Source organism: Tyto alba, unplaced genomic scaffold (assembly GCF_018691265.1).
Source record: "Tyto alba isolate M040663 unplaced genomic scaffold, T.alba_DEE_v4.0 Super-Scaffold_48, whole genome shotgun sequence".
Lineage (NCBI taxonomy): Eukaryota > Metazoa > Chordata > Aves > Strigiformes > Tytonidae > Tyto > Tyto alba.
In genome coordinates this window covers 6,796,812-6,940,990 of record NW_024881324.1, presented here as the reverse complement: position 1 = coordinate 6,940,990, position 144,179 = coordinate 6,796,812, and the positions used below count along the sequence as shown (strand labels likewise).

The 144,179-nt window shown below is 42.9% G+C and overlaps 1 protein-coding gene across 2 annotated transcripts; it reads right to left on the bottom strand.

Moving 5' to 3' along the window:
• Positions 1-62,565: 62,565 nt before the first annotated feature.
• Positions 62,566-121,862, bottom strand: MBOAT1 (membrane bound O-acyltransferase domain containing 1). Of its 2 annotated transcripts, XM_042806919.1 has the most exons (14): positions 121,769-121,862; positions 96,514-96,659; positions 95,896-95,973; positions 92,060-92,155; positions 88,931-88,942; positions 82,790-82,845; positions 80,599-80,653; positions 77,644-77,827; positions 75,800-75,992; positions 72,494-72,597; positions 69,656-69,720; positions 68,146-68,278; positions 66,807-66,958; positions 62,566-64,422 (listed from the first exon to the last, which is right to left on the bottom strand). In XM_042806919.1, the coding sequence occupies exons 1-14, from the start codon at positions 121,856-121,858 to the stop codon at positions 64,290-64,292; spliced, it is 1,497 nt and encodes a 498-aa protein (XP_042662853.1). In that variant the 5' UTR covers positions 121,859-121,862; the 3' UTR covers positions 62,566-64,289. The 2 variants fall into 2 exon arrangements, with proteins under 2 accessions (XP_042662853.1, XP_042662854.1); XM_042806920.1 differs by lacking the exon at positions 88,931-88,942.
• Between the last annotated feature and the right edge of the window lie 22,317 nt (positions 121,863-144,179).

The window sequence follows — 144,179 nt, the reverse complement described above, 5'->3', positions numbered from 1 at the left end:
TGCTAATTTATGGCACTTGAATATTCTGTTAAAAACCCCTAAACTGTGATTTACTAATTTAAATAAAATTTCAGTTCACCTATAATGTCTTCACCTTCCCAATGGTAGTTATATATGGCATGTGGCACGGAAAGAATGAACCTCTTGGAGATGTAGAAATGGGTTAAAAAATGAATGTTCTGTCCACCCTGCTTTACTACTGGTGTGATTCAGTAAAAGACTAGTTGCTGTCAGATCCAGTAATTTGAGACTCATCTTACAACGAAGTATATATGCTGATGAAAAGCTGCTTTAGCAGCAGAGAGACTGCTAATTGTTTGATTATACAGGTCTTCACATTAATGAAGCACTATTCCATGGATTTGGAGCATGGCGTGCAACCAAATTACCACCCCAGCACTCAAGCTGTGAAATCTGATTATTCATTAGCCAGTCAGTGAGTGGTACAAACATCTTTTCTTTTTTCAAACCGTCAAAGGAGAGTGACTGCTTTTTTTTTTCCCCACTCTTCCCTTTAAGAATATGAGGTTTTGGACTTTTATCAACCATAGGAGTTTACTCAAGATTTTAAGGATAGACATGTTAAATAAAGAAGGTTCTGTTTTTCTCCAAACTGTGCTCTTCTTGTATAATTTATCCTCCATGTTTACTTAGTCCTGGCCTCCCCTGAGCCTGTCACTAACTGACAATTGTGGTGCACTTAATGAATTGAGAGTAGACTATATCCTCCCTAATTGACAAGAGTTACTAAAAGGCAAGAAATCAAAGTGAGGAAAGCTCACAGTGCATCTGTCTCTACCACACAGACCTGACTGAAGATGGATGGCTGTGAAAGGAATTTCCAAACTTCTTTTATTATTATCTTTTTATAAACCTTGACTTTTTTTAAAGGGAAAATTCCTCTCACATAAACAATGAGATGGAGAAAAAAAATCATTAGATATTATTAGAAGAAAGGACTTCCTTCCTTCCTTCCTTCCTTCCTTCCTTCCTTCCTTCCTTCCTTCCTTCCTTCCTTCCTTCCTTCCTTCCTTCCTTCCTTCCTTCCTTCCTTCCTTCCTTCCTTCCTTCCTTCCTTCCTTCCTTCCTTCCTTCCTTCCTTCCTTCCTTCCTTCCTTCCTTCCTTCCTTCCTTCCTTCCTTCCTTCCTTCCTTCCTTCCTTCCTTCCTTCCTTCCTTCCTTCCTTCCTTCCTTCCTTCCTTCCTTCCTTCCTTCCTTCCTTCCTTCCTTCCTTCCTTCCTTCCTTCCTTCCTTCCTTCCTTCCTTCCTTCCTTCCTTCCTTCCTTCCTTCCTTCCTTCCTTCCTTCCTTCCTTCCTTCCTTCCTTCCTTCCTTCCTTCCTTCCTTCCTTCCTTCCTTCCTTCCTTCCTTCCTTCCTTCCTTCCTTCCTTCCTTCCTTCCTTCCTTCCTTCCTTCCTTCCTTCCTTCCTTCCTTCCTTCCTTCCTTCCTTCCTTCCTTCCTTCCTTCCTTCCTTCCTTCCTTCCTTCCTTCCTTCCTTCCTTCCTTCCTTCCTTCCTTCCTTCCTTCCTTCCTTCCTTCCTTCCTTCCTTCCTTCCTTCCTTCCTTCCTTCCTTCCTTCCTTCCTTCCTTCCTTCCTTCCTTCCTTCCTTCCTTCCTTCCTTCCTTCCTTCCTTCCTTCCTTCCTTCCTTCCTTCCTTCCTTCCTTCCTTCCTTCCTTCCTTCCTTCCTTCCTTCCTTCCTTCCTTCCTTCCTTCCTTCCTTCCTTCCTTCCTTCCTTCCTTCCTTCCTTCCTTCCTTCCTTCCTTCCTTCCTTCCTTCCTTCCTTCCTTCCCTCCTTCCCTCCTTCCCTCCTTCCCTCCTTCCCTCCTTCCCTCCTTCCCTCCTTCCCTCCTTCCCTCCTTCCCTCCCTCCTTCCCTCCTTCCCTCCTTCCCTCCTTCCCTCCTTCCCTCCTTCCCTCCTTCCCTCCTTCCCTCCTTCCCTCCTTCCCTCCTTCCCTCCTTCCCTCCTTCCCTCCTTCCTTCCTTCCTTCCTTCCTTCCTTCCTTCCTTCCTTCCTTCCTTCCTTCCTTCCTTCCTTCCCTCCTTCCCTCCTTCCCTCCTTCCCTCCTTCCCTCCTTCCCTCCTTCCCTCCCTCCTTCCCTCCTTCCCTCCTTCCCTCCTTCCCTCCTTCCCTCCTTCCCTCCTTCCCTCCTTCCCTCCTTCCCTCCTTCCCTCCTTCCCTCCTTCCTTCCCTCCCTCCTTCCTTCCCTCCTTCCCTCCTTCCTTCCTCCCTTCCTCCCTCCCTCCCTCCCTCCCTCCCTCCCTTCCTCCCTCCCTTCCTCCTTCCCTTCCCTTCCCTTCCCTTCCCTTCCCTTCCCTTCCCTTCCCTTCCCTTCCCTTCCCTTCCCTTCCCTTCCCTTCCCTTCCCTTCCCTTCCCTTCCCTTCCCTTCCCTTCCCTTCCCTTCCCTTCCCTTCCCTTCCCTTCCCTTCCCTTCCCTTCCCTTCCCTTCCCTTCCCTTCCCTTCCCTTCCCTTCCCTTCCCTTCCCTTCCCTTCCCTTCCCTTCCCTTCCCTTTCTCCCTCCCTCCCTCCCTTCCCTTCTTTCCTTCTTTCCTTTCCTTTCTCCCTTGAATTTCCCTGTCCACAGCAAACCTAACCTAAGGGCTTTTCCAGCTACAGACAGTCTGCTTTGTACAGTGAATGTAGCTGGGATCAGTTACAAAATGAGCTGAGTGGAAATCCTTCCTCACATGGTGGAGAAGTACTGACATCTCCAGCAAATGGGATTATCTGTAATGAGATTACATACAAAGAGATTAAGATGTGAACTGACACTCCTAGGAGATACAAAAGAGGCTCCTGAGACAACAGAGAAATGAGGTGTCAGAAGCAGAAGGTGGAATTGCTTCCTTGAGAAGGTTTTTCATGATAATGATAATGATCTTACCCGTATAATAGTGCCTTTCATCCAGGAAGATCCCCAAAGAGCTGTACAAATGCCGTACACTAGTTCTTTTCAGACCATCATGGAAATGCTTCCACCTCTGGTCGGAGTACAGCAGCTGTTTAACCACATGCAACCTGACCTCATAGCAGCACTGGGCAGGAACTATTAAGATAAAGGCTGATCACAGGGAAAATTTAGGACACAAAAATATAACTACATAAATCTCAAGTTTGGACATAGGGTCATTCCACAAAACTGTATTTTGGGTTTTGGTTTTAATTTCTTTGGTGGTTTTCCCCCTTGTTTTCCACCATTTACATTGATGTGTTTAAATAAGAATATTAAATTCGTTTTTAAAATGTTCATTTCAAAAATCCACCATTTCTCTTTTTCAAAAATTGTGTGGAAAAATTGAAGGCAAAGCAAATAGGAAAGAAAAAAGCTGTTGAAAGTTTTGTTGAATTAAAGCTTTGGCACCCTGTTTAGGTGCATCTGAAAGTGCAGTGCATTGACTGGCCATTGTCAAGCAGAGGATTGACACATTAGACCCATGAATGTTTGCTGATGGATGCAGTTTTAAAACTATGACATCTCATATTTGATTAACAAGGTTATGATGGAAGTCACCACAAACCAGTGTAAACCAAGGAGAAACCTCTTATATAAAGTAACCTATAACTGAGTCTGGAGTGGTTTGTTTTTCATCTCACAGAACACTGCATTACCTACTGAGCCTTTTAACTTCTCTCCATAAAGCTGGCTGGCAACAACTTTGTATGAAAAGCCTCGGAAGACAGGCAGTAGCTGTTGTCCAGAAGGAAAAAGTGATAGAAAAAACCCGCCTGTGCAGGCTCATAGCTTGTCAGAAGAAATATCTGTACTTCAGGCACAGCTTGAAGATGTTAGAGCTACATAGGCAATCCTCAGATACAGCTCCTCTCACTCTCTGAGTGCTAAATTACCATCCTTGTTCTTAGTAGATTTTATTAGTTTCCTTGTCACTCTTATAAATGGAGTTTAACAGGAAAACAAAATGTATTTAGACAATAGGGTCTATATGGCTTTGCAGCTAAACAAGTCTCCCTGTCAGATTCTTTCAACTCTCTGGGAATGAGGATAATGAAACATTTTGCTTGCTCCTCCGCTCCCGTGTTTTCTCTGCCAGGCAAACCACCAGCATGAACACCCGAAGGACAACTTGCTTTCAGAGAGGGGGGTTTAGCACTAACCCTGGCTATTCTTCTCCTTCCAGCCTCCAAGACTAGGAGCCTCAAGTCAAGCTTACTCCTTCCTTGGTTGCCATGTACCAGGGGAACTGCTAACTGCTCACAGCAGACCCCGACGCAGCCTCCCCCAGCACCACGTCTCTTCTCCATGAAGGAGGCCTGGGTCCTGGCTCTGCCTCTGCCAACGTCTGACAGCCCTGCCCTGGCTCCACGGCCCTAAGCAAACCCCTCTGCAGCACGGTGTCCCTGTCTACAGCATGGATAATAATGCTATTTATCCTGGTAGGGGTGGCTTTTATTTTTCTGGCAGTCACAGTGCACAAAAGAAACCTACAGATCTTTGTAGCATCTCTCAGGCATCACAGACGGTTAAAATGAATACAAATTACAACTATTTTACCTGCTGCTACTGCCATTGTTAACCTACCAACAAGCTCCTGAGAGTGCTGTGCGCATGGAAGATCTCTTCTTCTTTGCTCTTCCTCATTTGAACTGTATCATCTCACCCTGGATGAAAACCCACACGCTTATTGATGTTAACAATGCTATCCTCATAAATGAAATTATCCTCTCTCTTTTTATTGTTTTTAAATTGAACTTTTCATGCACTAAGATTAGGCCTTTAAAGACACTTGCCAGTATGATCATGTAATTTTAGGGTTTGGGGGATTTTTCCTCTAACTTTATAATATTCTATTGTCAAAAGCCCTAGGTTTGAGTCGCTTGTCCTGGAATAAAGCTGCTCTGACTGAGGTAGCTTGATTTACATGAGCAGCACATCCAGACTCCTGTCATTACTTGTTTGCTGCTGCAGGCTGTAGCCACCTGAACAAAGATTCTCTCACCTAACTGTCCTGACAAGGTCCACCCTAGGACTCTGCATGGGCTGATGTCTGGCTATAAGCTTCCCCATATTTGGAGGCTTTTCCAGCATGAATCAGATCAAGATACCTGCCTCTTGCCTTATATATACAGTTTGGTGAGCATATCACAGCCCAGCTCTCAGCTGGCTCAGGTGCACCATCAGCTGTCCTGCCCCAGCCCAGCACTGCTCCCACCCTGCCCCAGTAAGCAGCTATTCCCAGCAAAACCCACCATGTCCCAGAGTGGAATCCATTACTCAGGGTAAGAGGGTCCTGCTTGTCACTCTTGCTCTGCAGCATTCGACCATTTCGATCTCTGCCTGGGCTACTGACAAGCACTTCCAGTCCAAGGCAAGAAATCCAACGGCTTTCATCACCCGCATAGAAGCTTTCATTTTAAAAATAATGCCTTTCAATGTCAGCTTGGCCAACAGCTGCTTCTAGAAGATTAGAGCTTTTCTCTGCCTTCTCTGGCAACCCAGATGGATTTGTTTGCCTAGTTTACATTGCACTGCATTGTTCAGCTATCTGTAAGCGTGATCAGTGCTGGCTTCCAATATTTCAAAGCCTGTGGCATCATCATCATCTAATACCAATTATGGGGGAAAAAAACCCTCTTCCAAGTAGCAGCTGTTGAGTTTGGGAGGGGCAGCAGGGTACCCTTTGTGCTTGCGCACTTAATCAGCAAGATGAGAGGTATCTGTGCTCACATGACACATCACTTTTAGGACAAGATTCTACATCTAATCTATTCCCAGGATTTTCTTATCCCAACAGTGTCTGCAGTAACATTCCTATATCAGGATGATCACAGCTTCCCAGGAATATCCAAGACAGCAAGACTAACTTGCTAACATGTCAGCTCCACGCTGCCCTACACCACATCCTGCTGAAAGTCAGTGAGCTGATGCACAATTGTCTGAGAACAGAAAAGTTACATTGGAGTCATTAGCAATGTTTGCATGCTTCAGCTTCTCCCTCCAAGCAGTCTTACAGTATGATGAACGTGTGCTTAGATGTCTTCCTGCCACACATTCAAGGAGGACAAACAAGCACAGACTGCCAGATCCCCCCAAAACTTTTATGGTTTTGTGCCGGCAGCTCAGCAGCTAAGTCAATATGTTAAGAACCACCATCAGTGGTCTGTTTTTTTGGAGCTGCTGAGTGCCCACAAGTCCCATAGACATCACGTACAGATTCTCCCTGCTCAGCTTCTTTCCCAAAAGTTTTCACAGCCTTGTTATTATCTTGCTTCTTCCCCAGCCTGCATCAACTGGTGGGCGTTGACATATGTACTTCACTGTAGAGCACAAAGTCCAGTCACTCTGCAGAAACAATCCATGAGAGATCAAAATGCCTATAACAATACCGATTTTCCTTCACTTCAGCTCATGCCACAGCAAAGCTCTTCATGAGTAATTTGGCAAAGACATTGCTCAGTCAAGAAAACATTCCTCAACTTGGGGACAATAAACAGCCCTATTACATATGCTGCCACTTCTTTCCTTTGTTTTATTTACAAGACCTTTAACAGCTTCTCTATGATTCTTCATTTTTCTCTTTACTTCCAGCTATTAGGAATAGTTCATTTCCACCTGCAAATCAACTGTTTGCATGCACATACATGGAAGACACCATCTATCTTGTACAGGCAAACACAAGATGTGTGGAAAACACTTGAGCATTGGAGATACAGACCCTAAACAAGTGCAGCCCACAAAGAGAGATTATCGTTTTGGATGGGAACCAATGTTCAATCTGGGGTAACATTTGCACCGCCAGATGTCATAAAACTTGTTATTCCACATTCCTTATGCTAGAAAGTGCTACATCTGGCTCAGGAACACATCAAAGGCTATGTCTACACAGAATTTTGCAGGCAGACTCAAGCTTGATCTGACCACACTCCAAGCCAGTCAGGAAACATGTGGTCACACCAGTGTGGTGCCAAACCCCAGAGAATCTGCCCAGATGAGAAAAAGTGTGTATGAGAACAGTCAGTGCTCAGAGCAAGTGTCTGCCTCCCTGCAAAAATAGCTGTAAATACACCAGGCTCAAATTTTCAGGAAGCCTCCATGGGGTTTTAGACTTAACCTTCTCCATCTACCTGGATGGTAGCAAAAGTAATGAAGTTTCTTTTCATACATCAATAACTTTCTCTGAAATCCTTTGCTACAAAGAAAAAAGATGCGTTCATGAAAAGTTGGGAGAGCTTGACAGGCAGGCACCTGCTTCAGGAGAGATCATTGAGGAAGACCCACGAATCATAGCAGTCTGTGACATACAACCTCAGTTCAAAATAATGGAAAGAATTAGGGCCTTTGAAACTTTTCATCCAGGAGTTCTCAGTTATTTTCACACTGAAGCCTTTCACATGTTTTGGAAGCAGATTATTTTTTCATAAATTAAGGTAGTATTCCAGGCTGGTTGCTGAAATATTATCAACAGCTGACACATGAGAAGTTGGACTGTGATGAGCCAGGACAAATTTGGTGTGGATGATCTGATCTTCACCATAGCTAAGTTACTATCAGCCTTCTTTAAAAAAAAGTGTATTCCAAAACTCAATCTCATTAGTTTAATAAAAAAGTGAAAAGTTATTATTTATACAAGCTCAGTTACCATATAATATCAGGCAGACTGCATTTATTTATCACCTATTTCCATGTGTTCTCAGGGCAGTTCAACTCTTCCTTTTTCTTCCAGTCAGCTGCCTTTGGACAGAAGTCAAAAGTTTATTTAAAACGTGAGAGAAGCACTGAAGAAGCACGGAAGCAAAATGGTGTCACGTCCTCAGTTTTGCCATGCATTGAGGCAGCTGCCGGCCCTGGAGGAGATGGGAAACCTTTTGATGCTATTTCACGGGGTCTGCTCATGTCAGTGATGGGCTCCAACAGCTTGAGATCCACCTGATCTCTGATGATCCTTCTCCAATGCTCCCTTCGTGGAGGGATGAACCTTATTCTCCACTTCCATGCGTAGCCCAAATGCATGCCAGGTGCTTTGTAACTTGCTTGTGGACAAACAGTGACCCTGACCCAAAAACACATTCTGTGTGAATACAAACCATAAAACACCAACCAGATGGGTGACAGTTGAAGGACCATAGTGAAGATATCCTGGCTTTCCACAGCAATGAAACGTAGCCTTCCCTGGTTTCTGTATAGGGAAGTTGACAGTCTGATCTTCCCACCTGTGTTTAGGAGTGGACTTTTGCCTGGTGAAATAAGCTTGGTGTGTGGGTTTGTTTATGCAGACTTGAGCATAACTCGTTTCTTTGGGTGAGAGCTGTTTGCCCAGACTTAGACAGTACAAATGCATGTGATTTACAATGAATTCAGTGGGAAGTCAGCATCTGGATCTGCAGTATTTCAAATTATTGCTTCATACTGAGAATGACATGTCTCAGCTTTTGAAGTGTTTCATGTGAGATACCCAAAGGAAATTTTCAGACTTCTGAGTTATCATTACTGAGCTACTGCAACTACTATCTGTCTTAACATTTCACTGTAATGAGGTAATATTTAAGTTACCACTAAGGAGGGTCTTATAATACCTCCTTAAGCCAAAGGGTGGGTGAGCACCAGAGACAGTTCCAAATTTTGTCACTCCAGGGATGGATTTTGCAAGTGGTCCATTTCTCCTCCAGCCCAACCATCCTGAGACACTGGATAATATAACTTGCGCTTCTCTCTGGCATAAACTGGCTACCAGCTGTCATAAAACTTGGAGCAACATTTTCTTGATCAAACCTTTTGGAAATGTGACATTCCCAAGAAAAAACTCAACACAACAGAGGTAGCGGAAAGGATATAGACATGCTGAAGAAGAGCGGTTTTGTTTTTTTACTTATGGAGTCACCATTAACATACTACTTTCACCTCTCACTCATATTGCAAATTTAATGCCCCTAAGAAACAACAGAGGCTAGCAACATGTCACCATGGAGGAGTGTTCAGAGTTCTCTGGGTGACACTAAACAGTTCGTGCCTGTATTACACTGGTGGGAGACTTCGTCTGGGGCAGATGTACAGTAATTGCTACCAGTCCCAGCAAAATCCCAGCAAGCACCAAAGATGAAAACAGGCAAGGGAGACTTTTGAAGAAACAGAGGGTACCACAAGGGAATTTGGCCAGTTGTCCTCTGACATTTGTCTCTGAGTTAGGGGGACCAAGCATGCTAGTACCTCAAGGCTGCTCCCACAAAGGGAGCCACAGTGCTTCCCAGCCCAGAACCAGCAATAAAGTACTGAACCTGGATTTCCTGAACTAAAAGTGTCTTAAAAGTAGTGGAGATTCCTTGTTCTTTCAGGGATGAGGACTCCTCTGGACAACCAGAAACCCTCTCATGCAGTGAAAGACCTCCTGAGGTACTGGAAGACCTCTTGAGGTCTAGGAAAGGGAAAGGGGATTTTTGCTTCTGCTTGTGAGAAGAGGAAAGACAACTTGAAAGCCACTCTTGTCTCTGGCAAGTAAGGAGTGAGATTGTCTTGAAGAAGTCTAAGCAGAAGACAGCTCTAATCATACAATACCATATTATAAGTCCATCTGCTTCACAGAAAGTTATGTTCAGTAGGTATTTACAGATCTAATTTCTCTCTTTAGTTCTTTTTCATCAGGATAAATGTGATGAACTTTAAGAGGTATGAAGTTGTGAGAGTGGGGACAAAAGAAATATAGATGAATTTCAAGGTAAAAAAGTACACTCCGTCCTCAATTCACTTAGCTTAAGTACTCTACGGATATCTGAACAGCTGGTGATTTTGCATATTGTATCATCTGCGCCATGGTATGGAGGTAGAGGGATATGTATAATAACAACAGGCTTTGGGGCTTAACTGAGAATTGCCCAGGATTTTGTTGGCATAAATCAACTCTCTTAGTATAAGAGTAGGTTTTATACCAAAGTTTTCACTTTTCATATTTGAATTTTCATTACAATGCTGGTTATTATAATTTCTTTTTAAAGAAAAAGGCAAGTCATCTCTCCAATAGAAACAAGAACAATGCCTCTTACTGGAGTTTCATGAATCCACTTCAATGTCACTTGAAAGAGTCCTGAAGAGTCGAGCTGCTTGGTTTCTATGAAAGAGCCCAGGAGTCTCTCTCTGTCCAGCTCACACAGCTAAGTTAAGCTCTTATTAAACTCAGTTGTTATTTTTCTAACGGATTCTTAATTACTGTTTTTTGAAGCAACAATCATCCCACGCTTCACATTTGCTTTGTTTCTCCACCTCTTCGTGTGGTGCAAGCATGTGGGCAAAGCGTGGGAGGCTCCAAGAGCCCAAGCAATTGAAAATTGATGCGACGCTTTAAAATAAAGGAATGATCCTTATTATAAAAGGGGAAAAACAAAGTAGCACACTGAGATAAACAAAGACGCACAGACAATGCAAGGAAAATAATATTAGCAGATGTTGAGCCAGCCGTTAATGATCTGTTTTATATTTAAATCTATTGCTTGAATGCTGGAGCCAGAACACCAAGGAGCGAGAAAGAAGCCTGGCAGCAACCATGCACTTCACTTTTATTGCTCTGACTCCAATCATTGATGTTGTCTTTTTAAGTTATCAATATAAATTTTTTGCATGCAAGTTGAGTGCTGTTGGAAAAGCAGAGCTGATGGCACTGGGAGAAGGAAGGGCTCTCCTTGCAGACCAAGCACCGCAAACCTCCCCATGCACCCAGACTGCTCCAGCTCCTCAGAGGAACAGTGCTCAGGGTTTGCAGGACCTGAACCAAACCCTTTGCACACATGTTGTGAAGGAGCCATGCAGGAGGTCAGATACGGCTTGCAAAAGGCAGGCGGGCCTGCAGAAATGAGAAGAGCAATGCTCCACAGTTGGCTTGTAACTAACCTCCTACACCATGCACTGCCTGCACTTCATCATCCCTTGCAGAGACACCTGCGCTGCACACCCTGGGGTCACTCTGAGTAAAAACACAGGGCCTCAGCACTCCTTGTGAGGACAGGCAGCCACGCAAGCGGCCGCTCGATTGCCTTCAGTTATGGCAGTGAGGTGAGCTGCCCATGAAGGAAACCTGCCTGGTTTTATCAGTGCCAGCCATATGGCAGAGGGACATGTCCCCACATCAGGCCTGCTGGTGCCAACAGCAGTGACAGCTTCCCCTTGCTCGTGAGGAGCATGGGCTCGTTCACCACACGGCTGGACCAGAACTTCTTTACCCTCTTGCTCTCTGACCATCCCACTTGCCTCAACATCAGCCACTGCTTGCCAGGGCCAAACCTTCCCCACTGCCTGGCCTGAGCCAACAAGCCTGAGATATGTTCTAAGTCATAATCCAACCCTCAAACCAAGACATTTCTGGAGGGGCGATACCTCACCTGCTCAATGAGTGTCTCCCTGGCTCTGTTTCGGCATGGTAGGCAGGCTGGCAGGGAGCACAGCCCCCCTTTCGAGAACTGCATAGCCTTTGCTGGGTGACAGGCACTACAGTTGCCTTTTATACCAATTCCTCCCCACAAAGGATTTCAGCAACACTACACTAGACATGTTTACTGCAAAGTAATGTGATGGATAAAAACTGGAGGGAGAAAAGCTCCCTCATGTACTGTTCAGTCAGGGTCAAACATTCAATTGCAAACTGGCAAGCAGCTACACCAGAGCAAAATGTCAGAATATCATCTCAAGATCAAACTTCAGCTAACTTAGGCAACATCAGAGGGAGGTGGATCTCACCTCATGGTAGAGCAAGACCCTCCCCGAGACTGATCCTCTACTCAACACCACCTGAACCCCCGTGAGGAGGAAACCAGGTGCATGGGTCTGCAGCAGGCTGCAGCACACTTTGCTCATGTCCTTGCCAGAGGCATGGGGACCTGGGACCTGCCACATCCTGCAGTGTGCACCAGACCTTTGGACTAGACATGTCTGATGGAGATGGTCAGCTTGGCTGCTCTTCCAGGGCTGGGCTTCTTGGTTTATGCCTGAGTTTCTTGCTTTAAGTTCCCTCTTGCATTGCGTGAGATAGCTGCCCTGTCCTCACCCACCCTCTCTTCTGGAGCAGCTCCTAATTGTTGGCTATCTCTCCCTCTCCTTTATATTTACATTTTCATTTGCATTCCCTAATAAATACACTGCTTCTACCTTTCAGGGTGGTATTTCCTGCTTATGCTATTTTCAGGACTTTGGTAAAACTTTGTAAATCACCACTCCTGAGGAACAGATACTACCCAAACAATCTGTTAGTGCCACAGCTGTCTGCTTGCTGTCAGCCTGACATAGACAGGGAATGCAATATGTAAACAAAATAGAAGAAACCCAACCTAAATGGAAAGAGCATTGCTCCAACATTACCCCCTGTTTTCCTCAGTACCCAGAGGAAGGGCACGGGGCTACTCAGGGCTTGGGACCCAGCTCCAGACCACCAGGATCAGAGACTGCCATTGCTTACCTTCTGTCCCTTCAGTGGCAGGGATGTCCTCACTAGATCCTTTTAGGATCAAGTAGATACTGATTCCCCATGAAATTATTGGATCTGTCAGGCTGTTTGACTCTCTTCTGTTACTATTACTGTAATAAAAATATCATTAAAATCTATTATTTACACCAATAATTTGTGCCGACCACTACTTAACTTTGAATAGTAATACAGTTGCTTTTAGGTTATTTAAAAGATAAAAATTTAATCCATTTTACTTGTGCCATATTGATTTTAAATCAGTGCGTGCTCTCCAGTTGACAGGACCATTTCATTCAAGACATGCTCTGGTTGCAACAAGAATTGATGCAACTTCCAGCCAGACCGCCACGGGCCTCTGTGGCGTGGCCAACCTCTGAGCCGATCAAAATGAACCAAGCATTAAGTCAAGCACTTTATGGATGCCTACCATGACACTACAGCTACCATGACGCTACAGGTAGTTTTAGCCATCACACTTGAAATCTCACCACTGAAAGGTATCAAGTTTGGTTCGTCTTTTTTTTTTTTTTTTAATAATTAGCCATTATATAGTTTTCACTGATACTCATTTTACCATGTATTGATGCCAGTAACAACTCTGATGTTATTGACCCAGAATCTTTTTCAAGCTAAAGATAACTTCAATCACCAGGATTGAATGAGGAGTCTCTTTTAATACTGAGCTTCTCCCACTTTACTGGAGCTCCCCCACTTTTCGAAATTAAGAAAGGCTTAGCCAGCCCACTAAAAGCTCTTCGGTTCAAGTTATATAATACTGCTAATTTTAAAATATTTAATCATTTTTGATGCTTTTCAACATCCAGCAACACCACTTCTGACCTTACACGTGTATTCCGGCAGCCCAGAAAAGTCAGACCCACAGCTCTTTTGGATATCCTTTTCCACTGCCTGTGTTTGCAATTATCTCCCAGTGAACAGAGTCATGTAAAGTCAAAGGAAACAGAAAGCAGATCTGTGCTTTGAATCTTACACTCACCACACTTCAATAACACATTGCCTTGCAAGTCACTGTTGTGAATGCTAACATTTGGTGGTGAACAATTGGGACAACATTACTGTATCCATTATATATTAATAACAGATGCGTGTGCATCCTATTTTTTCTTTCCTTTTTCTCCTCCCCTCCCCTTTTCATGATAATTAACAAGGCAATAAACATGTAAAACTTAAAAATCACAGAAGTGGAAAACTGATAAAGGACTCCGAAATGATACCAAGAAAAAAAAAGAATCAGTGAACCAGAAGAACATATAAAGTTATTGCTGTTGTGCTTTGCAGAGAGCACAAAAATGGAAAGAATAATAAATAACAAGGGCAGGTCAGTTTTCCAGCAAGAGCTAAATCTGAGATGAGCTGAGCTAATTTAAACAACCTATGTTACAATGTAAACGAAGGGAGGGATTCCTTATGTGGGAATAATAGCTGCTGTTCAGGTTTATGGGGTGGGGGAAGGAGATGTATTTTTTAAGGCGCTCTGACATCCAGGAGCGTGACCAGCTGCATCCAGAGCGGTGGGGGGCAGCCAGGGCTCCCCCGGCAGCAAAGGTCCCACCCAGCCTGGCTCACGGGGCCCAGGTCCTCCCGCAGCCCACGTGCCTCGCACACCACTCTGCAATTAACGAAGCCCAACGATAAATGCTGGGACAGCAACGTTACCCCGAGAGTGAGAGGGGAAATTCAGCCTATGTTGTGAAAATGGGACTAAATGAAGAGAGCAGTGGGCTTCTGAGGAACTCCGCTGTGATGTTAGCTTCATCCATCTCATTAGCTATTGCCCTGCCACCGCATCCCACATGTATGTGCCCTTGCACACACAGGCACACTGGCACACACCAGCCTATACTTCCCGCCGGCTGAACATAGGAGCTCCTAGATAAAGTACATACGCTGAGGTCTTAAGATCAGTTTAATGAACCATCCTGACTACATTTGGCAAGATTTCCCGTCTTGCTTCGTTTTTGTACCTCAGACTGTTTTGTGAGAAATTTAGTTTTGGCAAGTGAAAGTCCTCTGTCACTGCCAGTGGTTAATCTGCACTGTGACACATTCATTCAACCAGAGAAAATCCAATATTGACATTTGTACCTTGGGGGGAAAAGAGGTTAAATGCTGGATGGAAAATAAACTGCTGGACTATGCCAAGCAACTGTATAATTTCTATATCATATATAGGCATGTTCCTTTCCCTGAAAACTCAAATGTAGCTTGGTCACATCTGGACTCCACTATTATTCTACATAATCAGTCAAATGGATGTTGCTGGACAACATCTGGAAGTGCCTCTGATACCCCAACTCAGCTACTTCAGCCTTTTGGTGGTCCACTGAGAAGTGGCTGTTCACATGCTGCTCAATCTCTTCCTTGTTTCCACCTGCTAAATAGCATTGAAATGCCGCTTTAAATACATTAAATACTCTCCCAACATTAATTTCCCCTGTAAGCAATTACCATCTTGGCTGTAAGGATGTTTTGCAGTTCCTGATAAGAAGGAGATGGCCTGTAAGGCCAGACGTTCACACATGAGAAGGGCCAACCCCACGAGTCTCACTAAAACGTGGTGTCACTGTTAATCATTTTCACTACTGCTGTGCCCAAGAGTCAGCCCAAAAAATGAAGCCCTATTGCACGAGTCAGTGTACAAACCAGTGGTGCTGTGAGGCCCTCGCTCCAAAGAGTTCACAGACCAAGAAGCCCCCATCATCCTCTTCCCATCGATTTTTAATTCATTCATTTGATATTTAGAGCTGGGCTTAAAAGTTTTGAAATGCGCTACCTCTGCATACCTTGTGCAATGCTTTTATCCATGAACAGTCTCACTAATTTCATGAGACCCATTCTATAGATTTATATGCTTTTTTTTTTTTAGGCACACATGTACATACATTTGAGTATGTTCGTATGCATGTTCTGTAGTTCAGATTATACACAGGCATAAATACGTTGGTCTAGAGAATATTTCCCAGAGGAAGATTGGAGCATACAGTATCAAATTCTCTCCCTCCAAAACAAACTGTGCTTTATCTTGGGTGTAGTGCTGCTGAAAATAAGCAGGACATCTCAGAGGCTAAGTGTTTGTCAACATGAACAAAAGTATCAAGATAATATTGCAATAATGATCCAAATTGTCTGTTTTTTAAACAGTGATTAAGTCTTGCAAACCATTTTACTTAACATAAAAACTTCTGAATGACCAAATGACTTTTTTTTTTTACACTTTGACATTAGAAAGAATATGGTGAAAAGGTTGAAAGTAACCTGTGATTCAGATTTAATCAAGTTTAGACAGAAATGTGAGAACCAGCCAGAGCTGGAAATAAACCGCTGTTGTTGATTATTCTAACTGCTGACAAACAGAAACTAGGAGCCTTCATATAAAGCTAGCTTTTAAAATCTATTAACTGCTTCTTTCCCTTACATCTAGAACTTCACCCATTAATAATGAGCCAAACCAAAATGATGATGCTATCACATAGACTGTCTGGTCACACTAAACTTGCATTGCTTGCCTAAAAAATTCTATACATTTGCTGAGACCAGTGCTACTCACCCTGAACTTTGCATATGTAACACAGAAGGGCTTAACCTATGACAAAATAAACAGAGCCAGGAATGGCATCCTGACAACTATGTTTTTCTGATATAGTCATTTTGGTTAGAGAGATAACAAAGGCAGGTGAGGTGAACATCAGAAACTGTTAAACTCAGATACAGAGCTAATATTTAAAAAACCCTTTGCAGCTGTAAATTTTATTTCCATAACAGGGAAGATACCAGCCACACAGAGCCAGAGTAATGCAATATTCAGTGGGGCTTACTCCAATCAAAGGTATAGGCATATCTTCATTAAGAAACATTACGGCCAACAAAGCTGAGAGAAATCATCAGAGAAGTGACACTCAGAATCTGTGGGAGGAAACTGAGCATTATTTACCTAGACAACAAGAAAGCTTTTGAGGCAGCAACATACAAAAATCTGATTTATATGAGAGGATTACTACAATTTACTCAAAAGCATAATGTTTTCATTCTCAATTGGAAAGTAATTTACTTGATTACATTAAAAAAAAAAAAAAAAATCAAGGCCCTCTCTTGCAAAAGTTTTACAGTAGAAAGTCATTTCAAGGGTTTGTCCAGAGGGCCAGCTTATTGTAGCTCAGGTGAAGACACATGTGGTAACAGAAATAGGAAGGAAAGTGATTAGATCTGCAATACATGCAAGGGGTATTAAGAACCACAATTTAAGAAACAGTTCGTATATGAAACCAGGTCAAATAAGGGATATATAGGCATTAGCAGAGAGGAGCAGTGGATGAGTCTGAGGACAGAAAACTGCTCAGCAGTGGATGAGTCTGAGGACAAAACTGAGTCCAGAACAGACCTGTGAAAGCATCAAGCTGGTGAAACACAGGTAAGGCGGGTAGAACACTAACATCCTGTCATGGCACTTTAAAATGGTGAAAAATGGTGTATTCTGCTAGGCACAGGACGTGAATCAGCAGGAGTTTTGTTCAGCATGGATCACAGACCCTTCGTGGACATTAAGCAACCACACACCCATCCCCAGGGGACTACACAGGCAGCAGAACAGACATCACATCCCCAAAGCTGGCCCAGGCAGCACCCTTTTTGAATATAAAATTATATCAGGCAATTAAAATCAGTGCCACTACAGTGGAGATGTGGTTGCTGGGTCCCTACCCAATGGCTGGGCTATAACTGGAGTGGAGTCAGTGTCCTAAATCACCCTGGCACGAGCCAGTAGTGGGTCAGAGCTGTCACCTCCTCACTTTATTGTCTCTGCAAAGGGGGTTACATTTCCAGTTTTGCTTGCTTTCACCTTGTTTTTTGTGTTTTATATTCACAAGCATGCGCAGCTTTTGCAGTGAACAATATAAATACATATGCATATGTATACATAGTGTGGTTTCTATTAGAGATTGAGGATTTGGTTTCACCAGAAAGTTGTCCCAGTGCCATACAAGGCCAAATAGCAAGGAAATTATATCTAATCCATCCTGTATTACCTGTTCCCTTTAATATGGAGGCTATTCCAGAGAAGGAGAAGGTGCATTACCACTATTACCGGTGTGAGTCTGTGATCCTAGGTACTTAGCAGCTACTAAAACTTCAGTCTTAAGAAAAAAAAGGTTAAAGTCTATTATTATCCCAGAGCCTCTGTTAAATCAGATGCAGCCATGGTTTTACTCTGCCTTTACAGTTTCTCTTCATGTGCAGGGAGTATTTATTACCAGCATCATCTTCATAATCTTGGGATGGAGGCTCATCTGGGCCTGGTGTCTTCCTAATCTTCATTAACTCTAATTTCATTATCACCTGTCCTGGAGTGACCCTGAGATCGCTCACTACTTCTTTCTTCCTCCTCTGGGAAATGAATTTCTGTTTCTGTCCTCAGCTACTGAACTGCATTTGTGAGCCCTGCGGCAAATAATTAGTATTAGCAGTATCCCCTTCGTCCCTCACCAATCTGGGTGCCCCACCCCACCTTAAAATCTCTGCTAGCTCCTTGAATCATCTTTCTGTTTCTGAAATATATGTTTTTAAAAGCCTCTAGAATATTCAGCTTGGCTCAGTAGTCTTATTTCATCCCTTGTGTGAGCTTTTCTCACCTTTTTTTCTTTAAAATCCATCTATTAACCTTCCTATTCCTCACCTTCCCTTCTTGCATTTGATGTTCAACAGCTCTCAGATGTCCTTTGCATGACACAAGAACCAATTTTTCCAGTTAATTATTCAACCTCGTTTCCTGCCTCTCCCCTCCCCCCAAACAAGAGTGTTATAAAGGTGGGCTTGGGATGGCAGAGCATCACTGGATTAAAGAAACAGACTGAATTAAAGGTATTCCCACAAAAGAGAGGTCTTGACCAAAAAGCTCAGAGGCCCCCCATGACTGCAGGGAAAAGTTTTGTAAAAAGCAGACACCCCGACTCCCTCCCCTGGCAGTGGCAGAGGACATTGTCATCTGATAAGGTGACAGGGCAATGGGGTTTTATTTCTGTCCCACACCTAACTAATGGGGCTGTTTGGCACCAACCAGAAACAAATAGGAGGGTAAGAATGACGATGACCGGGAGAGGAGAAAAAAGGAAAGAAACCTTTTCTTCAGCTCTGTGTCTTTGACAAACATCTGAGGTAATAAACAGGGAGTTTTATGAGCTAATTGCATTTTAATCAATTTGAGCTCTTAACTGCATTGGAGAGGCTGCTAACCTATATTAGATTCGTGTTTGGTTTTCCACTGTGTCCTCACCGTTAGCAGCTTTACAATAGCAAAGCCTCCGCCGCCACCATCACCATGGACTATTGCTCCCGAGGAGCACGCGGGAAAGAAAAACTCCCCTGAACAAAAACAAAGAGGAAGAGCAGGATCCTTTGCACAAACAAGGGGAAAATGGAGCAATTGTGCTGCACGACGTGAGGCGAGAGTGGAAGTTTGGCGGCTGGCAGCAACCCGCGGCCACCGATCTTTGGAGAAAGAAATCCTGGCACAACGAATTTGGGAGAGTCCAATAAAAATGTGAAAGTGAAGGCAGAAAACTCTCTCCTCCCGGTTGTGTACATGTGTCCACACAACCAGCATATGTTAAGCCTTTAAATGAACATTTGGCCGTGAAACAGTAGCTATGGCAATACGCAAGCACGAATTTATGTACTGTACGTACACATCGCATAGAAAAGCTCTCTGTTTCTGAACCGGACTGGCAGCTGCTTGAAATTTTCCCCTTCGCTTTCCCTAAGGTCTCAGGTGTGGGATTCATGAGCCAGTGTCTCAGCTAGAACAGGTGTCTATCGCTGTGTAAATAGCAATTAGGCCCAAATTTCAGACTTTTTTCAAATCCCTATCTGAGGAAAAGCCCAGGAATAAATAGTTGCTGTAACGGCCAGGGGTATTGTGTAGCATTATAGCCTCCAGCTGGGCTATTACATACTATAGACGGGTGAAGAATACAAGCACCTGACAGATGTGTTCTGTTAGCTTCATTAGAAAAGAAACAAAGAAACTCCTCAATTAATAGCAGTGGAGCCAAAGGGAAGGGGGGTGCGGGAGGGAGGAATCATAGCCTGTTATTTAAACAGAGTCAGGGAGCCTTTCACTGATGGCTTAATATGATTCATTAATAAAAACAGCTTTTTGAATGCCCAGTTTAAGTCAAAAGAAATCACTAGTGTGGTTTTTTTGGTTTTGGTTTTTTTTTTTTTTGGTGGTGGTGGGTATTTTTTCCCTGCAAAAAAAGGGCAAAATGACAAACCAGAGTTGCTGAATTCATTTTGTGCAAGGCTGGTCCTTCTCAAAGCCCCCTTTCCATGGGCATTCATTCCTTGGGGTGGTGGTGCAGTTCTTGGGAATCAATGGGGTCACATGGAGACTTCGGGTAAGAGAGATTTGCAGGGATAATGTAGCAACATTCCATGTCTGAACTGGGAAGCCTTAATGATTTTAAAGTGTCAAAATGGAGCTCTTCAATATATTGGAAATCAGATGCATCTAGAAAGTCACACCTTTCCATCATGACACGTTATTCCTGTTTTGGGGTCTGAATGCCCGGTAAAGCCATGTTGAGTGTAGTTCTGTGTGTCACTTCTTCAGAAGTAATGGACTTCATGTTTCTTTATTTAATTCAGTTCTAATCACAATAAACGTATGTACACACTATATTGTACTGCAGCTCCTTCGTATGCCCAGCAACATGCTCCTAAAAATCAAACAAAGCCATCACCACCTTTCTATAACAGACAGCAATATAATTCTTAAGCTGCAGTGCTCACTGCTGTCACTGGCGGTGGCAGTAACAACCATCTCCCCAACACACATTTGAAAGAGGGAGACGTTTCAAGCATTTGTGAGTTCAGGGAGCTCCCAGCATGAATTCACCTGTGCCGGGGGATTTTGAAGATGAGGATTCAATCGCTGCAGCACCTCCATGGGGTGGTGTAAGACAAATGGGAGGGAAAGGACAATTCAGCATCTAGGAGTACAGCAGGAGCCCTACGATGGAGGTAGTCAGTGATTGCACCTTGTCCTGCTCAATGAACCCAGGCCAAGAGATGACCTCGCCAGATTTACTAGCCTCCACCTGGGCAAGGGGATGGTGATGGTGTGGCTCTCACTGGATCCGTGTGGTCCAAGTGTGGTGATGGCAAAGTCAATACACTCTGCTGGAGGATTGGTTTGATGGGATACATTACAGAAAGATTAAGGAGTCCAACCATACCCATCAACTCCTCTCCCCTATTTCCCTGCAAGTTGTTTCCCACGGTGCATTAACTGGTGTTTTGTCAAAGCCTGCCTCTAAACATACCAAAAGATGGGTCTTTCATCACTTCCCAAGGGACAATTGTCCATGACAAAATAGATCTTGCTGTCAAGGAGATTTCTTCTATAATAGTCAGCCTAATTTTTTCTATTCTTAATTTCATCCCATTACTCTTAGTTAAACCCACTCCTATTATCCTAAATAATTCACCTCCCTCAGGAATTTACCCCCTCCATGTATTTGTAGGCTATTCTTTTGTCCCACTGTAATCTTCACTTAGTGAAGGTATCTATATTTAATTCTTTTAATCTCTCTTCATAAATTAGTCCCTCCAGCCAGCAAGGGGAAGGGCATATTTGAGATGTTATTCAGTGCTGAGTTAGGATGCTCTGTTACATTCTGGGGATATCTAGAGCATGGAAAATGCCTAGGGGAAGCCTAAACATTCATATTATTACTTTTTTTTTTTTTTTTTCCCAAGTGTTTGAACTGCCATAGACAAACTGATATTTCTGAAGGAGAAAAAATATAACTAAAGATCTCTGTCTCCTTCTCCCTTTTCTGCCTTACTGTTATAAATGTCTGCTTTGTCCTCAGTTAATAACCTCCATCACCAGCTGGCCAGCTCTTGCTTACAAGCTTCACCTCCCTTTACACCCTAACCTAGGATTTTTTATGTCTGTGTGAAAAGCAAAAGATCAGTCAACATAAAAATAGGTTAAACTATATATGATAATAAACAAATGCACTGCTGCTGCGGCATGCTGCGGCTTTTTCTATCAGGCTTGAAGAAGCTATTTACTTGTGGCAGTTTGTGTACTTGTGACAAAGTTATTGCTTTTCTAATGTACATAAATTCCTGATGAGTTAGACAGAACCACTATCTTCTTTTTCTTACTCTACTGACAGAATCAGACAATAGCTGTACTCTTGCCCTTCTCGGAGGATTCAGACTTAACGAGTTAGATACAAACTAATGACTGGTTTATTTGAATTGCTGGTTTCCTTTCTAAGGACAGTCTGTGTGACAGAGCTAATAGCAAAGTCTTCTTTTAGGAGAATGCTGTATAGTTCAGCATATCTTACATTCACTGGCTGCAAATCACTTTCTGCTCAGTCAAGCTCTACATTTGAAGAAATTGAAGTGACTTATACCAGGAGGTGAGGGTGGTGTGGTCTCTGAACCCAGATTTTTTTTTTTAAAGAGTTGTTGCTGTTCTTATTGTTTGTACTTTACAGCATTTCTGTGTAGCTTAAACACTCGTTTACCAGCAAGTGGAATTTTATACTAAAACTTGCATCCTACCACAATCTTAAGGTAACCATTAGTGTTTGTTAAAGGGACTGTAATAATATTTGACTTCTGTGTTGAAAAGGGATTTTCAGTTGCTTTAAATACATCCAAAGACTTGGAATGACTGGTCCTGTGCACTGGAATAATTTAAATATCTAAAGAAGAAATGTAGAATCCAGCACATGAACCAGTGCCCATAATTGGCTCTGATACTTCAACAATTTATTTATTTTTCTCTACAGCTGACTTAATACCATAAAATGAATTCAGTACTTGCCAAAATGCTTATTGCAAAAAAAAAAAGTCTAACAATTCATATTTGGGTCATACAAACCTGAAAAGCATTAGAGACCAATAAATGATGTCTTCTGGAGGATATGAAAATAAACAGACCCTTATGTTAATGTGAGCCAACTCAGTCTTTAACCCATTGGCTTTTATTTTTTGTCTTTGCATTGTGGCAACACGTAGGATCACTGCTGGTTATAAATGCTGTACAAACATGAAAACCCAAATAATCCTTAACTCAAGAGCTTTTACATTAAAGAAAGTAACTGGACCAGGAGGAAGCTAGGGATCTGTATGCACATGTACAAGAAAAAAAAAAAAAACATCAATGGTATGCACAAGGTGTCCTACGAGTGCCTTATTTCTCTCAAGTATTCCTTCTCTTATACCACAAAGCCTGTTTTTCTGTTCAGCAACAAGATCATGGCTGGTGGTGGCTACTTCAGAGGCAGAAGGTGCCCATGAAGAAGACTTCATCCACAAATGGTGAGAGCCTCAGTTCCTTCCCTCTGAAGTCTCAGGGTCAAGCTCCTGACGTGGTATCCCCCCAAACCCAACGGATTTGTTCCAAAAGAAGCAAAAAGTGAACGTTTACTTCTCTTCCTATGTTTATGGGTCAACTTGAGTGCAAAATGTGAATATACACAGGCTGAAAAGTCTATTTTAATCTCCGGGTTTGTTATATTTTCTTCTTTCATCATACTGCATTGCAAATTATTCTAGTTCTATTTCTCTGGTGTATTAAACTAGTGCATTGCCAAGTCTCAGCTCTCCATTCAGGTTCTGGCATCAAAGCCTTAGGCCAATTTTATTTCATTTGTATTTGCTGTCAGAGCAATGTCTTTATTCTAAAATGCCCTTCTCATATCAACTTCTCAGGTGGCTTGACAGAAGTAGAAAGTGTGAGGAAGAAAACCCTCCCCCACACCGCAGTCTGCAGTATTGCTTTTATGTTTTCACCCTTTCTGAGGGGGAAAATGTACGACACACATCAAGAAAATGGAGTTCAGGATGCCATTTAGCAATGAAGGGGATTTTTTTTCTAATCTTAGCTAGGCACTTGACCTGTTCATACAGCCTTTCTCTTTTATTTATGCATATGTGTATATATAGGTATATATATGTATGTATGCATATAAAAAGCACACACACCTTTAAAAAATACTCGTGCTGCTGTTGCTCTGGGCTAATTTATTTTCAGCTGTGAGTGGAACATTTACTCAAATACAAACAAAATTTTAGTAAAGCCAAGTAAAAATCTATCACGTCCAATTATGATGACAATGCAATGCCATGCAGCTGAGGGTTAGACTGGGATCAGCCGTCTTCTGCTTGTGGCCATCAAGGATTGCGATGGAGCTTTTTTATACGTGGGTAGAAAAGTGATTTAAACAGGATGACAGGAAGCCCAAATCATTTTGTCATAAAGACTGTCAAGGACCCACCTCAGAATGGGAGTGTTTGATGTCAAATCAGAATTAGGCAAGGTAAGGGCAGCTATAAACAGGATATCTTAAGCATCACAGGACAAGGGGAAGCATAAGAAAATTTTATCTTCTGGCATCGGACATTAAGCAGTAACAGTACTTAGTAATAACAGTTTTTAGTCTTCTGTTTAATACTCCCCACTGTGTCCAGCAAAGGACACTTTGCATTCTAACAAATTTTATTTGCCAAGCACAAATGTGTCCTATCTCTAAAATCACATGCACTTAAACATACATAACCAAACATTAAAAATCCACTTGCATACATGCACATCTACCTCCAGCATCCGTCCACTGGCAACACTAAGGACACTGAAATCTCTGGGTCCTGTAATTTTGCTGAGACCTTAGCAAGCAGAACCGCAGCCTGTGGTACAACAGGAACAGTGCAGGATCACATCCCCCTCACACTCTGTTTGCTGAAGTAATGATACTCACCCCTTTAAAAATAATAAAGGCTTGGGTTGCACAAAATACAGACATCTTCCCAAGCACAAACACATGTATGCATGTTGTGAAGGCTTCTCCCCATTAAGTGCTTTGGGTTTGGAATAGTTTAATCTGTGTCCTCACTGGTTTAAGGCAGAACAATGGGTTTCTCAACTGAGGAATGTGCATGTTAAAATCAGGGATCGGATGAGACCTCTGTACCAAAGCAACAAGTTTCACCAGGGCATTCAAAATAAATCTAATCTACAGAAATCATCACTACGTTTAGGATCCCACAAAATGTTGTGCCTTAGGAATGGAATATTTCAGAAAGCAGTTGAACAGTGCTGGAATTTCAACATCATCAGCCAGGAAAAAGAAACCTCAGTTCACTGCCTTGCTCAGTGATTGCTGATTGCTCCCGTGCAAGCAGTGATGATTCAAATTCCTCAAAAACTGTAACAACTTCCACTAATGTTTTCCTTTGACAGCTCTGGGACAAACTTTTTCATTCATTCACTGTTTTCTCTGAAGATTTATGTCAAAATTAGGGATGAATAAAGCCTGCTACTTCCCATGCTTTCTTTTTGCTTCTCCTCACAGATTTGCTTTATTCTTTACTGGAAAAAAAAAAAAAAAAAAACAGCTGAGGTGAAAGAAGCAGCAACAAAAACAGAAAGCATATTTATCAAGGCAGGTCTCAGTAAAATAAACATGGAAAAATTTCAGAATGAAAGGTGATTTTTTTCCCATTATGTCAAAGACTTATTTTTGCCACAGGCTGAGGAAGAGCAGAAACCTCTCTGCAGTCTATATAGATATTGCTGTCTGGATGCATATTCCTATTTCAGATACTATAAAGACAGATGTGAGAGAAGAGAGATTTTTACAGCAGTTGGATGAGAAAAACTGGGAGTGAATAAAATTTTCTTTCTTTGGGTGTGTAGATACATAGCATGCATTTATATTATTATCTCTTTATATATTATTCATACAATATTGTGTTTTGATTTGCTGCAAATTACAGAAGACTTAAAATACTAATTTTAAAAAACTTTCCATCTGCCTTTCTCTCTCTCACTCAGGCACACTTATTTTCTATACAATAACTCTCTCCAGTGATCATCAGAATACACTCTCAGAGCTAGGAAGCCTGAGATGATGCACTGAAGGGCCACTTCTGCAGCTACATCTACAAGGGTCATACTGGGGTTGATAAAGACATTTCTGTGTTTCTTTTCTAGCCTTTACGCTTTTCTGTATGATGTATTTAAGGCAATATACTCAGGGTGAAATCCAGAACCCACAAATTTGTCTATGTCCATAGGAAAAAAATACCCTATGGACATTTCTTCACACACAGGAGTCAGAAGCCATGACTTTAAATGAATTCAATATCACTATTTTACTCATGTCAGATCAGAAGTTTGAGAAAGAGTATCTGAATAATGGAAATTTATTGCTGTTATGATACAAATCAAAAACCATATTAAGCCTAAAATCAGTTTACAACAAAGCAAACTCCCCATCTCCCAAGCATCCTGGTACATACAAATTAAACACACCCAGATCTGAGGTTCTGCATGAAGACCGAGGTGTTTGGAAGTTAAACCAATGAAATCATGTTTCATTAATTCAAGCCCACCATAGAACTGTCTCTGCTAATGTCTATATTTTAGTCAAGATTACTTTTGACATTTCTATAAGTAGTAAACAGGCAACAGGATAAGTCTCCTCACTTACTTTATGAGAAGGCAGAGTTCTGGGGGAAGCAGGTAGAGCAGATATTCATAATTTGGGCATAGAATTGCACAAAGGTAGATTTTTGGCAGGCAGAGCAACAACCAGGGTTATTGGTCTTCTTATGGAATTCCCAACCAACATCTAAATACTCCTGACAACACATTTGCTCTGCACTAGTTCTGCATCTCTGAATACTCTTGTTACAAGGCAGATAAAGAGTTGTTGTGGGACTCAGTGGAGAAGCAAGATACCACAGGGAGTCATGAGTGATAAGCAAAGGAAATTGCTGTAAGGATAGCACCTGGAGAAGGGACGGGGGTCAGAGGGGTGCTGGACCACTGGCACAGGCTGAGGGGGAAATGTGGAGGTGGGTGCTGAAGGGAACACTTAGGAGTTCCTCAGCTAGGAGCTGGCTTGAGACTGGGGTGGCCCAGAAATACTGTGTTTCTGAAGACGACAGGCGTGAGAACAGAACCAAGGCCTGCCAAAAGCGTAGGTGATCCAGGGAAGGTCTTGGGACAACTATAGCCCAGCGTGGAGCTCATACTAACGCCACTGTCACCAGGTTTGTGTTCTCTCGGGAAGTGTGCGTGCTTCCACATCGGACAAACCTGGTGGGCCCAGCTGTCCCCTAGGTGTGCCCTAGGGAGTCAGCACGACCAACGTGACCCTCTGCAGTGTTATTGAACAGCCTGGCCAGCACCTCTCCCATGGAGTTCCCACAGCACGCATCAACCTCACTAGGGTTAAGAAAGGCAAAGGGCTCATATAATGCTGGTGTTGCTTAGCTTGATCCTCCTGCCGGGAAAAGAAGAGGCAGAACAAACACTGGTGAGTTTATCAGAAACAAGAGATGATTTATTGAGAAAGTGTTCAACAATTACTTCTTTGAAGGAAGTTGGCACCTTGCCCCTTCAACAGTGCTGCTAACCATCCGCTCCAAAATTAGATAAGCAAATCCCTCCCGGCCTTTTCCCACCAGAAAGAGTGTCAGTCTACTCCATCCATGAACCCCAAACCCCAAGTACTTGATATAAACTGACAATTGATAGTCAATAGTATTGGCAGACCCACTCATCAAAGCTAATTGCACAACAGGAAACATCCTGTCTCAGTTCATCATTGTGTAATTCAGTGCTATATTAGAGATATGAGGAAAGTTTCCATAGGAAGAGAGACAGAAAAGAACAGGACTTCTAGTGTAGAGAAATAATGAAAACAGGGACTCGCTAGCCTATGTGACACAAAAAAAAAATCTACTTTTGTGTTATCTACTGTTTCTCATAATGAAAGAACAAGAGATAGCTAAAAAAAATTGAAAAGCATTCAATTGAAAACTGATAAAAGGATTTATTCATTTGTATACAACATGCAAGTAACTTCTGGAGCTAACTGCCAACAGATATGACTGAAGCAAAAAAAAATCAGTAAGATTAGGAGTTTATCTGGATATTATGATTATATATCATTACAAAACTAACTTGCCAAAGTGTGTTTTTTTCTGATGCAGTTAGTAAACATAACCAACAACTTTGCTGAAAATTCCTGGAGTATTTTGAGGTAGTCAACCTGAAGATTTAAAGGGACTCATTAAAAATCACTGAAAAATCATAACTGTACCCCACTTGCTGTCTTATAATTCTACCTTGCTGACAATCTGAATCAGATAACTAGCTGATAAGCAAAACAGACTGGGAAACCAATTTGTTGACAAATACCGTAATGTTCAAACTTTGCTGTCACAGTTCATTAGCACAGCAACCCATTGGTGCAATAACATATATGTCCTTTTTGTTTTCCTGTCATTAAAAGTTTTTTTATTTTTTTGAAATATGCTTACCTAATGAGCATACAACTCCTCAGACATATCAGATCACTTCTTACCATCGATTTGTCTATGTACAAAGTACTACTTGGACCCTCTGAAAACTGGGCCGGGCACAAATTATCCTGATGTCCTGTCTCATGTAGGTTATCTAAAAGTGTGGACAGGCAGTCTACTCCCTGTCGGCAAATATTTTGAGTTTTCTGAGATGTAGTTCATTCTAGTGAATAAACACCAGGTATTTCCTGCACATTGGAAAATTAATTGGAATAAGGTTCAACAGAGACGTGTGAAGGTCCTGGTCTGCCATGCTGCCACCAAAAATCAGAATTGAGCCCCAATACATTCAGTAATAGAATTATGTAGACTTCTGATTCCAGTGCCACCTTAGTTTAGGATTGTACCAGCAGAGTTTAACTTGTCTTTTTAATAATATGTTTGGCTGACGGGTCCTACAGTTTCACCTTTGCAAATGTATGCCAAATTTATCTTCCAGCCTTGAACTGACTTCTTCCTAAACTCATGAGGTGAGCTACTGCATGTCTAACTGATTTAAATTCAAAGTCAACAGGATATATCTTCTGCAATCTGCATTTTACTTACGGCTGACGCTTCCAAAACACGACAACTTTGAGACATGGGTTAAAAATGGAGGAAGTTATTGCAAAATACGTACTGCAGCTCATTTTACATGCCTAAGCCTGTGAAATACCTTCACTAATCTAGCTCATACTTCCCGTCAAACAGTTCTACCAGATTTGTTAAAAAACAGATATGCAAATTTTAGGTAGAAAGGAGATTTTTTTGGGAAATTGAACATAAGGGGTAACAAAATAAGACTTGATTGTAAAAAGACATTAATTCAACTGCAACTGCTTCATAATTCAGAGTATTAGATTAATGCTTTATGAGCACATTATCTACAAGTTAATGTAAATGCTGTAACAAACTGAAATTCAGAGATAGAGACTGTTCACAGGTTTGGCTTGGACCCCGTCCACAGAGGCTTTATTAATCAACACAGAAAGTTTAGTCTAACCTTTGCCAGTCAGTTCAAGGTAGAGAAGCTTCCTGAAAGATGACAGAAATGTCTTTCACGCTTGCAGACATCTAGCGGCTCCCTCTGCTCTAGCCATAGGGCTGGGTCAGACCTTCCTGCGTCACCTCAACGTTGGTGATGTACTGGGCCACCCGAGCCATGACCGAGGCATCGCTGCTGGGGAGGCAAGAGCAAGCCCAGCTGAAAAGCAGTCTGTATTTGTCACATGGAAAGAATCAAAAGCCAAAGCTCTATATTGCTGGCGATGATGCCAAAACACAGCAAGACACACACACACTTTACAACACAACAGCAGAGATGCATCAGTCCCATGTTTTGCCCTGCGCCCCAGCCACACCACTCAGTGCTCACCACATTCTCACCGTGCATCCTTTTACTGATAGAATCATAGAACCATAGACTGGTTTGGGTTGGAAGGGACCTTACAGATCACCCAGTCCCACCCCCCCTGCCCCGGGCAGGGCCCCCTTCCCCCAGCCCAGGGGGCTCCCAGCCCCGTCCAACCTGGCCTTGAACCCTTCCAGGGAGGGGGCAGCCACAGCTGCTCTGGGCACCCTGGGCCAGCGCCTCACCCCCCGCACAGGGAACAATTTCTTCCTCATGTCTAATTTAAATCTACCCTCTTTCAGTTTAAAACCATTACACATCTTCCTATCCCCACACCCCCTGACCCAGAGTCCCCCCCACCTTCCCTGTCCCCCCTTTAAGCCCTGGGGGGCCGCTCGAAGGGCTCCCCGGAGCCTTCTCTTCTCCAGGCTGAACCCCCCCAACTCTCTCAGCCCGGCCTCCCAGGGGAGCTGCTCCAGCCCCCCCAGCATCTCCGTGGCCTCCTCTGGCCCCGCTCGAGCAGCTCCGTGTCCTTCTGCTGTTGGGGGCCCCCGAGCTGGCCCCAGCACTGCAGGGGGGTCTCCCCAGAGCGGAGCAGAGGGGGAAGAATCTCTTCCCTCGGCCTGCTGGCCACATTGCTCTGGCTGCAGCCCCGGACATGGTTGGATTTCTGGGCTGAGAGTGCACATTGGTGGCTCATGGTCAGTTTTCCATCCATTGATACCCCCAAGTCTTTCTCTGCAGGGCTGCTCTCCATCCACTCATCACCCAGCCTGGATTTGTGCTTGGGATTGCCCTGATGTATGTGCAGGATCTTGCACTTGGCCTTGTTGAACTTCATGAGGTTTGCCCAGACCCAAGTCTCCAGCCTGTCCAGGTCCCTCTGGATGGCATCCCTTCCCACACTGTCCATGTCACCAACAAAGATGTTAAACAACGCCAGTCCCAACACCAACACTCAATGAACACCACTCATCACTGCTCTCCACTTGGACATCTGCATAGCACTCACAAGAACAGCTGAATCAGGAACAAGCAGAAAGTTGCTTTTTAGCAATGTTACAAATGTTAGCCTAAACAAGCCAATGAACAAAAACCCAGTGTGGCAGTAATAGTGATGAAGCCACAGCACTTTATCATAATCCCATCTAGCGAGACAGGGAATTTTTGTCAATATGTTTCATGCTCAGAAAATGTACTGCTCAGCGCTTTGACGCTGTACTAGCCACACACATTTTCTTTTATTGGGGAAAGGTTCTTCTATGTAAAAGCACATGTTGTATCCAGATCCATATCCTCCCATACAGACTTTCCAGCTCATTCAAAAGGGGACACATGACTGTGCCCACGTGAATACAGTGCACTGGAAGAAAGCACCAAGTATATGGGCAGAAGTTCTTGAGACAATTTTCAAGGTTATTTACATGGCAGGATATTAGGAAATTTTTAAAAGGAATTTATTCACTTAGAACCCTTAGAGGTCTGGCACAGAGACATGTCATTATAACCCACAGCAGATTAGCAGTGGAGGCAAGTATTGGGCCTCCACAAATGACCCATAAGAGCAGTCCCAATGACAAGGCAAAACAATTTATAGTATGTAGTTATGAAATAACTTACTCACTTAAAAAACATCTTCTGAAGCTAGACAATGGGTCTCTGAGTTATGCCATCGAGCATTAGGGTTTATACCATTGACAGATTAAATCATCCCTAATACTGGGCAGAGTGCAGCTCTCCCCCCCTCCTTCTCTGGGTCACACACCTCTGTGAGCACCTTGCAAGTCTCTGGTCTACTCTAGATTTTGTGCATTTTCCCCTCTCTTTCCAAGGTTATCTTTCCATATCTCTAACAACTTCCATAGCCGACTTCAGTCCTTTCATACTGCAGATCCTGTCATCTTTCATTTCAAGATTTTTTTTTATTTTTATTAGATGAACTGAAAAGTTTTGCAAGATAGAGTAACTTTCCTTCTCTGTCTGAAGACACTATGATTACACAAAGCAAGCTAAACAAGCTGATTTTTTTTAAGCCCATGGACTCTAACACATTAACTGCATTATTTTTTTCTGGAGACCTCACTAACACCTGTGATTTATTTAAACTATTTGCATGGATGTCGTTCACCTTTTTTCACTATTTGTATTTGGTTTTGAGCAATCTATCCACCTGAATTTATCAAGTTACTCTGAAGTTCCTCACAGTCTTTAGGAGCTTTGAATAACCTAAATGTTGTTGCATCAGCTCACATATTTTTAGCTGATTGATGAAAATATTAAGTATCAGCTCTGAAGAAAAGGACATTAACCAACACATTCCCATGGTTGAAGGACCTATGAGAGTCAAAAGGCAACAAAATGTGTAGTCAGACTCAAGCCAAGTTTAGGAGTGGCAAAGGCAGGCTTCCTGCCCACACTCAATTTTCTTCCAATATCTACAGCTCTTGTAAACCCACCTAGTGATATTGCTCCATCAGTTACCAGTAACTAATAATTTTGCCCCCTAATGAAAGTTATTTTTGCTGTTCACTTTTACTGAACTTGCAAAGTTCTTTCACCCTCCAGTGGTCCCAATGAACAGAAAGGCTTTATCGTGCTGTTGTGCAGGGAGACACCAGGATGGTGGGGCTTGGGCCAAAGGGTGCAAAAAGCTGAGAGCATGGAATTTACTCTACAATAAGGCAGCATCAGCTCTCAAGCAATCAGCATTTAACTCCTGAGAAATCATTCGACACCCTCCTGAGAGCTCTGCGGGACCACAGTGGTGAAGCCCTGAGGACAGAGCTGCTGCCGCCTGCCCACGCCGGCAGCCTTAGCGCAGCTAGCAGCCTGCCACAGAAACACTCACGTGAGATAGCCACAGACTTTAAAGCTGAATAAAAAAGAATAGAAGGGAAACGGTGTAAAATGTCACATCCAGACAAGAGAACAAAGCAAAGGGATTTTTTTTTTTTTCTTTTACAGCAGGAAAAAAGTATTCACAGGAGCTTCTTATCCCTTCCTTCATTATTATTATTTTTTTTCCTCCTCAGGTTTCCTTCGTGCAGGGAAATAATTCATTCTCTATTGACACCCATGCAACCACAGACATGTCAGCATGAGCTGACTGGGTGGAAAAGAAAAAAATATTTACCCCCAGCATTTCTGCAAACTGCTGCATTGCCCTTACTGCTGTGATTTATCAGGGTCCATTATGCATTTTAACTTAAGCTTCTCAGTCACCCAAATTATTTCCTCTCAACAAATGAGAAATATCAGTGAGCTGCGCAAGTTCACAGGAAGGAGGGTGAAGGGGAAAACAAGAAAGGTTTCCCCACCACCCTCCCTTCAAGAATCTGCCACAAAAATGGGAGTAATAGAGTGGGGGGCAAGCACCTGGAGATGGATGCTGAGAGATGCTGGGGAATGTCACCTCCACCTCCCCTCTTCATCCTGAACACCATCAGCCCCGGCTCCCCATCAGGACCCCAGACCCCCCCCTTCTCCCCACCACCATGCTGCCCCGTCCCCCTGCCACTAACAGAGGGGAGGCAGTGGGGGACGGGGTGGGGGTGCCATGGCTGCAGAAATGCAGCATCAGCACGGAGATTAGGCTGTCAGCCTCCAGAGCACTTCCCTGTGAGGGAGCAGATAAGAGGGAAAAGGTGAATGAGAACACTTGTCACAGCAGATGGCGGCTTTGATTTGCAGAAGAAAGCGGGGCGGGGGGAGCAGAAAATAGGGAACGGGAGGCTGTCCCTGCCCGCCTGGCCCCTGATGCTCCCCTGAGCCCCCCCGGGATGCTGCAGCCCCCACCTTTGGCTGGCCACCCTGCCAATGCGCCCAAAGTACTTGTTGACCTTCCCTGCAGACTTTGTAAGACGAAGTGTGGGGTTTTGGCCATCCTGGCCACGTTATACATTTTATTAACGTTATGCTAATTAGTTGGAAAGCTACGCATTGATTTTCTTGAAAGGATTCAAGGATCAAATATCCATGAATAGAGCTGGCAAAACCTAATCTACTAATGGATTTAACTTAAGAGAAATATAAAGCTCAATGAAAAATATGATTATTGGGGGGCTACTTAACTAGTACTTATCTATAAAATACTTTTACAGAATTTCCATATTTCACTGAGGTGGAAAAAATGCAATTACATTTTTAAAACATGTTTGGCCAATAGGTCCAATAGGTAGGTTCTTGCTTGCTTGCTTGCTTGCTTTCTTGCTTGCTTTCTTTCTTTCTTTCTTTCTCTTTCTTTCTTTCTTGCTTTCTTGCTTTCTTTCTTGCTCTTTCTTTCTTTCTTTCTTTCTTTCTTTCTTTCTTCTTTCTTTCTTTCTTTCTTTCTTTCTTTCTTTCTTTCTTTCTTTCTTTCTTTCTTTCTTTCTTTCTTTCTTTCTTTCTTTCTTTCTTTCTTTCTTTCTTTCTTTCTTTCTTTCTTTCTTTCTTTCTTTCTTTCTTTCTTTCTTTCTTTCTTTCTTTCTTTCTTTCTTTCTTTCTTTCTTTCTTTCTTTCTTTCTTTCTTTCTTTCTTTCTTTCTTTCTTTCTTTCTTTCTTCTTTCTTTCTTTCTTTCTTTCTTTCTTTCTTTCTTTCTTTCTTTCTTTCTTTCTTTCTTTCTTTCTTCTTTCTTTCTTTCTTTCTTTCTTTCTTTCTTTCTTTCTTTCTTTCTTTCTTTCTTTCTTTCTTTCTTTCTTTCTTTCTTTCTTTCTTTCTTTCTTTCTTTCTTTCTTTCTTTTTCTTTCTTTCTTTCTTTCTTTCTTTCTTTCTTTCTTTCTTTCTTTCTTTCTTTCTTTCTTTCTTTCTTTCTTTCTTTCTTTCTTTCTTTCTTTCTTTCTTTCTTTCTTTCTTTCTTTCTTTCTTTCTTTCTTTCTTTCTTTCTTTCTTTCTTTCTTTCTTTCTTTCTTTCTTTCTTTCTTCTTTCTTTCTTTCTTTCTTTCTTTCTTTCTTTCTTTCTTTCTTTCTTTCTTTCTTTCTTTCTTTCTTCTTTCTTTCTTTCTTTCTTTCTTTCTTTCTTTCTTTCTTTCTTTCTTCCTTTCTTCCTTTCTTCCTTTCTTCCTTTCTTCCTTTCTTCCTTTCTTCCTTTCTTTCTTTCTTCCTTTCTTTCTTCCTTTCTTTCTTCCTTTCTTTCTTCCTTTCTTTCTTTCTTCCTTTCTTTCTTCCTTCCTTTCTTTCTTCCTCTCCTCTCCTCTCCTCTCCTCTCCTCTCCTCTCCTCTCCTCTCCTCTCCTCTCCTCTCCTCTCCTCTCCTCTCCTCTCCTCTCCTCTCCTCTCCTCTCCTCTCCTCTCCTCTCCTCTCCTCTCCTCTCCTCTCCTCTCCTCTCCTCTCCTCTCCTCTCCTCTCCTCTCCTCTCCTCTCCTCTCCTCTCCTCTCCTCTCCTCTCCTCTCCTCTCCTCTCCTCTCCTCTCCTCTCCTCTCCTCTCCTCTCCTCTCCTCTCCTCTCCTCTCCCTCTCATTCTCCCTGCCCCTCTCCTTTCTTCTTTTCCTCTTCCCATTGCTGACCTGGTATGAGCTGTTCATGACAGCCATGAGCCCATGGTGGCTGGCTCAAACTAGAGGCAGAGACCCCTCTGCACTTACCCACCAGCAGATGGGCTCATTTTCTGCCGAAGTACCATGGCTGTGCCTCCCATAGCTGGGATGGCATTTTGTCCGTTTGCATAATGGAAAGATGACCCTGCACCTTTTTGCGCCATAGCGTGGCATTTCCTCACTGTAAAACCTCCCCAAATTTTGCACATTGCATCTCAAATTCCTAGGGCTGGACTCCAGGGAGAGTGCCAGGAGGCTGCAGAGCCATGTCAGGGGATTAAGGAACACATCTCCCACACTAACCAGAGCTAGCAACAGGTAATACAGGGATCCTCCTCTCTCCCAGAAGTACATCTCCTCCTGATACAAACCACCGTCATGTCCAGGAGCCCTAGCCACGGGCAAGGCTGGTATTGAGGCATATGCTGTATAAGCACAGCACAAGAAAATGGTCGTTTAGACCATACAAAAAAATGAGGCTTAGTGAGAGAAAAAAGACTGCAGGCAAATATGGGCAGGAAGGAAATAGAAGGAAATAACAGGAAAATAGTAGTCAGATGGACAGGCAGTCACTCCAGCACATCCACAAGCAGTTGTCCAGCCTTTTATAGATACCATTATGAGGGACGGTTTCAAGGCGGGTTGGACAGCAATAATAAGGCAAGTTTGGATTTGGCTGCAGGGGATGCATCCTGAGCACAAAAGGCAGCAGGAAAGAAAACAGAGACGCACTTGTTTGAAACTTTAACAAGGCAACAGGGAAGAAAACACAGAAGCTCTTGTTTGAAAATTTAACAAATGAGCAATACAGACGAGGAAAATTTTCGGAGTGGAAGTGGAAGTAGACATTTCATGAGTATGCCAGAGATGGTGGTGACCCAGTGATGTGCTATCTGGGGAATCAGGCCTTGAAAATTAAGATATGTAACTGATGTTGCATGGATGCAGCATGGAAAGACAAGGAAGTAGAGGAACCCCTCAGGACAGACTGGCGTGGTCAACACAACAAACCATAGAAAACTTGGAACATGATGGTCAAGTGATTTGATGTGTTGGGACATCTGGGTAGGTGAGTGACCTGATAGACAGCATGTCCCTGAAGTTTCAGAAGGTCATACAGCTCCAAACCAAATTTTTACATCAAGTCTATCAAATTCATTATTCAAACAATTACACTGACACTATTGCACTGGTCTTCTCCTAGGCATAAATATGAACTAGCAGATCTGAACTACAGTGCACTTTGTGGTAGGAACAAAATCAAAGCTGGGCAAAATTGAAACTGGTATCAAGCAAGCAGAAATCTGAACCGCAAGTATCCCCCACCATTGTACTAGAGAGGGCACTGTGCATGCTGCCTCCTGGAGCTCTCTCCATGCTGTTTTCTCTCAGTGACTCAAACTCAAATGTGCACAGCTCGCTAGTAAAAGGACCATTATTTAAACTGTCAGCAACAGCCTCAGCCTGTGCTGCCATTCTGTCTTACACATCACTACTAACCGAAGTCATCTGATTTGTAATTAGCTGCCAGTCCTCAGGATGCTGGGAGTGTTGGAACAAAATCAAGCAGGGCATCCCACGCTGGGCTGTTTATTCAGTGCTTTCTGGACAAAAAGAAGTGTACTCTTGATTTCAGTTAGCACAGTGGGCAAATATAACCTTAAACCAAACCTTTCACACCTGGGTGATAGAATAAGGTGGATTTCTACATTACCCCTCTTGACATACTATCATTCTCAAAAAACTGGAATCTGGTCGCCACATGAATTTGTCTGAGTTTCCAAGTGTTCATTGTTTTATTGATAAAACTCCTTTTAGCTGATGAATGGCTGCCATTAGATTGCATTGTTGTCTAAACTCTGAGGTGTAGTGAGTGTACTTGTTCACCCCCAGAAGTGTGATTGCTCTCTGTCCCTTGAGGAAGGACACTGGCTGAACTGTCACACAGCTCCAGGGCAAAGTATTGCTCCAGGATGCCTCAGCAGAGAGAATTCAGTTCAGAAGAATTACACCAGCCTAAAACCCAAGCAATGCAAGGACAGGTCAGACCCATTGGATTCGTGATAATGAAGTTGTCATCTTGTAATTTAATCAATCTGTCTGGCATACCTTCCATACATCAGGCACTCGGGGCACAGTATACTTGGGTGCTCAGTCTGGTGTGATTCTTGGTCAACAGTAAAGCTCCAACCTCAGCATCCCACTTTGAGACACCATTTTCCTCCCAAAATTCCCTCAGAAAAGTCTCTGAAGTCTTCCTTGCTTCTATAACTAGCATTAAAATTCATCACACTCCTGAATCCTGGATGTGAAAACCCTAGCAGTCCACAAGTAGCTTTTGCTCCCTGCAGCAAGGAGACCACCACCTGAGGCAAACTTCAGCGAGAGTCTTCCATAACAGGGCTTCTGCCTCAGAGTACTTATATTCTGCACCCACCTAGTTTATGGTCAAGAGGTTCTGACATGTGAATAAAAAATTGCATGTATTTTGGGTTATTAGAGGGTTATTTCATTGCTTTTTCCACAGATGGCTTGTGATACTCACAAAGGAACCATCATAGTGCTGGAAAACAACTCCATCAAAATGCTCATGATGTTCAGCTCTGTGAGTCATATTTCATGGGACTTCAGGTTTTGCAGACATTTGGCTTCCTCAAGCTCAATCCAAATCCAGGTTTTGGAAGACAAGAGCTGACTGCACATGAAATCAAAATGATAATGGTGGCAGGAAATAATTGGGGGAGATGGCAAAAGTGATGCTCGCCGTCTGGATGGAGGGAAGCCTTGCCCTTTGTTGCCCGGCTGGAGAAGGCCTCCTGGATTTCCAGATGCTTTTGAATGCTCCAGCGGCAGCAGGAGCTACGAGTGTTTATTTCCCCTTCTCCTATCTGCTTGGTGAGGAGATTTCAACCTCTTGTCCTGTTGGACTGTGTCGCCATTGTCTGTGCTTTTCTCATCTCCAGACTGGATCGCTGCCATGTGGTCTGCTCAGCACTACGTCTGAGGACCACTCAGAAACTTCAGCTAATTGCAGTGTGCAGCTGCCTGCTTACATATCCACATTTCAGACACAAACCATAGAGCGCAGATGGTGCACAGGCTGCGCCAATTTTCAGTTCATTTCCAGGTGCAATTCAGGCCTTAGTTTCTAAATCTCCTTGTGATTTGAACCTGCCCGTCCCCCAGAAACTACCTCTGCCTATGAGCACTAGGTCCACCGCTGCGATGAGCCGAGGCATTTGAACTGACAGTCCCTGGAGCAGCGCATTTGGAAATGGCTTTTTTCTCAGCAGAAGAAGGCCCACAGCTCTTGAATTTGCTTCCTTGTGTGGCGAACCTTCAGGGCACATTGTGAAACTTGTCTCTTTTGTTAAGCTTTGGTTTAATATATTGGGGTGGGCTAAGAAGGGAGGCTTTGATGAGGACACTTTTACTTTCATTGTTGTCATGGCAGTATAATTCAGTAGGGGATATGAGGTTTTATTTGTTTTTATTTTAACTGTAGCTAATGCAATCTAAGATTGTGCACAGCATAAATGAAATCAAATAAATAATTACAATTGCTTCAGGCCAGTGCTGTTTACTGGAGAGCCAGGAAAGGAAAGACAAGAGTAGAATATTGTTGCACTGGAAAGAATTAAGTAGGTATGGCCAAATGAAAGGGAGTAAGCCAGGTCACCTCCCGTAGCTTGTGCTACAGGATACCACTGATCAGTTTCTTTGCAAGGGGGTACTTGGGACCTGACGTGTCCTTCAAGCTCATATGAAGAGTTCACTGCAATATATGACTGCCATTGGTCTAGAGACGAAAGGACAGAGACACTGAGCAAGACACACCACCAAAAAAAAAAAAATAAACAACCAACAACAATGAAGCATGGAGTACAACAACAAACCAGAACATCATTAGATCCAAAAGATCCCTTTGTCAAAGAATTATCCTACCTTTCTTTTTATTCTGATTTTAGTCCCCCCCACACTCCCTTTGTGTGGCTGTCTGCTCATTTTCTCAGGTTCTTTTCAGATGGGTTTGTACATTGCAGATTTGAACAGAGCCGTCAAACTGAATAATGCTTCTGGAGAAGAAATGAAAACACCTAGGAAAAGAGGCAGATTGCTGAAAATAACCAAAGGTCTCACATAATATAGCTGATTCTGTCTAAAAGCACATATAAGTACATATATACACATATAGATAAATAGATCATGGTTGCAAAAAACATTTCTTTGTGTATATTCACAGTCTGGAAAGATATCTACTCCTTTTACGGACAATTATATCCCTCCTATCTAGAGATCTGTGTATATTTCTATTTAATAAACCAGCCACAATTCATGGGTGCTTTTGGGTATGCAATGACAATTGTAGACCTTCAGTTTCTGTAGACACTTGTGGCAGAGAAGACTTCTTGCCTGGAGCTCACAGGACAAAACTATGGACAAAACACACTGCAGAGCTCACCCCAAGACCCAGGAAAGGAGAAAATCCCAGCTCCGCAAAGCATCTAACCAGGAAAGGGCAGGACATATCAGCCTTTTGGAACTGTGCTTTTCTTACCTGTAGAAAAGCTTTGTTGATAGAGTTTTGTTCTCCAGTGGTGTAAAGGGGGCTGAAAGCTGCCTCAAACAGGCAGCAAAGGTTTTTTTTCCCTAGGACAGGGATTGGCATAGTGCTGGAAGAAACAGCTTTATACCATCTGCTTTCCCCTCTGGTTCAGAGGAGAGGGAAAGGACAAGAACGCCATACACCACTCTTGGCAGTGTGATTTACAGCAGACCAATTTAAACTCCTGCCAGTAGAGCATTTATACTGCTCGATGATCATGCACATGACTATGTTTGTGATCACACGGACACGGTAAGGTAAAGGTATGTATCCATAGGTTCACACATTTGTGTTCCAGGCCTTTTTCATTTTTGTGGGGGTTGAGTAACACCAATTTACTATGATTTTTTATGGGTAGGTTGGATTTTTTTCCTTGATTCTCTTGTTAGATCTTTTTAAACTGAAAAATTTCTCAATGACATTAACACCACAGCTCTTGCAACACGCACAGTCTTTGGCTAGCCTTCAAATATACAGAGACAGCTTAAAATGACTTTAAAAATCACCTGTCTGGCTCTCAGTCTTGTTTGTTTAAAGCTCTGTCTCATGACACATTTGTAACTGAGCCCCCGTCCCAGATTCGACCTGTTCCTTCCTTAATGAGAGACTTTCCCCACCATGACCATAAGACTATGGGAAATCTATACATTGCAAGTACCCCCCAGCTCACCTACACTATATAAATGGGACAGATGTACATGTGTAATGCACATATCAAGATGAGCTATGAGTACAATGAACTTACTGAGCGCATAATTCATTGCCACTTTCATAAAGTAGTCACCAGCAATCTCGATGTCTTCAGCAAGTTCTTCCTTAAAGACAGCTTAACAGTTGATTTGTTCTTCAGAGTTCAGAAAGAGAAATCTGGTTATATAACTCTTTTTATAGGTGCAGCTCTCAGCCCTGTGGGACCATGTGATGCCACTAACTTAAATTCATTCATCTTTGAGCTCACATTTTACAAGTCCAGAACTCAGTGGGAGGAAAGGAAGCAAAAAACCACTACAAGCTGGACTTCTTACGTCAAGAGCAGAAAAACAGCTCTACATTTTGCAATCAGAGCTCATCTTGCCCCTCAAGCTTCTGTGACAACTTCCACAGTAAAACCCACCAGCAGGACGAAGGCAGGAGGTATTTCCCACATCGAGGGGATCAGCACAACACTGAGGACTGCAGTTGGGAAATGACAAGTTCCTACCTGACAAAGTCATTGTAGATGCTACCTTAGTCAACTTCATCAACCAAGGTTAATTGGAGAGGCTCATGAACAATCCCAGAAGAAAAGAAAGGCTATTGTTTCAGAGTGAATCTCAGAGTCACATTGCATCTCACTAGCTGCCAGGAGAGCACAAGGCAGGTTAGGACAGGAGGCTTTCCTGCGGGGCAGAAGATGCTCTTTGCGGTGCAAGGAGCCTCCTGCAGCTAGACTGCTCCACAGACCCTGACTGCTGCACGCAAGGCAGAACAAAAATGGACTTCCCCCATTTAAATATTATAGCCTTGGCAGAGAGGACCTTTTCTGGAGGTTGGTATGAGTCAGTCATAAGGGGTTTTTGTGTGCGTGCATGTACGTGTGTGTGTGTGTGTGTGTGTGCGTGCATTAACAGAGTATGCTGTCAGGGACTGATTTTCAATGATGCAAGTCTCCTCTAACTGATAACACTCTAAATAACAGGTGAGTGACTCCTGGCAAGAAGGAGATTGTCTGACCTCATTGTTTGCCTTTTTTCCCCCCTCTTTGTTCTTCACAAATAAAGGTTTTTTAATAAACTGAAAGGTCCTCCGCTCCTGCCTGATGATAAAATGAAAGGAACCAGTGAGGTATGGTACAACGTGGCAGCAAAAAAAGAGAAGCTCATCAGAAAATAACAAAGGTGCAAGTTAAAGATAAGGCAGCTGTCAGAGATTAATCCTGCTGGCCTGATTGTTTTCTTTAATACCAAGGCCTGCAATAGCAAGCGATAAGTTTGCTGAGTAATTTGGTTTTTGGTGAGGAAATAAAATTCAGGTAGGCCTCATAATTGATTTCCTTTTCTTTAGTTTTCTAAACATTAAACAAAACAAAAAAAAAAAAAAAAAAAAAAACCAAACCTCTGCTTTGACTTCACTTTCCTTTTTTCAAATTTGCTCCAAGGCTGTGAGCTTCCCCCCCAAGCCAGGTCTGTGGGAAGATAACTCGGAGGGCAAAAGCACCTTCTCCTTTCCCAGCATCCTGCTGGGAATACTTTTGTTTTGTCCTAAGCACTAATTGCAGCTCGTGAACATGATTAATTCTGCCTGATGTTGGTTTCATTTTACTGCCCAAAAGTGGACAAAACATAAGGTGGTGGGAAAAAAAAATTTCAAAAGAAAGTCGGTGCTGCCTGTCACCCTTGGGTTACAGCAGTACCCGGGCATGACGTTGGTCATCACCTGTGGAGGGAGCAGCACAGAAGGATGGTGCCATCCTCATCGGGATGGAGAAAATTCATTGCTGTCAAGCCGTGGACACCATCCAAGAGGTTCACTGTCTGGGGTGCACCCTCATCTCACTGCAGTGGTGCATCGGGGCTCCTGTCTGGTCCCTGCCCCTGGACAGGGAAGGGGGGAAGAGTAGCAAGCAGGAGGGATTATCTACCATGTCGTGGTGGTGAAAATCCACTCCCCACCCAAACCTTCCTCTTTTAGGGATGCATGCAGCCAGCTGTGGGGAGCCCAGGAACTCCACAGGCAGCAACTGTGGGAGGAAGCAAGTGAGAACAATTGAGGGAAGAAAACCTTTCCAAATCAGGGATTCTACAGCAATGAGACAGAGCTGCTCTCAAGTGAGATGATCGTGAGAAAGAGAGACAGTGTGAGTGTGAGTGTGCGTGTGTGTGTGGGTGCACGTGTGTGTGTGGTGTGTGCACACAGGAGGCAGCAGCAGCAGAGCCTTATTTATTGTGACAAAATGAACAGCCCCCAGGATGCTCATCCAGCAGCTAATTTCTCATCTTATCTATTATGTGAATGAGATGGGAAAACAGTTTCCTGTTTTTCACAGATATCACTAACATGAAAGATACAGAATGAATTCCCTTGAAAGCCATGCAGTCAGATCCAGCCACAGACTCATTTGTTTCAATGGAAGGAATTAATGCAGTCAGGGCTGCCCATTGATTGGAAACAAGTCTATAAAGCTCTCTATAGAAGCAAATGTGCTGCCATCACCTCCAAAACGGATGAAGAGCTTGGCGGACACTTTCTCCCTATCCATTGATAGCACATATGCAGACACAGGCTTGTGCACCACACAAGCACACACATTCAAATCTTCTCATTTCCCTTATTCAAAACAGGTATTTCTAGTGTTATAATGCAGCACCGGTGTTGCATGAAAAGGGCAATCTCTACCACGGGGTTACCCCCAGTGAAGGAATCTTTGCCTCTGGGGAACTTCTAAGGGTCTTACACCAGGTGTAAGAGCAAGAAGTGATGGGTGTGCTGAGTCACTAGGCCCCAGAACCCTGAGTTTTGGGTAGGCTTTGGGAAAAGTCCCACATTAGGGGCAAACAGAGGGTCCAGACAAGCTATATTAAAGCCAAGCTGTCATGAAAGAAAGCCCCACATCTCTTTTAAAGCATAGACTCACAGGAAAGCCTATTAAAATAAAAAAAACCCTGTCCGTGTATGTCCACAGGCAGTCAGTGGCCATGACCTTGCTGCAGCTACGGCTACACAGGATTGTGATGAAGTGGAAAGTGCAATATCGTGTTAACACTTTTCAGGCCATTTCTGCCTATTTTATGCTGGTTTTCACCTCTTTACTTTTCCCAGCAGAGGGAGCACCGGGGCTTGGATGAAAATGAAGGGGAGGAGATCCCAGTCTCAAGGCACAAACCAGGCAAAACCTGGTAAGCCTGTCAGTGACCTCACCGCAGTGTCCCCTTCCCTGAAAAAGGGTCCCACAGCCCTGGCACCCACCCCGGTGCCGTCAGCGGTGAGGGGGGACTCTGTAGTGCTACCGGCGAGAGGCCGAGGTGACCCACCGCCCGCGGGGTGGGAGCTACGGCCTCGCAGGCCTGGGAAGAGGAGAAGGGAAATGGCGGCCACGGCAGGCACGCTGCTGGGGACGGGCTGTCTGCATGGAGGGGGCTCCTCCGGGGTTGCTGATCCCGTTGCAGCCCTGGCTCACTCCACGGGGCTTTACCACCACAACAGCAACCTTCGCCCCCCTCACTTGGGGAGACCAAAGCTCTGAGAGGCAGTGACCCTTAAAAGGCCTCTTTAAAAAGTTTCCTTTTGCGTCCTTTTCCTCCTTCAAATGCACAAATGGGAGGAAAGGGGGAAGAGGAGGCCCCAGCTGCCTCGAGGACAAGATGTCTTCTCCAAGGGTGGTCCCATCCAGCCCCTGGTCAGATGGGGAACGGGGCTGGATATGAAGTACCGCTTCCGACCATATCAAGGTGCCACATCACGCCACACAGATTCACCTCTCTCAGACAAAGGCAATGGGCCTTGATCTTCGGTTCCAGTGTCCCCACCTGCCTCCCTCCTTTTTAAATTTCAGCTCTTGCTCCTCCTGCTTGTTTTATTTCTGGCCCTAGAGGCAGCGGAAACTTTCTGCCCTCCCTCAGCTGAAAGGACCTCCTACCCTGTGCAGGCTTAAGTTCACTTTCTGACCTCTTGTAGCTGGGGGAAGAGGGAGAGGCACCCGTCCCCTGCGCTGAGGTTAGGGTTTGCCCCACGGGCCAAGTGATATACCAAGTGTGGTGGGCACCCATTCCTGCTGCCTTCTTTTTGCTAGCCACTGATGAATCCAGATGACACCCGGCATCTGAGTCTGCGTGATAGCGGATAAACAACTTGCAAAAGGGAGAGTGAGAAGGAGAAGAGATAAGGGGAAGAAGAGAAAGCTGAAGAAGGTTAAAAGAAATGAGAAGAGACAACTCTGGTACTTAGGACTCTAAAGAGATGCTTCAGTTCCACTGCAGCAAGGCGCTAGGGTAGGAGAAATGAAAATAAATTCAACCTACAGTCCTAATGAAGTAAATTCCAGAGTGGGTTGAGACCTTAACTGTTATAAATGAGGATCATTATCTTCACTCTGCTATTCTGCTCAGCACAGGGCAAGGAGTGTGGAGATAGGAAGGGACGACCAGGGGTGTGATGGTGTAAAGTACAGCCCTGCCACCCTGCTGCTGTCCCATGACAAGGAGACTCATCAGAAAGGCCAGAAACAGCACTCTGCAAGCCGTGTGGGCCACCTGCAAGCCTCAGCCATCCCAGGGGTTACCGCAGCTCTTGGTTCAATCAGGAGAAGGGGTTTGGGTGCCAGGCTGGCGGCAGGAGCAGCGGGTCTCTGGAGGGATGTGGTGTGAGCAGCTTTGTGTTGCTCCCATGGGCATCCTGCCAGAAGACTGGCAGCATCAGCCACCTGCCAGGGAGGCTTGCTCGGCCTCGGCCATCTTTCCTCTCTCCAGCAGTGCCCTGCTTGGGCTGTTGGGGTAGCTCTTGCCACCCCAGAGACTGGTTTGAGGTAAGAAACGGCAGATACATCACCTGCCCATGATGGCTTATTGCTTAACCCCCAGAGCAGTGAGGTGGGCACGGTTTTGATGCTTCGTGCTGTTATTACAAAAAATGAAACTATGCATCGGTGTGAAGCAGAGGAGCCCGTATGCTCAGCAAAGCGCCTCTCTGGGAACAAACCTCCTGCCCAGCAGGACGTGGGCTCCTCATGCATCCAGAGAGAGGTTAAAGCTCCCTGTCATGCCTGCGCGCAGCCCAGCCGGGCTCACCTGGGAGGCCACCTCTTCCCACCAGCCATCCATCTCCTCCTGGCAGCAGCGCCCAGGCCAGTCTCCCACAGACCTGTGATTTATGTGGCATGGAACTTGCCACCACCAGAAATTAAAATTACTTCAGGATTTGCCGTTTTCAACATTAAACCTAGAGTCTTGCTGCTCTGTCTCCCAACCTTGCCTTCTTCTGACCCCTCCTTCAGCTCTTTCCATGCTCCTCTCAGAAGGAGTGGTGAAAAGAATGTGTTAATATGGCAGGAGCCCTCTCTTGGTCCTCCCCATCACCATATCTACATGTTAATATCCCATATCAAATTTAATATCAACATCATAAATCCCTCTTGGCTTGGCTCAGGCAGGTACGACACATAAGTAGGCAGCAACTTACATATTTTCTGAGCATTTACCCCCAGTGAGAAGACCTGGAAGCCAGACAGGTCTGAGAAAATAAAGACACGATAAGATAAATTCACTGTGGCATTAAATCAAACTCTTAACAGATTATTGCCTTTAACATTTCTCTAAGACCCAGGCAAAAACTGCTCATCCAGACTCGATGGAGGCACAAACCTCACACAGACAGCTCTGCTGCAGGTGCAGGGTAGCGGCAACAGAATCTAAGAGTGAATTACTAGTGAAAAACTGAAGGCTTTACTCGATTTAATCTTTTTAGAAATGAACTCAATAAAAGTCCCATTAAAAAGATACTGAAATGAAATATAAATGAGTTAGATACTTTCATCCCAGGACATGTTGGCATTTTGAGGTCAGATCTGGGAGTTTTGAAATGAAATTTGAGAATCTAATGTCAAAATGCTTTTACTATTTGTATTACTTACCAATTACATTAGGATAGTTCTGATAACTGACATCAAGGAATACCACAAAACTGTAATAATTAGCTCCCAAATTAAACAAATCACCAAGTGAACTAGTTCTGATACGCTACAAGGCAAATCTCCAAAAGTGAAATTTCAGAGAAAATATTTAAACAAACATATTTCTGGTTCAAACAGGGTAGAAATAACACACCCAGAGATCTGAAAATTCAGCTGCAGCCATCTGTGGTGAGGGCTTGCATCTGAGCACTACTCCAAGCAGGCAGGCAGCGTGCTCGCTTCATTCTGAGGATGCAGGCTAGCACGCGTTGGTGTAGGAGGTCCTCTATTTGTCGTCTCCCAGTTTGGTCTGTGGGGCTTTAGGAGAGGGAGAGGGTTGAAGGAAGATGGCTAAGAGCTCTAGCAATCCACTTGTTAAGAAAAATCAGTGTTTCATTCTACTTCAGCGTGCAGGACCGCAGTGTGGACAGTGTGGATTTTGCATATTAGAAACCCAAACCAGATGCTCATTTTCACCATCACGCCACAGTAGATGACTCATCTTCAATCTCAGCCAGACCTGGGGACAAGGGTTAGGCCAGAGTTCACATGAGGTTTTGTTTATCTTCATTTTTCTCAGTAAGGCCGGACTAGATGGAGTCAAATTTGGGTGGCAGTTTTCTTTTTTAATTCACAACATTTGTGTAGCCGTAGTGCGGTTTCCTCGATTGCTTCACAGCTAGGTTAGAGACATTTAGACAGGCACACTGAAATCTAACTCAGGCTACCACATCAAAAAAAAATAATCTCACCATGAAAAACGTTTTCCTTTGTCCTGCTCTGAGAAAAAGCTGTCCATAATGTCGTGGTGGAGGTGTACAATCCAAAGGGGTTATGATAAAGGTGCCAAACCCTTCTTGATGTTAAGTATGCCTTGCAACAGGACCATGGGTCTCTCAGGTGCGATGGTACCTCCTGCTTTCTGAAAACAGAGGCGACTGCTTTTGATCTTGGCACACATACCCCCTTAGCATGTGCACTAAATCTTATCAAGCACATTTCACAAGAAATTTGCTGTAAGTGTTTACACAAGTCAGATTTACCAGCACCTTCTGGAGCGGTTGACAGACATTAGGGAAAAGCCCTTTGAGCTCCAGGATAGGTGGTGTCAAAGTCATCCGAAATACCAGCTTGGGAAAGACCCTATATGAGCTACGTCTCCTTTGCCTGGTCTGGGGACACACTGAGTTATCCACCTCTCCCACCAAGCACTGGTTTCAGCCTGGATGCTAAGAGCGGGCAGGAGGACAGCTGTGGCCTCGCCAGAGCTCTGCTCTGAGGGGTTCGTGTCACTTCATAAGCCATCCCCAAAATGAGTCCTGTCTGGCAGGTGCCCCTGGAGCAGACCCCAAGGCACTGTCCACCCCACCATCAGGGAAGCAGCCTGATTTACCCCACCTGAAGGTCTGGCTCAATACTGAATTTCACTGTCAACAAATTTTGGTGTCTCAGGTGCCCAAACCAAAAAGGCGACACAACAAAGATCTGGACATCCCAAAGATGGTCCTCACTTCCTTGAATACAATTTGATTCTCTTTAAATATAACTTTCATTTGCTTTAAAATCGGTGGGAAAGATGGTTTCAACCCAAGCAGTGTGCCTAACCAACACCAAAAAGAGAAGGAAAGATTGGGAAAGGCTGGTCAATACCAGAAGACCCAGCACTGCTATTTTATTTATTACATTCTGCATGATTTTAGGGGGAATGTGGTAATTTACAAATGTAAGAAGCCCAGAACTCTGCCCTGAGGAGCTGTTTTAGCTTAAATTAGGCAGACCAAGCATAAACAAGTCTGGGTAACAAGAACATCTAAAATTTAAATAGTAAATTTAAAAAAAAAAAAAAATTAGTGCTCGAGGACACAAGTCATCCTTTAATTGACAGCAGTTCAGAGGAAACTTTCCCAGGGGTAAGCCATTTCATAACTGCCTGCTGTGCATTTCTCCTCTATCCCCCCCAAGCATCTGGCTCTGGCAACTGCTGGTGATAGGGCTCGGAGCTCGGCGAGCCGAAGACCGAGCCATCTCCTCTGATGTCTGACCTCCCCTCTCAGTCATCTCCTCTCAGGCTTGACCGTGAAGGAGGTGGCTTCCCAAAAGTTGGTGCAAAATGAGAGGGAAAGCCAGAGGAAAAGTCCACCCAACTGCAAAATGCTGAAGAAGGGGCTAGGGTGAGAAAGGCTGAGCCAGACATGAGTCAGGCCCTGGACAAAGACACTGGAAATCTGGATTCCATACCAGCCTTGACCTTGGACAAGTTCCTCTGTCTCCATTTGCCTGCTTCCACTCCCAAATGTTGTCTGCCTTCATTATGTTGATTATAAAACTCATCGGGGCAGCAACTGGCTCTTGCTACACACTTGTGCAACACTACTCTCAACAGGATCCTAATCCTTGCTCAAGTCTGTTGGCAGGGCTGTAATGCCAAAAAAAAAAAAAAAAAAAAAAAAGAAAAAGAAAAAAAAAAGGTGTAAGCACTTCAAAATCTGGAAAAATGTTCAAAGACAGGCTACTGCAGGGAGTTGAAATGAATGTCAGCTAAAGATCTGATTTCCAGTGTCGCTACTAATTATTACATGCAACAAAAAATGCTTAGAAAACCCAAACCTGTCATTGAGTGATTATTAAGCAATGGCTGGGACACATCTTTTACCTAGGAACAATAGAGATTTCTTGAATTAAATACATTTTAGCTGGGAAAAAATTACACTTTTCAGGATTTTCCCTCCTTTTTGAAAAACTTCTCATCATTTTTACCAAAATTAACACCAAAGTTACCACTGAGTGGCTTTGGTCTCTGAAAAAAAAATCTATTTCCAGTAAATTAAATAAATCAAGAGTTATTCTGCTAACAAATTTTGTTAAAGGATGCTGTGGCCTATTTCACAAGAAATAAAAAATCTCCATTCTGGTCCCTGCACAAAGAGAATAACTTTGAAAGTTCAAAATTTGATGAAGCTGTTTTCCCGATTCGAGGCCTGCTCTATTTTTCATGCAGTGTTGACAAGAGCTAGATGAGAAAGAAATTCAGTTTCCATCATCTATTCAATCTCTGGCCTCTCTAACGATTAGCAAGAGCGCCTGTTTCACTGGTGTTTTCTTGTTAAATAGAAACTTGTTCCATAGAAACACAATTCGAAACTATCAAATCATTTCACAACCGGCAGATGGTCACATCCACACAGCCCTCAGCTGGTTTTAGCCAGCAACGTGGAGGTAAGAATTGCTGTATCATGATCAAACTCTGTGCGCCTCATCCAGACTTTAAGATTTCCTTTCTGAAATAACGGCACAAAAAAGCTGCGGCCACACAAACCCATCGGTAAAGCCAGTTTACACCCAATGCTTTGTTCTGCCTTGCAATTAACTTCGTTAGGAAATATATTTAAAAACAAACAAACAAACAAAAAACATTTTCAAGGGAAATAACAGAATTATCTGTTTATGGATCCCCCTAACTGAATCACTTCACACACAGAAAAAGGGGATCAATAAGAGAAAGTTCAAAGACTTGGTATAATTTTTGAAACCTGGATGAAGCTGTTCCCCACCACAAGGAAGACTTCTCAGCATTGTCCTCTTGGCTTATAAAATGATTCCTTTCAAGTCAAACAAGCCAGGAAAGATGAGGGGCATCATGATGAACAAGACTAGGTGGGAACCCATCACCCCTGCGCACCATGTCACAGTTTCAGCCTGGCAAGTTACGGACCAAACGTCGCTGCTCTGTAACTCAGCAGCTTCTTCAGAAGCAATGCGTGGCCTGGGTGTAATGTCTGAGACAGTTGATGTTAACTAACACCCACACTGGCAGGCTCAAAACGGTGTCCAAATGTCCCAGGGGATGGATCACAGGAAAAGCTTGCATGCAGGTCTGGGGTGGCTTGTGCACAGAGGGCTTTCCTTTCTGGGGATCCCCGTCTTGCCACTGCCTTAGGCGTTAAATTCACCGGGGAGGAAGAAGACAATGTGCTAGATGGAGGTTACCTGGCCATGAACTCTCAGCCTTGTCCCTCACAGATGTTTGGCCTCTTCAGGAAAATTTCTAGAGTGGGCTTTGCGTGCCACTTTCAAAGGACCCGAGAGGAAAGACAACATTTGTGAATGCTCCTCACTTAGCATTTTGGGGTCAGAAATACAGGCAGCTGTGAAATGCACATAACGTTACAAAGCACCCCTCGCTCCACTCCACCACCCAACCCCTTCGCTTGCACTTGCAGAACAGCCTTCACGTACACATGCAGCCCCAAAAAGATCGAATTCAGGAAACTTCCATATAAACTACCCTAAAATACCCTCTTCAATACACTAACCTTTTCTAGCTCCTGATACAGCGACTCTCTTGAAAGCTGTGGCATTCAAGGAGGGTTTGTATGCAGCATTCAGATGTATCGTTATCTGGACAATTTTTCTTGTGAGGCTTTCTTTCTGCCTCATTGAAATGCCTCCACTGTACTCCTGCTCTTGCCTTAACCTTTGGGGCACTAACAAACAGCAAGCAATGAAGATCCCATAATGTTGTGGAAATAAAATATGAAAAAAAAAAAGAAACCACTTATGCAAAAGGAAGAAAAAAATAATAAGCAAAGCACAACCTGAGGTTTTACAGAAAACTGCATAACTTGTCTTTGGGGCTGGAGGAGAAACAAATGAATTTGCTTCAGATTAAGGAGAACTAATCCATCCATGTGCAAGCTGCAGTATTTAGCCACCAGTACCCTTTCACTGACACAAAATATAGTGGCGACAGTATGTCGTTAGTGGTTGGCAACACTGAAAAAATATACGTGCCTTCGGATATTTAACCTGCCAGGGAGCTGAAGGTCTGTTCATTTTTACTTCTAGGCACAGAAAGGAAATCTTGAGGGTTTAATTTAAACACACAGAAAAAGGAGAGATTAATACTTCTACATTTACCTGTGAAAAAGCCGAAAAGAAAGGAAAAAGGGTCCCAGCGCTCTGCCCTCATTTTCTTTTGGTTTTGCAGCTGCAGCTGCAAAAAAAAATCGCTGGTTTCCAGGTTTGGGTTTTTAACCTCATTTTCCAAATTCTTGAGGGAGCACTGCCACCTACCGGGCCAGGCCGGCCCCGCCGCCTGGTGGAAAGAAATTAAATTGATTTCATTTCATTCCAGCATCCTTCCTCGGAGTGACGGGTGGATGCGCGGTTGTTCCCCGCATCGCCGCTGCTCAGCCCCGCGCCGGGCACCCACCTGTCACGCTTCTGCCTTCAGACACGGGCCTGGGAGGCGGTGGGACCCCCAGTGGGGTGGGCCACGGGGGATGTCCTCCAGTGGCTGCCTGAGAAGGCGGTAAAAATCCTAAAATCCTGCCACCAGTCATCACAGGCCCATCAGGTGCTGGAAGCCTGGGCTAGGAGTAGTAAAGCAAGAGCTCAGGGGAAAAAAAAAAAAAAAAAAAACAAAAAACAAACCACCACGTTTTCCTCTGAGTGTTTGTGTGTGTGTGTGTGTAATTTCCATAATAATTGTGTCTGTTGTCTGCAGACATGAATTCATTACAGCAGGAGGTAAGAGAACAGCCAACATCAATATACATTTCAAATTCCTTGCTACAGCGTTGATTTATAAGGCACAGCCTGAAACACTGACTAGCTGGTTGCCTTTCAGTGAACTTCAGTGGTAGCTGAGAGGACTGAAAAACAAAGGAACGCTTTCTTTTTTTTTTTTTTTTTTAAGCACTCCATCTCTGTATTTTTCATTTTGAAGAGTTGCTAGCTGTGTTCTGGATATCCCTCTGCTCCCCCCACTACATCCCCCTCCTTCCTCCTGTGCACGCTCCATCGGCACTTGCATTAATCCAGGCCCGAAAGTACTAAATTGATTCACAGTAATGCGGGCACCCAGGGGCAGAATATTCAAGGCAGAAATGAATTAATCATCTCGGAGCCTCCACGCCGACCCGCATAAAAGCCCACTGCCCGGCGCAGCGGTGACGGGCACAGCCTGGCCCCTCGGCTGGCCACGCAGCACCGGGTCCCCCAGCAAACACCCCGTCCGACCCCAGACACGCGGCGTGGGGGGCTGCCGGGCGCTCGCCCGCGCGAGGCGGTACCTGAGCTCACACACGGGTGCTCTTTGAAGAACTCCAGCGTGTAGAAATAGGTGTAATAGGGAGAGGGAGCGCTGCAGAGAGAGGCCTGCAGTCATTAGAAACGGACCTTCACGGCGGCAACAACAACAACAAGGAAGGGAAAAAAAAAATATATAAAAAAGCTTTCAGGGAGGAACAGAAAATAATGTTTTGCAATTACAGGCCACAGCTGCTGCAGCTCCAGCACGCGTGCTATACACAGGTGCAGCTGTTAGAGCAATGAATAGCGCACACTAAAGGTGCCATCCATATGGGTAATAATACGAAGGCTGAAAAGGTATTTTCATTTGCAGCCTGATGCTGGGAAGGGAAAAAAAAAAAAAAAAAAAAACACAAAAATAAGTAGGCTGTCTCTCAGCCACCCGGGTCTCAGCCGTACCTGTGGCTGTGGAGTATTAGGTGTGCAGGTGGGCACTGGCAGAGGAGCTCATTTCCCCATCTGACTGGGGAAAGCCTCCTGATGCACCAGGTAATGTCTGAGGCTTTAGCCGATAGGAAAACTGGCAGCTTTTATCCCCTTCTTTGTTGTGAACAGAAAGTTTTTAGAAGTTTCTTCCCTTTCTGCTATTTAAACACCTGAACTGTGAAAGGTACGTGGGAGTAGAGGAGGGGTGAGAGTCTCTGGCAGTGCCGCTTCGCTGGCTTCGGCGCCAGGGTCCCTTACTGGTGTGAACAAGGGAGAACTAGACACAGAAAGACAGCTGTGGGACCCATTCATCAATGTTTTGCCCTTTCCCCCCCATCCCCATGTCAGCCTCTCGCAGCAGCAAGCGGGGCTGGCCCATCTGACCTCCTGAGGTTCTCCCCAACCTCAGTTACGCTGCTTCTGTGACCTCCCTCGGGTGCAAAGTGGCTGAATGTTGTTTGGCTCCACAGTGACTTATTGCAGCTCACGGCCACTCTCCACTGATGTAGACCTGTGACTCCAGAGGCACGGGATGGTTATTTCTCTGCAGCCTGGTTTGTCCTCCCAATTCTGTCACCGTGAGGCAGCTATTAGAAAAGAAGAGCGTGTCTCTTGGAAGCACAGACTTAGCAACTCATTGCAAGAAATGTTTTACCTCATACATCCTTCCTTTCATCAGAAAGGGGAGCTGTTAAAGATACTTAGCCGAGAGCTAAGCAAAAAGCAGAAGAGGGGTTACCCAGTGCAATCCATTGCCTTGCCCATGTGGTGAGGGGTTTTTTTTCCATCTGTAGGCCACAAAACATTTTTCCATTTGTGGCAAAGATGCTTGACTCACAAATATAAGACTAACATCAGGTTTGCCTTTTCCTCACAGAGTTCTTGGCAGTTGTCCGCAGACCTACAAGCATTCACAGGTGATAGACCCCTGATTTATCATGTAACATGGAGAGCTTTCATGGGTACAAGGATGTCCTCACCCCACCTCACCTCTGCCAGCTCTGAGCCTGAGCCAAGGTCCATGTTGCCGCAGAGCCAGCTGGTTTAAAGCTAACATAATAGTATGCATGAGCTGCTGCCACCATTTTGACTTGCAATCCGGACATAGACCATGCCCTTTATTCAATCTTTCTTTTTGAGCTGGCACAGAAAAAACCACTCGTCGCTTCAGCCTCAGCACTACCCCTCGGTTTTGGCTGGGCTTTCGTGGAGCAAGCCCGGCTCCGACACGCCAGCCAGGCACGGGGACGTGGGCGCGAGACTCAGAACTGTCCTGCTGGGATTGCCCGACCCAGCACAGCGTGGGGCAGAGGTGTGACATCCGAAGCGCAGCCCCATCCTCTGCCCCTGGGGTGCTGGAGAAGGGTCCGGATGTTTTCGGACTGATAGTGCCAGGAACCTGCTGAATGCAGGAGGGGGAGCCTGTCACCCCCGGCACCAAGGCAAAAGCATCCTCCACATTCCTGAACAGGTCCCAGTTCACCAAGGTAGGCAGAACCAAAGTCTTTTTATAGGCCTTAAAATTGAGGGAGGCATTAAAATTAATTTGAAAACTTCGCAGGAAGCTGGCATAATGAAAACAAAAGTGGATTGATGCACTGGCTGGCATACCCTCGTCCTGGGAAAGAGCTCAGGCAGCCGCTTCCAGAAAAGCTGGAGCCTGCTGGAAGAGAGCACAAAACAGAAAACACTGCTCAAAGGAAGTTCACAGACAAAGTGTCAATGTGGAAGAAATTATAATGATTCATACAGCGCCTGAAGTGTGCAGGGGACTACAGAAGGCTGAAAAAAAGACCCAGAGATTTGATTTTCCACTGCCCTTCAGCAGCAACAGTCATTTTACACTAGCGCAAAGTGGGAGCGCAATCTTCTCGGCACAGAACAAGTGCACTTTATGTTGCCTTTCTCTCTATTTTCCTGCTGCAGAGATCCCAGGGAATGGGGCAATCAAGCCTATTTGTCCCTGACCACTGAGGCTTGGAGCCTAAGCTAGGACAGACCATAAACAACAGACAAAGGGAGAGGGAAGCCACTGAGAAGGGCTGCCACATTTATCTCTGGCTAGGATGGAAGAGGGAACAAGAATAAACTGAGGACACCACTCAGTGACCAGATGCAGAAAAAGTACAGAGTTATAGAAAAGAAAAACTTGCTCCTTCTCTTAATTTGATTGGACTCAAGAGTTTTACCATAAGCAATCTCTTCTAATATCAAAAGCAAACCCAATTATAGCCTTAGATAATAAAATTTCAAGCCTGTAGTTTAGATTTAGCCACCTCCCTATATCCATCATAGTAGGTCGGCAGCTATAAAATAAATATAGATTGGTAGACAGATAGAGAAAATAGGTATGAAATGCTACCAAGCCCAAACAGCAGTTTTTTGGCAGTGACAGCAACTTTCAGCAGACCAACAGTGCACCCTCAGGGCATTCTGGGTTTGTCCTGTGAGGTGCCACCACTTTTCAGGTACTGCAGTTTCTCCAGAGTGAAGAGGGTTAAGATTTCAGTTCTTGGTTTCTGCTCCCTGAAAAGCCGTGGTTTGAATTAAGAGGCTTCCTGCTCAGATTTACCGTGAATGGGAATATGTTTCTGCCAGGTCTGACTTCAGCTCCTCAGTCCAGATGAGCACCAAACCAAACTGCTGATGAGATTCTCATTACTAGTAAATTATGCAACTTCTAAATGATCTAGATGACTTTTAGGGTTACAATAAGGGGGAAAGGGGCACGTTAGGCTTAGATTTCCCTCAATAAATGAAAACTACATAAGTTCACCTGTGATTTGTTTACTGCCTCAGGTCCAGAGCAGCTGAGATCTGCATGTTGTACTTCACAGTACCACACCAGCACAGCCTGCAGTCTTACCAGATACAGTAAAGAAATAAATTGGAACAGGACGATGCAGGGGTGACAAAAACTCCAGACGTGCTGAAGGAAAGGAGTGCCTGAGCCCTGCCCCATACGCACAGGTATTCCTTGCTTCTGGTTTGCAGTCCGTACAGCAGCATTACTTTGCAGCTAAGTGTCTCTATCGGGTTGTACCTCTGTGACAGGGGAAGTATGTTCAGTCTCTCTAAAGTCTGTCTGTTTAAGGCTTCACAAAAACATTGGGATGTATAGTAGTTATATCTTGATGTGTACTTATGTTCTGTGATAATGTTTGGACTAAGCTTCTAATAGAGGAAAAAAAAGAAAGGGCAGTGTTGAAAGGAATAAGCTACTTCTACCTAAACCAAAAAGCAAACAAACCAAGAACAAACTTTGTGGATAGGTCTTTTAATCTATTGTTTTTAAAATAGAAGGGGAACACTTTTTATCTGGATATCCAGTATATTATTCCAGCTGAGAAATATTTATCTCCTGACTTACACGCTCCTTGCAGCAGTCCCTGAATTCCGTGGAGTCATTAAAGGATTTTGTCCTCAAGTCATTCCCATTAGGGGAATATTCAATTTAGAAACTTGCCTCCTGCTCAAAGTTCACATGTGAAATTCATGGTTAAGATCCCTCCCCGCCAAGTTTCAGGTCAGTGCCCTATCCACTGAAGAGAGAGAGATATTTAACAATTAAATAGTCCTCTAGGCTACGTCTGTACGAGGCAGTCCAGGAGTGCTCCCAGCCCAGGGGATCTACGTGCCCTGGCTGTTGTCGCTCTGGGAAGGTACGGTCTCACTCCATCTCTCCCCACACTCCCCTTCCCATGGGAAGGGAAATTCCCTGCAAGGGTTAGAAGGGACACGCGGTGCCCTCCCGGTCCCCAGGGTGGGCAGATGGGGTCTCTGGCCACAGAGCCAGCCCCACAGCTTAGGGCAGCTGAGTGCTGCTGAGGAAGCTGGGAATGAGCCCCAAAACTACCTTGTGGTGCCTAAATACCTTGTGTAAATCTGTCCACTGCTTCAGGCTAACATTAGCACCCAAGAAGTAGGAGTGACCTGAAAGGTGGGAGGAGGTAAGGGCATTTCTTTACCTGTTCAAAGATGGTTCTGCTTGTAGAAAGCAAGTTATTTTTCCATTCTCAGGCTTTTGATATTAAGAATTAGCTATCCACTTTCCAGAAAACAGGGAATTAGTCTTTCCAGACTACGTGTTTAAGAGAGAAGAAATGAATCTTCATGAGCTCAAGACATATTCCCTCTTCTTCTCTTAGCCCCTCACCCCCTGCCTCATATCTCTTCTATGCAGTTTTTCAAATAGTTTAATAATATTCACAGGGACATTAGATTAATTGGATTTTAATTCCAAATGACTGTGAAAGCAGGGAAGTGAGTCACCAGTCCATGCTAATGAGAAGATCTATTAAGGACCCTTCTCTGATAGACACATAGAGTAGGGTTATAAATATTTCATATTCAATTAATTGAATTTTGCCCCCTGTTATATGATGCTGCCCTGGAATGTTAATCAACTGGGACCAGAGAGACAGAGAGAGGAAGAAAGCAGGGGGAAAAAAAAATAAATCTAAAAGAGAGGCTTTAAACAACATCAGAGCCATTTCCATCCCCAAATCCTCCCAGTTCACACAGCGCCTGCACATCAGAGTGGAGGCTTTCATACAGACTGCATCTGGTTCCATACAGTGGATAAATTAATGTTAATTAATCAGACAATCATTTTATGAAGAACTGTGCGCGAAAGGTTATTCGAGCCCTGCTGCAAATAGATTTATAGGTATAATTGCCATGTTGAATGACCCTCTGTACACTAGGCTCATTAAACTGGCCATCAGTCAAGAAGTCTAATTGAGGCAGGCCAATAGCACGCCGCTGGGACCACGCGGCTGGCTGCAAACAAAACGGCTCCGCAGAAGCCAGCTCTCTGAAAGCCGCCGACTACTGCCTGCTTCCCATCCTCCGGGCAGGTGCTGCCGCTCTCCCTCTTGCCAGCCGAAACCCTGGGCGGGAAGGAGCGAGGAGCGCTCCCGTGCCCCTCGGGGCTCCCGGGCCTCTCGGGGCTTTTACATCATTTGCAAAATGCAGCGGGGGACTGGGCGCAGCGTGGAAAGGGTCTTACTGACAGCAGCGGCTTCCGAAAGCCAGAAATGGCCTTTGCAGCTGGGAACGGCTTGAATGCTCAGGCTTCAAAGGCGCCGAGATCAGAAGGCGAATATAAAGACGCTAAAGATCCTTGATGACATTTCACATTTTAAGAGAGTCTCTTAGTTTCATCAGGGTGGGGGGAAGCATGGGAGGGTCCAGCCTGGGGTTTGAAATGCCCAGGACTGGCGGGTAGTGAGCTGCGGTTCCCTGCGCCGGTGCCATGCGGGTCCTGCGGTCACGCCGTGGCGGAGAGCCGTTCCCACGGGTGCTGGGCCCAGCCCCACGGGTGCTGGGCCCAGCATGGACTCCTCCGAAAGCAGCTGGCAACCCTTGCCACCATCTCTGGCAGCAGACGCAGGAAGCCGTAGGCTGGCACTTCGGAAACCTGCCCTTTGCTCCTGCTTGTGGCACAAGCTGCCTGCTCACTGGTCCCTCAGTCACAGTCTGTCTGTACCTCCATCCACACCCTCACAATTATCCCTGCTGCCTGCTATCCAAAGCAATTGGTCTTTCTCCTCGTGGCCTGCATGAGGATCATCTCTATTTCACGTATCCGCTGGGCCCTGCACCCGGGTTTGCACGTTGAGGGCTGAGGGTTGCAAGCAGACTCTCTCATCATGAATCTCATGTTCACAGGGTGGGAGGAGGAGGAAGCACACCTCACCCCAAGTTACTCCAAAGCATCCCAGGCAGACCCTCACCCAGCTGCCCTAGAGGACCCATGGACCAGGCCAGTCGAGGCGGGGGTGGTCTATGAGTGTCAGAAATGGGATTTTTTTGTCTGAGCTGCTTCCTGAGGCACCTCCAGGGGAAACCTGCACCATCTGCTGCACACCGGAAGGTATCATGTAAGAGTACTCAGGAAAAAAACCCACATCGGAGTCACAGATGTCAATTAACTTTATTAGTTAATTAAATCAATTAATGGACTTAGAATGTGATCACATTATCTGTTCCTATACTTCCATTATTCACCACATCTTTTGAGGTTGCCTTTAGTTGCGTATCTCCCTGATCAGATATAAAATATCCACATAACACCATCTTCCTCGAACACAAGTAAAACAATTAAAGCAGAAAAATTAAAGTGCACTAATACAGAAGCCATCAAGGCAAGAATAAATATTAACAAAGAGAAATCCGTGTGTCTCAGAGCAGTGGCAATGTTACAACTGAAGATGCTTCTGATGAAGAGGGGTACCAGTTACCATCCCTGGACAAGGTAAGGATTGCTCAGCACAGTGAAGGTTTCCCTTCACCCTGTCCCACCATGACTGGTTTGGTCTCAGTATCCCCCAAACTCTTTTCCACTGGGCAGTCTTTACCTGTACAGTGTCTGACAGAGGGAATCGGGAAAACTGAACGTGAGCGTGGCGTGCTCGCGGACCCGCTGCCCACCGTTCGTGTCTCTCATCCGGGTGTGCAGGGAGCCACGGCCGCAGTAGAAAAGCCTCCAGGCAAGCCTGGGGCCTCACGCTCAGAGCTGATCTACGGACAGACAATAAATCAAGGTGCTGAGGGCAGTCTCGGAGCACCTCTCAGAACTGATTTTCCCCCATCCCCTGGTTCCCTTCCACAGACCATATTTGAGTCAGGTGAACAAAAGTGTACCCCAAGTTCTTAAGACATAAAACCACGACCTTTTCTACCAACCAGGCAGCATTTCCTCCTGTATTTTTTTTTCTTTGTCTACCTAGATCTTCAATTTCTCTTGCTGTCCAGCCCCAAAGCAAAACACATTTTTTATCGCACATGTGAAAACCCCCAGCCGTCCCGCAGCTAACGCAGTTGCACTGCCGCAAAAACCTCCACCTTTGCGGTGTTCCCCGAAACTCAGCACCCCTGGATCCTCCCTTGAGTGTTTGCCGAGGTCCCGTCGCCCACAGAGGGCACTGCTCGTAAATGTAACCCAGCAAACATGCTCCCACTTCACCTCACATCGGCGCTCCAGAGCCTGCAGTTTCCACCCAGAGCAAATCCAAACAGCTTCGTGCATGTCATTGCTGGCATCTCTGAGAAGAAAGGGAGCAGCAGGCTGATGTCACACAAAAGAATACGTTTCTACAGCACGTACCGTGCGTTTGTACCCACGCTGAGGTGTCAGGCAGGGGCTTCCCACTTTGTATCGCAGTGGAACGCCTCTGGCCCCCGCGAGCTGAAGTACATCAGTTCAGTGACATAAGGAACGAGAACTGTACCTCAAAGGACGTTTGATATTTCAGTATGCAACCATGCATGTCACTCTGTCTTGGGCAAGGTTGAGGGGAGGCATGCTCTTCCTCTGACCACAACTTGTGGACTGTAGATAGGCATTCTTTGTAACACACTCTCAAATGTCAAAGATAAGTTTCTACTCAGTCTACTGCTGCAGCCGGTAGAATATTATTCTAAAGTCCCCAGTTCAGGGGTAAGGAGATAAAAGCTTTGAATATCAGAGACACTGACCTCCCTGATAGGAATTTTACATCTCTACTTCCTTGGGTGTTGGGAATTCAACTTGTATTTCCAATAAAGGATCCATATCCAGTTTGTTGAGCCTGCTTTTACATGTGCAGAGAGGTAAGTGCAGGTTTATGCAAACATCTACCAATAGAGTAAAAAATCTACAGCCTTCTCACCCTCCTACCTCATTTTAAGTGATGCAAAAATCCCAACTATGTGCAATGTATGCACACAGAATAGAGCAGCCAACAAAGGAGGAAAAATATCTGCCCACCTTATATCCCACTTCTGCGCTGCCTCCATTGCCTGGCACGCTCCATAGGGACATGCAGGAATGTACTCAAGGAGGGGGACATCTTACAGGACAGTAAATGAGAGTACTTTGTGCTTCCAGTCCACTGAGAAAATTGCTAGGCGGTTGTTTCTTTAGATACCAGGCCCACAGTTAAGCTGAAATAAAGTTTTACTCATCGAGTCCTCTCTCCTAAGTGCATCTCAACTTCTAATTAGTTTTAACACAGCCAAATGTGCTGAAAAATAGCAGCTAGAATTTGCCTTCAATCCAAGGGGGTGATGATGGTAACTTTTTGGTATTCCCATATTTAAAATAAAACCATTGTCAGTTCAGTACAATCTACCTTTTTCATTTCTGTCTGATGGTCCCATATTTCTCTCTTACAAACCATCAAGATTGTTTCTGTCTTCAGAGTCTCTCTAGAAGCTTCAGCTCCTCATCTTTTTGCAGCACAAGGAACCTGGAGAGGGATTAGAAACTAATAAAATGTTGGTAATCACAATCATGTATTTAATCACTGAAGCACTCCCTGAAGTTACAGTACTCCAGCTAGAGACCAAGTAATGCAAGGCCAGTACTCAAGTTCCCGACATCACACTTTTATAACCTGAGTTTCTGCTTTGGCTCTTGGAGTTACATACTCCTGTGCAAAGTAGATGCACACTACTAGCACAAGTCTCCTCTAAATAGTAGTGGCTGTTTGCAGTCTTTCTATAAAACCAAACTTTGTCCCACTCAGAAGAAAAGGAGAGGAAGACTCGGTATAATGGGTTGGGAAAGGTCATACCTAAGCTAGCAGCCTTTTTTCAAAGGAATATTTTACAGTGATTTAAACCCACTTTGTGTTAGGTTTGGCTAGGTGAGCTGCTGGGTCCACAGGAACACAGTACAGCAAAAATTTCAGAAAATTTCCTTTTTTTCCTCTGTCCTGGTTTCGGCTGAGATAGAATTAATTTTCTTTCTGGTAGCTGATACAGTGCTATGTTTTGGATTTAGTATGAGAATAATGCTGATAACACACTGTTGCTTTAGTTGTTGCTAAGTAGGGCTTATCCTAAAATAAGGATTTTTCCGTTTCCCATGCTCTACCAGCAAGGAGGTGCCCAAGAAGCTGGGAGGGAGCATGGCCAGGAGAGCTGACCCCAGCTAGCCACAGGGATATTCCATACCATAGAACGTCATGCCCAGTACATAACCTGAGGGGAGCTGGCTGGGGGGGTAGATCGCTGCTCAGGCATCAGTCAGCAGGTGGCGAGCATTGTGCGTCACTTGTCTTGGGTTTTATTTCTCCCTCTTCTTGTTATCTTCCTTTTCATTACAATTATATTTTATTTTAGTTATTAAACTGTTCTTATCTCAACCCACTGAGTTTTACTTTTTTTCCCCAATTCTCCTCCCCATCACACTGGGAGCAGGGAGGAGTGAGCAAGCAGCTGAGTGGTGCTTAGTTGCTGGCTGGAGTTAAACCACAAAATCCCCCCCAGCTTTAAGACTAATTCACCCAGCGAGTTTCCCTGCAAATGCACCGTTTCAAGAAGACCGTTTCCATTTTAATTCATCTATCCTATTAAATCCACATGACCAGTTCTCGTTGAAGCTCCTGGTTTCAGGAAGAGGTTCAGGCCGAGAAGACAACGTGACAGGGGAGTAAGAGTTTGCTTGCTAGCCCTGACTAATTCAACACATCGTAGGAACTGAAACTACAGTAGAACTCAATGGCGTTAAACAAGTTCCACTTAGGTGAAACACTAGAACAGAAACCCCAGGGGTAATATCTGGCCTCTCCTGAACGTACAGCTGGGGAAGGGCTGTGGGCCAGGGCCTGGGCTCTACAGGCAGCCCTCAGGGCGCAGAGCAGCGGATGCCAGCCCGCAGCCCGCTCCGAGCACATTTATTTTGCCAAGCAGGCGCTAAAGCCAACCTGCTGGAGAGACCGGCCTGGCGCCGGCCTGCCGAAGCCCGGCCTTGACGCGCCTTAGGCCGGCTCTGCCAGCGCTCGGAGTGATGCACTCCCGTTTGCGGGGAGTAAGGGCAGGCTAGCTTCAGCCCGCGGGATCCCACGGCCAGCTGCTCCCCGGGGGCGCGCCTGCTTCCCGCCCACGAGAAACAAGGGGCAGCTGGGGCTGGTGGCACAAGGGGAACACACGCATGGGGACAAACGAGGACTGGCCTTGTTAGGGAAAAAGCTGCCACAAAAACAAACGCGGGGGCGTCTTTTCTCTGTTTCAGCAGGTGCAGGGTGTAAAGCTCAGGTGTTCTGTAAAACCCCGCAGATCTGAACATCTCCCCTCACGAGCGTGAGGGATCTCACCCCCACTCACCCATTTTCACACTGGATGGCTGTGATTAATAATGCCAGGTGGTGACACAAAGCAATTGGTTTATTCAGATCAACCTTTTAATCCCATCTCACCCTCAAAATAAATTACCAAATAAACTCTTCCATGAACTATGCTCTAAATCATGAGGTGGTCACAGGACAAAAACTTCCCATCAGAGGAAAGGGAGAAAAAAAAAAAAATTACTTTTTTGGAACTTGTTTTGCTTTCACCGATTTGTTTCTTTCCACGATGTTAGGATTCTGCAAAATTTTAATCTGATACAAAAATCACAATACAGTAAACAGCAGATTCTTTGCTCAATCACACATCAGTTAAATGATCCTAAAGCAATACCAATACTTTAATAAGGGACTTGCTTCTACAAATCCTGATAAAACCATTTCTGGAAAACAGCCATTTAAAAAAATGCTTTAGTTGGTTTTGATGTGTCGTACCAGCCTGTTTTACTGGGCTAAGTGGATTTAATAAAAAAAAAAAAAAAAAAATCTGACACAGCATTTAGCAGCAGGTTATCTCAATGAACAACAAGCTCTTAGAAATTAAGCCTCAAAACATCCCTGTAAGCCCAGGACTTTACAAGCAGGAAAACTGGCATCAACAGGCTAAGCCACATGTCAAGATCATACAAGGGCTCTGTCTTGACTCTTGTGATGATCATATCACATCAGCAATATTTTGTAGAGAATGTTTTACTATGACTGATTTCTGTTCAGGTTTCATATTAGTGTTATCCTGCTGGAAAGCAACCCTTCCATAAGGCGGGATTTTTTGACTAGAACAGTCTGATCCATTACAAAGCTTTTTCAGCTTTAACCCATAACTGCGAGCTTTAAAACGCTAAACCTGCCTGGCTCCTCAGTTACTTCGATACCAAAATGGAAGTGCTGCATCACACTAAAACCACACAGTAGGGCTGATGTAGCAGTGAGCACCAGCTGCGCCATTAGAGCAGCACAACTCCACAGATCATGGGGTGCGTGTCCCTTCTCTTATTCTGGGCTGGGTTTTCCCCCTGCTTCTCCCCGTCTTTTGTTTTGCTTTTACTTGGCTTTAGATTTTGGCTTGGCCAGTTGTCAGTGCTCCCAGACACCTACTCCCAAGGGACTTGTCTTGCCCTCATTACCAGCAGGCGTCACGTGGAAGGATGTGAAATACCCTTGCTGCTGAGCTCAGGCCACAGTCCTTGCTCCAAGGATTGCCGGTGAAAGCCCTGCTCCCCCTTCTCCCTGCCAGGGCAGAAGTCAGCGCCAGCACCGTCCAGCAACCCCATGGCCAGAGTTTTCTACTTGAATCATCTCTCTCTATTGCCAAGAGATGAAAAGCTTCTCCTGCCAGTCGCCAACAGCACCAGGCTATTCGGGCAGCTGGTCTAACTCTTTACTAGATGCTTCTTCTCACACTAGTCACAAGATTATTGATTAATAATTGTATATTTCTGTAAAAGAGCAAAAATGCTTCTCTGTGTGAAAAAGTTTAAATATATAAAAACACTTCATAAAAATACTTATTAAAAAAAACAAAATGCCCCATGAGCCTGTAAACGTTTCCTGTAAAATCTCTCTCAACTGGAATAATTTGAAATACAGTCACTCAGGCTCTTTTCTTCCCTGTCCAGTAAGATTTTAAGATAACCACTAGAAATGCCACTTCTACTTCAACCCTCATCCCACCAGTTTTTCTTCTTCTTTGTTCATTTCCAATATGACAGTTCAATTTCCCAATGTCGGCAATCTTCTTTGGAGGCATCATTTGTCTTTGCTTTTAACAGAGTTCTGCATGGCCTGATTCTGAGGCTTTCTAATGGAGTGCGCTTGAGGTCTGATCCGTAACACGAGCAACGCCAGGATGCTTAGAATGTGCATGTGAAAATACACAGACCTGGGAACAAAAGCAGAGGAGAATATTATATTTTTCTTGGTAATAACATGAATTGTGCAACCTCAATAAGTCCATGCAGAATTTAGTGCTAAGGTGTCCTGGTTCAGGCTGGGACAGAGTTAATTTTCTTCCTAGTAGCTGGTACAGTGCTGTGTTCTGGATTTAGTATGAGAACAATGTTGATAACACACTGATGTTTTAGTTGTTGCTAAGTAGGGCTTATCCTAAGTTAAGGATTTTCCAGCTTCCCATGCTCTGCCAACAAGGAGGTGTCCAAGGATTTGGGAGGGAGCATGGCCAGGAGAGCTGACCCCAGCTAGACACAGGGATATTCCATACCATAGAACATCATGCTCAATATATAAATGGGAGGGGTTGGCTGAGTGTGGAGGCGGGCACAGATTGCTGCTCGGGGACTGGCTGGGCATCAGTCAGTGGGTGATGAGCAACTGCATCGTGCTTTACTTGTTTGTCTTGGGTTTTATTTCTCTCTCTTTTTGTTATCTTCATTTTCATTACAAATGCTATTATTATATTATATTTTGTTTCAATTATTAAACTGTCCTTATCTCAACCCACAAGTTTTACTTTTTTTTTTTTTTCCCCCTATTCTTCTCCCCCATCCCACTGGATGGGGGAGGGCCACGTAGAGGTGTGAGTGAGCGGCTGCATGGTGCTTAGTTGCTGTCTGGGGTTAAACCAAGACATAAAGGATAAATGCAGAAAGTATGAATCTGACCTAGAAAGTGCAAAAATACACCCCTGAATTTCACACAGTCTATGCATGTGGTATATGCTGGCATCGATGAACATGTTGCTGTGGATGTTAATGAGGCAAGGAATCAATCAAACGCCAGAATTCAAAGTCTGACAGCTCAGATAAACCCATGCAATTCAACCCCAGACTTACTCAGCCCATCTCTCCTTTAATCTTAGAGTGCACAAGGCTACATTCTGAAGAAACATCCCACATAAAACTTGCACAAGTTTTTTAAAAATAAAAGTGACAGAAAAAAAAATTCATTCCAAGTGCTGAGATCTGAAATAAATCAAAACATTCACCTGAACTGGGGAAGGTCAGGTAATGATGTTTACAGAAGGGTTGTGTTTTTGAAGGCAACTACTCAGAGATATCTTTAGTTGAGATCTTATTAAACATCAAATATTTTTACTTCAAACAATTCAGTATACAGAACAGAACAGAAATAAACAGAACAGAAATAAAAGATACTTAAACCAACTACATGAGGCTCTGGCAGCTTGGGGATAATGACATTTGGGAGTCATATGGTCCAGCCCTTAACCACAGAGATGCACAGATGCACCTTCCTACAGTCTTATTTATGCTTCTTATCACAGTTTTTAATATCATTGTAAGATCCTTAAGACCACTGTGACGCATGCAGTGTTCCAAAAAATTAATGCCCTGGTCCAAAGGCCTACAATTTCCTTGCTTAACAGTCTCTAAGTTTAAATGTTAACTATGTTCAAAGTCACTAGGACAAAAAATAGTAAGGAATTAAACTAAGAAAGATTGGAAGCAATTTTTGTATGGTAAGTTTTCTGTGTTGAAATCAAATATTTTAAGAGACAGGAATAGAATATGTCAAAATTCAAGCCCCTTCAGACAGACTTACTGGCAGCAGCTACCTCGACTACCAGATTTATGTCTTTTATGTTGGAGGAGGGAATTGTCATTGTTCTCAATCAAAATCTGTTACTCTAGTGTCGACAGATCACTATAGAATGAAAGAAAAAGTAAAGCGATGCAGTCCAGTCTCCCTTTTCAAACTATTTTCTCAATTTCTCTATCTCAAATTGCTTTTTATTAGAGTATATTCAATATACTCTGCAACACCAGTGTTTTCTTATTTTTAAGGAACCTAGGGAAATACTCATTTCCTATGGAAGTATACAAAAGGAAAAGCATACTCATTTCAAGAAGTAATGCTTTGCCAGGCACCCTCTTATCTCCTGTTGACTGATCACATCTCCTGTTCTACATGTTCAGTATCTGGAAACTTGGTCGTTTCTCATTGAGTCCTTCCTACTGCCATCTCATGTCACTCTTACCCTCTCCAGCCTTGGCCACTGTTAACTGGTTGAGACTCAACTGTTTTGAAAAAGGAAACTGAGTATGTGAGAAGTCACATAAGGACACAGAAAGATTGAGAAGCACAAGCGAGGTGCTCTGCCTTGGCATTGTTATTATCATCTCAATTAAGATACAGGAGTGCAAAAATCACCCCTTACACATTATTAAGCATCCTGTTTGAACTCCTTTCAAATTCGATGAAATGACAACTGCCTTTCAGTGTGATTTAGGTTATCTAACAAAAGTCTGGGCCAGTCGAGAGAATAATAGTCAAGAGGAGAGAACTTACTTGTAAAACTTAATCGTGGGCTCAACAGCCAGCATAACAAATGGTGCAACAGTATAGCACACGGCCAGTTGAGTGGCAACCCAGGTAACAAGGTCGTAGGCTATCTTGAGAGGCACTGACGAGAGGAAGTAGTGTCTGCAATTGTTTCTTATCTGCAGGTTAGGGAAAAGTAAACAGAAAATTATATAAATCAATTCCTTAGGCAAAGTCACGCAGGTGCACTGTAGCGCATTATTCCACTTATCATCATTAGTATTACAGAAAAGTTTATACTCCAGTTAGAAAGTACTGAGAGTAGGAAGACAGACATGTATTGACTGACACGTCCAAGATCCCACAGTCAACCAGTGGCAAACAGAGAAGCGTCCCCCAATTTCTTCTGTCATAATCATGGGGGCAGACTCTCATGCTGGGTACCTGGCACAGTGACTTTGGGAAGGAGAGTTGTTATGATTTGGTCATCCTCTCTCCTGGTTTTGATTTATTACTGGTTGTCAACAGTGAACCAAAGTTACTTTAAATGAATAAATATGTGTTTATATTTGCAACCGTGTGCTGTTCCCTAGAGCTTTCACATCTATGAAATCCCCCAAAATGAGAGGCAAAGAACATGTTAAGACTGCATGTTCAGCAACCTGATCTAGACATAGTGGTTAATACTGATTAATAGTTTAAAATCACCTTTCCAATTGACCTGGCTATTTATCCATAGTCAAACTCTGAAAGACAACGGTAGTGCTTCCAAGCTCTGCACAACCAGCTGGTTCAGGCTGAAAGATCAGCAGTGATAAATTTAATAAGTGAGACATGAAGCCTGTTCTGTCTTTGGTGACTCTACCCCAAGTGAGGCCCATAAACACAGAGACCAGTTTACTGCATCAATGTTATGTGCATGAAGGAGTTCAAGTTTGGGCTAATGCTCAACCCGTAACAGCTTCTTATGGTAAGACTGAGCCCAGAGCCAATTACAGGCCAGCATATAGGCAGCATGACCAAGCAGAAAGTCTGGACTCCAACACGATCTTGAATCCCTAGCTAATTTGATTGCATGGAGATAGCCAGTGGCAGGATCAACTGTACACCCACAAGCAATGTTTCCTCTGACAGTCAGGGACAGCACTGCAGCACATGCAGAATTGGTGCTGGTGATAACTGCTGGGGATGCTTTGTAATAAGCATCAATACAGACCAAAGTTTCAGTGAATATCAAGCCCACAAAGGCGTGAAAGAAGGCTCTCAGCACAGAGAGGCTGCTTGGCTATGTCAGGGTGGTCCCTGCAGTTGACAGCTGGACAGTATCTAGCAGGGGCCTTAGAAGAGAACAATGAAAGGTACATACTGCTCTGGCTGCGAGTGTGATAAGGATTCCAGTGAGAAACGTAAAATAGTATCCAGGATAGATACCATGCCACAGGGCCGACAGGACAAACGTTAAAGCCGTAGGGTACCAGGGAGCTCTGTCATAGCAGACACTGCAAAGACGAAAACAAAACAAGAAGAGGCTGAATACCACTGAACAATGGACACTGCACTTCAAATCCTTCTCTGTTTTTAAGGTCTTATTCTGTTTTCTTAATAGTCTTATCTTGCCTCTGTTACAGATCAGGGCATGAGGTGCTTTCTCCTCATTTAGATGGAGGGTTAGATGGAAAGAGGAAGCATGCTTTTATGCACTGAGTATCCAGAAAGCGTCTGTACAAATATTCCGAGCTCACAGCATTTAAACAAATAGCAGAGCAAAGGGCAGGCGAGACTCCTCTTTCACCTTCATACCTCTATCTGGAATCACATGCTGCCCTTCAAAACTCTGATGGCAGATCAAGAGTGAGCCAAAGGACAGAGAGACATGACCTCCCCTTTCTCTGGTAGAAGGGAGGTATTTTTTAAGCACTGTTATCTGGCAGATGCTGGAATTACAGGGAGTGTTGTAAGCTATTGCAAAGCTGTGGATTCCTGCTAAATTTAACAGTCCAAAATCTTACTGCAAAGATGCAAGCAAATGATACCAGTTCAAGAACGCAGCAGCTGGTCTATTTGGCTATCTGAAGTTTAACAGAAGTTCTGTGTTCCAAAGAAACGGGTCAAGATAAAGCACTTCTTACCAGGAACGTCATCAGAATCATGAAAAATAGTAGATGTTGACTTTTAAGATGTATATATTTAACAACAAAAATAGTTATGATGACTACAATAAATTTCAGACACTACACTAACTGTATGCTGAGTTTTAAACATGCCAAAAAGTGTAACAAGTAGTAAGAGACAGTTCAATCTACAGAATTAGGACTTATGCTAGTATTTATATGTGCCTTAACAGTCACGGGTTAAAATCAGAACCCCTCAGTGCTATAAGAAGTCTTTTCTCTGTATCCTAAACAGGGACTCCCTGGCAAGTATCTTCTGTTAACTCCAAACCAGACTAGACTGGGGCCATGAAGATCTTGACTTCTCTCCAGTTCTAGCTGAACTGGATCCCAGTGACACAGCAATGCTCACCTCCAGTAGTAATATCCATGGGAAACAACATAGCAAAGTGAAACAGTGCAGTGAGAAACAGAGGCAAACAGCAGCCTAAAAGGTGCCAACAAAATGCTATTACTTTTTATTATGGAAGATCTGAACAGTTCATTTATGGCTTTGCTGCTCACATATAAAATGCAGGCATTTTACATTTGCAGCAATAAAACTTTACAGCACCAAGTACCCTTGTATTCCACCAACTGTAACAGACACAGGAAACCAAGAAAGACCAAGAGGCTGTACATTTATAAGATTCACCAGTCAGCGCTTTTCCAGGCCATCCAGAATTTCTGGGTCTCACAAGCAAATTACTGTTTCACTACTCTTACCGTTTTAGCCAGGCAGCTGTCTGAATGTTCCAGTTTTCAATGTACATTTTAAAACTTGTTGCAGTCTAAGAAAGAAGTTCACATGAAATGTTAGCACTGAAACCTGTAAAATAATACTTGCATTTTAAATTAGAGAGGAGATACATGGAAAAGATTAATTCTAGTAGGTAACTGTTGTGAAGACTGTGCCACAGTCTATCATTACACTAATACGTTTTGGGAGGGTCATTAACTAGGCTGATTGCTCACAAGTGACACTTGTCACTGGCTGTAAAATCTCACTTTGTTTTGTAAAATTAAATACAATGTTTGGTTATTTTTCAAATTACAGAAAATCTGAAAAGCTTTCTTGTTTTAAATGCTTGGCCTTCCCTTCAGTTCATAAACAGCTTCATTTTTGGAAGAGATATCTTGCTACCCATTACGCAGTCCGAAATTCCCTAGAGTGTTATTAAAACAAATTGTTAATAAAACTAAAAGAAATGCATTATTATTTTGGGAAGGAAGGGGGAAGACTGAAAAATCCAAACCAAAAAAAAAAAAAAAATCTTAGGACTAAATTTAGAAGCTAATTCTCAGCCCACTGCCCAGCTTGAGAAACCAGAGTGGACTCCAGGGTCCTGGGAGAACCCCCTATACCTGGTAACCCCCAGCTCTAGGGGACTGCTAGATTCTGTTCAGCATTGGTTCCCCTAAACCTGGTCAACTTCACCTCTGGTGGTTCCCCATCCCTGCTCCCGCCTTGTTCCTCTCCTGCTGACAGAAACCTCCAAGGATCTCCTCACAGAGCAGGGCAGTGACACCACATTATTTTCCCATATCAGCTGAAAGCAAGGGCATACTGAAAACATGGCAAAGGGGCATATGCAGATATTTTTGCACTTCCATGCAGAATCCTGAGGGCTAGCACTTCATCCTCTGTGTTTAGAGAGTTAAAATGATTAGCAATTCCCAATGCAGTACTGACACATTTTAATTGCATTACTGCACCAGGAGAAGCCAAGAAAAGTATAATTTCTCTTCCAACTAATATTGTCACTCTCTTTTGGCCTCCTTTAAGTTCCCCTGTTACATTACCAAGAGAGAAAGTAGTCACTGGCTGACAAAATACACATGCTGCCACGGCTTTCAAGCCCCCCACATGCATTTAGCCCCCATCACATTTTAATGCCCTCACAACTCCTGGCACATGCTTATCTTTACTACAGATCAGGTCATTTCTTAGCCACATTTAACTCTCAAGTTCCCAACTCTTAAGGAATTTTACATATGCAAGTGGCTACAGCTGCTTAAAATACACTGTACAATCACACTTAAACTATAACTCCTGGAATTGTTGTTGGTGCATAAGATGACAGTTCAAGGCTTATTCAAAATAATGGTCTCTGCAGCCTCTCTTTTTCTCATTGCAAACATGACCAGATCAATGGAGGGCACTCTGTTTTACTCTCCTGGCAATAATTTCTCCACCCCGAACTCTACTGCCCATGTGACCAGTAAAGGAAAAAAAAGTTTTGAGGGGCCTTACAGTTCAGTGGGTAGAGAGGAGCAAACACTCCTGTTTCCTTAATTTAGCTTGATTAAAAAAGCATTGCTGGCACTTCATGTGCCTCCTTCAAGCAGGAACTGCCTTGGCCCATCAAGGCAAGGATCCTTTCCTGCCCCAAAACTGAATCAGATATTGATTCAAGATCTCGGAGTGATATCTGGTATGTAGCCACCATTGAGGAGTATAAAGTATTTCTGGGCTGTGTATTCCGTACCCCTCAAGCAGACATGTATACTAAGGATTAATTAAGGTTTGTTTGTTTTTTTTTTTTTTAAAAAAAAAAAAAGACAGAGAGAAAGGATGTTGAGAAAGAGAGATTGTATAATGATATTTCCAGCTTTGGCATCTTTCAATGAAGAATTTAATTTTTGAGAAGAGATATTATAGTACATTCACTTAGTCACAGATCATTTAGCAATAAAGCAGTCAACTTGTTTTCATCTGCTTTTCTTTTTAAAATCATAACTACAGGATTACAGGGGGAAGCTCCTCCTATTTCTAAAGAAAAGAAGCCTTTAGAAAGCAGTCTCAGTCACACAAACATTTTCACATCCCACTGGCATTCACAAAATATTCTTCAAGGCAAAGAAATTACATCGGCCACCCTTTGCATTACAGAAACAAACATAAATAGCTTACAAAAGACTAATGGATGTTAAAAGTACGCTGCAGTCACAAGAAACATGTGACAAATGTTTTGAGAAACAGTGTGGTTTGCTGGATGGAGCTCTAGATCAGCAGCCATCTAAGCTGCATGTGGCCCTGGCAGCTCCCGTTCAGGTTGCTCGGTTTGTACCTGTTCTCTCTACAACCCTTGTTTTTCACCGTTTACGAGAGGCACCCCAGGCATGTGCAGGGACCCAGCCCTTGCACGTGCCTGTGCAATGACTGCTCGTGGTGGCCTCTTTCACTACCATCACCCATCTCAACTGGGTTACAAAAGTGGAAGACTGCTACAAGTAAATAAACAGAATTCACCACAGATGGTGAAGAATCATAGCTGCGAGCAATTTATTGACCCACTGAACTCAGCTACAATCTACAGTAATTGACTGCTCATTTATTAAACATCTGATTAATCATTTATTAGTCCTCTATAAACTATTTAGAGATGCAACCTGAATACAGAGCATGACAAAGGCTGCATGACAGATGCTTTTTATCTGCCCAACAGGCAAAGTATGAAACCTCTCCATGTTAAAGAGGGGCAGCCTAGTGGCATGGACATATTCCTGCCAGCATGCATAGTTCTCTATAATTATGCCAATGCAGCCACTTCTTTAACTCACCTCAATATTCCAGATATTTAAATTGGACAACAGGTCCCAGCGGAAAGCGCCCGTCTCATCAACTCCACTGAATCCATAGCCAGCTGCATTGTTGACTGCATCTGCTGCAATGCCAAAGCAAAAACAGGTCAAATCAGACTGCCAGAGGAGCCACATTTTCTTACAAGTCAGTATGGCACCAAATACACATTCAAGACAGCTTTGTAGCAATTAGCAACCTCTATTTGAAAGAGAAGCTTCCTCTTGGCAAAAGGGTATTGCTGTAAGGCAACACAAAAGTCATTTCCTCAAGAGGAAAGACTAGCTAATCCTTGGGCACAAGAAATAAAAAACTAAAACAATGGCTATAAATCACTTTTCCCATTATTTTGCCTTTATTATCTATCTGAGATGGATGTACAAGAGTTGCCATAAAATAAATTAGCATTTTCCTCAACAGGGTACCTGGATGTCACAGCATTTTCCAGAACTCAGAAAAACCACAGAGTGACAAAGACATGTTTACCATTCCTATTAAGAATTTCAACATGATTGTTTTAATTGTGAATTACTTCCTTTCATACTTCTGCAGAAAAAGCCTTTTGCTAATCCTGTTGCTCAGCACCTCCCTAAGTACCTCACCATCTCTACAAATCAAGTGTCGAGTAACTTCGATGACAGACCTAACTACTTTAAGTGCAAATAAAAGCTTGGGTAAGGGTAGGCATTTCACATGCTGTACTCTTGCTCCTTCCCAGGGTGCCGGTCAGCTACCTCCCCCCTCAGCCTTGCCTGGCACCCGTCTCATCGCCGGGTCTCAAGATTCTGCTTCTAACGTGTCCCTGGCAGAAATCCTCTCTCGCTGTCCTAAGAACCCAGGAGGTACTCATTACCTCTGGATCACCAGGTGCAGACAACACCAAGGATTTTTGGAACAACAAGGAAAGTGAGAATAAAGATAAGGCTCTTTCTTCTAGACCATTTACAAACTACAAGCCTGGTTAAGTTACACGCTAAAAAAGTCAGCATTTCTTTCCCAAGAATGAAAACTGATTTTGCTTGTAAGTGCTATGAGTACAAGCACAAGCTCACGGAGGCATCACAAAGCACAAAACTAGGGAGAGAACCTAATTAAAAGCAGCAAGAGGGACAATAAATGAATAAATAAATGAGCAACCTTCTCTAACCTGAAACTTCCAATTCTATTTTCCACTTTACTAAACGAGCTAGATTTTACTGGTGGAAATGTCAGTCTCCAAGTTTTCAATTCTCCCTGTTAAAAAAAAAATAAAAAAAAATACACAAACCAAACACCAAAACATCCAATAACCCTGTCTAAAATTATATTTACTTTATGGCCTGCCAGTGTCTTGCTATATCAGTAACAAGCTGCAAGGCCCGTAGCACCCTGACCAATCGCAGACACTGTAGCTGCGCCCTAAACCGTCCCCCCTGAGCACGGGGACTCCTGGATTTGCTCCTCCTTGCTGCTCCAATGTGTGGCAGGGACCGCTTAGTGTTTCTTTCCCAAAAGCAAGAAACCAGAAATTCAGGGACGTAACACCACAGCAGACCCGTCTGCTCTCGCCTCCCGAGCTGCTGTCTGCAGGGCCAGGTGGGAAGCGCAGTAGAAACGGCGCTTGTTCACCCTCGAACTGCTCACGACAGCCCAGCCTCTGCGAAGCCCTTTCCCTGCTGCCACGGCTCCTTGGACATCGGCGCTTGGTCCCAAACTGGTTTCATCGCCAGCTCTGAGTTACGTTTGCAGCCACGTTCCCATGACTATTGCTAACGCAGCGAGAAGCCGGATTTTCCGTCTTTCCGTGGATGTGGAGAAATTCAGCAGCGTGGCTCTTGCACAATAGCGTGACCGCCCTTTTCTGAGGACAGCAAGCGCTTAAGTTTCAGCAGGTGTTTTTATAATGCCCTGGGCCATGCCACCAGGAGCTAAACTCCAAAAGGATACAGTGCCTGCTGTTCTGCTGCCTGGATTTGAAACGTGAATAGCCGAGGCCTCACCCTCCAGTATGCAACGCATGCTTTTCCCAACCCCCTCATTTGTAAGATATTTCTACAGCCTCTACAGCTTAGTCACGTCACAAATCCAGGTTCAGTCTATCTCTTTGATAATGGACTTTTAGTCAACTATAATGCTGGGGAAAATGGAAGCAACAATTTAACACTGGCTCTCACAAATATAAGCTTCTAAGCAAGCAGTTCTTTATCCCAACGCCTTTCTCATCCCATGCATGCCAGTCCTGGCTGTCTTCCCTCAATCTCTCAGGTTTTTTATTCCCAGCAGTTTAATCACAGACTTGCAATGCATTTCCCTGGCTCTTTCCATCCCATCTCAATGACACTCTTCTCAGTTTCAGGTGTATGCATTGCTGGCCTGGCTTTCAAGATCTCCCCTACACACATAGTCTTGAAATACCAGCAGAAAAAATTCAGTCTCTCAATCATCAGCCTGGCCTAGAAGGATTTGACTCCTCACACACAGATGGGAAAGGTGGCTTCTAGAAGGAAAAAGGTAAAATACAATATTATTTTGACCACCAGTCTAACTGGCTCCCAATAAGAGAAATTTGCTTCTCTCTATAATTAGGCATCCTCCTTTTCTCCTTTTCCACGCACAGATTCTTGGGTCCTTCCCATCACCTCCTTTGCTCCCCACCTTGCCCATGGTTCTCCACCCCTTTTCTCTTGACCACTCAAAGCCAACACACAGTACAGGAACATGCAGTGCCTCAAGAGGCAAAGCCTAACATCATCCCCCCAACAAGCACTACAGCTTTCTATTACAGATGCCATGTGCTAAAGATGTCCCTAAAGGAAGGGAGAGGTCTGCTTGGGCTGAAATGTATTTGTAAAGCCTGAGCCAGTGTGATCAATTTTAACCTCCCAAGCCCACTGATACAAGTGACAAATAATGAATAAAGCATAAAGATCACAGTTTAGAGAAGGCAAATTATCCCCCCCCCCCCCCCCCCCCCAAAGAATTCCTGTAATATTATTTTGGTATAAATAAAAAGTTTTAATAAGAGGAAATTGTTACATTGACTTTACTGGTAAGAAGCTGGAAAGCAGATTTGGTTCCAGAGGCAGGGGATGTCAGACAAGCTAGAAGAGATTATATGCACATTTTTTCAAAACTTTTGACATCTCCCCACTTCAGTGGGATCCATTGCCTACAGGATCACGTGTACATCTCCCATAGGAAGTACAGGTCTAGGGACTAATTCCTCCCCCCTCCAATGTTTCAGACCCCCTCCCCCATTAATGAACTTATTGGTTACCTACAAAAATAAGTGATGTAGCCAGACTTACCTAATGTCCATGCAAAGTAATACTTTGGTTTTGCTGCCTGTGTTACAACATACAGGTAACCAAGTCTTGACAAGAAGGGTGTTTTATCAAGAAATTCATTATCAATAATATATGTCATAGGAAAGTTCTTGGTAAGTGTCAAGAATAAAATGAGAGATACTAGTGTGATACACAGCTTGTACATCACTGCTCCCTAAAAAGCACAAAACAATGCAACATTGATTAGAAACATTTGCTTAAAGAAAAAAAAAAAAAGACAGTAGTCATGACATACAAAAAAAATGTGCTTCAAGAAGCAATAATAAAATTAGCAGCAACAAAGTTGATAATAATTAATTTAGAGAGGTAAGAAAGAAAAGGCTACAGTCAAAGCTTTGGTTTAATTTATTTTACTGAACTGCCTATAGGTAGGTACAAAGGACAATTGGTGATGAACTTCACAAGAGACTCCTACATCAGTTAGAGAACGTCCTAAAATGAGTAAAGATACCAACAAACAAAAAAAAAAAAAATCAAACCCTACAATGTAAAGGAAAAATCTTCCCTAAATGGACTGTTGTCTCCTGGAACTAAAGACTGGATCTGTCCTGGGAGCCAAACCCATCAGTATTCAGTACAATAGTAGGTCTTATTGCCCAGTTACTGTCCAGAGGTCTTGCTGAAAATCACTCGTCCAAAAAGCATACATCTTACACAGCATGCATACCTTCCCGTGATATAGGGTATCTGCTACATCATACTGTTTTCTATTACCACTTTGTAGCTTTCCATATACTAATATTATTGACAATCATGTCAGTGGTTAAAAGCTCAATTTCAAACACACATCAGGAGTAAACTCTCCTTGATACAGTCATAATTAAAAAGGTAAATCTGGCACTTGGGTACCATCTAAAAATTGACTTGTTCTCAAAAGACTAATAAAAGTGCAATATACTATTGAAACAACAATGCATTTTTTAGTCCCAAGTACTCTTTTTATACCTCCTTCGCATTCAGGAATTAATGTGCAATTATCTTTAAATGGTTACAATGCAAATTTTAATAATCTCTGCTGACTTGCATTAACACAATACAGGCCTTATTCTGACCTCAGTCAGACTAATGTAAGTCAGAAGTAACACCACTGAAGTCAGTAGAAGTACAACCATGTGCAACAGGAATCACGTATGGATAGGTACATCATTTCAGAGGAGACATTCTGCACACACTCACAAAGCTATATATTCAGTGTTGACTTGAGGTAACAGAGAAGAATCTGGTTCTTATGGTATGTTATCCTGCCTTACAAGAAGGTCATTTTATAAGGAGGTCTTAAGTAATAACAAAAAAATCTAAAATAAAATTAGTTGTTAATTGTATATGAAAAATGACCTCCAAATAATCTTAAAGTCTTGCAAATCACCTGGACAAGCTACAGTTTCTGAGTAGCCATGATTCATGTATTTCTAACATCTCCTGCACTATGGGTGATATTTGATGATTTTTTTTTTTTCCCATGACATTTCCTCTTCTGTTTGAAGCTGAACTGCATCTCATCATTGCCAGAACCTGTAGACTGTTCCCATCACTGCATAAAGGACAGCCATTAACCAATGACCTGCTTTGCAAACCAAGCGCATTTGGGGAATACAAGAGGAAGATGCTAGCCCCTTCACCCCTGACCCTGTGATAAAAACAGCAGCCACTTCACACTAAAAAAAAAAAACACAAAACCCTCTGTAACATTTACTGGGAAAATAATCCAAAAATAGATTTTCTTCTTAATTTTTAATTATGAGAATCCTGGACAAAGCTGTACTCTCCTGCCCTTTGCAATAAATCTCTGTCATTTTAAAACTTACAGTTGGAGAAGGATCAGGAAGTCTGTCATAACCCTTCTGCTTCCAGTTCACTTCTAATAGTTTCATGTGCACATGCCTCCCTTCAATGAAGGCTATATAATCCTTGTAATTGCTGCAAGGCCCAGCTATGATGCTCATAAAATTGAGGAGATAGCTTAAATACTCCAGTAACGAAGGTCTTGTCCTGTGAAAATCATCCACACATGATTATACAGGAAAAAAAAACAAAAACAAAAACAAAAAAAACCCAACAAAAATGGAAAACCAAACCAAACAAATCAAGGTAAAACCCAGCAAAGGCTTTCACAAATGCTTTTTGTTGTACTGTCTGCCTCAGTCCCCGGGTCTCTCCTACCACCCTCCCTGCAGCTGAAAGCTCACTAGATGTGTTTTGAAGAAGATAAAGCACAGCCTCTCATATCCCAGTGATGTCTGGCAGATGGCAGTCAGAACAAGGCTAACGTGGAAGTGCTTAATCTACAGGTGAACAAATGCTCTGATCTGAAAATTTGTAATCTTATTACTAGAAACATTTTAGTTAAAAACAGTCATAAATTTAGATGCCCACTCTCAAACAAACTGACTTGCACATTTTGAACAGGCCAGCAGTACCAGGAGCGAGAAGCTGGTGACTGTCTTTGCACATCTGTCCAGTATGTCAGAGACCAGTAACGGCTGGCAGACCACAGGCTGAGTAACACCGGTCTCACCAAGCTGTGCAATGCAGTACCTTGCCTGGTTGTGCAAACCACAAGGGAGGGAGCATTGAAGGCCAGGACTCTGGGGCTTGAGAGCAGCTCTCACCCACCCTTCAGTTCAGCCTTTTGAAAAATGGGAAGTGTGATGTGAGACGTAGAGGAAGAGAATAAAGGGTCATACTGTCCTACTGTGCAAATAAAGGAAGCAATTGCCTGTATTGCATCATGAACAGGAAAAGGAACTAATGGGGGAATACACATAAATCAAAAGACAGCTGAAGATAAAAGCCAGGAAAAGTCCATCGTGTTCATTATTTCCATTTTGCAAGTGCATATCCCACAAGGTCCTTGGGGGGTTTTGCATTAGATGAAAAATGAAGAAGATCCACTGTCCTTGCTACAGATCAGTAGGATGGAAAAGAAAGATGCACAGGACTCTCATTGCTAGCGTAATTCATAAGCTGTTGGGCTTGCTTTATTTATGAAACAGAAAACACCAACATCTAAATTATGCACTGAGATACACAGTGCTCTCCACAAATGTGCTAACAGTCACCATCCAAGTAAATAAGGAGTCTCCAGATGAGAACAGAAACTAGGGCACAGGGTTTAAAGACTTTCCTGTCCAAGACACAGATGGACACGCATAAACCAAAACCCACTTAAAATTCTTTCAGACCAAAACATAAATTTCTAGCAGAAAATCTAATCAACAGTTAAACATTTGTTGTTGCCTACTTTAATTCTGAAGCAGAATTAGTTTGAATAAACAGTTAGCTTAGCCAGGATTTTCTGCATTCACCCTCCTGGTTATTGTAGATGTTAGTCCCTGAATGATATGTTCTCTGGTGAAAGCATTTCACAGAAAGATGCAGCAAACAATTTGGGTTAAGGCTCATCTTTCTGTTCTGAAAAATCAAGTCCGTGATATGAGTTTGAGTTCTACAGTGAGATTAAAAATAAGTCATTAGTTTCAACTTAGATTCTGCACATGGGTGGGTGGGGAGACATGAGCAATGCACAAAGGAATGTACAGAGGATGAGTGAGAAACAAAAACAGACCAAGAACAGGAGGCAAGACAAAAGTCTGTATTACCAAAGGGGATTTAAAACTCTTCAGTTATGACTTGTCTGCCACCGACACTTGAGCTATTGGCATGTACTTTTCTACTATGAGCTCATCCACTGTACAAGGGGGAGAAAAAAAAAAAAAAAAAGCCTGTTGTTTGGTGAGAATTTGACTAGAATGAATCATATGGTCACAAGGGCCCAGTGCAGTTAAACATTATGCTATGATCTTTAAAAATAGACACAAAGCTATGGGTCACAGCAAAAGTTACACCAGTCTTCCTATAAGCACTTCTGCTTTTCAAGAAATTACTCCCTTCTTACTTTTAGAAGCTCAAAGGCAGATTTTCTGATTGCTGAATCTTCCACCTTAGAAATGAAGGAAATAATTTCCTTGGCCTTAAACACTTAACGGTAAAATGTAGTTATGGTTGGTACTTGTGCTGGTAACTCTGAAAAATTAGACTAGTCACATAATGTGAAGGACTAGGAATCTTAACATTATGGACGGAGATAGGAAAAATAAAATTCCAGTGTCCAAGAATAACAGCAAATAAAAACAGTACTTAAAGTGTCAGAGCCAAACCAAAATGGATTTTTACTACACAGTGGGTTGCTGACAGAGGAGGAGTATTTTACTTGGAAAAATAGCACATCATAGATATGATAAAGACAACAGCCTAAAGGTCTATATAGTACAGTCTTAGCCTGAATATGAAAGAGTTGATTCAGCAAAGACTAGTTTTGTTGCACATGAAGTATATATTTAAGTCAATGAGATGTTGCCAAGTACTCCAGTGCTTTACTGACCAGCATAGGGTGATAAAGGCAGAAGTCCATATAGCAGAGAAGCTATGTTTGTGTAAGGATGGCACTGACAGCAGCATTAGAAAAACAAAACTGCTCGAGCAAATAAAAAAAGGAGGTAGGACTTCTGGCTTATCATGGACTAGAAAGAAGCAGGGAACATTTTCATGGCCTGGCCACTAAATCAGTCCTGTCATTGCAAAGGAAAAAAAAAAACAAAAAACAAAAAAAAAAAAAAACAAAAACAAAAAAACCCACAATAACAACAACAACCCCCCCCCAAAAAAAACAACCAAAAAAACAACAAACAAACCCACAATCCAAACCCTGAACTCCTTTGGATGAAATTTAACAAAAATCACCAGGGGAATTAAATTCTTACTTTACAGCAAGCCGATTTTGCTCAGCAGTGAGTTCCTCAGCTTGTCGCCCTATTCCTAGAAAGAAAAAAGTCACATTAGATCTTTCCGGAAGCCAAACAGTGAAAGCTATCTCCAAAGCCTAATGTTTCCATCCCACAGATGGCTTTCTAAAGCCATAAGATTCAAGATTTCTTTGTCACAGGCAGTTGCAATACAGCTCAGTTCCTAACTTTTAGGTCAAGTATATACATGGCCCACCCTACCTCTTTACCCAGTTCCTTACATCATCCCACTTTTCCCACCCTTGCTACGCTTTCAGGAAGAGCAGCCATAGTATTCCCACACATGTAATGCAACTCCCAGTGCCACCAACTGGCAGCAAGCCCCAGCAGCCTCTAACAGTCCTGGGATGGAAAACCCTCTGTTCCCAGAAGCCGCTGGCTCATTTAAACACGAGCCTCCCGCTGGCTCCTTGGTGAGAAATGGAGCATTTCACAGCAGGAGAAGTGGGCAGTGGAAGAGAAAGGGCTCTCAGGGAACAGAAGCTCCACTGGTGTGAACGAGCAGCCTGGCTGCCTGCTGCCAGAGCAAGCTTAAACACAAACATCAGTAATAATCTGGAACTGTGCAGGGTCCACACTGGAAAGGCGACCTCCCGTTGAGTGCACAAGACCTTTGGGGCCAGAGGCAGAGCACAGCCTCGCTGCCCCAGGAAAACTATGGAAAAACCATGTACAATGGCCAGTGTGTAAACAGATGTTGCTCATAGCAAGCATCTCAAACCTTCACTCTGAAGCTTCAGCTGCCCATACTGTGAGAAATCTCACTGGCTTCAGCAGAACAACCCATGGCGGGATGAGTCACAGCACTTGATGCTGAGCATGCACATACACAGGCTTGGCATCAATTAACACTACTGTTCTAAATGTCCTTAAAAGACTGCTGATAAGCTGCTCATTTCCATTCTCTCTGTTATTTTCATTTGTAAATACTGTGAGGGCATGAGTTCCAGGGAAACTATTAAGCACTTAATTACTTAAAGGGCTGGGTATTTTGTTTGTCTGTTTCCATTTATGGGCAGCTGCGTTAAATTTTTACAAATAGGAAGTTGTCACTGATGCTCGAACTGCAAGCTGCCTCCATCTGACCAACCGCTCTGTATGTGGATCTTCACAGCGTGGCGAGCCTTTTCCACCAATCTGGGGGATTCCTGGTTTGCTTAAAATGCTCCTGCCTCTGCCGTTACCTTTTCCTTTCTGTCCATTTACCTTCAAAATTCTAGGTGTGCAATCTAGGCTGCACACCACTGGGGCACACAGTGATACCTGAGCTGGCAATCTTAAATTACAGAAGTAGAGAAGCCCCAGCAACATGAATGTCAATGACAAGGTCAATTAGCTGAGCTACAAGCTGCACCCATGACAGCCAGCTAAAAGCACTAGACTCACTTGCATAAACTTGGCTTGCAAACAGTGCCAGACCCTGCAGCCTGTGGCATGGCCATCACCAAAATCCCAGATCGTAACAACTCTACAGCAGGCTACAACGCAGTGGGCCTCAGACCATGAGAAATTCACACTGCAACATCAGCAGACGTGAGCAATAATGGTACTGATGACAACTGACATTTCTAGTCTTTGCACTGTACTAGACACAGGCATTTTACTGGGAAATAATAGTGCTCTTTGTCACAGCACAGCACAGGACTGAAGACAATGTTATTTTGCTTGTAACTGTGCTTCTTCCTGCACTGGAAAAAAGCTACTGAATTCCATCTCTCACAATTCATGTAGTATACGATCACTGAATGTATCAATGATAACATATTTTCGCTACGTTAACATTAATGACTGAACCTAAGTATCAAACACAACTCTTGATTTTTGATAACCAAGAACAGCTTCAGAGAGCTTAATGGAGGTGCACTGTAGCATCTAAAGAGCAGATACTGCTACTAGCTAAAATCCAAATTGGGCCCCAAGGAAGTAGAGCACCCAAAGGGGAAAACAGTTGTCTTCATTAATGCAAAGGCAGTTTGATCCTAGAGGACTGATCAATACTTGAAGTTTATCATTTTCCTCCACAAAGCATTTTTCTTACTCATTTGGAGCAACTTGCTGAACTACACTCATCCCCTCTGTAACTCAACCACAGAATGTGCTGGAATAAAAAGGCTGTCTTTGGGACACAGGAAGAAATTTCTTTTCTTACCATCATGTAACTGGCATGCAAGTGTCGTGATCTTCTGTGTAATGATCATCAGCGGACTATAACAAAGACAGAATCAACAGTTACCTGTCTTGTAATACAAATTATTCCCAAGTTTCTTACTGAATGTCTTCATCCCTTTAAAAGGCATAACTGTATTAGCAACAAGTGGCAAACATCCAGTTAAAACTAGAGGAGGAACTCAGGCATAAGACAATTGCCTGGGTTCAAAACAACCCCACAGAAACTTGCACTGGAATTTTTAATTGCTAAGGGCTCACAAAACCTTATTTTACGTCTCCCAATCCTGCAGCAGTGCAAATTGTGATTCAGAAGGAACCTCACCACGAGGAAATGACAGCATCTGCAGCCCACTGGGCTTCCTTCCAGGCAAAGACCAAATTCAAGCCCCATATGATGCAACACTAGAATATAGCAATGCTGCTGTAACATAACTGGCTCTTCTTACTGTTACTCTCCTATTGTCCATCTCCTCAGTGCCCTAGAAAAAGTCAGTTCTACAGATACACAGCTTATTTACCCATATGAAGAGCCCTATCAATTAGGACTGCATGCTCACACCAGAATAGCTGTCGGCACAGCAATTCCCCACTTACTTCTTGGCCCTGCAAGTGCCTTGTGGACAGCTTGTCCAAAATGTACCATCCAACTGGGAGTGTTTGGGCACGTGGGATCTGGAGCCTCCCAAAAAACATGAGCTAGCTGTACCTGAGCCATGACTTACAGGATACAACCACCCAGCAGCTTTGCGGCCAACCAAACAAGCAGCGTAGGAACAGCCGCTCTGTTCAAGAGGGGCCGCCTATACTTCCAATACCCAGTTTTACAGAGTTTCTTAGCACTGTAGGCAAATGTGAGCTGTTGCAGCTAAGGAATAGAAAGAAGGCAAAACTCAGCTTAGTGGCATCAGAAGCTGGCCCCTAGGAGCGTAAAGGACACAGCCAGGAGCATTCAGAGTAATGCATGTATGTAAAACCAGTTCCACAGAAGAGATTTGTGTTCGCTGAGGATTAATACAGTGGATTGTTTCTTGATGTAGTGATAAATTATCAACATAAACCATGCAGAGGTTTCTGCTTGAACACGAATTATGTCTTCGACATGGAAATTAAAAACCAGATTTCTGTGCATGCTATTTACAGAGTTTGACCAGCATATGAAACTTTTTAAAGAGATGTAGATGATTACTCCAAATATTATGGCTATACATTTTAAATATTGTAATGTATTTTCTGGAACTCAGTGAAAGAAAAAAAGATGAAGGCTTTGGTTTTTTATTTTGAACACTGTTTTCCCCACTGATCTCTCAAGGTGAATTTCACTTTTATATTCTCACATTCAGTGATACCTGTCTAAAGTAACAGTCAATTATTCATGTTCTGCATAGATTTTCAAGAGATTCCGAATCATCCTCAATTAAATCAACCTACTGGTTACAATCAAATGTAAACCCAATGGCTAAGATAAACTGTTTGCAATCTGATTATCCCACTGTGATAAACCAAACTGATTTTCAAGATAATTAATATGCTGAGCATGATAAACACAAGAATACTGGAAAAAGACATTCTTTCATTGTAAGTGGTCTTTTTTTTTTTTTTTTTAAATACTAAATATAGCTGATCTTTTTCAAGAGTCCACATCTAATTCTGCGTGGGCAGAATAATTTGCATTCTCTACGCAAAAACAGAGAACATGCAACATCAGCCAATTTCTTAATCAGAAACTATTTTTATCATTTCAGCAGTCTCTACTTGAAATGTCAGTAAAAAAGCTTGCACATAAAATCCAGAACAAGCTTAAATATACACCGATCTGGAATACAACTATAACACAAGGGTCACCCAGAGCACTGACTGCAGCTAAGGAACGGACAAATTCAGCAATGACTTTTCACTTTTCAGAAAACTCCAATATTGTGAATCAGTCATTCTAATTTTTATTCCAATTCACCGTTTAAGAAACGCTATTTATAAGATGCTTTCACCATTATCTTTGACATCCTTTCTCTCAAAGTAGATTTTCCCATTCAGACAAAATTTAACTTTGCTTTAAAAGATAGATAAATCTGAAACCTTTAAGCATACAAAAGCAGATTTTTTTAAACCAAAGAGAGACAGAGGCTGTCAGTGAGCCAGCAGTTCTACTGCAATAAACACAGATTTTTATTTTGTCAGTGCTTGACCTTTTAGCTTTATGGGTGAATGCTAACACTTGTTTCAAATTGGTTCAATTTGTTGCATATGTTTCTTATGGCAAGCACTTCATGCCAACACTGAAGTGGGTAACTTTAAACCTCAGGCTCAGAGCCAGAATCACATGTCTTTAAAGTGCCTAAACTTAAACACTTGTCTTCGAAAATTTGGCCCCCCCACCGTAAGCCAGAGAGATCCAAAATGCAAACAGTCCTGGTGTGCTGACTATCCGAGGGAAGCAGAAGTGTGGTCTGCGCTAAAGTTGTACAATGTATAAACACAGAGAGGAGCGGGGCTCTCTTCGTCTATATTAGGAATCCACCGCCTCAGTGACGGCACGCTGCAACCCAGCAGAACAAGTCGGCCTCCTGCGTGTTGTGGTCGGAAAAGACGGGCGGTCTGCCTCCCTCGTATGCCAACTGCAGAGGAGACAAGCGAGCACACAAGTGATGCTGCTGACACCGTGGGTGGGAGGGAGACCCACAAAGAGCATCTGAGATACCTTCAGTTCTCTCTCCTCCCACCCTCGTATTACACATCTATGTATCTCTTCTATACCCTACGCGGGAAGGTGGAAACCTGCCGTACAGTGGCAAGGGGATGACTCCCTCTAAATCCTTCACAAGATAAGTATCAGAGATCATTAAACGTTTCACACTAAAGGTAAGCAAAGTTTCAGGTGAACAGGGAGCATCTTCCTCCTCCCTCATCTGTCTACCATTCCCCCACTGACTTGATCTCACTGGGGGACCAAGCCTTTGCTGCAGGAAAGGGCAGAGCACAACAGAACAGTGGCAGTTCTGTAGCTCTCCCTTCTTCTGGCACCCCTTTGGGGTGTGGAGGCTCCCACCTGTCCCGTTCCCCCCTGGGGACTCATCACACACACACACACACGCAGAGAGCACGTCTAAGACTGTTTTTGTTTCTTCAGAATAAAAAATAGTCATTTCCCCCATATACACAGAGGATGCAAGTCTTGAAACAATACAAAAAATTAGGTAAGAAAAATACATTTATTTTAGGGGGGAAAAAATAGCATCGTCATTTCCTAAATCCACATATGAGTTCTGATTACTAAAACTTGGCAATACCAGAGTATTGAATTGTCACTTCTGTTCAGTCTTTCAGACAAGCTCTAAATTTAAACAGCAATAAAACATTGAGTAAGCTAATACATAAAATATATATCACATATAGTCAACTGTTTCCAACATGATAATATTTTAAACCTTAAGACTCTACTGGAAAGAGTCAGTAGTGCTACAAACAAGGAGGAGAATTAACAGAACTATAAAACTTCCAATAACCTTTCTTTCTCACAAATTTTGAGAGTTGCACAGGTTATTGGAGTGGGACAAATTATTAGGTTGAATTTAAAAAAAAAAAAAAAAAATCTACCTACTATACTTGCATTTACAGATGAAGCATAAAGACCTACCCCTAGGAAGGAAGCATTTAAAAGAAAGCACATTTAAGAAGCCTAAAAAACTTGAACTCCATCACATTTGAACACTTTCCAAACGCTTTGCAGCCACATGCAGAGTGGTGATTCCACATCCTCTCCTCTTCACCTGTCCTACTAAGCACTACAGTTACAAACTAGCACAGAAATACAAGATTTGACTTACATGTGGTGTGACTTTCTCCCTGACACACACATTTTATTTACTGGCTAAGAGTTTAATCTCAGGCTGTAGTTGCATTGTACTTCCTACACACAAACCACAGTGGCCAACTTTTAATTAAAAAGAAAAAAAAGAAAAAAGAAATTGTCTCAGGGAGTCAGTAAGAAATAGGAAATTTCAACAACAAAAAAACATTTTAAAAACCCCAAAACCGTCTTTATGTTAGATGCCTTGAAAAATAACACAAGGCAAAGATGCAACAGTTCACAGAGAATGAAACTCTCACTAGGGGGTTTTAACTCCCTGATTAAACCTTCTGAATGAAAAAACACCAGTTAAGGTCATTGTTAAACATGACTTGCTCCAATGTAATAAATTTGCTCAGAAGCACAGGTCAGTGGAACTAAAGATGTCAGCAATGGCTGTGGGGATCCTCCCTGTATCACTAATGCTTATAAGCTCCGATGTTTATGAGAGAAAAGACTTTTACCAAGCAGAGCCTGCCTGACCTTAGGTAATCCCGTGGAGGAGTCTGGCACACGCTCGCTAGAAATAGTTTCCACTGACCTGATTTCACTAAGAGAGGAGGTAGACTCAAAAGGCTCACTGCAGGCAAGACTCCAAACCAGCAAACCTTTATTTCAGGTTTATCCCTGAAGCCGTGACGAGGAGTTCTCACAGCCACTCTCTGCTACGACACTAACTGCACTGCCGAGGGGACTGCCAAGCCAGGGATGCCAAAATGGCTTTGCTGGCAGCGGGCTCGCTCTTCTGCTTCCCACAGCAAAATCAAGAAGTGCTGAAGCTCACAGAGGAAAAATAAATACTTCACTAAACACACTCATGACTCCAAAGCAACTTCCAATTTGCTTTGTGTGTTGGGTTGATTTTTGGTTTTGGGTTTGTTTTTGTTTTTTGTTTTTTGTTTTTTTTTTTTTTGTGAAAGCTCCCAAAGAGCATTTTTTTACGCCTTCATGATAGAAGCATTTCACTTAAAAGTGTATTTACTTCTGGAGAAGTGTCCTGGGATGCACCAGATGTGTGGAGCTCTTTAGTAGTGACCACCTGCTTGAATTCTGGCTACTTCTCACACTGCGGCTCTTGCAGGGCTTCTGTGTAACCAGCGGTGAGTGATCACAGCCCAGCTTCAAGCGGGCAAATGCCGAGGGGAGCCGCCGAGCGGGGAGCGGGCACGGCCAACCAACCCACCTCCCCTGGCAGTCGCTGCCACAGCGCTGCCAGGGAACTGGGGAACCCCTGCGCGCCGGGGTTACCCACAGCTGCTGGAACCCACACCGCCACAGCACACCGCGCTTCACAACAGTTAAAAGGCAAGAAAATAAAAAATAACCAGCTGAACTCACAGGACCAGTCAGTACTTCTGCATCTTGTTTCGACGCGGTAGCAGAGCGCACCCGTGTTTGTTTCCACCAGCAAATGTGTTTCCTTTGTAAAAACTGGCTGTTGTACCTCTGTTACCTTCTTTTGTGGCAGATGCAAAGCCACTGAGAGGGGCAAAACCAGCAACAAAGCACTAAACACCCAAGAAAAATCCACTTCCTGAAGTGACACTTGTTTCTAAAGTATCTCCTTCTATGGCTTTTCGAGAGGGAATCAATGACCATCCCTTTCTAAGCAGTTTGCTGGGAACGCTGCTGCAGTTCTGCATCTGGGATAGAGTGAACACGTAAAGATGTGCATTCCTTCTGGAGAGCGTTGTCCAGCCAAACACCTAAGAGTTACAGACTTGACATCTGTGGGGAGGAAAACTGCTTGTGTCTCACTGCTAATTCAGCTCTGGTCTGTCCAAGACCAACAGAAGACTGAAAGCAATGCCAGTGTGTGTGGTGAGTTTCACAGAGTTTCTTTTCTGTAAGGAATGGCACCAAGAAACTCACATAGGCACAATCGTTCCCTGACATTCACTGAATGAGCTGCAATATTGGGAGACTTTGCTCAGATACTGCAAGAATTCAAAGAGGAAACCAAAGAGCTCTATGGTCTTAATCAAGCAAAGGATTAAAGCAGACAGAGCTTCATAAGGATGAGGAGCTCCTCTGAATTCCATCCAGATGATCATATGCATACGGCATTTGTTCCTGTAGCTTGCTAGATTGAAACCACATCTATTACTAGCTTCCAAAAATCCCAGTCAAGATCTTTTGCTTTATTTTAAACTTATTTATTTCTGAAGCCATAATACTACTATACTCAGTCTGAGCCTGTGATAGAAATAAAAAACAAAACCACTGTATGTTAGCATTACAATTTTCATGAAGTTGTATAGAAACCAGGCAACTTACCAGCTTAATCCTCTTAGCATAAAGAAGAAGAAGTAAGAGAGAGAAAAGAGAGAAAGAGTTAGGATTTAGTTTTCCTAGGTACAATGTATAAATGCCATGGCAAACAAAGCAAAATAAAATATGCATGTTTCTCTCAAAGACTGATTTGAATTAAGGGGGAAGCACATCATTCAGGTATTTTACAATTAGCGTTCAAAAATAAATAGTTTTCTTTGAGAAAGAAGTCAAGAAAAAAATTCCTAAACTATGTCAGCACATTTCTGTGAAATAATATAAATGAAAGAACTTTGATAAAATATATATATATTATTTTTTTAAAAAAAGTAATTAAAGTGTAGCAAACTGGAACTGGTTCTCATTAAAACCTGGCACATGGTTTTAAAAAAAATAAAATAAAAATGAAGTTTTCACCTAAGTACTATGCAAAATATGAAAAACTCTTAAATCAAGAAATTGCTGTAAGCAGCTTGAGTACAGTTTTGATTGTGGGAGTCAGTGACCAAACCTACCCTTTGCATGGGTTAGGAGAATTAACTAGTAGGGAACAAGTTTCCTTACTACTTAACCTTAAGTGATGAGTCACAGTGTGATTTTCCATTTTCCACTTTACTTAAGACATGACTCAGAAGTTACCGTGTTCTCTCCCCCTCTACCTGCATTTTACAAGCTGTGTTCTCAAAATGGGTGGACTCCAAACAAATAGCAGAACCAACTATTTCTAAAGAACCAAAAAAATGTCTTTGCAAGCACACAGCAAAAGGGTTATGCATGCAAGCTGTTAAGTGCACAAAGCAGGTCAAGAGAGCAAACAAGGTATGCCAGCTTTCAGCACCGGCACTGGGAAACACTCATTTAACACCCAGCTCATCGCTTCAGGGAACCGACATGAGAAAGCAGATGGCACTAGAACAGGTTACATGCCTATCTGAAGTGGATTAAAACTTCCTCCTTGCCACCAGATATCACCAGAGACTTAGGGGATACTGAGACTACAAATACAAGTAAGCAGACGACAGGCTTTTTGTTCCCTCGTCAAGATTCCCTTAAATCCAGTGTTTTGCCTTCTCAGTGTACATCCCCAGCCACAGTCACCCAAAAGGGTGGGAGGCTGGAGGGAGATGGGCATCACTTCATGGACTGTGTCTCGGTTGTTTCTGAAGTCCTGAGGGACAACTTTGAGGCTACCCTTCCAGCCAGGACCCTGTTTGAATGCTTCCCTGTTACCACGTGCAATAGATGTGGAACCATCAAACATGGAAGAATGAGCAAGAGGAGGCTCAGATGCTGCTCATACACGGTAAAACAGCAGTCAGGGAGTATATTTTGTCTCCATGGGTCATCACATCTGTTTAGGCACGTGCATAAAGCTCCAGTGGGCACATATCATTTACAGCTGACAAATTCAGGTTTTAAGACAGATTTATGAGGCTATCCTGGGTTTCAGCACTTTGGATTGCAGGTTTTTACTGATACCACTACAATACTTTTATTTATTCTTAGTTTTTAAAATATACCATGAAGGTGTAGTTCACATCCATACTACATTTTCCACTTTTTTACTACTTGGCAGTTTTGTGTTTGACTGAACTTTAGGAATTGGTTTATATCTTGAAGCATCAGGACAAAATCAAGTAACAGAGTAAGTTCAGGTATTATTCTTTCAGTACCATTATTATCCTCAAGCTCCTCATTACATAAGAGCAGCTCCTTTTTCACCAGGAGAGCAGAAAATACTACCTAGTCTATAATGTAAACAGCCACCATTCCTCTTCTTCCACACCCCAGACTCAGCTGGATCTTTATTAAATGTTTTCAGAGAAAGAGAGCTAATACACTTTACAGTGCATTTCTGAATGCACTATTCAGAAAAGCATGCTCTCTCATACACACACAGAGCTATAGCATTCCAGTCCCATTTATAGACTTCTTGGTACATCATGATCTTCCAAGACATGCTTTTGTGCATTAAAAGAACCACAGAAAATATTTTAGAACTAAATTTCTCTAAATGTGTGAGTTTCCGTTTCTGCCCCCTCCTCCAATAAAAAAACTCAGTCGTCTCAGAGAAACTTTATCCCCACTCCCTGAATTTTAATTAAATGCTTAAACCCACCACCTCACACAGAGACACATGCACACAGCAAAATCTTTGGTTTCTTACTCTATGCCTGTAAGAAGACAGAGCCTTGGAAGAGGCATCTACAACTTACTGTGCCAGTTTACAGAAATTTTTCATAGTATGTTCCTAATTACTCTGTATTCAGACATTCAATTAAACAAGTGGAATACAGATTAGCACATGGTTTTTAAATCATGCAAAAGCATACCTTCCCCTCATAAACGAAATATATAGGGTTATCTGTCTCTCTTTTTGCAAAGCATCCTCTACTGCTTCAGTGAAATCAGAGACTACAGAATATATGAAAAACACTGTTCCACAGAAATGCATGGCATTTAAAAAGCTGTGCTATTTAAACATCAGCCACAGCCTGCCCCTGTGAGGGAACCCGTAAGACCAGCGCCAAGAGCAAAAGCTGATCTTGTGTCTTGCTGCCCAGGTTACCCACCCACCCACCCACCCTTGCCCAAGTCCTCCCCTCCCACCCACTGGGGTGGGAAACATCTCCCCGAGCTGGGGCATCGAGATAAATCAAGAACAGGGGAAAGGATGACCCAGAGCCAAGGGCTGTGCCTGGGAAGGTGAGAAGAGAGCACCCACCCCACTGCTCAGGGCAGCCCACCCGGGAGCAGAGCCCCAGCCGTGCTGCTCGCCGGGGCTGTCAGCACTCCTCCGGCTCCAGCAAGCGCTGGTGCAGATGTAGCCTCCCAGGCTGCTCTAGGTGGAAGTCTAGCTCACTGAGCTCTACCTTCCTAACTAGATAGCACGTGGCAAGGAAACAGCAGAAACAATAAGTCAATGAAATTTAAAAAAAAAAAAAAATAAATAAAAAAAAAAAAATCACACAGTGTTTATTCCTTCCTTTAAAAAGAAAAGAAAAAAACGTCTTGCAAAAAGCTTAAGGGAAACAAAATTGCAGGTGCTCCATAGACAAAAAAAAAATATTCTTAAAACATACTGAATTCAACTAATACTAATTGACACAGGACCCAGCTTGCAGACTCACTCACCCGGAAAAATCTGTAGTGAGAATACCATAATGAAATATGTATATTCGGCTTATGTGGCACAACGTGAGGTATCCCATAGCTACGACAAAGGAGTACCTAAAAACATAACATACAGAGCACATAGTTACCAACACAAGTACCAACAAGAACTAGAATCATTCAAACTGGGTTTGGGCTTGTTTAGGAACAGAGTTTGATTTTTGCAAATTAGGTTGTTAACAAGTCTGAAGCTATGTTACAAGATCTGGCAGAAATTTTTGGAGAGGACTTATGGTTTTGTGCACCCAGCTGAAACATTACAGAGGTGCCTCCTCACTCTTCCACACACTGAGGGTAGGGAAAAAAAAAAAAAGAAGTAGGATCACCTCTAGTTGGGCATTTCAATTTCAGAGTTCTCACCCTCACATAATGTCTTGAAACTTCTGTCTGACTCAAGTATTTGAAACCAGATGACACTGTATGTGGGTCGCTGAAGTTATCCACCGCCTTTTTTACCTGTAAATGTTCTTTATTTACATGTACAACTCTTTCTCCGATCTACCAGAAACTCAAATATTTCACATTTAAGACATTTTCTCTCTTCTGATTTTGTATAAAGGCAGATAATGATACGTAGCCTAATTTTTTCAGCTCAACATGCTGAAATATGCCATATTCCAGGAGAATCATAGAATCAATTAGGTTGGAATGGACCTTTAAGATCAACAAGTCCAACTGAAGAAGCATTCTTTAAGTGGAGTGTGACAAATTCACTCTCTGTTTTTCAAAATGACCACAAAATTAAGTTAGGGAGGACAGTAGCATGCCTCTTTCTATCTTAAGAGTTGAACAGTCTGAAGACTGGCAGTGTGGCAGTGTCTAGGTGGGGCAGGTGCAGCCTTTCATACAACTAACTTCTTCCTGAGCAGAAAAGAGGATACTGGGGAGGCAAGAAGCAGATGGATATCTGGAAACAGACTGACACATGAAGCAAACTAGACAGTGCAACGGAGAGCTGGGGCACCAGAACGAAAGGCTTGCAGCACACAGATGGGCCAGGACCAGATCTGCTGGTGTCCCCTCCATCAGAAGTTAACCACACCAGGGAGAAGATGCAAAGACCTGGAGTCTACAGAACGAGACAGTATAGCCTGCCCTCCCAGCAGAGCTGGGCTGGGGGGGTCAGGCAACCCCCTAAGCACACACTGCCAAGCAGGGTCCCCCTGGACCCACGGGAGGATTGATCATGGTGGAGAACTAAAGGGGAAAATCAGACATGAGGAAAAGTCAGTCAGAGACTGAAAATGAGCCAGGCCTTTGTCAAATCATGGCTGGCTTTAAAAGAAATGAGTTTTTCCTCCCTGGGGACTAATAAAGTGCAGTGTGTAAATGACAGTGAGGGATAGGCAAGGCAACCTTGCAGCTCACGTGGCCCACAGCAAACAGCTGGATGAAAGGCAGACCGAGGGGACACAACAGCTCCTTCAGGAGATTCAGAGCTGAATTTATCTTATTTTATCTGGGTCAGACATCCAGACCAGCTTCAGCAAGGTCCTTGGGCTCCCTCCCATCAACAGGGAACAGCAAGCATCCCTCCTCCAACAGCAAGTCACCCAGCTCAGACTTCTAATAGTGATGGATGAGATGAAATATCTAAAATAAGCCCCAGTGCTTAAATGTAAAGCACCTAGATCGAAAGGGGGGCAAGTGGGGACAGACATACTGAATTGCTGCTGCAGCTGGGAGCATTTCTGATGTGAGATTAATTTGTCCACTTACAGGTCTTGAAGGCTGGCAGTCTCACCAGAGAGCAAACTAGCAGAAAACAACCAGGGAGAGGAACATGCATGTTAAACTGTGTCGTTCCTTGTTCACTTCCACTTGAGTTTTGGGGGGGAAACCCCAAGTCTTGGAGCCTCAGTGTGAAGGATCCAGTGCTCTTACAGGCCATCTGTATGAACAGGTCCAGCCCTTAAACTGACATTTTTCAAGCTTATACCCGAGCAGCTTGAATATACCGTTATTTTGCCAAAATTAATAATGTAGATGTACTTTGAGTCACGCTGCTACAGCTAGTGGAATACAGAAGAAGATCCTCCCAATCCTCCCAGCCCTCCTAATGTTTTTCAGCATGTTGGATTGCTATTTCACATTGACTCAAATCAACATATGACTATCTCACAGCAGCGGGTGACATATGAACCAGCTTAGTTTGTGTTGCAGCATACAGCTATTTTTCCCATTGTGACTAATTGGCTAAACAGTAGGAGTGAGGGGTTTTCCTGTTGCAACTGTGCCCGTTTCCCTACCACCACCTCAACTTGTCTCAGAAGACAAGTATTGGATGATTCCCTCTGTAGACTTGGCTCTTCTGATCTACAGTCAGTAACTCCTGCTTTCCCCGCAAGTGATGGGCAAGGACAATGACCAGGAGACAAGTAGCACATTTTTCCTTCTGCACTGCATTTCTTTCATAAACACTGTCCAATTTTTTTTTTTTTTAAGTATTAATTAAATCTGAACTTCTGGGCTTTGCACTCTGTGAGGGGGTGGAAAAAGCTTCCTTGATTAATACCTATCTTGCTGGTACAAAATGCTAGTGACTTCTATAAACAAGCCTGTTGTTTATGGTTCACATTTCTAAACCATCCTAGAGAAATCATAAGTGATGGTTCCCATTTGGATATTAGAAAGGCATAGCCTCGGGAAGTGCTAAAGAAGAAGGGGAGATGATTATCTGAGCACCAGATCCTCAGACAGCCCTGGCAACAAGCGAAGAAAGGGTTTCTGTTCCCCAGCCCAGACAGATGTGGATGTGAGCATTCATCAGCATCTACACAAACAGCCATGCAGCATCAAGACAGAAATCACCTGTAACACACCCAAACCACAGTATTGACCACATGCTGTTAGGGAGACCAACACAAAGGTAAAGAAGTGAGAAGCACAGCCAGCTCATCCTTCTAGTCTGCTATAAAGTTGCAGTTTTACAAATAAAAATTTCCATTTGTGCAGATTGATGGGAAGCAAATGACTCCACCTACACAATTTTTAAAACTCCCGCGTGCTGACCTCTAAGACAGAGTATGGTACCCACAGAAGAAGGCTCAGTGACTGAGCAGAGACGTTCTTCTACATGAACTTCCTCTTAGGCAGTGAAAGAAGCAGATATAACTACCAAGTAGTCTTCATCTTCATATGAAAGTGCTTTTTGTCTTTTTGCAGGGAAGGCACTCGTTTGATCAAGCACTTCAGGAGTCTTAGATATCTTCCATCCTCCAAGACATTTGTATAGGGAAAAGAAAAATCCCATGGTGGAGAACTTCTCGTGATGACGCTGTAAGCTTCTGTTTCAAAGCAATGACATTTACGGTATTTTCTACTTTTTCAAGCTCAAAGCCCAGTACCAAATGCAAGACTTAATTTTGTAGATCACTAAGTTAAGTTGCCACAGTGACCTCATTTGAACCACTCAACTCAAGAATAAGTGGAAAATACCTAAAGGCCAAACAGCAAGGGGGGGAAACACATTAAAAAGGATTATCAAAAGCGATCCTCAAGGACACAAGACCAAGGAGAATATGACTTCATTATAATCAGGAAACCAGAGGTTTGGGCATAAATTAAGCCTGCAGAAGCCAACTTCTAAGGCCAGCAATTTCATAGGGGAACGCAATATATCATTGCAAAAAACACAGATTGAGATTACAGCTGCTTCTGTAACTGAACAAACAAAGCTCCTGTAAGTAACTGGGAAAGAAAAGCAGGAAAGAAGAGAAAGTGGTCCCAAAAAATCCTCACACTTCTCCATGGAAGGAGAGAGGGGCAGCTTCAGACTTGCAGCCATATGAGCTCACCTGTGGATGTTGGGAATACTTGCCATATTCATAATGCCATAGTTCATCATCACCAGGACAAAAAGATGAATGGAATACCTTGAAGACAACAAAATGAGTATTTAGGTAATTTCTATGTGACCTGGAAGGGCTGGCAGTTCAGAGCAAGGGAATATTTTTCTATGCAAATGACATAAATGTGATGTCATATCAGGGTATCACTGAACATGGATTATCACAATGACATCTTTATAGCCTGAATATCCAACATAGATTAATACTTATGAAAAATATATTGTCAGTGAGTTTCACTGAGAGAAAGAGAAGCCTTGCTCAAAGTGTACAATCAAGCTGGATGCATCTTTTCCAAAAGAGATATATTTACAGCAGACTGGTGTGGCTTTAACTTCCAGAACAAACAACACAGATTAAATGCTTCATTTACAAGTACTTTCATGGCTCATTTTACTTTGAGGGTTTGGGATGGTTATGCGGGTTAGGAATTTATTTACTTTTTTTTTTTTTTTTAGGATAACACTGGAAGTACCTTAAGACTAAGAAGAAGTAGTCCAGAAAAGCTGATGTGAAGTTTAGAAATATTTTTACTCAAGCCTTGTCTACCTGGTGACTAATACTCACCACCCAAAGCAGAAGACAGCGAAGTATATTCCAAAGAGAGTGGCAAATGCATGGCGAACAGCAGAGCTGGCATGACTGGGACCCAAGTAAATACGAAACCAAAACGCAGCCAAAAGTGCAAATAGTTGGCAGGCTACAAAATTGATCTGTAAAAGACAAAACAAAAAAGGGTTGTGATTCTTGGAGGAGGGGAGGAATGAGTCTCTCTGTTCTCAGAACAAAGAGTGGAGGCAGGAAAAGGAGAGGAAAAAAGTGAGAGCAATTAATCTTTTGTTTCTTAGCTTTCTCACTTGTGAGCACAAGCGGTAACTTTCCTTGGCCAACGACAGAAGGGATTAAACAAGCATGTAGCCACCCAAAAACCCAGACAAGAGGAAGAGCAGGCTCCAGCTACCCGAGGTACAAGTGGGCTCTGGGTGGTTCTTGCTCCCCTCGGGGCAGGGCTCTGCTCCACTGCCACGCCAGCCCAACCCGGGTGCAGGGGGACATCACCCCCATCTCTGCCCTCTTAGTGGGAAGCCAAGAAGCAGACTGGGACTCTGGAGCATTGAGCTAGTGCTTGACTTCCTCCACAAACCCCAAAGCAAGGGCAAAACCAACAATCCTGATGTGATGCTATTTCACAAGCTGTAACTGGACAGCCTTCTTAGCTCTGCTCCACAGCATCCTCTAAGCAGGCCTTTCAACTTACTATTTTTTTTCTGCAGTTCAGAAGTGCAAAGAAAACAACTTTGCTCTAACATCAAGCAGAGAGGTAAAGGAAAATGCTTCCCAATTGTTCTTTGGCTATTGCATGTCTCTGTAGAGTGTGGGAAGCAGTCTGGCCCCATTGTGAGGAGGTTGCAATGGCACTGGGAGCAGAAGGCAGGTATATGTGGAAGGCAAGGAGTCCATAACTAGAGCCTACTCCTATCAGACACAAGGACAAGAAAAACCTTCAGTGTCCTCAGAGCAAAACTGACACCAAGCTGCCCTCTTCAAGTCACCTTCTCTTTGACAGCCTTAGCAAAAAATCCCAGAAGTCAGAGAAACAACAGAGCTCAGGATCTGTCTCTAACAGAGCAATACAGCATTAAGATACAACACTTCTAAATCCAGCCTGGACCCTAGGCAGCTGGAGTTAAATTCACTTATTCAGCTGCAGTCTTTTGGGGTTGGGTTTCTTTGGGGGGGTTTTGTTCGTTTACTTGTCTTTTTTTTTTAAAAAAAAAAAACCCTCACTCTCCAGCATCAACTCATCCTACACTGAGCAAAACTAAATATGCTTCAGCATTTAAACAATCATTTGGGTTAGAGCATTATCCAAAACTATCAGTCCAAGACAGGATATATCTCACTCAGAAATGCTCTGACATGCTGGCTATCCAGAGGTAGCTGGATTCAGCCAGGCTTCTTGTCAAAAACATTTACAATGTGTTTAACAAGACACTGCAGTCCCAAACTGCTTTTATTCTGGTGGACTACATCCAGCATGGTGCTCTTCAAGCAAATGTTGTTATTAAAGGTTTGTTGGCTACATTGCTGCAGTCCTTTATTTCAGTGATGCAAGCAGCCATGCAAGAGAATAATAAAATAAATTAAATACTTAGATATGCTGAATTTTAGTTCTTTGGAGCAGAGACAATATCAATTTATTTCTTGTTCATGTAAACAATCAGCATTTATAACAGATGGTATCGTAGAACTATACCCAAAAGCAAATGATTAGCAATTTCTTATTATGACAATACTTTACACTTTATTTAAATAGGAAAATTCTTATTTTATGTGCAAGGTTGAAAAACAGAACAAAATTTCATGGATCTCACAAAACCCAGATGTGGCAGTACAAATCCCAAACTCTCACCTGGTTTATTACCATACAGTTCCACTCAAAACACTCACTCCTCCCTCCCCTTCTTCCAGAGCTGAAGGAACCACAGAAATGGCTGAAGAGAAGACAGCCCCTCCAGGGCTGCTCTCATGGCACCCTTTCTAAACCAGTTCCCAAGACTGATGGATGCCAGTTCATCAATGACAATTCAGTGAACCTTAAGCCCATCTCAGCCTGCTCCCTCTTAGGGTCACGCTAGCACATCCAGTGCAGCTCTACTTCGTGGCATGCAGAACCCCTCTGATTCGGTATAAAGAAGGAAAGTGCAGATACTCCAAGAAACCTGATGTGGCTGATTGCTTAAAAGACAATACCCTCTTCTGTGCAGAGTCAGTCACGGAAGCTTTACACCAGTAAAAACCATCACGATAAGCAAGTGTTTGCTTTTTATTTCCACCCAGCTCTTGTATGTTCTGTCCAAGATGTTAAAGATGCTGGGACTTCAGAGGTTCACACACACACAGCAAAATGAGAGTGCAAGATCTCACAGCAGGCACACTTGTAGTAGCATTTACGTAGCTAAGGCAGGTAGCTGCAGCAGCAAGCAAGCAGAAAAGATTTAATCACAAGCTAACGTACAGTATATGATAGCACAGCAGCCTCTCATACACACACTGTTTCTTGCCTATGCTATCAGTTCCTCTGATCATGTGCTACCTGTGCTACTTGGATTAAAATTAGCACAGGTACACCCAACCACACCACTGTCAAATCTTCATTTGGTTGTGCAAACTAACCAAGACAATTTCTTCTCTGCGCTGTTTTTGCAAGAGTTGGAGTAAAGCCCTGTACCAGGATAAAAGCAAAAGCATGTGCTAGCCTTACGTTTCAATCAGCTTTCAATTTACAGAGGTTTTTTCTGCAGAGCAGCCAAACATCACAAACCCAATGTACTTAGCAAGCACTAATTTCAGAATACTAGTTTACCCTTTTTGTACTGAATTAAGCTAGACACTACCGTACAGAGGAATGACTACAACACACCATTAAAAGTTACAGGTATGATTCAGAAACCTGAAGAGTAACCTTCCTTTTCAGGATAAGTGACAGGGATGGTGTCAGAGAGGCACAAACATACACCAGAATTCCTGAGTGTCATATGAACACTATGTGACTTTTCTCAATAGCATAAAGGAAGTGAGAAGTCTGCACCCAATGAATTGCTTGGGAGACCAACTCCCAGATACAAAAAATAAAAATGCAGTCTGAAATGCAGAAAGAGAAGACTTGCTCACTGGCTGAAAACATTCACACTTTTGCCTTTGCCCTCCCTTCTGAACTGCAGCCACCGTAACTCTTCTGAATCTTTCCAGGTTCCTTTCCTCCATAGCCATGTTTTTCTAGCAGGCAGCACTGCCCCTAAACACAACATGCTGCATTTGTTTTTCTTTCTCTACCATTAAGGCTTTGAGGGGGTGGGAGGTGTATTTACAGTAACATACATATTACAAACAACATGATCCTTTTTAAAGGATTCATCAGCAGAGCAGTTGGGAGAGGGATACCTATGAGCAAAAAAGCCAGGTAAATACAATTCCTGATAAAACCTTTCTGTCATCCACGAGGTATTTGGCACATCTCAGACAAAAACATTGGGAAATAGAACTGGAGAATACTTCTTGTATCTGTCCCTCTATAAACCTGTACTCAGGATCTGAATGCACCAAGATGACCTCTGATTTCTGTGGGCTTCAGTCTGAAGATGAAACTTAGCTGCACAGAGCTCACTGCAAGGGCTAGCACATAGTTTACTGCAGGAGTAATTACTTCCTGAGTAATTGCAGAATACTTCTGCAGATCATTCCTTTCTATGTTTACCTGAGCCAAGCTGAAAGTATGGATAAAACAGGCCAAATCTTTTCTTAACTATAACTTGTCACAAAGAGAGGGAGCCAAGTTGTTTGTTTCTTGGGTTTGAGGAATGTAAGACAAATGTCAGGACACCAGTAAGACTGGGGTGCTCCTTCCCAAGTGCTGAGAAAAATTTTCTGCCCAGCAGGCTGAACTCCGTATTTAAAAATGAGTACTACCTCTGGGATCAGACCAGATCTGGTCTGCTCTCCATAGAGTAATAGAGGGATACGATAGCTTTTCATAGGTCTACCACCTCTAGTTATTTATATGTAACATTTTAAACACGTGCAGCATTCACATGCATACACACAAAGACTGCCACTTCATCTGACAGTGACTTTACTGCATTCTATTAAACATTAATTTTATTCTTCATTCTACATATTTAAGGTACCTAAGTAAACAGATCCCTAAGATTTTAAGAAATGTTGTACAGCATCATAAGTGAAGTAACAGACACACTTTCCTCCCTTTCCCCACCCAAAGAAAAAAGGGTTCATATTATTCCCTTTTGGTTACTTCCACTGTTGCTAAAAACACTTTGTAAACAGTAAACTGAGGGCTTCTGAACATTGATGAATGGTGTCCACACAAAAATAACATGGAAAAAGAAAAGAAGTTATACAGGAATTAACCCTTCTTATTCTGACCCACCATTAGAAGTCATGTCACCCGTGTTTTTAGCTGGTCACATCTATTCAGTGGTGCCATCAAATTTTTCAACTTTGCAAGCATAAAAGAAACACCTTTGCTTTTACAGTAATTTTCTTCCATGCTCTAGCAATAAAGATGTAATAAAATTAGAAATCAGAGTACATGATATGTTGCCAAAACAAGATACTGTCTTCCCTTCATTTTCCATGATTAAACTTTGGAAGACAGAAAGGCAGTCTCATCACTGTATCTTGCAACAACATCTGGAAGACCTGTATCTGAGACACGGCCAGCTGAAGACAGCCTTGCAATGCAGAAACAGTATCTGCACTTTTAAAGAGAGAGAGAATCTGGAACAGCTCCAGCCCAACTGGGTTGATGGTTATTACTGTCTGGTAAAGGAATTCTTTAATATCTAATAGACTTGACTTTAAAAGGACAGATGGGTCGAGAACACGTAAACATCGGTTTTGAACAACAAGAAACGCAATAAACCATAGTTCCTCCCTTTATCCATTCAAATTTTGTAGTAATAACAACTCAAAGCGATGTTTAGGTTGCAAATCTTAGTTTTACACAAAGCTAGCAATCAGGTAAACCAAATGACCAAGCACCTATGATGCTGACAAAAGATTAACCAAACATAATTGTTTCAAGATCCCCCTGTGCTATTATGCTAAAATCAAAGCCCTCAAAGTACATAAAATGTTAGTGCCATCTGCCTCGAGCCTTTGCATCTTCTCCCATCCTTAACAGGGTGAAACCAACTTGGCAAATGTTGGACCGGTACTGTCGGAAGGGGAAACACTAACTCCTAGGGAACTGGAGCCATCTTTTCAGCCATCTCCATCAGCAGGCAGGGCGAATTATGTGGGAAAGTCATCTCTTCAATTTCCTAACCATTCTCAAAGGAGAACCACAAAACTTTTTTGCTCTGTTTTTTATTGTCTCCCATTAGCCATCTGCAGGGTGGGCACTTTTACGGGCAATAGCCAGCTGGCAAGTCACAACATAAAAGTTCCAAATACCTGGCATTAAATACATGTATCTCGAAATCTCAGCATTTGGAGGACATGAGCCCACTGCCAATAACAGGTAGGAACAATTATCACCCTTTGTTCTGGGGGCAAACTGGCTCATAGTGGAGGCTGGGGAAAAACAAACAAACAAAAACATACCCATTTGTCAAATTCCTTTACCAGGAAAGCCATGGAGACATAGTGCATTTCCAAAAGGAGACAGGTAAATGTGTTGTTTGGTGCACTGAAAAATGACTGAAAAAAGCCCCACAAAAATCACGGAGAAAATTGAAAGTGCTTTTCCTGGCTAGAAGTTCTTGAGGGGGGAAACAGAAAATATGAGAGGAGGCAAAACCTGGATTTATATCCTTCCACCAAATCATCGCAAATAGTCTTGGTTACCACTCCCTGTAGCTCAGAGTAGGTTACTAATCAGCCACATCAGAAAGTTCCAATTACCCATTTGCCTTGCATCTGCAAATCTCCTTATTTTAAAAGAGTAGTAATAGACATCTGAGAGTTACTAGATCACAATCTAGGAAGAGGTAAGAAGTAAGTATGTTATTTTAGTGCTTTTAACATTTTCCTTATAGTTAAGGATCAGAAAGAAATATCCTGCATTCTGTTTTGACCACAAAAATACTTTGCTTTTCCTTTGCTACTTTTTTCCTCCCTTATACTAGCAGAAAAAACTGATCTCACTTTCCAAAAATCCAGGAGGATATAAAAAATTGACCACGCAGTTCTCTCCGAGTGGCAATTAAGTCCACTACCCAAACCGGACAGTCCTCTGTAAGCAAAATTCCTATCAATGCTATAATTTATTCACTATGAAAATCACTACCAGAAATCACACTGCTAACTTGTCACTTCCCAGATAACAAGATGCTGATGTGTCCCCCACAGCACACAACCTCTGGACAAAATCCAGGCACGTTGCACATTCACGCATGTTCACAGACAGCGGTACAAGCGTGCTGCAGCACAGCCAGGCTGCCAGAATATTCCCCGCTGGCACCCAGGTCCGTGACCACTTCAGTGTGCAGCGGATGATGCAGGCTGCCCTCAGACTACAGATACCACAGATACCTCTACTTTTATCCCAGGCCCCACGCTTGCCAGACAAATGAGGAAATGAGGCTTTAAATCTGCATTTTATCTGCTGAACAAAAGAAAGTGTATGAATGTAGGCCTCCCATGGTGGCTCAATATGAAGATGAAGTTGTAGCCCATGGTCAAGGTATTACTAGATAGCAGCAAACACAGAGTGAGCTACTGAGCATTAGTTTAGGAGGCTGCTACAAGGTTTTTATCTGGTAAATTAGAATTTCTCCTCTACTCACTAACTTACCACAGATCACCAAAGAGCTGTGTTCAGTATTTGGAAAAGCATAAAGAACCATCTTAATAGAAACTACTGACAGCAACAGCAACTCCTTCTCAAGTCCAATCACTGCCTGTGGAGTCCAACAGTGCTTGGATAGTAGTTTGGAAAGGGGATGCCATAATAAAACTTTCCACTTTGCCAGAGATCAGCCCCATCTTCCACAATAGCATCTTTCTGGCAAAGAATAAAGCAAGAACTACAGAAGTACAATAACTTGTTTTTTCTGTTTAAAATACTATTTTGCACATATAAGCAAAGACACCTGGCAAGTAACATGTTTAAGTTCACTTTGCTGGAGACATTTCTACTTTGATGTTGAAAAATAGACCTGCTGTTATGATAGCATTCTGTAACATCCAAATTGTGATATTTAAAATGGGTGTGTTAAAAATGAGAGATGGAGTATTCTTTAATCAGATCATCTCAAAGATATCTGACACTTACTGAAGTTTTTCAAACTATTCTGATCTCCCAGATTATTTTTATGAACCATCAGGACAAATATTCTCTGCAGAGATCACTTAACTCTATGCAGGGAGGGGACAAACACCCCCAAAAAGCAGGGTGGTATCACAGAAACCATGTCAAATTTCCCACTGCTAGAATTTTGACTTAGGCTTCCACAAAGGAAAAGAATTTGTGTAACATCATCTGTGCAGCTCCTCTTATTGCCCACAGTGGTATCACTTTGCACAGAACACAGTGCACCGACAGCCAGCACAAACAGGCATTTGTGAAGAAATCAGAATTGACAGTCACTTGCAAGATGCTGTATTTTCTGTCTACAGCCAGGCACTGTGAATTGCAAACAGCATAGATCAGAGAGGAGGCAAATTCATGTACACTGGGGAAATACTGACACGACTACTGAAAAGTCACATCTCCGATATTGTACTGAAACAACTAATTTCTCCGATTTCATGTTGTAGGAGGCCTGTGGGATTTTGAAGGGACAGAAGCAAAGGTTTGAAAATAAAATTTCTCTCATGGGAGAGAAAGAAGTGTATATGCATGACTAAATTAAGATTATTGTCCTCTTCAGAAGCATCACTAAATTTTCACAGCCCTGGCTTTTTTGTTGCTGCTGCATGCAGAATATGGAGTTGTTAAAAGTAGAATATGCCAAACTGACAGTATTTTGGCCTGTTGTGCTGGCTTCCTGGGTAAATTCTGCTGTTTCCCTACTTACAGAGTCAAATATCCTTCCATGATTTAGACTATAAACTTGAAACAGATGTTCTTTCTGGATTACCTCTATGAAGCCACAGGCAGAATAATCACTAGCAGGACACACAAATACAGTTATAGAACAGATTAAAACCCCAAATCATCAGAAATTTTAAAAGAAAACCATTTAAGTCAAAAGTAAGCCTGAGAAGCCAAATTTACATCACAATGCTAAATCACACACCCATACATTTACCTTTGATGGCTGATAAATTCGATGTGTGGACCGGATCCAAATACAGCTTTAGCTTGCTGTCAACAGCTCTTACATTGAACTGTAATGACTGTATGTTGAACAGATGTTTAAGTAGTGATCATTTATGTGCAGCGATGTTCTGCCACTACCTGTAACTCTAATTACTGTTATCTCGGTGATTAATGCCAAAACATAACATGATGAAATTTCCTTTCTACCTCAGATAGCCAATACTAATTCCTACCTGTAATAGAAGCATCAGTAAAATAAAACAAGCTGGAACCTTTAGTCATTTAGGTAGGTTTTTTTTTTAAAAAAAAAAAAAAAACAAAACAGAATGCCTTTAGCATGTTAGGAGAGCTGCCTGTTGTGGTTTGAGCTCAGAGGGCAACTGAGCACCACGCAGCCGCTCACACTTCCCTTCTCTCTCAGCAATGAGAAGGGACAAATGAGCCAGGCTTGGGATTTGAGATGGGACCAGGAAGGGAAAATCATCCATTATGGTCACGGGCAAAAGGCAGACTTGTTAGGGGAAGAAAAAAAGAACATCCATTTATTAAAGACACTAACAAAACTTAACAGAGTAGGACAGTGAGAAGCATTGACACATCTTGAGAACACCTTCCCCCCACCCCTCCCTTCTTCCCGGGCTCAGCTCTGCTCCCAATATCTCTACCTCCTCCCCCAGCAGCGCAGGGGCAGGGAATGGCGGGTGCAGTCAGTGCTGCTTCTTATTCCATCTTCGGCGGGGGAGCTTCTAGAACTTGTTCCCCCTGCTCCATTGTGGTCCCCCTCTCACCAGAGACAGTCCTCCACAAACTTTCTCTGACTGGATTCTCTCCCACGGGCTGCAGCCCTTCCCGAGCTGCTCCGGCGTGGGACACCCCCGCATGCTGCAATCCTCCCAGCACTGAATTACAGCAGCAGGGCTACCTTTTCCCATGAAACCCCGGCCTTCTTCTGGCACACCACCTTGATCAGCTGAGCAGGAGCAACAGGCCATAAATCAGTGTCTGCTCCACCGTAGATCTCCATGGGTGGCAGGGGGGGCCACCCTGCCGTCTCCCCACAGGATACAGGGGGGTCTCTGCTCCGGCACACCTCCCCCCTCCTTTCTTCCTCCGTTCCTCCACTGACCTTGGTGTTCACACAGCTGCAGCAACTCCTCCTCACCAGTCCCACTGCTCGTCACCACGTCCCTTCTTAAATACGTTATCGCAGAGGCGCAGCTGATGGGCTCAGTTTTGGTGCAGAGGTAGAGCTGACTTGAAGCTGGGGGAGCTTCCAGAAGCTTCTCACAGGGGGCCGCCCCTATAGCCCCCTCCCCTGCCACCAAAATAACCCCACCACTCACTCAAACCCAGGACATTGCCTCATTTCTTCAGACTACTCAGCAGTGGGGTAGCACACTAATTACAGTACCTTTAACCCAAAGAGAGTACTTTAAAAGGAATAATTTGACAAACCACTGTGCAGGTAGAGCACTGCATGGTATAACAGGCAGACATGTCTAAAAGCAGAACTACAGGCAGCAGGTCAGAGTACAGAGGATATTTTAATGAGAAAATGTTGTTATACAAATGGGAATTTTGACATAAATAAATAAATAAATAGATAGATACCCACAACTGCCACAAAAAAAAACAAACCAAACCAAAAAATCCACCAGGACTACCAGCCTTGCTTTCCCAAAGGTTTCCACAGGAAGTAGGAAGTCACTGGGATCTTGCACTTCTCGTAGGAAAAATAGCAGCTTTACCACCTTCCCCCCTTGCTTTGTGCATAGATTCATACTGATGCAGAGGGAACAGACTGACCTTCTCATCATATTACTCCATCTCTCCAGCTCCTCTTACAAGGTCCACTCAGAAAAAACAATTTAAGCATATGTAAAGTTAAGAGACAGATGCTGAACTGAAAATTGAAGAGAAACAAGGAAAACAAGAACTCCAGGAGAATAAAATAGAACAAAGCAGAGACTTGACTGCCTGCAAAGCCTCCTCTGGAAGTCCCCAGAGCTCTAGGACCCTCCTGTGGCAGGGACACCCCAGCACTGCTTCCCTCCTTTCTTTGACATCTGCTGAGCTCACACAACTAACTCGAGCTTGGATCCACAGTTTTTGTAACAATTCATTAAATATACCAGTTACCCATCTTTTTCTCAAAAATGGATTCTTGGATAATAGATATTGCTCCCAACTGGTCTTTTCAGATGAGGTGAGTGCTCCCAAACCCAAAATAATTATTTTCACACCACCTCTCAAAAGCATGGCCTAGCCCCTGCTCTCCTACACGTAATCTCATCTGCCACAGACAGTGGGTCAGCAACAAAAAAAGAAGCGGGACCGAGACAGGTTTCATCAGGCATGATCCATCTCAAGTTCATTAGCCTCAAGCTGCTTTGTGGATTTCAGCCCGGTTTCTACTTTTGTATTCTTCAGTAAATTGCTTCAGAAGTAGCAGTGCTAAGAGTAGCATCAACACAGATTTGCGTTTTCCCCCAGATTTAAAGGTTTAGTTTTTAAAAACTTAAGAACATAGCACACAGCAAGTCAAGCACCTTTTCACTTTATCTATGTAACTGACGTAAGTACATTGCTGATTTATTCAAAATGCAAAGAAGGGAAACGATACAGACATATGTGCGTATATCCAGCCACCCTGCTGGCACATCCTTCTGTGGCTTCAATGGAAATTATATTCCTCAATTATCAATGGGAGTTGTATGAATGTAGGAATGGCAGGATCCTTATAACAATGTTTCTTAAGTCCCAAATCAGCAACATGCCCAACTTTCAGGCCGGATGAAAGCCTTGCACCTGCACATATTCATCAATTTTAAAATAAAATAGTTGGCTTAAACTGCAATCCTTCACTAGAATGGGAACTGGCACATCTAAAATAACTTGCCCCATTATTGATGTTGCAATGTCTGAGCAATTCTATTTTCAGTTCCTTTTCTATAGAAAAATGTGTCAGTGGTCTTTAAAAATACACACCAATACAAACAGAGCAGTTTTGTTCACATTATCCCAGTGATGTCCCAATAAATGCACAAAACAGAAACAAACAAACATCAGTAAGGGGAAAAAAGTGCCAACTTCACAACTTATTGTAGCCCAAAAGAAAGTTGGTCTTTTTTTCCCCACTGTAGAAACTGTCAGCACTGTGCCAAGTTTAGGCACATTATACTTGGAATTAAGTAGCTTGATCAAAGACTAAACCTTTCAAACATCACAAAGGTATTATATAAGAATTTATTAGGCCTTTACACATCAAAAATCTGGAACATCTTGTATTTAAACACTCAATCATGCTCACAGTAACTTAAACCAAGGGCACTGTAAAAATTAGCATATTAGGGCATGCTTTAAAAATTTATGCAAGGACTTTACTAGAGGAAAGGGTATATTTTATCTGCCCTAACACTGATATCGATACCTAAGCTAGTGCATCTAAATTTCTTTTATTGTCAATGGGGAAAAACGGTAATTCTGGGTTGCAATTCATCTAATCCTAAAACACAAGCCTAAAACTGGTACTTCTACTATAAAAGTAATCTAGATGGGTAAATTTAGATGTAGAAATGTACACCACAGACTTACAAAGATGAATGGTAGTCATACTACACGCATTAACTTTAACAGAAGCAAAAAGAAATCTCTGGACTTTGAAACTGGACTTCCATTTACTTGGAAGAGATTAAATTTTCAAAAATGACCCACAGTTCCTGCTACTCCACTTTTTAGTTAACCACTTAAAGACACTAAAATGGTATCATATTCCAGAAGCAGGTATTCTGCAATAAACTAAGCCCACTTCAAGTGCCTGAAACAGAGTGGCGGGAGGGACACACGACCCCATGTGCCAATCAGGATGCATTTCTGGAAAAAAAGTACTAATATATCTACTGCCAGATATGTGTAGAAGAGTTTTAGGGTAACTGTTCCTACACAGTGGGTGTAGTCAAATGCACCCGGTTTCCTGCTTCCGCAGGCAGGTGCTGCAAACCTCATTTCTTCCTGTCCTCTTCCTTATCTAAACTGCCTTGCATCTCTGAAACACCCAGCAACAGCACTTGCAGAAGAAGGGAAGGAAAACCCTTGTGAACAACAACAAAAATGCCTTCAGCTGAGCTTAAAAAAAAAAAAAAAAATAAAAAAAAAAAATCACTTCAAGGTACATCAGGGAGGTGAAGATCTGCATTCTTCTGCCATTGCACCAACCTAGCAAAAGAAGGGGCACAGATCTCAGGGTGCCACCATACTCTTTTGAAACGCTGCAGAGCCACAGAATTTGCTAGAAGAGGTACAGAAAATGTTCCCAGCTACCTTTCAACTCCCTCACAGCGAGAAGAGGATGCACAAAGATTTTGGGAAGCCATCAGTAAGGATCGGGGAAAATCTACAGATTATTTTTTTACGTGAAGTTAATTTTCAGTCAGCTCAACCTGTGTAGATGCAGGATTGAGAGTTTCTTCACAAGAAAATAAACAGAAGCATGGCACAAGGGCAAGGATATACACAGAACTACCTTTTTTAGTAGTAAACATTAGTCAGAGCCATTTATTTGACTGGGAAAATAAGCTTATATTTTGGCCATTAGCTTTTCAAGCATAACTGTTAGCAACTCTGTTTCCATAAACAATGAAAACTTTATATTCTGTGGTTGCTCGCAGAGTCCCCCATTTCCACCACGGCCCTTGATTCTGCTGGCAAGCAAATTTTCTAGATAGCTTTTTTCTTCATTTTTTAGCCTATTGCCAAAGAGCTGTGTATGGGTGGGTTTTTTTCCAATTCAAGCACAATTATCTTTGTTTCATTCCTTTGCTGCAACTGTGACTGTGTAGAATCAGCAAGCCTCCGTAACTGCCAACTTCAGATACTCACTTTCACAATCATGAGATTTCAGAGTCATGAAATACGGCTCTTCCCTATTATTCTGAAGTTTAGAAGTAAAATTATTGCTCTATGCTGTTTAATATATGTTTATCTAACCTTCGTTCATGTGGGCTGCAGACTTATTTTTCATCCCTTCAGAACAGTGGCAGGAAGAAAAGCCCCCAATAAAATGTGTGCAGCGACAATATCCTGTTGTGGCTGGTTTTTCCTTCCTTATTTCTGCTCAGAATTTGCAGCAGGCCCACTTCATACTCATTTATTTTGGATCTTGAACCATGCAAAAAGACAAGAATGAAGCCCCAACTTTTTAGTTTTGCCTGTGTTACAAGCACCTTACATCTACAGCAAACATCTCTGGAACTTGAACTTTGGAGCATGTCTAATTTTAGGCACTCAACTTCAGAGATTATTGAAAAGAAGCAACTTGGAGATGACAAGCGCTCAGGCCTTGGCAGAAGTCAAACATCTCAACCATCACTATACTAAAATATCTGGAAATCATTAGTACCTTTACAAAAAATCATGCTCTGAATGAATTCCAGGGGTTACCCCTCAAAAAAAAAAAAGTTTCCTAATTTTCAAACTTAGCAACCAAATCAAAACAAAAACTAACAGGAAAACACGCAGCATGTGCAAGTGTCAGCTGGTGAATAAGCACAAAGAAATGTAAAGTAAACAATAAAAAACAGAAGAGATACTTGGATTTTGCTATAAATTAACTTCATTTGCACTATACTATATTTAAGGGAAAAAGATTTCATTTCCTCGACTCTTTAAAAGCATGTGGCCTTCTTTATATATCCCCCACTAGAGTTCCATACTTCTATTTGCATAGAGTACAGCAAAACTTTGGGTTAGAACACTGATATTTTCCAAAGATAACTGCCATAACAGGAGGAAAAAAAACCACCCACATTTGTATTACTTAACCACAGTATTGTATTTTTTTCCCCCTGCGTATTCTTGCCATGTTTATGATTCAGAAATAGCAGAATCTTAACTTGCTTTCCTTTACAAAGGACAGCAACCATTAGGCAGTAGGAATAAGTCTCATTCTTTCCCCTTTAACAGTTTGGAAAAAAAGAAAAGAACACTCTTACATTTCAGAATCATTACAGTGATGCTTCTACTATGCAGTGACAGGCAACTTATTGTCCAAGAAAGTACATGAACAAAATTCCAGAAACTCCAAGTGAGCTCTTCTCAAAATACCCTATGAACTTGAACATCGCCAGGGAAAAGAAATTCAACAATCCTTTAAGTTGCATAAATAATTATAACTTTGCTTTCAAACAAACCCTTTATATATAAAGCCTAAAAAACCCCATGCTTTAAAAGAACTAGGACATAGCATGATCCGCACAGCTGGCTTGCAAAATTTATTTCCATCTCTCTACTGCAAGGCTTTATACCACTAACATCTGGCTATCTCAGAAACACTTGGAGAAAGCATTTTGGGTTTGACTTTTAGCAAACTTAAGATATCTCAAAATGCACACGGAGTTTTTCCCACTGTTACTGTAGCACTAAGTGCTGAGTGTGGTAGCATTCAGCTTCCCCAATGCTGGAAGGCACACGAGCAGCAAGCAGCACATACTTTATACAGGACAAGGGAGGAGAGGAGACTCGGAAAGGGGTGACCAGAGACCTGGGTGGCCACCGACTGCTCAGAGCCTCTCCAGTAGTTCCACCTGCCAGAAAATAAATGCAGCCACCATCTCATAGGCAGAAACAGTCCACGCAATTGCAAAGACTTGATCCTAGACACAGGAAACAAGAGGCATACCTGCCGTGTAGCGTCTTCTAAACTGGTCGGGTGCATTGCCCTTATTAGTGACTATGTTCAAAAACTGAAGTGTCAGAGGAAAAGGAGAAACAGGAGGCAGATACAGAATCAATGTTCTCCTAATAATAATTTAAACCCTGCCTCAACTCTATGCAGGCCAAAAAAACAGGAAGCCTGACTGAGATATTTAGGCAACTGAGGTAATAGCACACATAAAATGCAGGACTGATGAAGTTAGATAACAGACTGCTGATCAGGATGTCAGAACCCTATCAAAGGATGAAGGCAGACTACACCAGATACCTGCTGGTATAGTCTCTTCAAAGAGAATAAGCAGATAATGAAACCCCAAATACAGCGTTAAAGATACGCAGCATGAACTGAACAGAGAGGAAATGCTCAGCATATGGACAAAAAAAACCAAAAAACAAACAAACAAACAAACAAAACAGTTAAAAATCAGAACAGACAAGAGGATAACCAAGAGGGAAACACATTGCAAAGCATATAAGGGGGCAGTCACTTTCTGTATAAACTAATAGGACACCTGTAGCTTGGGCTCCTTGCAAGTGGGACGTTGGAGAAGTGACCTCTCTTGGGTGTTGGCTGATCTTCCCTACAGAGATCTGCTCCTTCCTGCTGTGTCACCATGTGAAGAAACTCAAGTAATAAATTCAGCATCAAGCAAAGCTCTGGGAGGGGATGAGACCCTAGCAGGTCCGTAACAGGTACGGTCACGCTTGGGACTGACAGCAGCCACTCAGGATCCCAAAGGCATCAGCAGCACCAGAGGCAGAACTGCCAGCAACCGGTGTCTGCAGAGGGGACAGGCCCTGAAAGGAGCCAGCAAAAGAAGAGTACATACTTCCAAAAGCTTTCCCTTTTAAGCTATTAAGTATCTTATTCTAGATACTCATTTTACTCATATAAACATCCAAGTCCATCTGGCTCTGGCCACATCCTTGGCCTTAGCAGCCTCCTGTTGAAATGGGTTTCACAGTCTGGTTCTGGACTGCATAAAAAAGACCTTCATTTTAATCACTGTTGAATCTGCAACCTTCCAACGTTATCACATTTTTCTCTTCACATGGAGAAACACTGGGAGACAGAAGGGAAGAAGTCCTAGATCTATTTCATTTATGTTGCTCACATATACTTTCACCATGATCCTTCTTAACACTCACATTTCTAAAGCAAACAACCCAGTTCCTTCACTTTGCTTGTACATGCTTAAGAAAGTCTACTGTGTAATTTCGTCTCATTTACCTTGTCCATATTTTTGTTCTGGTTTCATGGCAAAAAACAGCTACAGTCATCTTTCGACTGATAAGAGCAACTAGAATGGGACAGAAACATAATTATGCTCCTATTTCTCTCTGCCATGGACCATTCTTCATTCTAATCCTCATTTTATTTACTGGTTAGCGTCAGCAGAAATCTCTAAAACTTTATTTTTCGAAACTGGTGGGCCCATTTTCCTCTCTGCAATGTTACGTTTGCTATTGGGAACTAGTGTCCTAGCAGAAAAGTAGCAACAAAGGTAACAAATAATTAAAGTTACATTCTCTGAATAAAAAACAAATGTTCCCTCTCTCAAGAGTCTATCATATTTCACAACGTACCACAGCAGCATGCCTACACTTTCAACATATTTGTATATAATAAGCAAAACCCGCCCATACACAGAGTTCAGTGTTATCATTGCTGTGGCAACTACAAACCACAATTTTTCACCTCAAGAGAATTAGCATGAACACAAATGTACACACAAAGGCATAAACAGCTGTGGGTGCTAACAGTGCCTACAACTCACTGTGGATGTGTAACGCTGCCATCAAAGTCTGGATTTAATTAAAAAAAAAGTCTGTCTCCAAACCATTTTGATGCTTGTTTTTCACCTTCAGTACAGCATAGTTGGCAAAACATCCTGAGAAACCTTGCCACCTAACAAGAATAAACTTAAGACAACTTAAACTCTCCTTTTGAGTGAACAAAGTAATGCTAAAATTCTCTCTCAGATAGATAAATCATTGATCTATCAGCTGGAATTTGCTAGTATAAAAACTTACTGCAAACCGTAGGAGTCAGTGACTTGAACCTGCCCCTCTGTGTGTACGCACATGAGATAAACAAAGTCAATACTGTACTACTCTTTAACACTCCCTTGCACTGATAACAGGAAAAAAACCACCTACTTTCACCAGTTTATAATGTCACTTAAGCTAGGTGTAAGAGTTAATAATTAAATCTCTTCTACTCAGCAGTCCTTTAAAAAAAAAATAAAATAAAATAAAACCGATACATGAGCATGAAAACAATCATGGAAGTTATTCAATAAATGTTGGGAGGGGGTCCTCAAGTGACTAATTTCTTGCCTTGTCTTTCTGCCTTCCCCACTCCTGCCATATCTGCATACCAGTGACAAATTGTACTTGAACAAGAAAGTACAAATGAAGAAATTGCTCGAGTTCAATTAGAGCTTTTGTCACAAGACCAGGGCCTGTAGAAGAAACAAATGCTCACTCAGTGCATGACAGCCAGTAGCTGAAGTTAACTTTCTTGGCCTGAAATTGTTATTTAGTTTTTTAGTATTCTGCACATAATCCAAAAGACCGATCTAAAGCAGTATTTTCTTGCCTCCTTTTCCCCTCCTAGATGTCCTAGGCCCAATGCACTCACTGAACTTGAAGACTGCAGAATATAATCTGACGCTGATCAATAATTTTTAAAGTTGCTATTCCATAGGATTGCCAGATTTTTTTGTCTGGGATTTACCAGGCAGATACACACACTTGGGTCTATCTGCCCTTCGCACAAGTCATCTAGGTAGGTAGCTCACAGGCTTTCAGACAGCATCCCACCCACCAGGCTGCAGTGTCACATGAGGACACGGGCAAAATGCCCATTATCCAGCCACCCAATCACCCAGGAACACCAGGTAAATGTTCAGAGTCCTCAAATCCCACCTGGACAAAGCATCCAGAAAGAGGGAAACCAAGAATGAAGAATTGTTCTAATACTTAGTATTTGTTTTGTCTGAGACCAGATAGTATGGCAACAGTCATACTATAGACTGATTGACTAACTAAATAGTTTTCAGAGTAATGACTATCATTTCCTTTTAAAAAAGAAAAGGAAAATGCCAAGTTGGTAAAGCTGTCTAGGGAATATTTTGAATTTTGCTTTAAAAAATATTTTTCATTTGGGTATTTTACTAAAACTTAGAGGAATGATTGAGAACAAACTCTTCGAGAATTTGAAACTATTTCAATTTATTTGATCCAAAAATATGTTTCCAAGTTTTTTTTCCTCACATTATTGAGATTTCTTTTTTTTTTTTTTTAAGCCTGAAATTTTCTTATTATGAGGGAACCCCAAAACACAGTGCAAAATTATTTCCTACTCAACTTCATTAAGGATACAGCATACTGTAAGTATTCTCCCCCTCCATCCCCCCCCAAAAAAAGTTATAAAATAACATTTATGTCAGAAACTCTTGCTTGTTCTTTTATTTTTGCTTTGGTGCTCACCTACAACTTTGAAAAAGCTGTTTAAAATGCCTTAAGCCAGGGGGAAAAAAAAAAAAAAAAAAAAAAAAAAAAAAAAAGAGGACTGGTAAAAACGAACATTTCCAGTCAAGATTGTAAGAAAGCAGAATGATCAAATCCCACCTCGCTCTGGGGAAGGACCACCCGAAGGACTTCCCCTTGGCTGTTTATGTCCCCCTTGGCAGAGGCCGGACTGGATTCCACATCCACATTGTCAGAAGTGACCAAACAAGCCTGACCAGTGCTGCGCTCTGAAGAAACCTCCAAATGAAGGTCAGAGATTTCCACTGCTCCTATCTTAGCAAGCGCTGTGGTGCAGCGGAAGGGGGTCTGAAGAGCGAAACAGCGGAGGACGAGGACCCCACATTTGTGTGGCCCATCGCCTGGAGGGTCTCACCTCAGGGTGCTGCGCTCAGGGGGGGGGCCGTGGGCTGCGTGCCCGTTAGCAGCTGAAGCACCGCAGGCTCCTGGGGCACATCCTTCAGCTTCCCGTCCTCAGCAAGCACAGATTTCTGAGACCGTAGATGCTCCAGGGCCACGTCACGTACAGAGTGTGCCAAGTGGGGACAGAAAGATTCATTCCAAAAGCACGCTCCTGATCCAAACTACACGTTAACACAAACACCCCCACTATTAGCAAAGAAGAGCAGAAATTTATGCATCAGGTACTTTTAGGAGCAAGCCTGAGTTTCTGGAAGCACTCCTTCGGTACCCTCACTATACCTGAGCATCCAGATGATGAGGTTTGGTACCCTCAAGGTTACCTGTAACTCCTAGGTCACATACAGAAGAATTTTTTCACCCCGAAGAGAAACAGAGGCCATTGACATCAGACTTTTCACTTGGTTCTGGACAAGTACAAAATCTTGGATTCACCTCTGCACTGATGTCAAGCCCAGCGCTGCAGCCTCCCCTGCCCAGGAATTACCAGCACCACTGGCAGTTTAGCAAGCCTGCCTTGAGCTCTGCCCATTCTTGGGAACTGTAACAGGAGCCAAGGAGCAGCCAGGGCATTAAATACTGTGCCAGGCTGGCCAACACGCAGGAAATCCTAAGCATCAGGGGCTCCGCTGAAAGCACAGCGCCAGCTCTGTGCTCAGTGCCTAGACCCCTAGGCTGGAGCCCAAGAGTCTTCGTCACTACTTTATATTGTTCCAAAACAGCCACAGAGGACCACTAAACCAGTGCTGGTGTGATAAACGTCCAGAGGAGGTTGCAGGAAGCTTTATGCAGCACTTCAACATTTATTTTTCCAGATCTCGTTTAACACAAATGAGAAGGAAAGTGCTTAAAAAGGGGAAAATTGCAAGCAGCTGATTCCATTTGCACTTTTGTACCTTGCCAAATGAAAAACTTAATAGGACAGACATTGCTTTCAAGGCATGAGGGATGTGGAAACATTTACACCCATAGTATCAAGACAACAGTCATGAGGTTCAAGATTGCAGTGCCAAACTGAGTGACAACACGTTGAAAAAGGAAGCACATGTTTCCAAGCCAGAGGAAAATGTGTATTATTGCAATTGTTAGTAATACCTGACCTGAACAGAAAGAAATGCCTTGGAGATGGCCTTAATCTTTGGAAAGTACTATACCACTGTCTCGGGAACATACAGAATCCTGGGTCCTGCACAGATGGGTGCAACAAGTTAGAGAGTGGATTTGTTATAAATGTACAGAAAATACGTGCAGCCCACGAGCACTATGAACTGCCCTGCTCCCAGGCATCTGTTAAACCGGGGACCCAAAACAGGGTCAGCAAAATTATGCCTCTGTTCTTTAAATCAAGTGCTATGTCCTTCATGGCATTATAGTAAAAAGCTAATGATTTCTTTTAAGGAAAATAGTTTTACTAAATCTAGGTACTCAAAAGTCAGGAAAAAAAAAAAAAATCAAAATTAAAGTTCGTTTTGGCAACCTAAGTAATATCTCTTTACAAATGTGGTTTAAGATGTTGATTTCAAATTTCATTTTTGCTTACTGTTTCTCAAATAACTAAAAGTTATACGGCTTTATTTTTTGCAGTTGAGGGTGTCACATTAAATCTGGCAAATACTGCTGCAATTCAAAATGAAAACATAGAATTTTCAGTTGCAAAATGACTGGGATTAGGCAATGCAAATGAAAATGTAGCACAGTTTATACCAAACATGGACAGTTGTTACTGATGCCTAAAAGTAGCTTTTTTCAGATAAAAATTGTATACTAACCCCACTTATGTCTTCAGTAAACTTCCATCCTCAATTACCTCTCTTCAACCTGTAAGAAATTACTTTTTTTCCTCAGCCCTACATCTTCTAATGCCTCTATCGACAAGCATTGAAAGAATCTGAAAGTTCCCAGCCTAAATCTGTTGAATTCCTCGAAAGCTAATTTTTTATTTGGCTTTTCACGGCCCAAAAAGTAGATTAGAAAAGTCATGCAAAGAAGCTTGGGAACAAAACATCTGCTTGACTAGCTAAACCAGAAAGCATAGGAGTAAATCTTAAGTCAGACAGCAGAAAAGCTAAAAAATGTGAAATTTAACAAAATAACTCCTGATTTTAGAATCAGAATTCATGTTGATTTTTTGTAAAAGAAAAAAAAAAAAACAAAAAAAAAAAACAACACTCATTTTTTTTCTTCTTTCTCATTTTTAAACCAATTCATCAGCATCAGCATGCCTTGGGTAGCGAGCTATTCGAACTCAAGGAATAGTGGGAGGACATCTCTAATACTTCAACTATCCCAAGGCTCAGGGGCATGTCGCACAGTCCCTCCCTGCCCCCCTCCCCCCCTCCCCAAAATTAGTGTTTTATTTAAACTGCTGCCAAAACATAAATATGCAGACCAGCTCCAATGAAAGGATTAAAATGAAAAATAAGGTGTACCACCAGCAGCCAAAGCATCCGAAATTAAGCGTAAATGCATATTTTTTTCCCCTTTAGGGAAACATGGCTGGCCTCATCAGTGAAAACACTGAAGGTCAAAAGCTCTCTGATATAAATATGAGAAGATGCTCTTACATTTTTTTGAGAGACTTTCCTTGAACATAGAACATATTTCCCTGAAAATCAACAAACTTGGTGCTGTCTGGCATATGTCAGGGTAAAGCCTGTTAAAATGTAAGGTTTGTTTTACGGCAGTCAAAGATTTGCATTCGGGCTGCTACTTCTAGGTAACTTGGGATATCAAGGGTACTGCAAAATAACCTTGAGAAATTAAATGTTTTAGCCTATGGCTTAACCCTTTGAATCTGAGTTACTTCTAGAGATGCCTAGAGCTTAGGAAGGCATGGCAAAACTACATATGGATAAACAGTGCCATTAAACTTACTTTTAATATAACATTAAATAGTGAATTTATTTCTTCACTGTGTTTATACACACATGCACTTTGTTTATAGAAATTACACTATTGAAAGTTTAATGTTTAACTTCCTATATCTCACTGGCGTATGGTAGAGGATGATGTCCCAAAACAGGTGATTTCGGGCATATATGACAAAAAAAAAGTATATACTCTGCCAAAGGTTACTGTATAAGCATACTGAAGGGATGACATTCCAGAGTTAGTGATTTGAGGTGTATGTGATATGGAAAAACACACCCCAAAACTTTCTTCCAAATGCTGCTGGAGGTATGTCATTGACCTAGCCAGATATTTTTAGAACACGAGTCAGCTAAACTTCAAAGTCTGCTTTCCTGGGATATGAGGATGAATTGAACACAGAGAGTCTTTTCATCCTCTTTCAAGCTCATTAATCTTGTTACTGAATATAGCACTTCTTAAAAAATAGTATTTCAATGCTAAATTCAAAGATAAATCATCCATTAAAGAGACATGCAAATACAACACTGAGACATCAGGATTATTTTAGCATCTAAAGCAGAAAACAACATTATGCTCTCATGCAGTATACTGTCTACTAAGTAAAATGCGAACAGCCTGCCAGGTACACAACACAGCTAGCAACTGCACTCTCTGTAATTCTGCACTGTTTTTAAACCTAGGTTGTAATTTTTTTAAAATGAAGAAAACAACCAATGTGAAAAAATTACATTTTCATGTTCATCCATGCTTCCCATAGTGAGTGATATTATAGCTGCTTATTAGATGACAAAACATTTTCCACCTACCATTACTACTACAGCTTTTCTGCCCCTGCTGTGAAAGGGTAACAATTATGACTTTAATTTTTCAGACCTTCAGCTCAACTTTTTTTCCTGGTCTTTCTCATAGACTGAAATCTCTTTCATAGCACAGGCATCATGGAAAACCATCTCCATAGAAGAAGGGACAAGTCCTCTGTGCACTTAACGTAGAGGCAGACACACACAGCTTCCACATACCGCAGGGACTTAAGAGGGTCTAAACTCCAGCTGCGCACCTTTGCCTCTCGCTCTCTGGGCACTTCTCAGCATTTTTGAAGGCTCAGGGCCAGCCACGGGGAATTGCCAGCCACACGGACCGCAGGGAGATTTACACTGTCACCATCCAACAGCCCAAACATGATGACGCTGACGTACAGTGACAAACCAGAGATTACCTCCCCGGTTGCAGCCAAGTCACCGAGTGGCAGGCATAGACAGCCTGTTAGCATTGCAGTAAGGGATGTGTATAACACCAGCCCCTGCTACACATGGGATTCATATCTAGAAAAATAGTCTTTCCTATGCAGAGCTCTGTTCTGCACAGAGGAGAGAGTGAGCTTTTCTTGTCCCCCTCAGCAAAACCCCTCTCTCATCCTAATGAGGGAGGAAGGTAGCCAACCCACCTGGCAAAGAGCTCTCAAAGTGGTTTTATTTTGCTTCTGAGGGCATTAGCACCACAGGTCGGAGTTGAAACTCATGACATTTGAGGGGACTATGGTGGCACAATGCTTCCACGCAGCGATCTGGGTATATCCTACTTCAGGGCAGCAGAAATCCCTGATGCTTGGCACGGTCCAGCACATTGCAGTGAGGCAAGAGGGGTGGGGGAGACTTTCTTAAAATAATTGATAGCGTAACCTCTCAGGGACAATGAAGCATTATTAGCGGCTGGGGGGGAAGGAACAGGAAGGTGACTTTCAGGTGAGGAAAGCTGCATTTCAGCACAACTGTGCTGCAGTCCTGCCATGAACCCCAGCAAGGCAGGGTTCCTCCTGGCCCCCATTTGCAGGGAGGGCACCTGTGCCTGCACGGGTGCTCGCACAGCCCAGCCACGCTGTTAAACCCACAGCATGTGCCCCGCCACACTTACTGGTGTGGGCTCAAGATGCAAACCACCAGGCACACAGGTGCCCACTGTCAGCACCCATGAGACCAGGGCCCCAGGAAAAACATAGCACCTAACCGGGTGCAGCAAAGCATCCTGAGGCCTGGAAGAACACGGGAGAATTTTCTCCATGGACAACAGCGTCTTTGTATCACCTTGGCCGAATGGAAGGACGAGCTTTGGAAAGTTTAGAAAGAAAAACTGCAGTCTGTCAAGCCACCATTGTTCGGTGACCCTATCAGCCTAACACAGTACACACGCCACGGTGTTGCAAACAAGCTGGAACAGTAAACGTCTCCTATTCCTGGTTACTTTGGTGTTCCCGTATTCATCCATCATGGCATGGAATTTTAAGGAATACCTCTAAAAAGAAGCTATTGCTATTCACGCTCCTTCTCCTAAATTATTAGCTTATAGATGATTATAGGCCTTTATTGTTTGAATGTTTTAAGCACTGAGCAACAGATCTCTTTGCATCAAAACCTGTTTTCTGTTTAAAAAGGAAAAACTGGTATGGTTAGGTGTTTAATCTATAAAGTGATGTATTTCTTATTCAACTTTTAAAACAAACAGTAGTAAAAGTGACACATAGCACCAGCCACTCTGCAAACAGAAAAAAGGCAAATAAATCTCAATCTTCTGTTGATTTTTAACAGCATGTCTCTGCTGCCCTGGTTTCTTAGAGCGCAGCTCAGCCTCCTAGTAGTTTGGTGGAGACTTTTTCTGGTCGGCACAAACTTCCCGACCTAGCTTCCTCCTTGCTGAAAGAACGCAGGAAGGCAGCAGGTGCAGGGCAGGCTGGAGAGACAATAAAAGGTGGGGTGGGGAAGCAATGTTTTCTGCCTGCCGGGGGTCTGGAGCCTATAAACAACCAGACAGCCCGCCCACCCCCTCCCCAAAAAAAAAAAAAAAAAAAAAAACATACTACGCTGTGAAGCATTTCATACTAATTTGCCTGCCCATAAGACCGCCGGTGCGTTTCACAGATCTCCAGAAAAACACTTTGCAGTGACACCAGGCGCTGCTTTTGCGAGGCTGGAGACTTCCGTGCCTCCTCCCTCGGGCTCGGCAGCCACCGAAGCAGCTCCCAAACGCCGGGATTTCTCGCCCGACAAGTTCCGGCCGCCCCCCGCCCCCCCCCGACGCCCCGCTGCCCAAACGCCCCCCCCCCCCCCTCCGCTATTTCAGCGTTCGGAGCGTGGCGGCCGCTGCCCCCCAGCGCGGCGGCTGCCAGCATCCAGCGGCAGCCGCTTCTCGCGGGGAGCGCCAACAGCGCCAGGACGCCGGGGAAAAGAAAAAGGCTTTTGGCTGTAGCAGCCGCCAGCCACCCGGCCCCGCAACCTCCCCCCCACCCCGCGCTCTCCTCTCCCCGCAGAGACGGTTGCCCCCCCCCCCCCCTCGGTTTTCCACGCGGGACGGTGCCTCCGCGCTGCCCCCCAAAAGCCCTTTGGGCTGATGCAAGGCGTGACAGCGGCGGGATACTCGGCTCCACCAGGTGTGCCTCCCTCACGCCGGGAGACCCCCGCTTCAGGACCCACGCCACGAGCGCCGCGCCACGCCACGCAGCCTCACCTGGTCCAGCGGGATGCCCAGCAGCCCGCTCAGCGGGTGCAGTAAGGTGGAACCGGTGGTGCGGTGCGGGGCGCCGGGCGGCTCGGCCATACTTCATCCCCCCCCCCCCCCCCTCCTTCTTCTTCTTCTTCCTCCTCCTCCTCCTCCTCACACACCCCCACACCCACGCGCCCCCGGCCCGCGCGCACCTGCGCGCACCGCCCGGCCACCGCCGCGCGCCGGCCGCCGCCCCGCTCCGCGCCGGGCCGACCGCCGGGCCGCAAGGGGGCGCTCGGTAGGGCGGGGCCGCCCCTCAGCGGCCGCGGGCCGGGCCGGGGCCGGGGGCGGGGCGGGAGCCATCACCGTCCCCTCGGGGCCTCACCCGCGCCGGGGGGCGAAGGGTTTTCGCCCACGGTCGGCCCCGCCGCGGCAGCCCTGGGCCGGGCAGAGCGGTGACAAGCCTGGGTTGGCGGAGCTGGGCACCCGGGCAGGGGGGCGCGGCGCCAGCGGGTGGGCCTGGCACCGGCTGTGGGGCCGGTGAGCTCCGTGCCACCAAGGGCGCCCACACCCACAGCTAAAACGAGCGTCCCTGACCCAGGTTCTGCTCAGAAGCATCTTCTCGGGCACCTGCAGGGCCAAGGTGCCAGTTCACAACTGCCCCAAGCAGAGGAGAGCTGCAGTTTCACAACCGAAACAGTTGTAAGAAGTCTGTGTTTTGTTTTTTTGTTTTATTAACACATACGCCTTTTTTTCAGTCATTGCTCTTAGAAGTAGTAATGCTTTTCATAGAGAATTAGCAACCATTTAGCCTGCGGTTCACATTGCTGGAAACTAAGAGGCATGTGATTGAGGGAAATAGTGACTTTTCCTTGATAGGCAAAAAAATGAAAAAGGAGTAGGAGTTTTAAGTGATATGTTTATCTTGTAAGTGAAATATGGCCATTAAAAGGGTACTTCTGCCAAGATCCTCTATCTGCAGAAGGAGTGTTCTTACACTTGCCCCAGACAATGTAGTATTGTGTTCCAAGGAGAGCTCCGGCAGTGTTGCAAAGCTTTCTGTTCAGCTCATGCTGCTGACATGCTTAGAACCTGAAATACCCCAAAGGTTCTTCGTGGGCTCGCTTTCAGGCTCTTTAATAGGCCCATCATTTTCTCTGCTTCAAATAATTGCCAGCTGTGGTAGCTGAAACTGTAGTTGTGGCTTAAAACAGTAGCATGCTGCATTCAACTGTCCTGCTTATAACTGTGCAAGTGAGTGCTGTGGGGGGAAACCCAGGCAAAAATGGTTCAGTAGGGAAGGAGTTTTACAGCAGCAATGTTCTAGTAATAATATTGTTTTAGTGGTGCCAGTTTGAATATATATATAAAAATATATACATATATGCACACACATACTTTAAGTGGAGAAAGTAAGCAGTTTGGAAGGACTGGGTAGCCATGCATGAGTTCCTAAGATTTTCCTATTAAAAGTCCATCTTTCCAGTTGTTTAAAATTTGCCAGCCTGAAACTATCTGGATGGAACTTTCCATGGGCTGTGTCGGCCACAAGCAGGCTACTTGTTGAGCTTCAGCTAAAACCATTGACCTGATTTGGGGAACAGAAGTAATTTATTGCACACGCACTGCAGATATTCTCAAAGCTTTTTCATTGTGGAAGCCTTGTACCTCTGGGATGGTGACTTCAAGTTTAGACATGGTAGTTTTCCTGGAATCAAGGAAATGCCTTTCATTGCGAGACTACTCAAGAGTGACCAACTGCCAGGGTTCTGGGGGAAAAGCCACACGTAATCCATGTGGAGACTCAGAGGTTTGGTATATAACATCTCTGAATACCATCAGCATTCTTTGGCCCTTCACATTTCCTCCATGTGAGTGGACTCCCATCTCTTTCTGACACTACAGGAGCAAAGTGGGATATCACAGGGCTCCAGGCACAGGAACTGAGAAGAGCGTGCCTGTCTCTGTATAGTCAGTACTCAGCCATCTGGGCTTTGTGCGGTGGTGGAAACAGCTGCTCCGGAAAACAGCTGGAAGGAGAAAAGGACAGATGGAGAAAGCCAGGAGCAAGAACGAGGAAGACAGCAGTTCTGAAGTGGGTTAGCACGAGAAGCCCGGTGAAGGAAACTAGAGCAAAGATGGTTGGAGATACAAAGGAGCAGAAGCAAAGGGAGCTATGGGTAGGAGGACAGAATTGATGAGGGAAGCGTATCAGCAAGAAGGGGGTGAGACGGAAGTTTGAGAAGAAAGGCAAGATAGCATTAAGATGAAAGTGCTAGGGAGAGAGACAGGAGCAGCTGAGTGGCCACAGGAGGAAAGAAAACTGGAATTATTAGAAAAATTATTACTGTTGAAAACTGCTATTCCTGCATTTCAGTGCTGCTGCTCTTCTTTAGCTCGTATCCTTTGAAACACATAAGCAAAACACCGTCAGCTCTACAGCTTATAGTCACAGAAGGCTGGTACAATCCCAAAAGAGTGAGAAAGGATTCTGCCTCCAAACCTGATTTGATGAACCTTGGTTTGATGTCTCCTCAATGCAGTCCTTGATGCACCCCCTCCTGGGGAGCTTTACTAGCATGGTTACAGGGTAGTACAGATGTCTGAAGCCAGCAACGCAGTGCGTTACACAGAGTCTGCCTCTGGAAGGAGAAGCCCTGCTACAAGGGACACTTGAACTGGCACTGCATGGAGCCAAGGGATATTCAACAGGGCTAAATCCAACTGAGAGCACATTCCTGGACCCAAACTGGCTCAGCAAAGGTACATTCATGATACACTACATTTGGACTAAAAGGCTGTCCTACGCCCTACCATGCTTGAATCTTGAGTATCTTTGCACCACTGCTGTATTTGATTTATAAACTAAATTGCACACAGAAATTGTATGTCACTGTCTGTTGCCCCCTCCTCCACTGGCAGGACCACCTACAAGGTGTAAAAGTAGCCATAACCCATCAGACTAAAAGGCTATTTAGGTCTTTTGTCTCTGAGAGTGACAATTGTGGATGCTTAGACGTATATAAGAAACATGACAAATACAGATCAATCCTTTTACTTTGTACTCTCCCAGCTTTTAGCCATCAGGACTTCCCAATATGGAAATACCATCTGGAATATCATGTTTAATAGCCACTGGTGGACCTATGTTACATGTTTGATATTTTTTGAATTCACTTAGATTTTTGACCTCCACAGTATCCCATGAGTTCCGCTATTTAATTATGTGCTGTATGAAAAAGTACTTCCTTTGGTTTGTTTTAAAGCAGCTGCCCTGTAATTTCATTGGGTGCTGTCTTGTTCTTGTGCTGTGAGAAATAAGTGAATAATCATTGCGTAATCACCTCCCCCATGCTAGTCATAACTTTATATACCCTGACTTGTCTCTTGTCCTCACTGAGAAGTCTAGTTAATCTCTATATGGAGATTATTGGTATCTTTGTTCTTCCTTTTCACCCTGTTCCATTTCTGGTTTTGAAAGAGAGAGACTACAGATTTATGTGGTAACATAATGTTTTGTTCTGTATTCCTTTACCAAGAATTACTAACATCATCCCCAGTGACTTCAAAGTCTATTTTCTCAAAGGTAATAATAGGTAATTTACTGCCTAATATGTATGTATAATCAGAGTTGCTTTTTCCTGTTTACATTTATCAATATTAAATGTTAACTGTCTTTAAATTGCCCTACAATACAACATTGTGAAATCTGTTGCAACTCAGTAATGAAGCTTTGATTATCCCAAATTATTTCATGCCCTTGCTAACTTGGTCTTTCATCTCCTTTTCCAAAAACTTAATGTGTTCAGCAGGACAGATTCCTTAGAATTATTTTCCAACTCAACATTTATTCTTGTCCTTTATTTATTTCCTTTTAAACAGCTATTAATCCAGGAGGGAACATTCCCTACTATTCTGTGATTATTTAATTTCTGTAGGTGCAAAACCTTACCCCCCAATAATCTGGAAATACAAATATACTTTCTTGGCAGGACCACCCTTAGTGTTCAGAGGACTCTAATGGATTTGTGATGTATAACCTCTGTACAATGGCTATAGTTTCCCCATTATATTGTAGTTGCCTGGGTATCTACTGATTTCATTTGCTGTACAGTTTCTACCAGTTTGTGTATGGAAGTGAGTGCCACTGTGATTCTCTGGCCCTGCCCGGATGATACAGTTGCATATGGTGAGTGTTATTCTTCGCTGGAAGGTTTTGGTTCAGGATTTAACAGTAGAAGACAATTCACTGGACAATGTGGAGGAGTCACAAAGGCAGTCGTTTAATGGTTAGGAAATGCAGCAAAGAAGGTTGCTGGCGCAGCACCCAAGCGCTGTGTAGCAATGTTGTGAGACATCTAGAATGATTTCATCAACAGAAATGTTAGTCTGCTACTAAAAAGTCTTTTTTACCTTTGCATGAGTATTTTAAACTTTGGCCTTGCCAACACTAATTTTGAAAGAATCCAGAAAAGGTTGGGAAATGGTAGAGTCAGGAGAGGGGCTGTGTGGAGAAACCAAGAATTTAATTCCGCAGTTAAGGAAATAATGATGTGAAAGTGCTCAAAAGGTATCTTATGTGTGTGCATGAAGCTCACCAGAGATGAGCTAAATGTTACTCCTGTGCTCCTTTTTCTTCAGAATGAAGGGGAATGGGTTTGTTTTCAAATCCTGATTGCTTTTGACGTTGAAAGCTAAGGCATAGGGACCATGGTGGCCTGTGAATGAACTGCAGGTCTGGAGGATATACGATATTCCAAGAAACAAAGCTGAGCAACTGAGAGAGAGAGTGGTTGGGTATTTCTTTCTAGGTAACATCTGTACGTCTCATGGCTGTAAAGTTGTAGCACTGATTGCCTGAAACATTATTGAAAGAGAATCTTGCCTGCTGAAGGAGGCTTCAGAAATCATGAGATAATGATTTTTAATATTTTCAAATAATAGTGAATTAGAATCAGGATCTGTTGATGCAAAATTAAAGACAATAGAAGACAATGAACAGAGGTTTACATATACTTTATAGCTTGTGATTCGTTGTACCAACATGAAGCCTTTTGTGTCTAGACGAGATAACTTTGCAGCCTAGTTTCTTTTCCTGCTGCTGAGAGGATCTCTCGACTTTAATAAAACCAGTGGCCTTAAGGCAGGCACATGTAAATACAGAAGGATTCTTTTTTTCCATTTACTAGTGAATTGAAAAGAAGATGGTTTATATCGGATCTTTTTGCAAGATCTACTACTCTTTATTCAGGAACATTTTGACATATAGAGGTCTCTGTGTAATACAGCTTGAAACTAAAAACCAGGAAGAGCATCTTGTGATTTACAAAATGAGAAATTGCAAAAATTGAAGTTTAATAAGAATTACTCATAATTAATATGAAAAGGGTAAAGGTTCATGGAAATAGTTCAGGATCCAGGCAGTAACTATTCGACATGAGGAGATTTCAATACAGCTGCATTTAAGAAAATCAAGAGAAAGATTTTCTAAAGAAAACAGATGATGTCCAGGAGTATTGAAATAATGTTTTATATTTAAAAACTATTTAAATTAATGATGTTTATATTCTTAAGAAAGGACTTGCAGAACAGTCATGTAAAGCAAATTGCAGTGCATGAAAGTTTTTGATAGTAACATACCTTAAAAATTCCAGTTTTGACTATGAACCGTCAGTGTATCCAGAACAACTCTTCTTACCTATGTCAAATGAAAACAGAACACAAAAATAATTTAATACAGCGTGACTTTTCATGTTCTTTGCACTGAACTTCACCGACGACGTTGAGTTTCTTTAGTATCATCCCAGTCCCTGCAGTGCAAGTACTTAGAGTTTGTTCTCTGCTACCATCTAGAGGGGAAACTGTACAACAGAGAGAAAAGTCTTTTTAACTTTGTCAGAAAGATAGAGAAATAGTTCCAATTCCTTATATCTTAATTGTTTCCCAGAAATCCTTTTTGTAGTAAATATAATAAGTAGGGGGAAAAAATATGTTGAAACCAGTCAAGACTTGCAGTTAGCAGAAGGCTATTCTAGTGTTTTTAAAGCTGTAGGTATAATACTACAATTTGATATAAAGAATAATTAAACTTAAGCAAACAAGGCCTTTCAACTGTAGTCAAAAGGCTCATGGAAAAGATTAAATTACTTTGCAGAAATCATTCAGTACTGGTGCATGGATTTAGAGAGCTAAGATCTACAAAGTTTTTTGTCCACTAGTGCTATCAAGTAACACCGTTAGCTAAATCCACTGCTCTGCATCATGTATAGCCTGAATAAGATATCTAGTAACACTAGTGCTAACTGAACACTTTGTCCTACAGTACGCTGTTAAAGAGGTCAAATTGTGCGTACTGCTATTCTCACTGTAGCTAGTCATGACTTTTTCAAATAATATCCAAAGAAAAAAAAGAAATCAGGGATAAGCATGATTTGAAGTTAATAAGTGTTATTTAAGATGACCAATATATTAATGATGTAATTACAAGAAGTTCTGGATTGTAAATATTTTCTAATCTGTTTCATTGAAATTGCTTTTTTCTACTTTAAAATGATACTTCATTTGAGTGAACACCCATAGTCAACACATTCTCAGCTAAAATCTCATCCAGGCTTTTATCATCTCTTGTTTCAGTTACTGAAACTTCCCCCCCCCCCCGCAGCACTGGGAAATTTACCCTTGTCTGATCAGAATGTTACTGCAAACTGTATTTCCCAAATTCACCTCTTTGAACATGTCACTCCTATTTTTGCATGTTCTGTTTTGCTCCACCTTGTGTCATTCTTCCTTTTATAGGTTCCCATTTTCTATCCATCCACTCTAAGACAAGCGTTAGCCCGTATGTTAGATTTTCAAACAAACAGTCCCTGGTTTTCTTCTGAACTTGCCCTTCTAGAATTAGGAGTTGTCCCCAGTAATCATGCAAGATTAATATACCATCCTCTTTTTAATTACTTCTTTAATTTCTTTTTCCTTATTGTTTCAAGGGGGGAAAATTGCTTTTCTCCTGAAAGTTTGTCAACCAAGTTGTTATGCTGAGATCACAGTATATTCACTGATTAGGTCTGTCTTATTGTCTCCTTGGCCTCCTACGCCAGCTGGTCTATATCCAGCTTTCAATCCTGCCTCCTACTTAGATCATTAGGCCCTTCAGCTGGGGCTGCCTGCTTTATTCAGGGCTCGTGTAACATCAAAACAGGGTCTTCCTCCATGAATACAGCTCCTTGGCACAGTGATAATAAAGATAATAAATGTATTACTGCTGTGATTATTATTATGAGCATAATATTTATATGCATGGGTGAAAGGGCTGAATTCAACGCCCAGTAAGCAACACCAGAAAGAACACGACCCAATTAACAATGGGACCTTTAAGTGGATTTTCATCGCTTGCAAAGGCTGGGCCCCTGCTGGCTGATCCTTAAAACATTGATGATGTTTGTTTTAAAGGCAAGCGCTTAACAGACCCTCCTGGGTGGATCAGTTCCTGTCGCTGCCTCAAGCCAGGATCATCAAAGAAAGGTTGTGGATCCTACAAGGAAGAGAAACTAAGACCTTCACCTTCAAAGTCTCCTGTCAGTCACATCTGTCAGCAGATATTTTATAAACTTACCATGGATGTCGGCACACCTTCTGGCTGCCCTGTAAGTGTGAGGCTAATTCTGTAGGAAAAAGGAGACCTGGTTAAGGGAACCAATTTAGATGAAGTTGAGCACTGTCTGCTCTAGCAGCTGCTCAGAGACAGTACCATGCCTGCAGTGTTAAGTGACTGTATATGAATAAATTCCAGGTTTCTTAGAGGTGCAGGAAAATAAAAAGTAATCATCTGCCCTACTATAAAGCTGGGTATCCAGGTAAGTGTCTAGTTTTATCAGTGGTCCAGCTAGACCAATCTCGTAGCACAGCATGCGTTTTTCACAAGGCTAAGATGGTGCAGGTGGATAGAAAACTGGACCTCCGAGTGCCATGGGAACAGTGCAACAGAAGATTATACGAAGATTATTTGCACGGAGGGGCTTGATGTTATATGGATAATGTGTTCCTGTGTACTGAAACGATGTTTGAGTATTACCCTGTCTGCCTCAGTCCTACTATTTAGCTCCTCTTTCAAAAGTCAGTTCCCTAGCCGCTAGCAGCAAGCCCTTTGCCCAAGCTGGCAAAAATGTGGTGAGCTTGTCTTTGTTGGATTTTTTTCACTGCATGTTTTTCAGGCTTGTCTAAGAAATAGATTGATTGGCAGTAATATAGTCTACTAGGTTAAGTTGTACATTAATGAGTTTCAGAAACTGTTGATCTTGTTCAGGTGATGACTGTTAAATACTTTGGGGAATTTTAAAGTCCAGTATGAAAGAAGTGATGGAAATGGCTGCTGTAGCTGAAAGTTCCAGTCACACATTGCTGGCAATGGAGGGTCACTGGCTCTAAAACCAGAAGTGACCCTGGTGGTCACAAAGTCTGAGCTAGTGAGAGAGTATGATGAATGAAGCTTCATTTTAGAAGGATTTAACTTCCCTTTTGTCTTCCTACTTTAGCTTTCTTTCCGCTAAATCAGTTTGGGACTTCACTTGGAGAATATGTATGTATTTCTGGTGCTTAATCTCTTACTAAACTATAAGATGCTTCCGTTACATTTGAGGGGAAGTTTTGCTTAGTTTCTTAGTTTGTTTTACATATTTTCTATATATCTGTGTTAGTGAGAAGCTGTTGAGTTTCACTACAAAAAAGCTCTTACCTGACTTTGTACTACAGAGGTGGCCAAGGCATCACGGACACTTGAGCTCTCAGAAACTCATTCTGCACACATAGTAATGGAACCTGTCTCAGAAATGAAAATTAAAAGGTTCAGGGGTTATTAAAGATGGAGAAAAAAAAAATCCACTCTGATGAGGTAACATAAACTTTTTGTAACAATTATTTCTTGTTCAGACTAGAGCCTAGCTTCTAGAAAGGCAGGTACCCTAGCTTTTAAAATTACTAGGGATAGAGAGGAGACAGCTATTCCTGGCAACCCTCTCTTTAAGTAGGTTTGCAGTCCCCTCTGTAACAATGACTTTCAGAACCTTTTTCCTTGTTTTCCTTCAGCATAATTTCTGAGGTGCCATTAGACTTGCTCCAGTGCCTCAGTTGAACATGTGCCTAATGGGAGTCTGCTGTGTCCACTTAGTTCCATCGGAATATTTTCTTTCCTCTATCCCACTCCTAGAATCCCTAGTCCAATACGGGCTTTCTTCACATGAGATCATTGCTTCTGTCACTACATGGGCAAAACGGCTTCTTCTGAAGTGGATGACCCAATTACTGTGGTAACAGATGGGCCAGTGTACAATGCACTTGCCAGCTGACTACTTGCAAACATGTTTTTAAACAGATATTATCATAGTTTACTACACAGGAACTGACAAGCTGCATTCTGTTTGACAGAGTATGACATGGATCCGCTGTAGTGACAGCCCCCTATACAGTTAGTGAAAGACCTTCTTTTCCATCCCATGTATAGCCAAGGCTCACAGTAAGGGTGATCACCATTATGTAGTTACTGAACTCCTGTAGTTTCCATCAAAATCTGCTGCTTGACTGAGTTATCCCCATAAGGAGGCATTTAGGCTTCTGATCTAACCTGAGTTTCTCTTCTCTCGAGCTAGGCTGCAGACACATCTTACAGACTGTTGTTCCGCCTCCCTACTGAGTGCCATTACTGGCAGCATATATTCTAGCTATGTAGGTTTTTTCAAATGCCACTACAGATTTTAGGAGCCTGGCCTGAGATTTTTTAGGGAGAGCTCCCTGATGTCTTGAAACCAAGCAGTGTAATGGTTTTGGTTTGAATTCAAACCATAGAGAATTGCAGCTTATGTGTACCATGTAAACAGAGGGATGCATCCAGGTGTTGTTTGTCTTGAAAAAGACAAAGAGTGGTTCCAGCTCTGGTGTTCCACTGTGTCTACTAACAGGAAGCATCTTCTCTGCACCCAAGCTGTGGGACCAGTGAAATGAAGAGGTAGTGGAACAGTATTTGAAAGAGAACAATGCTCAGGACTCCAGCCCTAAACCCCCAGGTACTCAGGCAAAGCCCTCTCCTCAACCGCTGCAGAGGAGCTTATTCAGTGACTGTTCTCATGGCCTGACTCTCCCCACAAAGCTCTCTGACTCCTTGGACATGCAGAAGGAAAAAACAGGGTGCAACAGAGAATTAATACCGCTGAAAGTATATTAATTCTGAGTATCCCTGCTTCCCCTTTCCATTGGATTTGCCAACTTTTCCACATGGCCCTGCAATGTAGATTTGCTACTGGGGGAGGGAAGGAAGAGCAAGGCTATTGGTCCTCTCTGCATTGGCAAACCATAGTTCTGCACGGCAATTTTTCCTCCTGCAAGTTTTTCCTGGGCATTGGAATAGAAGGGCAGGCAGGTAGCGGTGTCCCAGTGTTCTACATTAGACTTAGAATGCCAAAACTAGCCTGTGCTCTACAGGATGGTAAAATGTGGCCTAATATTGCAACTCCCATTTTAATTTGCCTCTGATTGATTCAACTCAGGTTGGCTGGGCAGGTAATTAAGAACTGGCTGCTTGCTTAAACTGTTGTTTTGGTTTCTCACACACGCTCTTATGAAATAAAAAAATTATATCACAAAGTCCAAATTTGTTGCTTTAAGATCCATGCAGATAGAGCATCCGTCTTCATTTCTGGATATGGCAAAGAGTGCAAAACACACAGATAATCCTAATATTCCCAGGGAACGTAATGGAAAGAAAACAAGAAAATGAAAACCACTAAATCATTACCAGATTTGTTGTGATGTAAAGTTATTCCAGCTCACTTAAGGATTCTGAACAAGTTGTGGATCTAAAAATCACACAGTTCCTAAAAGCTGGGTCCTTTCAGTGAGTACTAACTCCCTGTTGCATAACATACCCATTGCAATAGTTCTACTGGCAGGAATATTCCCTGTAGATAAACAAACCATCCTTTACCTCTGCAGGATGTGCCTGAGGCTGTCCCCAGCATCAGTGAATACCTTTCAGGTTTCAGGCACCATCTTTGGGGTTCATCACCCTGAGAGGGCTGGGCACAGAAAAAAACCCAGCTACTGCTTCATGGTTATAAGGAAATGCTGGCAATTATTTCCTAAGTGTGTGACTATTCTTGAAGACTGTGTTTGGCTTGCATTTTATACTGTGCAAAGCTCTGCAACTCAGGAGATAGCCTAAGTTATTTACTGCTGAAAAGTAAAACTGCATGGCTTTTAGCACTTCATTTCTGACTTCAAGACTGTGAACAGGAAAAGCAAGAAACTACATACTTGAAAACACTTACTACTGCAAGCAAATATTTCAAGAGCCTATTTAACAGCTAAAGTGTAAAGAGGAAAGTCTATCATAAAAAGTTAGAAATGAACGTTGTATATTATACATGGTCAGGAGTATAACAGTGGAAACTTTTGGAGGGTTAGCAGGCATGCTGAGAAGCAAATAATTGACCAGCTGGGCTAATAACAAATAAAAATGCATTAGCCATTTTTAAAAGCTGTGCTAATTGTTTATTTTGACTCTATAAATGATGACTGTGTGTCTGGCCTAAGGAAACTGGAGAACCTTGAACTTCATGGAGGGCTCTGTTCTGTGTTTGACATATCAGAACAGATGAGGATAAAAGTTTTAACTTCTATTTTACTTACAATTAAGACTTTACTCCAGATTTACAACTAGTCACATTTGTGAATTTAGATAGGTTTTTTATTCTCTCTAATACATTGCTTTTTAGAATTAGATGGATACTTTATAAAAGACCTCTGTGAGAATACAGAATTGGCAGGCAAAAGCTTCTCCACAATACTATGCATTTTCAAATACAGTTTTCATTGCCAGATAGCTCCATTTTCACATTGTCCCCTTGTAGTTTACAGTGAAACTGGCTCAGGACATTCCCTTATTAAGGCTTTTCTAGTCTCGAGAAACCACTCCATACTCACAGAAAAGTGTCCCAGAGAATACAGTGCTGAAGTCTGAATGTCACCACTAAGCATCTGATTTGTAACAGCTCCTTAAATATATGCTGAATAATTTTTTTAAAGAAAATAATCCCATATTAACAACAAAATGGACAGTGTTCAAAGAAACGTTTAATAAGTGGAGAATTAAGGGAGACACAGCAACTCAGTGTAGAATAAAAATTATATAAATCAAGAAAATTAGGAAATAAAGATCAATGAATTGCCGTTGACAGAAAGAAACTTTTGCAGGGCCTTGTTAGTCTAACATCTTTATTGTATTTGTGGTTATTACTAAATTAAGACAGTATAATTGCTTCAAGGCTGTAAATATCACTTCCCATAACACTTGTGGACAACACAGATTTGCCTGTTCAGAGTTACTGGAGTGGACAGGGCACCTGTACAGAGTGATTTGAGCCACTGTGGGATGACCTGGGCCTTTTCAAACAAATTGTAGCTAAGCATAAAATTGCACAAGAAATGGAGGCTCTGCCTACAGAATGGGAGGCTGCAGCAGGGACAGGAGTGACTCTGGGTGAAATTGCAGGAGGCAGTAGCTGAACGAAGTCTCCAAGTGCAATGCTGAGCATCAGCACGGCTTGGAAAATAGTGCAGAGGGAAATGGTAGGCAGGAGGGAGTTGAGAACTAAGACTACACTAGAAGTCTGCATAACTGCATTAGCTATCCTTACTTAAAAAGATGTTGAAAATTGGTGTTGATAGAGAAGAGAGCCACAGTATTTATTGCAGAGCTGTAGAAAATGCCTTAGGAACAGACCTGAAAAACACTGTTATAAAAATCAGGTTTGATTACAGTGTATAAGTATCTTCTGAAGAAGAAAGTACTTAATGACTGTAGGCCAACCAAAAAAAAAAAAAAAAAGAAACCAAAAAACAATCAGTGACTGGAAATTGGAGCCATGTACTCTGAAACAAAGGATAAGGTCAAATGATTAAGAGGAGTAAACTCTCTAAAAAAGTGGGAAATTTTCCATCTCTTTTGATATTAAAATTGCTTTAATTTCTTTCCAGGAACTGCAGCTTGGTATTCTAATAAAACACAAGTCATTGGGTAAACTAGTGCAATGTATCAGGGAAATTTAGGAGTCCAGAATATCCTCCAAAACAGTGTGGCCACATTCAAGTGGTTTACCAGGAATGGTCCTGGGCCCACAGCAACTCCTGAACTCTGCCCAGAACTGTTTTGGAAGAATGGTAGTTAGTATGGACCAAACCATGCCAGCAATTGTTCTAATAATTTAAAACTTTTTAAAAAAATAAAATAAAATGCATGTCCAGAGACCTTCCCTGATGCTTTTTAATCTCTTAGTAACGCGTAAGTCTCTGAACAGATAACCTCACTTGAGATTTTTGCTTCTAGGTTTCTTTGTTTATTTCTCTCTTTCTTGCTGAAAAGGCACAAATTAAGCCATTTTTTAAATTCAGGCCTAGAGAAATTAAGGTGCAGTGCAACACGGTTCAGTAGCACACAAAAATTAAGCTCTTCCTCAGCAAAACTATAAGTTAAGACAAAAATCAGGGGAAACAATTACTCAACAGGATAGTTTATGAGTACAGAACACTGAATTAACCTACACACCTCATCCTACCATCTTCAGGCCCATTTCCAGCCAACCACCCCTCCACAGGAAAGCAAAAGAGGAAGAAGAATAAAAAAACCTACCTCCCTTGTACCGTGCTTGGATGGTTAACGTTGCACACCTGATGCCAAAAGATCTCAAGTTGTGCAACAGCTGAACCTAAATGGGTCTTGTTGAAACAAAAGATGAGGAAATATCAAAACTCAAGAACAGAGGATGTTCCTTAGCCTGCACCCCATTCCCTGCCTGTTACCAGCAGGATTACTTCTGCTATTCCTTTCATTTACATCCCAGTTTAAAGCGTTAGTGCTTGTACATCAGTTTGACGGAACCCGTTAACTCTGTAGGAAGGGTGACTTCATTTTAACATTGTCAGAGACTACCTTCAGACACCTGGAAGCGAGCAGGTGCAGTAACAGTTTTAAGCTGTTGTTATCATTTCAATAAGCACAGGAAGATGCTCTTTAAACAGGCAGCCTTGCTTTAGATGAAGAGCCTCAATGGCAGGCAGAAGCTAGCTGTATTGCTCAGCATTGACTCTATTAACATATTCTGCTGGCTTTCCTGTGAAATTGGTATTCACCAAATTAGTCACTGACCCCATACATGTACTAACACGGCTGATTTTTCTTAACCTTAAAACACAATCAGCCTAAATAGGCACAACCAAGGAAAGCTAGCTATTAAAAAAAGCTTGACTGCACCAAGCTATTAGGTTTGTAAGTATTTTCTCACTAGCAATCCTTGCTTCCCTAGGTACACAATAATTTTAAATGGTTGTAAAGTGGTAGTGGGTGGAAAGGGATCCTAAGCAACAGTTAAGAAGACTTAGATATGTATCTTTTTGTTTGGTTGTTGTTATTTTGTATGGGGGTTTTTTGGTAGGTGAGTAGGGCTTTATAAATTGGAAGAGAATAGAGAGTTGTCTGTGAACTGAGGAAGTGTGTGCGAGTAAGGTTATGACCAATGCACCTGAAAATCTACAATTTGTTATCAGGGAGCTAATAACTGGGGGATTGTTCTTGCTGTCTGTCATATGACAGTTCCATTTCAAGGTCATACCTGACTTGATCTAGTCGGGTAGTAGTTCAGCTTCAAGCAGGAGCCTGACCTGCATAGCCACCATGTGTCCTGGAGCTTTCTCTGCTTCTAGCAGTCTGTGCTAAGTTAACACCAGTATCTTCCAGCAGCAGCATGCAAGCCTGTCAAGTGCACGCACATGATGTTTGGCTCTTTGTTCTGCAGCATGGCACCCTTTCAGAGGCAGTCCTTAGATCAAAAAAGCAATCTTCAGGCAGCACATTTTATAATGCTCCTCAGGTTTTTTGTGTATTTCAGTAGTGCTGCCCCATTGGGTAAATCAGGAGTGTGCAATTATCCCGTTGTCTTTGCTGCTTCTTACCTCAGAAATGAGATTTCTTGTATCTCTGAGAGTTTGCATATTTACCCATGGTATTTTGTGGAATGCAAAGAGACATAACATTTGATACAACACTGATGAAGTTGTTGGCTAGTTCACGAAGATCTCACAAATCTCAGTGCAACAGTCTCCAAAGTTTCCAAGCTTCTAAGGTTTCCCATCTGCCTCATAAGCTTAGAAATGGCATGCTGCAAAATCAGATGAACGTGAGATCTGAAGAAATCTGCTGTTTCCCAACTGATTTGCTGCCATCTCTTTCCCAGAAAGACAAGATCTTCCCAGATGAGTCAGACATAAAAGTGAATTGAGGACCAAAACAAGAATGCATTTATACCCCAGCACAGTTAACTCAACTTACATCATACATTTTCTGAAATTGAAATGCTAAATTGTTTATGAAAAACAGAGCACAAGCCTCTATTTTGTGTTCTGCTAAGTTTAGAGTTTAAATGAGACATGAATTATCTTTGTTCTGATTATAATAAGAAAGATATTTTACAAAAAATTAAAAAAAAAAAAAAGAAGCGCTAGAATCAGAGATGCGTTCACCTTGACAAATAATAATATGCTTTGCAAGTATATGCCTCTTTCAACAGCTATTCTCTTTAGTCTCAGAATGTTGATGTCTGGCTAATGAGGATTTTCATGGACTTGAACCTCTTTGTTTTTGTAAAAGAGGCATAGCAAGACTGATCATTTAGAGAACTGAATCCTAAAATCTTTATGCGTGACCAGATTGTGCTTAAATCTGGGGACACATAGGGACCAGAAAACCTGACAAGAGGTTTTCCTTGTGGGCAAGGACTGCATCAAACAGACACTATTCCCCACTGCAAGTACAGAGCAATTTACATTAGTGTCTTATCTCACAGCTGTCCATTCCACGAACTTCATAATTTTCTAAGACTTTGACAGCCACATCGTAGCACCCCCACTTTTGCATATGGAAGTCCTCCAGAGGAAGGGAGAAAGATTTGCTCATCTTTGTGATATTACTCAGAGTACCTCCCATCTCACCATTATCACTCACAAACTCAACAGCCAACTATTCTAACATTTATAATCCTTGTCCTTGCAATGATACCTACAGAGTGCAATGAGACTCGGTTATAAAGAGATTATTTTAATTTTAAAGAAACAAAGACTGGTGAGATCAAAGCAAAGTCAGCTGTAATGAAGTGGTGGCAGGAAATGGCATGGTTTGGTGGGAGGAGGTTCTGAGAAAGGCCAACCTATGTAAATAATAAGAAAAGTAGGCAAATAGGACCTTGCCAAGGATAGATGTGCATTAAAACTGAGATTAAGAGGCTGAACAGCTGCTCCCGTAGCTTTTGTCCCAGTTGCATCTGCAGCTGGTTCTTCCCTTGAGTTTGGGGGCAGATGGTATCACCCCTACATGCTTTTTATGCAGAAGAGTCCTGGAGAGTGGGACAATGCCAACTGGTCTGTACGATATCAGCTTTTACTGACAGGTCTGAGAAAACTTGGATCTGCAGCGGCACTCTAACCAACCAAACACAGCCCAGAGCCACGGCAAGGAGAGCAAGGACTGTTAAGATCCCTTCTACAGTCAACATAGTACCGAGACTGCTACTAGGGATGTGCAGCGCTAAGCGGTTTGTCCAGCTGTGGTTCAGCCAGGAGGAAGCCAGTGGGGGCTGTGGTGCAGATGGAGCAGAAGCTGTAAGGCCAAAGCTGCAGGCTGAAGATCTCAACGGTGGAAGGTGAGATCTCGCTGGTTGCAGTTTTCTCTTTGACCACCAGACTCCACTGTCCTGCCTGGGATGTAGGTAGCTGTGACAGCCACGTCTTGGCTGAACTCAGGGCTCCCAGAGTCCCACCTGGGAAAGCAGAAGTGGCAAGAGGAATGGAAAGTAGTGTAGAACACCTGTTACTCAGAGATGGATGAGGAACAGTTGAAATGTGTCAAAATAGCAAAAATTCAAATGACCTTATTAACTGAACTCCTGCAAAGCACAATCAAGAAAAAGGGTGGAGTTTCATGAACTCTGAGCTGGTGGCATCTCAGCTCCCTTTTTTTCAGGCACTTCGATCATCCCTGCCTCCACATTGTTCCCTCCCTTGTGTTGGCACAAAAAAAAAAAAAAAAAAAATACGTGCAGCCCTGCAGTGGAACAGATCAGGAACCAATACAAGATAAGACTAACCCAGCCCAAATAATAGTTGGCTCTAACTCAGATCAGTTCCCCAGCCACAAGCAAAGGGAGGGGTAGCACAGGGACAGGAACAAATGATAAGTGAAAGGCAGGACTGCTGCTTCTGGTGGCAGTGTCAGCTTTTGCCTGCTCGAGTTGTGCATGCAACTACAGCCTAAGAGCAGAGGCTCTTAGGGTCAGTGCTCAAGCCTGAATCATCTATGGGTGATGTTGGAGCAATGTTGGATTGCTCTTCCTGTACCCCATGTTCACATGTCTCCACAAGGTACTAATTTGAACAGCTCTGGACAAAACAGAAGGCCAAAAGTCAAAAAACAGTAATTCCCCGAATGTTTTCATCAGTATCATACTCTGTTAGCCCCTAGCTTCTGACCGGGAAGGCAGAAGATAGTCCTGCAGGGATCGTTCTGAGCACATGTGGAAACCTTGGGCTCTTGCTAACTTGGTTTCCACTGTAGTCTAAATAGAATGAGTTTCTGAAACATTTATGTGCTGAAATAATATTCAAACACTATTTTAAAGTATTATTATTTGTTGTAAATACTTCTGATGCCTCCAAAATGCATGTGTCTCAGTTACACTCCTGTGATGATTAAGTAGGAGATTTTGGACTAGCTGCCAGGTATTGGAGAAGTAAGGCCATGTTCCTGTAAAAGCTATGTTGACAAAACGACTCAAACCAAAGAAAGATGCTAACTGATGTTACAACCAGGCATACTATAGGTGAAGGTAAGGATGAATATAACTCTACTAATAGAAACCCTAGGTGAAAGGTGGCTTTAAGAAAAATTTAAAAAGCGCTGTAAAGAAATGCCTCTTCACAAGGCACAGAAAAACCTTAAATATGATCTCAAAGCAAACTTTACAAAAATTCTTGATGCAACGAGAGTTCATGAAATGTTAAGGAAGCTTGAAAGTGAAAGAGAGGGAAGAAAAGGATTTCCATCTCCAAAAATGGTAATGTCTATACCTATCAATCCGTAGATAATAGGAATTCTGAAAAAATTCAGATTGAAACTTGTAATTTTGGTAGCACAGTATACTTGGTGCAACTCTGTACCTTTCTAAAAGAAAGGGCTATTAGCTTTCTGGTTAATAAATAATAAATCTAACCATTTTGCCAAAGCCTGTAAATAAAGAATCGGTTCCAAAAGTCAGCACGTTATGAAAAACAGCCCCAGTGCATAGAGTCTTTAGGCAAGCATTCAAAAAAGTAAATACAGCATGCGATTTATCTGATCTGGATGAATGTGGAAAAGAAACCTAACAAACCTGGATTGAATTAAGACATTTCACTAGTATAGCTTTCCTATAACAAGCCCACTAGTTAAAGAAGGATAAAGGAGACCTTGTGTACACAGAGATGAAAATCTTCTGGTTACAGAAGACACAGCGCCCTAATAAGGTAGTCCTGCTCCTGTCTCCTCTAATAGGAGGTAATTTGGGGCTGGATTGATGGCAGGGATACAAGGTGAGCACTGTGGTGCCTGTCTTGTAGGCCCTGACCCAGGGAAGTAAGCAGTCCCCCAGCCATCGATGCTTTTCCTAGCGCTCTACCACCCGCCTAAGCTCACCCCCAGCCCAGGCTCCTGCCACGTAGCTGCGTGCTCAGCAGCCATTCCTGTCTCGCCCAGGGAAACCTACGGGGGGCCGAAACCCAACACCCAAGCTCTTCCCAGCCAGTGTATGGAGAGAAACAGGCACCCAAGATTAAGAGCTGGCCTCCCACCCTCAAAAAAAAAGCCCAGTCAAACATGAGCAGGAAGCTTCAGAGGGGTTCTTATTTCAGCTCTTCATAGTAAGTTACTTACTGAGCAGAGGTTGAAGTTTTCTCTCCTTATTAGCCCACAACAAGGGATATTGAAGGCCCAGGTTCAAATTTCTCTTCTGCCTGCTTTGGAAAATGGGTTTGAACATATATCTCTGTCCTAAGAGAGTGTGCAGGCTGTAGGCACTCTCCAATGGAGATGTTCCACTGCCAGCCAGACCACTGTCAGAGCAACTCCTCAACAAATGATTTCAGGTGATCGATCCAGAGACCTGCATTGCAGCCCTTGCTCCAGGGAAGAAAACTGGAGAAAACTCCAGAAGATTAAATTGAAACAGAATCTTATCAAGTGCCCTGGAACTGCCTCTCACCGAAAGAATCCCTAAATAACTTACTCTTTAAAAAGAAGACCTTGAAGATAAAAATACACAAAACTGAACAAAACCTATATCATCAATATTATATACCTGATCTTAATAACCTTTTGAAGCCAGTTCTTCTCCTGAAGTTTGGAGCATGTGAGGTTCAAGGCCTGCATGGATAGCTGTCCCACAGAGTTCTGCATGCCCCAGAGGCCAGGAGCTGAGGTGAAGCAATCCCCTCTGGGTGTGGAGTCTCTTCACAAACAGTTGTTTAGGCTTGCTTATTACAAGGGGATTGTTTGGTCTTTTGGAAGGCAATCAGTTCAATTATACGAAGGCTGAAAGAACTTAAAGATTGAAGGTCTGAGTAGTAGACTTAAGAGGGCTAGGTAGCTTGAGAGCAGCTTTGTGTTAGGTTGCTTTGTGTTTTAAACAGCACTTGATCAAGATGAACAAGGTTTCAATTGATTGCTGTGTGAGGACATGGTGCAGGAGGCTACTATAGACATTTAACTCTTTATGTGAAGTTGGACTGAATTGACAAAAGGGATCGATACTGACCATAGAGGAAGAAACCCCGCGTCTCTTCTCCTTCGTGGTGAAACCCCTTGCACTGGGCCATGTTCTCAGAGTGTAAGAACTGTAATCCCACAAAAAGAAAGGCAGAAAGTTGCAACAGAGGGACCAACAATCTAGCAAGTAGCTGATCCCCTAATCCTGCAATGCACAGGCACTTAAAGTCACCTTGTGATAACTAGCCTGCATAAGATCAAGTATATGCTTCTGTCTTTCCGTGATAGGGGAGGAGCACCCTTCCATCTCCTCAAACAGATAGTCAGATGCAACTTTCCATGGTAAAATCATCCCTAAAGCAGAACTATGCTAACATACAGAATTTATAATGCATGCATGATTTTTATTGTATTTTCGTAAGTATCATTTGCTGCAAAACAAAATTATGTGTTTACCAATGTATGTAGGTAGTGAAGCATAGAGATGGAAGACATTAACAAGTTTACAGATATATACAGGAGGGTTTTTTAACATAAATACATGGCTACATACAAAGAATTGAGATTCTTATGGAATATCAACAGACTGTGGTGAACTTGTCAACAGCTTTTTAAAAAAATCATTAACCCTGAAAAATGAACTCATGTGAACCAAGCAATCATTTCTCCACCACAAAGTTCTTTTGATGACTAGGGTTAATGGATGGTTACACAGGTATAATGAGGAGACACTACCAGATGATGCTGTGTTACTCTGTGCCCTAGGTCTAGTTAGGTGGTATACTGATTTCCCTGAAACCACTGAAATAGGAGGGATGACTCGTTAGTAAAAAAGATTGTGCCCATGTCTAATTATTTTTTTTACAGCAAAGTGACATTTCAAGTTTGATGCCTTTTAATAATTAAGGGATGACAGTCCCGTAAATGTTTAGAAACTGTTAAGTACACACACCCAGTAACTAGATCACATACTGTTCATAGGAGTCATTTCACTCCTAAATTGTCAGATCACCTTCTTAGTAGAAATTACAGAATAAGGACGTCAGTTTAATTTGTTTATTTTAATTTCTCTGGTTTATAAAATTTGGTCTCTATCCTATAAAATATCATCATAACCCCTGTAAATTGTATAAGTGTAAACACAGTTAATGAATTTGCCCAGGTTTTAGGCTTTTACTTCACAAGGTTTCATTTTATTTTAGTTGGTTGGTTGGATGTCTGTTTTTAACTCTGAGTTCCAACTAAGAGGAAAAAGGATCTAATGACATAAACTGTGTTCAAAGGTTGTGGAATCATATTAAATTATTTCTAGTAATGTCCCAAATATCTAGCTCTCTGCACAAAAGCATAATCTGCTATTACTTTACTGCAGCTCCATCATGTTTATTCTCAAATTGCTCTCCAGAAGGGATGCCTGTATAATATTCTCTGGGAGGGCAGGCATGCCTATACCTAAGGTTATCCAGCATTTCTCATTCTGAGACTATTGTGTTTTGAGCCTGGTCAGCAGCCAACCACCACGCAGCCACTCTCTCTCCCTTCTCTTCCGGCAATAAGGAGGGACAGAGAGCCAGGCTTGGGGTTACAAATAGGACTGGGATGGGGAAAAAATCCCCCTTTATGGGCACAGGCAAAAGGCAGACTCGTTAGGGGAAGAAAAAAAGAACATCCATTTATTACAGACACTAACAACACATAACAGAGTAGGACAGTGAGAAGCATTGCCACATCTTGAGAACACCTTCCCCCCACCCCTCCCTTCTTCCCAGGTTCAGCTCTGCTCCCGATATCTCTACCTCCTCCCCCAGTGGCGCAGGGGCAGGGAATGGGGGGTGCAGTCAGCGCTGCCACTTCTGCCATCTTTGGTGGGGGAGCTTCTGGAACTTCTTCTCCCTGCTCCATCATGGTCCCCATCTCACCAGAGACAGTCCTCCACAAACTTTCTCCGACTGGATTCCCTCCCACGGCTGCAGCCCTTCCCGAGCTGCTCCGGCGTGGGACTCCCCCGCATGCTGCAATCCTCCCAGCACTGAATTACAGCAGTGGGGCTGCCTTTTCCCATGAGACCCCGGCCTTCTTTGGATCATCAAGGTGAAAAACAGGCCATAAATCTGTGTCTGCCCCACCGTAGATCTCCATGGGTGGTGGGGGGGGCTGCCCTGCCGTCTCCCCACAGGATACAGGGGGGTCTCTGCTCCGGCACACCTCCCCCCTCCTTTCTTCCTCCGTTCCTCCACTGACCTTGGTGTTCACGCAGCTGCCCCAACTCCTCCTCACCAGTCCCACTGCTTGTCACCACGTCCCTTCTTAAATATGTTATCACAGAGGCGCAGCTGATGGGCTCAGTTTTGGTGCAGAGGTGGAGCTGACTTGGAGCTGGGGGAGCTTCCAGAAGCTTCTCACAGGGGGCTGCCCCTATAGTCCCCTCCCCTGCCACCAAAAAACCCCACCACTCACTCAACACAGGACAGAGACCCAGTTTTTCAATCATCTGTCGCCTTCTAAAAGCTAAATCATTTGGTCTGAAATTTCACAAAGTTGATGGCCTCGACCTGACATTTTTGACCAGGACTATTAAACTACTTGAGGAACAAGGCAAAGGAA

Coding starts and splice junctions, on each gene's coding strand:
- MBOAT1 (XM_042806919.1), bottom strand. CDS start 121,858: ATGGCCGAGCCGCCCGGCGCCCCGCACCGCACCACCGGTTCCACCTTA. Junction 95,974..96,513: donor GCTGTCTTCTGCTTTGGGTG/GTGAGTATTAGT, acceptor GTTGTCTTCAAG/GTATTCCATTCATCTTTTTG. Junction 72,598..75,799: donor TTACTTTGCATGGACATTAG/GTAAGTCTGGCT, acceptor TTGGCATTGCAG/CAGATGCAGTCAACAATGCA.